We start from the raw sequence: 142,661 nt of genomic DNA, 5'->3' as shown, positions 1-142,661 counted from the left end.
TACTGAGAGCTATAAAATTTGGTTTCCTCATCAATGTAAAATTGAGTTGGGCTTCCCTGATGGTCCAGTGGTTAAGACTCTGCGCTTCCACTGCAGGGGCCGCGGGTTCAATCCCTGATCTGGTTGGGGAAGTTCCACATGCCACAAGGTGCGGCCAAAAAACAAAATAATTGAGTTATTTCTTATGCCTATACAATGCTTCCTATGCACTTTGCATCCTTTTCAAAAACTATTATTCAGTATAACCCCCACGTTTTATGTTCGCTTAAAATGAGATCCACTAGACTTTCACCAAGGAAGAGTTTATGAGTGAAGCCCCAAAGGTCCACAGAATTTTGCAACCTGCTTCTTATATTTAATATATTTTAAACATAATTCCAGATTAATCAACACAGATTTGCATTATTTTCTTTCTTTTTTGGTAAAATATTTTTTAAAATTTCAATATAAGTATACGTTCGTTACAGTGAAATGCAAAGTTATTCGGTTTGACAAGATTTTACATATATATCACTCATTTAACCATGACACAGATCAAGGTATAGAACATTCCTAACACTCCAGAAGGTTCCCTCAACTCTTTCCTAGTCGATACCTCCCCAGCCCCATAGGCAACTATTCTGACCTCTAACATTTTAGATAGTTTTGCCTGTTTGGGAATCTAAATAGATTCACACAGTATATATATACTCTTCTGTGTTTGGCTTCTTTCACTCAATGCTCTGTTTTTTGAGGTTCATCCGTGTAGTTACATGAATAAGTAGTTCATTCTTTTTCATCGCTGTGTAAATTCTCAGCTTATAAATATGCCACAATATGTTTATCCATTTTTCTGTTGACATATGTTTAGAAACGCAGATGGAAACCGCAAGGCAACACCTTTACACATTTCCTAGAAAAGCCAACATGAAACAGGCTGATGATACTGAGTGTTGGTAAAGATGGGGGCCAAGTGGAGCACCACCAAGTGGTGGGGGAGGGTTGGTTGGAAGTCACTGTTTAGCAGCATCAAGTTTCACATACATCTATCCTCTGACCCAGAAATTCCATCTTGGGTACATACCCAAGAGAAGGGCGTGCTTATGCCTGCCAAAAGACATGTACCAGAATGTTCATGGCAGCTTTATTGATAATTCCATCACTGTAAATGGCTGCTGAGTTCTCCATAGTGTGCATGTACCAGTCTCCCATTGCCCAGTATCAGTTCTAAACCAGGCTGAGACAAGCGTCCTTATACACACACCTGTATGAACTTACAACTGTTTCCTTAGGATGGACTCCCAGAAATGGATTGCTGAGTCAGAAGGTACGTACATCTTTAGGACTGGAGACTCACACGGCTAAGCTGTCCCCAGACAGGCGGCATCACTTCCCCCCTCGCATTGATCACGCGTGCCCGTGGCTGTGAGGCTTTCACAAGCCCCACAGTCACTCTCTGTTTAAACGTGCCCAGCCCCCTCCCTGGAGCTCACAGAGCTGAGGCTTTCTTGGCTCCTGGCGGTGAAAGGAAGGAAGGTTTAGGGTAAACACGCTAGAAGCACAATGGCCACGGCCCTCAGGGCCAGGCGCTGGGGCCACAGGGCCACCACCTTCCTTCCACCTGCTGCGGCCAGAGTGTCGCTGGTGCCGGTGGCCTCCCACAGGCTGAGCACGGGAAGTGACGGCTGCAGCACATAAGGGACCAGCTGCACTGGCCCAGGAGTGCTGACGCAGGCCTCTCCAACATGGGAGCATCAGTGGGTGAGCAACACACCCAGCACTTCCTCCTCAGCCCTTCATCTGGGCACTAGTCTCTCTCTGAACCTCTTCCAGATTTCCCTTCTCCAAGTGCCCGGAGGGTGTCCAGATGTTCAGGCGGGCAGCCGTGTGTACAGGGGCGTGGAGGAGGAGGTCAGAACGGCCCGAGTGTTAGAGGCCTTTCCTCTTCTTTGAGATCAGGGCCAGGTCTCCTGATGTGATGTGAAGAGCCCCGAGAAGTCCCCAACTTGGCCAATGACAAGACAGTGCCTGAAACGCCCGCACTGTCCTCCTGCCTTTGTGTTCGGAGCTGCCCCACCTGCCCATCCACCCAGGTAGCAGCAGAGTCAGCAGGATGGAGGGAAATTATGAGACAGACCCCTTCCTCCTAGGGGGAAAGGGGAAGGAAGGTTGCAGGAAGGCTGCTTCCCCAAATTCACAATTCAGCCGCCAGCTGTGTGGGTCAGGCCAGCTGTTCCAACCATTCCAACCCAGTCAAAGCCCTTTCTCCACGCCACGGGAAGACCCCGTGCTCAATCTCCCCCAGGTTCTTTCCTGCCGAGGGTCTGGCTTCCGCCAATGCCCACCCCCGCCGGGCGGGGACTGGGTGTCTGCAGGAGACCGGGAGCTACAGTCTGGCGGGGGCTCTCGGTTCCCTGGGACACAGAGGCCTAGAAAAGAACTATGTGTTCTCAGTTGCCACATGGAGAAGACAGGACTCTGTGTCTCCCAGAGGCCAGGCTCAGGGTGGGGACTGAGGGAGGGCAAGAGACTGGCTGAGCAGCCCCTACCCTGGCCTTCCTCCTCTGCCCAGACCGGAGTCCCCAGCTCAGGCTCCCAGGCGCCCCCGCCCCTTCTGTCCGCTCTGATCCCTGCACCCCAGGGCAGCTCGGGCCCTGATCAGCTTCATCCTTGCCCCATAGCCACACGCATCTGGAGACAGGGGCCCTCAGAGTTCTCGTAGGGCAGGCCTGAGCCTCAGGTTAGGGTCCTAGAAGCAGAGCCTGACACGGCCATCCCTGAGAGATGGTTAATTGGGGGAGTGCTCTCGGGGGCGGGGCAGTGAGGGAGGGGGGGCAGGGGAGAACCGAAGCAAGGATGTGGCCTCCGGCTCCGGCCTGATCCCGTGGAGCTCGTGGAGGCACGGCCTTGGCCCACCTGTGATGCCCTGGGTCAGTCACTGGCTGCAGGCGGGGCGTCGGTGCCTAGGAGGTGCCAACCAGGACAATTCTCCGGAGAAGTGGGTGCAGTGAGCCTTAGCAGCCAAGTCTCACAGCAGTCGCCCCACGGACCCCACTCCAGGTGGGGAGCCCCCAGGTAGCCAGCAAGGTGCCAGCCCACAGGCTCGCCTCGGCCAATTCTCCGCAGTCTGCCTGGGAAGCGCAAGGGCCCTGTCTCCAGAGGAGCACGAGGGAGCCTGAGGAACAGGTGACGAAAGATTAGCAGAGCCAGGGCCAGACCCTTGGCCAAGTGCCCTTACTTCTGGAGCGGGGCTTCTAGGTGGGGCGGGTCACAGACTTGCGCCTGCCCCTGGAATCTCATGCTGGCTCTCATACGTGTGTGAGTGGGTGTTTGGGGAGAGGAAATCCACAAGCGCCATGGAGTCTCAAAAGCAAGGAAACTAAATGGGATGGCTGGTTCTCACCTGCTTGTTCCCACAGACACGTCACTGACCAGGCAGGTATTACAGGGGCCCTGGGCGCACACAGCCGTGCACTCTGCCCTCTCCTCCTGGTATGGGTAGGGCGGCCCGGCTGGCCTGGAGTCTGGAGGAGAAGGTGCTTCCCCTCTTCATCGTGGGTGCGGCTGGGCCGGAGATCTAGGGCTGAGCCTTACAAGCTGCCAGAAAGCAGTACCCAAACCAGGCCACCATCTACCCTTACAACACCTCCATGCACATTAGAAAAGGCACCTTCATGGGGAGAGACAAACTACAGAGAGCACCCCCTCGAGGTCAGTGAACTTCAGAAAGGGCCCCTTCTTCAGGGTGGGCCGGCCTGGGCCCTCCCCATGGCTGCATGGCTCTGCACCATCTCTCCTACCTCAACCAGTCAGCTCTAGGGGACACGCTCACCACCCTCACTGGGCCCCCAGAAACTGAGACCTGTGTCCAGGGTGAGAGAGGGAGCAGGGAAAGCCGGGGGTAGGTGCCTAGGGCTCTGCAATCTGAACTAGGGCAGAGCTGGGCCAGCATCTCAATGAACCTGCCGACAGATTCTTGGCCTCGAGCCAGCTGCACACCAGACCTGTGAAGGGACCCCGGCCGTGCTGGCTGGCGGGGCTGCTGGTCAGGGCCAGGGAGCGCACGGTGGCCGCCTAGTCACCATGGCCATGGAGGCGCCCCAAAGGCAGCAGAGGCTGTGGGACACGAGGGTCCTGGGAGGCAGCGGGCCTGAGGCTCCCTTCAATGCGGTGACCTCCACTGAGCCCTGCCAGGAGCTGGTGGCATCTAGATGCGTCTGAGGGAGCGGGCATCTTGTGCCGTCTTTCTAACAACAGCCTGCTTGTGGGGACTGGGAGAGGTGTCCAGGGAGGCGTCCTCCATCAAGTTCCACTCCCTGGACCTCAACGCCTTGATCCCGCCTGCTCGTGAGAATCACCTTAAAGCAGTACAGCCCCTGGGCCCCACCAGGATTCCATGATTCTGGAGTAAGGTCATGCTTCATTTATTCATTTATTTTTAGACTCTGGGGTTATTCTACTGTGCAGCCAGCCAGAGCAGAGAACTAGTGAATTGATCATTCACTCCAAGAAAGGCTCCTATTTCCAGAAAGGACTCTGAGACCAATTAGGTTTGGGAAATGCCTACAGGACACATTGACATTTCAAAAAACTTCCCAAGCAAAAGTCTTTGCTCTGGAAACTTGTTGTTGTTCTTCTCGGTGGTGGTAGTGGGGGGTGTGTGTGTGTGTGCATGTGCAAAACTGTCCCTGTTTTATAAATGGGACTCCAAGAGGTTAAGGAATACGCCGGATGTGGTCCTCACAGCCGGTGGCAGAGTGCTGGTTCAAACACAGGGCTCCCTCCACTTTGTATATTGTCCCCTCTCAACACCCCCTAAACACCTCCAGAAATGGGACTCTCAACGACTCCTCCTGGGAGTCAGGTGGCCCCAGGGGGGCTGTAACAAAATGCTCTCCCAGCCCCTCTCCCCACTGGACTTCTGTCTCTCCCTGCAGTCAGGCCCCAGTCTGCTTCCTGTCCAGCTCCTCACAAGGCAGATGTGGCAGAGCCCGTGCCCATCCTCCCTGCGGGGGGTGCTAGTGCCTTCCACGTGCCCAGATCCTCTGGGTCCGGTTTGTTGCAGGCTCTCAATCCTCCCAGCTCTCCGTCCCCCCTGAGGGCGGGGAGGAAGTCAGATGGTTTCCAAATTCTGTTCCTGCAGGTCCACATCATCAACATGGCTTTCCCAGCACCAAGAAGTGGGTCATCCTTCCAGGCACGACGGTGGAGTGTAAGGCACTGGGGAAGGCTCCGGAGAGAGTTGCTGGAGGTTAGATGATCATCTTTAAGTAGGGCTTTAGGCCCCCGCAAGCTCCAAAACGCAGGGCTGGTCTCCTGACACCCGCCAGGTCCCCGCTCCCTGCTCCTCAGGCTGGAGCAGGGGTTCCCCCTTCCAAAGGAATTTTAAAGAAATTCCCCTGGGCTCCAGGTCACTGTGTTCCTTCAGCAAAAGGGAGCTCCTCGAGCTGGTGAAACCTGAGTCCTGGGGTGCAGCCTGGACCAGAAGCACGTCTGAGTTCTCAACCGGCACGAAGACGTAGGTGGGAAAACCTCTTGGAGCGTGTTCATTTTTCTCTGGCTAAATCTAATTAAGACGAAACCTTAGCTTTCTTGGGAGTCTGCTGCATCCGTCAGGCAGGTCCTGAGAAGGACTGTGAAAATTCTCCGGCTTTCCTGTGGCAAGACTCACTCAAAACGTACTCCGTTCTCTCTGGACTCTTATTTCAACAACAAATCAATGCCTTCCCGCGAGATGTGTGGATGGTAAGCTTCTGTTTCCCAGTGAATTTTATGAACTACAGATCCATCCCATCCACGCACCACTCTCCACAGTGGGGGACTCTACATCCACCTAACAACTCTTTCTTATTCCCTAAACAACCCGGCCAAAAGCAAGTAAGACAGGCAGTCAGAATCAGAGAGGTGTAGGAGAGACCAGACGGCCAAGTGCCGTGACAGTGAGCAAAGCACAGAGGCAGGCTGGTGGCCCCTGGGAACCCAAGTGGCTAAGCGAGGGTAGTCTTAGGTGACAGGTCCTCCAAGGTGGGCCCAGCTGGCTAGCACCCCAGCACCCAGGGGGGCTGGCAGCATGACCTGACTTAGCGGAGTAATCATGCACATCCAAGTGCTTCTCTATGTGCTTTATTTAATCTTCCCAACAATTCTGCAACATCCCATTTTACAGATGAAGTACCTGAGGCACAGGGAGAGTAGTTAGCTTGCCTAGAGTCGTACAATCAGTATGTTGTAGGGTCAGGATTTGAACCCCGGCAGTCTGGCTTCAGAGTCTATGCACTAAACCACTACACCACAGCTCACACACAGGGGAGAGGATCCCGTTACCGGGTGTTCAGGTTCCTATGGCTCTGCAACCCCAAAACTTAGTAGCTTAAAATATCATCACTCATCTATTTAGCTCATGAATCTACAGTCTGGGTGCAACATGGTGGGAAAGGTTAGGTTCTGCTCTACAAGATGGTAGCTGGGGCAGCTCATCTGAGGACAGGAGGACCCACGGGCCAGATGACTCACTCTCATGGTTAGCAAGTAAGAACCGGCTGCTGGCTGGGAGCTCAGCCCAGATAGAGAGCCAGGGACTGTGTTCCTCTCCACATGGCCTCTCCACGCTCTGCTCAGTCTTCCTCACAGCATGGTGGCTGGGTTCCAAGAGTGAGAATCCCAAGAGAAAGGAAATGGAAACTGGCAGTACCTTAAAGCTCAGACCCAGAAACTGGCACGGCATCACTTTTACCATATTCTATTGGTAGAAGCAGTCAAGTATTCCAGGTTCAAGGAAAAGGGATCTAAATCTCACCTCCAGATGGAAGGAGTATTAGAATTTGGGGACCATGTTTTAAAACTGCCACATTGGGGCTGGGATGCAGGAAAAGAACTGGATCTCCTGAATGAGGGAAAAGCATCTGACTGTTGGCTCTTGCTTAGAGCTGAGCAGAGGGAAGTAAGTCTCCAGTGTGTGCCAGGTCCTGGCCTCACAGGCATTATCTCCTCAATTGGATGCAAGTTTTCTCACCACTTTTTGTAGATGAGCACTCTGAGGCTCAGAGAGGGCGTTAGCCTTATGCGAGGTTGCACAGCTGGTAAGTGGCAGAGCTCTCCTGATTCCAGAGCTGAACCCTGAACTCCTCTGGTGAGCTGCCCACAGATTAGGATCAGGGCTGGCCCCAGATGAGGTTGTTTGGGAAGAGGTAGGAGGGCATGGAGTCAGGCTATCACTCCCTAACCACTCTAGGAGCCCTCCCACATCAGGGAAGGACTCCCAACACGCTGTCCCAAGGCATCCTTTCCCTATTGCGCCTCCTTTCAGGCTGGGGCATGTACAGACCTTCCTCCTTAGCCCTGCCTCCCAAGTTGTGTTTCTCAGCCCTGAGCAGTTCCCGAAATTCTCTCCATACTTCCTTGAAACCTTCCCAGAGGCATTCCCCCAACTCCACTTGTCTCAACCATAAGCTGTGAATAATTACCAGCATAAGACTTTCCATTCCTTAAATAAAGTTTTGTTTTAATTTATTTATTTTGGCTGTGCCACATGGCTTGTGGGATCTTAGTTCCCCGACCAGGGATTGAACCCCGGCGCACGGTAGTGAAAGCACTGAGTCCTAACCACTGGATTGCCGAGGAACTCCCTAAAGTTTTTATTTTTAGAATAGTTTTAGATTCACGAAAAAATTGTGAAGATGTTGCAGAGAGCTCCCGTATTCTCCATACCCAATTTTCCCTATTATTATCATCTTATATTAGTGTGGTTCATTTGTCACAATGAATAAACCAATGTCAATATATTATTATTAGCTTTATGATATGATTAGCATTATTATTAAAGTGTAAGCCCATATTTTCTTCAGGTTTCCTTAGTTCTTACTTAATGTCCTTTTTCTTTTCCGGTTTCCTCTTGGCTGTAACAGTTTTTCAGACTTTCCTTGTTTTTGATCGTCTTGACAGTTTTGAGGAGTACTGGTGAGGAATTGTGTAGACTATTCTGATGCTTTTTCTTGTGGTTAGACTGGAATTATGGGTTGGGGGAGGAAGACCACAGAGGAAAAGTGCCATTCTCAGCACATCACAGCTGGGGTACATGCTACCAACGTGACTTATCACTGTTGATGCTGACTTTGACCACCTGGCTGAAGTTTCTCCACTATCGAGTTACTCTTTTGTCCTCTTTCCACCTGCACTGTTTGGAAGGAAGTCACTATGTGAAGCCCACATTTAAGGAGTGGCGAGCTAGGCTTCTCCTTGAGGGCAAAGTGTCTGCATAAATCACTGGGAATTCTTCTGTCCTAGAGTTCTGTCTCTCCTCCCCCATTTATTTGTTTTATTTAATAACTTAATTATTTAATTGTTAAATCATTTGTTTGTGTAAGTATAGCCTCATGAATATTTATTTTATAATTTGGGTAATAATTCAATACAACTGTATTTATTTTCTTGCTCACATTGTTCCAGCTTTGGTCACTGGAGCTCTTTCAGTTGGCTCCTGTGTCCCTTTGACATACTCCCATCTATTTTTTTTTAGCACTTCTTCGCTTTCTGGCACTACAAGACGCTCTAGCTTCATCTTATGTATTTCCTGCCTCCTGTCCTAGAAGCAGCCATTTCTCCAAGGAGCTCTGGTTCTTTTTACTGGAGAATGGTATTAGAAACCAAGATCTGGGCACTAAGTGTACTCCTTGCTACTAGGGCATCACTGCTTCTAGACCCTCTCAACTGATAGAACAAAGATATATATGTGTGTATACTAACCTGTCTATCAAACTAACCAAAGAGACACAAATCTATAAATATATGTATATTTTCTATATACATACATAGAAAATATACATATATTCTATAAATATATGTATATATGTAGCCGTCTGTATCTATATTAAAGTAAACCTGAGTTCATACTGACATCTACAACTTTAATCCATTATCACTAAGGGTCATACTAGCCTTCTCCCTTTGCTTGTCTGTAACCTTCCACCTCCCACTCCCACAGTGAGAAACCCAGATCCCACCATCCACCATCCACTTACTTAGTGGTTCAGTTCCAATATACATGTATAGGGGTTTCAGAATCGTTAACCCATTCCCTACAGGAAAGTGCTTCATCAGCTAGTGTACAGTGGTTATGCAGTTCCTTTTGCCTTTCGTCTTATGGACTCTACTCATTTCCAAAGTTATTTAAATTGAAACCTTTCCCCCCACCCACTTCAGTGAGGTTGTTTCATACATTTCTAATACAGATAGGTTTGTCATAGTCTGCATTCCATCCTGGGATCTCCTGCCCTCCTAAATGATTTTGTTTAATGTGCATATATTAAAGATTCACTTTTTTAAAATTTTATTTTATAAATTTATTTATTTATTTTTATTTTGGGCTGTGTTGGGTCCTCGTTGCTGCACGCGGGCTTTCTCTAGTTGCAACGAGCGGGGGCTACTCTTTCTTGAGGTGCGCGGGCTTCTCACTGCAGTGGCTTCTCTTGTTGCGGAGCACGGGCTCTAGGCGCGCAGGCTTCAGTAGTGGTGGCTCGCGGGCTCTAGGCACGCAGGCTCAGTAGTTGTGGTGCACGGGCTTAGTTGCTCCGCGGCATGTGGGATCTTCCCGGACCAGGGCTCGAACCCACTGGCAGGCTGGTTCTTAACCACCGTGCCACCAGGTAAGTCCCAAGATTCACTTTGTGCTGTAAACTTTTATAGGTTTCAACCAACACAGTGTCATGTATCTATCACTAAAAGATCATACAGAACAATTTCACTCTCTAAAAAAACAAACCCTGGGCTTCACCTATTCAACCTTTCCCCCCACCCTCAAGAAGCCTTCAATTTTAAAGCATATTTAAATGTTTTTTCAAAGTTCCCTTTATGCACATTACTTATTTAACCTGCAGAACGGATTGAAAAGAGCAGAAACATCATTCCCACTTTACGGAGAGGAGACCAAGGATCAGAAGCATTAATAGGCTTGCCTTTGGCCACATGGCTAGTGTGTGGCCCGAGACTGATCCTGCTGCTTTATTCCTACTCTACTCAGGTCAGGGGTGGTTACCAGACCCCAGAGGTGGAGACAGGAGGGGCTAGATGTCAGACAGGCAGGAGATTGGGCCATAAGTGAAAAACAGCTGTGGGTTGACAGGGACACCTGAGCTCTAGTCCTGGTTCTGCCAATTTACTGGGTGGTCTTGAGTAAATTACTTTCAACTTGGCTTGGAAGTTTACAGAAATTCCTCTTCTGTAAAGTAGTGAGGGATGTGGTGACCCCTGGGTCCCATTCGAATCTAGCAAGCTATGTCTGGCCTCAGCATGGGGCCAAGTGCAGTCAGCAGGGAGGTTTGGGGGCAGTCAAAAGAGATGGCTGAGAAGTAGAGCTCCAGTCAACCATGGAGAAGCAGTGGCGGGCCACGCTGGGGTCAGGGGAGTGTGCCCAGGGTGGCAGCTCCCACCCTGCTCTCCCCGCAGCACGCTCTCCAGGCAGTGAAACCACATATGCTTTTGTATCCCATTCCATGGTTTATGGCCCAATGGGTCATGACTTGCGATTTTTAAAAAATAGAATGAAACAGAGTAAGATCGATCAATGCATTCAACATAACAAGGAAAAGTGTAAACTTTTGTTCTGATTATATGTGCAGGTAATGGGGCGAAAGGTAAAATGTCTTGGTCAGAAAAGCCTGAAGTTGCTGGCCGACAGAACACATTCTGCGTCCTTATCTCATTTTATCCTTCCTATAACCCTGCGAGGAGGGATTCTTTTTATCATCCTTATTTACCAGTGAGGAAACAAGCTCAGAGTGGTCCAATGGGGCACTCAAGGTCTCCTAGTTAGGGAGGGGTGGGTTATGAAGAACTCTTACGGCTCCCAGACCCAGCTGGGCTTTCCTGCATTTGACCCCAAACAGAATTGTGGTACTTGTCTGCTTCACAAAGTCCCAGGCAGCACAGCCCATGGGAAGCAGGTCCAAGTTGGAGGCTGTCTGGACCCCTGAACCTGGCCAGTCCCCACTTCAGCTTGGCAGGAGGAAGGCTCGTTTGCCATCCATCCACCATTGCCCTCCCCAGAAGCAGACTCAGTGGGAGTTCAGCCAGGACCAGGCTCCGCCAGGGTGGGCAGTTAGGGTGGGGGGAGTGAGCTGGTGCGAGAGGCTGGGAAAGGCCACGTGGGCCTCCTCCCTCCACCCAGATGCCACACACACCACACTTAGCAAACACACTCGTAAAAGCATGCTCTGACTGGGGCTCTGACTCCAGACTCCCTCAGGGCCCCAAATCCCAGCTGGGAGTAACTGTGGGTGCTACAAGCCATCCGTCTGTCCGGCCTCTGTTCCCCAGGCTCTCCTGCTTTGCCTGAGACCAACATGAGGCAACTGGGAGTATGTTTGCCCCTTTTCTTCTTTCTTGTCTCTCCTGATCTGAATACCCACAGCAACACTGTGTTGTCTTCTGATTTATGAGTTCACAGAACTCACGAATACTTTTTCCTCAATTCCCTCGATGTAAAGAAGCCCTTGGTTTCTCTGCAGACATGAGGGCCCTACTTCTCCCCCAGGCGCAGACCACAAGGCCCTAGCCAGGACCCCTCCCCCAGGGCTGTGTGGCTTATTTGTGATCTGTTCATTCAAGGGTCACCATTGTTGGGAAATCTCTGACAGTGGTGAGGAAAAAGCAAGAAAATTGAGGGCCAGGAAGAATTTTCCCGCAGCACAGGTCTCCTGGCCAGCCCCTTCCTGGCCTCTGTTCCTTGGCGAGCCTAGTGCCTCCACTAGGCCACAGTGGGTCTCAGCACCTCCCAGTGACTGGGGTTTGAGGGTACTAGGAAAATCCTCCTGGTGGGAACTTTCCAGCAAGTCCAGGACCCACACCCCTGGAGAGAAAGCACTTGACCTCACTTCAGGTCTCTGCTCAGGTGTCACCAACTCAGAGAGGTCTCCTGTGATCGCCACTCCCCTCACCCCCCCAGCTCCCAGACCCCCTTCCTGGTTTTGCGTTTTTCCATAGCCCTTCCTACCATCTGACAGCTGCTTTCCTTATTTTCCCAAAGCCTCTCCCACTAGAATGTAACACAGGATCTTTGCTTTGTTCATAGCTTTCTCCCCTGTGGCCTAGGACAGTTACCGGCACACAGTAAATATTTGTTGAATGAATAACGAATGAATGAATGAATTTCTTGGGCCTACAAGTGGCCAAAAGGACCCGTTCCATGGCCTGCCCAGAATCCTTCAGATATGTACTCCCGATGAATTCTAGAAGAGCAGTCATCCAGACTTGCTGGGGGCTGGTCCAGACCCACACCAAGGATAACCCAGACCCAGGCCCTCTCCTTGGCCAACCCTGTTGGGGCTGGTGTTTGCCCCCAAGGCTGGGACTGCCTCAGAGTTGCTCTCCTTTCTGGCCCGGCCAAGGAGGCCATTAGGCAAGTGTCCTGGGTCCACTCAGGCCCTGTGCTCACACACTGCTGTAGGAGGCCCACCACACGTTCCCTGGGCCAGCACTATCTCAGAGCCGACCCTCACCAGAGAGAACCCAGAGCTTCCCCCCAAACGTGCAAAAGACACGGCTTGGGCCCAGAGCATCCTTGGTTTCCTTACACTTAGAAGAAACTAGGACCCTGGGGTCCCCAGGAAAGAGAGAAGGAAGGGCCTGAGGCTCGCTGAGCCCCCAGATGGACCCATAGGTGAGCAGGCAAGTTGAACCCTGACCATGGGAGAGATGCAGGGAACAGAGAGACAGAGAAAGCAAGCCTCGGAGTGGACAGACACAGAGGGAAGGAGACGGAAGACAGGGAGAGACACACAAGGCAGAGAGTAAAGGAATCAGAGGGAGAGAGAAACAGTCGGGGAGGCAGCCTCGGAGACCGGCAGGCAGAGAGAGACAGAGGACAAGAGAGCAGAAGACGACGCGGAAAGGGGCGGCCGAGGGGCTTGCGGGGCGGGCGGGCAGGCGCTGCTGAATCGCCGCTCTGTTCTCCACGCCGCACTGAGGGGCTTTCTTCGCGGCCGTGGGAAAGTGGTGGGCGAGTGCGCGCCCAGCCGCCATGTGGACGGTAATTAGCCGGATTAGGGCGGGAGCCGCGCGGGTCGGCCGGGAACAAAAGGCCCCTCTTCGCCCGCGCAAACGGCGGGGTCGCGAGGTCACGAGGCAGGGTCCCCCAGGAGCGGGAGAGGGGAAGCTCGGCCGGAGAATGGGGCCTCTGTGCACCTGGGGGGGCCCAGCTTTGGGGTCCAGACTTGGGGGTGCGGGAGGAGAGAAGCCCGAGGCGGCAGACACCTCCCAGCCCCGGGATCTGAACTGGAATCTGAGCTGATATTAGTAATAGTATTGGCAACATGGATACCATTTATTGAGCGCTCACGGTGTACCAGCTCCACGCCAAGACATGCATCGTCTCGTTTAAGCCACATGACAAACTTCCCAGGTGGATCGTGTAATGCCCTGATTTTACAGATAAGGGAGGTGGGTGCAGAGATCGTGACTTGCCCAAGGCCTTGCAGTAGGAGATGCTGTCTCACACATTTGCTGGCCCTGAGTAGACACTCACCAATTCCATGCAGAATGAATGAATGAATGAATGACAGGGTTGGCCCTGACCTCGCTCTGTGATCTGTGCGTGACCTGGGAGGTTTAGGAAGTGGAGGCTCTCAGCCTGACACGCTGGTCCACAGGAAGCTGTTCTGGGAGATTCACGCAGGGCTGTGTCGGTACTAACACCTCCTCCCACCCAGGGCAGTGCAGGGGAACTCGGGTCACTAGGGTCAGGGGTTCTAGGCGTAGGAAATGCGACCATTTGGTTTTCTTTCCAGCAGCCGCGGCAGAACTGTACCTCCCTTGAGGATCTATGCCTGCAGCCCCTGGGGCCTCTCCAAAGCACAGGGCAGCATGGGGAGCTGATGGTGACCCACGGGGGTGGGAAGAGGAGGACCTGGGACTGTCTCCTGCCACCCAGCTCTCACTAGCCACTCCAGAGGGTCCAGAACACTCCAGTTTTAAGTGAAGAGCATTCTCTGGGCTGTGGGTGTCACCCTCCTCACAGGTGGTCTAGTCGGAGAGCACACTCTCCTGCCCACAGTAGCAGCTGGTGATGGGAGCGGGAGAGGTGGGCAGGGGAGCCTGCTGTGAGACTTTGAGGGAGGGGCTGCCGTGGCAAAGTCTGCAGTGAACGCAGCAGTGACTGCTCTCCCTGGCCCATTAGCGCCTTATGGGCCAAAGTAGCCAGGCCTGAGCTTTTCAAGAGAGAGAGAGAAATTCAGCCTTTCAGGTGGGATTTCCCAATTTTAAAAGATGCTGCGGGCTACACTAACATAGGTAGGGTCCAGATGCAGCCCACAGATCAGAAGTTCACAACCCCCTTTCCTAGGTGTAGTTTTGGAAGTATTCCTGGTACTCAGCTTCAGGAAGAAGAAACACGCCATCCCTTCCCCCAAGCCCCTCTCCCTCCACCTTCTCTAGGGTCAGTGAGTGAGGAAGGGGTTAGGGATGGGGGTTGGGATGCCCAGCCCCTGCCCAGGTCCCTGTGCCCTGCATCAGGCTGTCCCCAGGATGCAGAGGGCTCAGGCAGGGAACCTCCAGGCCACTGAAATCTGAGTGACCAGGTGCCTGACCAGAAGCCAGAGGTTGTCACATCCAGTTCGGCCAGGGGAAGCCCAGTGAACCAGTAAATGAGAGTTTTCTCCAGCACTAGCGTGTGAAAGCCGCTGGCAAATGAGAAGGAAATGGCGGCTTCTGGCCAGTTCTTCCTCACGCCCCACCTCCATCACCCTCACAAACTTCTCGTCAAGTGGAAGATTGCTGTAATCCCACTTCTCAGGTGAAGAAACTGAGGCCCAGAGGGCTGGAGTATTTGTCTGAAGGGAGTAGAAAGTGAGCATCTAGGGGCATAGCTTGAAGTGGCCCCAAGTATGAAATTTGTTTGAAACGTTTTCTTAACAACTGATGTGAATTTTGCTTCCTACTTCATAACATAGACATGGATCTTTCACTATAAATATAATAATCTGGTAAACCTGACCTTGGGAGGATGAGTCATGTCTATCCTGTGGCGTCTCAAACCCCTGGCACTTCACTGTGAAGCCACAACAGTCCACAGACACGAGGGAGAGAAGCCTGGATTGAGGGCTCAGACCCCCAAAGTCAGTTCGTGACAAAGTAGACCTGAACCCAGGGTCCCGACTGTTTCAGGGGGCGTGATAGGCAGAAAGGAGGTTTGTTGCTGTTCAGGTCTCTCCTCGGTTCCCCATTTCAGCCTCATGGAAAGCTGGGGGGAGGGGCCTGGTGCCTCGCTGGGGTGGTCAGAGCTGAGTCCCGACCTCCACAAAGGCAGGACGCAATCTCCTCTTTTCTCCTCTCTCGGCCACCTCCATGTCCTGTCTCTTTTACAGATAAAGCTCTGCTACAGCAGCTGCTGCCTCTAGCTCCTGAGAGGGGCAGGGCTGTGTGGCAATGTGCACCCAACCCCCGACATGGACTGAGGTGCAAGGAAGGCCTTATGCCCCTTGCTTGGCGTTGGGGGTGGCTAAGCGGCAGTGGTGGGAGCAAGGGGTCAGGCCACTCTCCTCCGCTCCCAGCCCCTGAAAGAGCACAAATCAGGGCGCCTGACGCCCACAGGGGCGGATATCCATGGAACCCTCAGGGCGCATGGGACAGTTCCATGGGGCCAAGGACAGCTGGAACCCAGTGAAGGAGCTTCAGAACCTGAGAAGCAGGAAGAACTTTGTCCTTTCCCAGGAATACCCATCACTGGACCTCGCTGGCTCAGTGGAGTGCTCTGGGGGTCCTGGGGGGCGCTCCACACTCTCCTCCAACACTTGCCCACTTTTCCCTTCTGGCAGCTGGTGGTGATTTCAGAAACAACCAGGCAGAATCTCTAAAGCACAGTAAATGCTTGCTTCCTGTCCCCACCCAACCCTGTTAGAGGGGGAGACATGCTTAAGGGGAAGGATTACTCCAAAGAAACCCAAGTTCTGGCGAGAAAGCCCTCCTTGAAATGTGGGAAACGTCTGGAGCTATTACAGTCCCCGATCAAATTTCCGAGTCTTGTGTTCCCAGCCGGGCCAGAACATTTAAGTCTCAGAGTCCCTCTCTTCGCCTCTTTCCCCAGTTTGCACGTAACAAGCACAAGGTCTCAAGTTCTAGCTCAGGAAGAACAAGGTGCAGCCCAGCCCCTTTCACCAGGGGGAAAGGAGAAATTTCATTCCAAGCCTTCATGCTAATTACATTGCCCACTTCCTCAAACCTCCATCCTGGAGGAAAACCAAATTCCCACAAGTGTCTCCCTTCTGTCCAGCTCTGCACCCCAGCCCAGCTCCTCTTCTGGGTCATAAACATGGACATAGGTCTCCAGCCTGGAGCACTTGAGATGGCCAACTGCAGTGTGGATGCCAAGGCAGGCCTGGGGCTCAGGAGCGGGCGCAGAGAGAAACCTGCTCTACCCATCGATGAACTTGACATCACGGTTCTGGACATGCGTCGTGGAGAGATGGGTTTGTGCATCTAAAATGCAGTACGCAGTGAGCTCAGGGCCTGATCCAGGCAGACTTTGTGTCCTGCTGATGGGATGAGGGAAGAAACCCAGATGCACGGCCTTTGTAGCTGGATTCCAGCCAGCCTTTCATAGCATCCTTCATGATGGAGACCTGGAGGGTGGAGCCGGTTATGTCCAAAGCTTGTGAGTCCTCAGAGGCTGAGCCTCGAGGCCTGTGGCTGCAGGGAGAGAGCTTCCTATACAGCCTTGGACCCTTCAACATGTTTGTCAGGGACTGGCATGAAGCTGTGGGTGGTCGAATCCTCAAATTTGCAGACCATCACATCTGAGAAGAGTAGGAAATACATTGAGTAATAAAATCCAACAGGTTTGGTCATGCTGGGTGAATAGGTCCCATTTCAGAGATGAGTCTGAAGACAGTTCAATGTCAGGCTCTGCTTATGAGGTCCAAGAAATCAACTGCCTTGGCGCATGTAAAACACTGAAGGATTGGGGTATTCATCACAGTGCCAATTAGCTGTGTAACGAAGCTGAATGAAACAATGATGTGATCTTCAAGTGCGTTGAGGAAATTCTTGTTTTGCGGGATTTCTTTGTCCCGTAAATCCCATTAAGGGGTCTCTTGTGGGGTCACTGACCACTCATATCAAAACCTTTGGGGCTTGTTAAAAATTCAGATTTCTGGGCCCACCCAGATGGCTCACTCAGGCACTGTAATGATGCGGCCCCAGAATGTGTATTTTCAACCACCTCACGATTTTTTTTTTTTTTTTTTTTTTTTTTTGGCTGTGTTGGGTCTTCATTTCTGTGCGAGGGCTTTCTCCAGTTGTGGCGAGCGGGGGCCACTCTTCATCGTGGTACGCGGGCCTCTCACTGTCACGGGCTCTTCTGTTGCAGGGCACAGGCTCCAGACGCGCAGGCTCAGTAGTTGTGGCTCACGGGCTTAGTTGCTCCACGGCATGTGGGATCTTCCCAGACCAGGGCTCGTCGAACCCATGTCCCCTGCATTGGCAGGCAGATTCTTAACCACTGCACCACCAGGGAAGCCCCCGAGTGATTTTTGAGAACATTTTCAGCTCTGCCTACCCCTTTAGCCCATGCTGGGCCCTCTTGCCAGGACTGTTCTACCTCTAAGCAAAATAAGAGGACCCCCTGCCCAGTAAAGCTTCCCTCTGTGCTAGAAATTCCACTAGTGGAGCTTTGCTCCTTTGGGTTAGGACACTGCCCCTACAAATGGCCTTGTCAGCGAAGATTTTTAAAGATAAAGACAGCTGGCTTATAGCAAAATTGTGGTGGAGGCACTGGGTAGGGACACAGGCTGAACTTCCCAGACAAAGAGTAAGTAAGGCTTAATCATACTGCCAGAGGGCCTCGATCCAGCTCAGCCTGAAGCCGTGGAGAGACTGAGAAATAAGCCATTTGTTCCTCGCTGGCGTGGGAAGCGCTCAGGCTTTGGAGAAGCAGCCTGACCTGAGTGTAAATCCCGATCAGGCCCTCAGCAGCTGTGGGATCCTGAACATTGACCTCAGCTTCTCTGAGGCTCAGATTTCCTCTCTGAGATCTTGACACATTCTTTACCCAGCTGTTCTGAGGGGTCGATGAATAACGTATGTGAGGAGTTATGTGAGGAGTCTCAGGTAAAGCCCCCTGAGACTTCCACACAGTAGGTGCTCAGTGTTGCTTGTTGAATGCGTGAATGGGTAACTAGTGGATGGATGGAGGGATGGAGGGATGAACGGATGGACAGATGACCTCTGTGAATTCTTCTTTTTTACTTGCAGACAAATCAGCCTCTGCCTCTGAATTGATTAGCCATAGTTTCCCCACCCCAGTGTCATTCCCTGACATCTTACAGATGTCTAGATTTGGGGTCCAAGTTGTGCCTCCTGGGAAAAGTCCCTCTCCCTTCCCCACCCTTCTCCCCCCAGATGCCCTTCTCCCAGCATCTGTCCAACTGCCAAGGCATTCCTGTCTGGCATTGGGTCTCAAATTCAGCACAGGGGCAAATCGTAGGGCACAGCCTTTCAGAGACTCCCCTGATATAGGCCAGGAGCATGTTTCTGACTCTAACTCAGGTCACCTTTCTGGCCAGCTCCTAGAAACAGCCCATCTTCAGGCTGGCTGGGGCTTGCAGAGGAAAATCAGCACAAATCCTGCCCTCTTGGAACTTGGACTCAAGGAGGAAAAACTAGGAGACAGTTGGAAGGTGGTATCTGCTGAGCGTGAGAAAGCGCTCCCAGCCGGCAGCATCAGAGAAGACGTCCTGAAGCGGGTGACATCTGGATCTTAAAGGATGGATAAGTTGGAACATTCAGAGCTGGGGGAAGAGCATTCCGGAGAGAGGGAACAGAGAGGGTAGAGTAGGGGATTGTTCAGTCTGGCAGGAGCACAGGTTGGGGGAGGCGGACAAAGAGAACAGGTTGTAGGATTGGCTGGGGCAGGCACCGTGCAAGGCTGAGGCAAACGCTTGGCTCCCCCGCTGTGAAGCCAGGCAGAAACAGGGGCTGTGGTGCCAGTGTGGCCACCCTCCCCTCAAGTCTCTTTCTGTACCCCGCTACCGGCTCCCCCAGCACACATCTGGCCTGCGTGCCTCTGTGGACCCGTGCAAGCCTGGTGGGCCATCACTTCTGGGGCCATCTGCATGAACAAATCTGCACCGCCTCTGCCCATTCCTGCTCCCAAAGGAATGAGTGGAGGACATTCAGCCCTTGTGCGGGCTGTTGGGGGGTCTGCTGATGCCCGTGTAAGGGTGAGAGGTTTCTCAGCCCCAGGCATGTGCAACTGCTCCCTTGGTTGTAGGTCACCCTTTCTTCCCCCGCCACCCCCCTGCAGCCTGCAAGTGGCAGATCTCACCCCTGCACTTTCCCCAGCTAATCCAAGCCACACAGAGAGCAGCCAGCCCGCCAGCGGGTCTTGTTTCACTGGAATGTTGGCATCAAACTTGAGATCGGAAATGAACTCATTATCTGATTATTTTTATTTATGAAAATGTAGCTGCTCTGGGAGAGGTCTTTCTTGAATAGCCTTCTGAGTGGATGAGTAATCCTCTCCCCTTTACACACACACACACACGCTCAGACACATATGTCCAGGCACACACACACACACACACACACACGCACACACACACACACACACACTCAGATATTCCGAACCCCCCCTGCTTCAGACATGCACACATACACACGTACATCACACATATACACACAGGCGGCCATATGTTCCAGCAGATACCTACCTTCAGGTACACACCCAATCACATGGAGACACATGTTCTGTGTCTAATAAGCTCCTCTGAGGGCAGGGACTTTGTCTCTTTTATTCACTGCAGAATCCCTAGTGGTACGTAACGGGCAATCAGTAAATATTCGCAGAATGAATGGCTGAGGAGTAGATGTGCGCGCGCACACACACACACACACACACACACACACCTTCATGCATGCACACCTGCCCATCCTCTCTCCCTTCCTGGAGAACAGCAAAGTCAGAGAATCCCTAATTCCGCAGCCTAAAGTCTTCACACCGTGAAGCACACCTAGTATTAGCTGAGAGCACATTATCCAGAACCTTCCAGTGGAGATGTCCATCACCAGTTTCCAGGAGGCCAAGGCAGCTCCTCCCCTGCACTGCTACGGCCTCACCAGATGCTTAAAGCCATCCCATCAGCCTTGCCGGTCAGGAACCTATTGTGATGGTCTGGCCAGGAGAGCCTGAGGTGGTTATGCAGGGCAAGCTGTTTTCCAGGAATGTTCTCTGGGGGCTGTCCCCACTCACCCACACTGGCTCAGTGGCAGGCCCCCGCACAGGGTCTTGGGCAATGCCAGCCCCCAGGCTCTGGCTCTGTCTCTCTCTCTCCTCCAGTCCATGGCTATGACTCAGGCTTTCCAAGGCCTGTGAATGTCTCCTGGAGAGGAGACCTGGCCAGAGGCAAGGCTGGTGGGCCGGCAGAGGTGGAGAAGCCAAGAAAGGGCGGCCTGGAGTCTGATCTCAGGGTGGAGCGATGAGCAGGACCATGACCCTGACCCCTAACTGTCCTTAAAGGCCTCCCCCATGGAGAGAGCAGTCTGCTATAATCAAAAGAGCTCTGGGCTGGAGTGAGGCTCATCTGAGCTGACAACGCAGCTGGCCCCATACTGCCCGTTTGACTTTGGGCCCGTCATCAGCCCTGGAGCTCAATGTCCACCAGCATCTTGGGCAATCACATCCTTCATGCCTCGCTGCCCTGGGCTTCACCCTCTCCTGCCCTCCCTTCCAGCCCCTGAAGGAGAGCCCACTACTCCCTCTGTAGCCGCTCGGGCCTCTTCAAGTGACTCTTTCAAAGTGCAGAGCCCTCCAGGGTGGGCCGTGCAGTTCCTCACACCAAGCAGTGTGTAAGAGCTGCCTGACCTTCCCAAGATGTTGCACGCAGGAGGCGGGAGGACATGGAGAGGAAGGGACAACTTGCTTTGCTAACATTGCCTTGTCCCAAAGCCTGGCTGAGAAGGAAGGACTGTGATCTCTTAAAACTGCAAGTCCGCCAGCAATTCCACTCCTGGTTATATACCCAGCTGAACCAAATGCACATGTCTATGAACAAGTACGCTCACGAATGCTTTATTCACAGTACGTCAAACTGAAACAACCCAGATACCCCTTAATAGGAGAATGGTTAAACACATTGGGGTGTATCCATATAATGGATTCATATATACACAGCAATAAAACACAAGCGTTTCTGCTACACACAGAACAGCGTGGATGAATTTCCCAGGCATGATATTGAGTAAAATAAGACAGATACTATGTGTAGAAGGTCAAAAACATTCAAAATGAATGGATGGTGATAGAAGATAGACCACCGGTCACCTCTAGGGGTGGTGTTGACTGGAAAGGGGCACAGGAGACCTTCTGTGGCGCTGAAATATTCCATCTCTTCATCTGGTGGTCATGTGGGCACAGACACATGTGTGAATCCATCCGGCTGTGCACTTCAGCTGTGTTAACGCTATTGTATGTGAGTGTTACTGGGGGAGCGACCCAAGTCACAAAGGGTCCAAGCCATGCAGAAAAGAGGAGTTCTAAAGGGTACTCACAGGATTTTAGGGTGGAAGAAAAAGAGTGCAGCCAATAGTGGAAGAGAGAAGGCCCAGAGCTTTCTTCCCGGAGAGGCTGAGTGACGTGGCCCAGGAGGGGTTGCCGTGAGGAGGGGTTAGGGACCTGACCCTCCCGGTGACCCCAAATGTGCCAGATCAGGCTACCCTTCAGTGGGTGTCCTGCACAGCACTGGGCATTGGGGTTGGGACCCAGCATGGAAGCCAGTCTCAGACCATCTGTCTCTTTCCTTCCTTCCCTGCCCATGGTTTTGGGGCAAAGAACGGGCTGAGCCCCAAACCTCTCTTTTAACCCCAGTTAATAGATAAACTCAATCTGCTCCAACGTGCTTAAATAAAAGGTATAAAGTAGAGAGCTAATTCACTCTGACTTGTTTTATCCTAAACCCCTGGATGGACTTTCTCATAAGAAAGAGCATTCCAGAAACCTGCATGCTGGCCTGCCACCCTCAGGGCCTCTTGATGATGGTCTGTGGGCCTGTGAGTGGGCAGGAATGTATGTCTTAGTGTGTTTCTGCCCCTGTGTATTGTGTTTCCTTATAATGGGGTCCTCTGGTTTTATCTTCATATACCCTAGCCTCCCGCCATTCTGCTCTCTCGCCCCTGTGTAGCACCCCCTGCCCCTCCTCTGCAGATACCCAGTTTTCCTGTCCTGACAGTGGGATTAGCTTTTCTCAATGACATGGAGAGACTAAGTCCTCATCCTTCTTGGACATTGTTTAAGGAACCCAGAGAAGGAACCCAAAACTTAACCTTAAGGCATTGCTTTGGAGTGCCATGACAGGCAACTCAAAATCCCACCCCACTACAGAACTTGAAGGCTACTCATGGGGAGATGGTGGCATTTTGAAGATCTGGGACCCAAAGGCAGAGCACCCCCGTGTTCCTGGAGCCCCAGCAACATATGAGTGACCAAGTGGGTTCAGTGAAGAGAGGTTGCCAAGCCTAGGACAGCTCTGGACACATCTGTCACATCTGCCTCTGGAATGATGGATCCCTTCCCCCACCCGGCCTTGTCCCCTTCTCCTTCCCTGGGCAGTTCCTGCCCAAGTCAGCTTGGTCCCCTCACACAGCCCACAGCCCACAGTGGGCCGTCCCTATCCTCCTCCCTCAGTCCCCACCCACCAGCAGACATGTGGCGCACATTTCCTACAGAGCCCGGCGAGCACTGTGCAGAGTGAGTCAGGTACCCACAAGGCAGGTACTGTTATTACGCTCACTCCACAGGTGGGGAAACTTAGCTGAGAAATGCAGTGCTGTCCCTGAAGCCACACAGCTGATAGTCATTGGAAGCAGGATCTGAACCCCAGTAGTCAGACTCCAGAGCCCAGCCCAGCTCATCCCTTCACAGGAGGCTGTAAGGGTGGTGGTCGAGGGTGCAGGCCCAGGAGCTAGGCTGCCTGGTTCACGTCCCGGCTCCTCCTCTTCCTGGGTGGCCCCTGGAACACGTGACTTACCCCTCTGGACCTCCCCCGCCCCACCCCTGTCATCAGATGGGGATCGGATTGAGTGGGACAGTTGCTCCTGCCCTCTCAGAGCACTCACGTCCAGCCACCTCTCTGGATGCTGTCTCTGGCTCTGGCCACACACTTGGGCCATTCTGTCCAGGCCGGGAGAAGATCAGCAGTACAACACAAGGCAATTGTTTGTAGGGCCTGCTCAAAGAGGGCCATGGGCCCCAGGGCTGAGCAAGAAAACCCAGCCGTCTGGATGTCACAGGCCCCTCTCCAACACGGTGGCCTGCGTGTACAGAGCCCTTTGCCAGGGACCCGGGAGCTCGCCGCCCGTGCTCCTCCAGCCCTCTCTGAGCTCCCACCGCACCCCAGCATTGCACACTTGAGTGTACCGCATCTAACACTTTTCCCAGGATCCCACCCATGAATTTGGTTCCCCTCTGGGCTGTGAAGCCCCAAGAGCAAGGGCTTGATTTTCGCCTTCCTGCATCTCCCTGACAGCCCAGATACAGGCCCATGCAGACACCAGGTCGTCAAAACCCACTTGAAATGTACGGGATTGGGTTGGAGGCTTAGACACCACAACTTTGGAGTTGCTGGTTAAATATTTAGTCTTACTAGAGGTGGAAAAGGGAACAGTGTAGTGTGGGGTGGATGTGGACTTGGATGCAAATGGATGCAAATGAATGCAAATCACCATGCAGTGGTATGCAGATGTACAGCCGGGATTGATGGGAAGGAGGGCCCTGACTTCAGAATCCTGGTCCCATGGGTTCTGCCCTCCAGGGGGTTCCGTGTCTGCCTGAGGTCTTGTGCAGCAACGCTCTGCACGGCTCTCCAGCACCGCTGGGGCTACACCCACCCACAGGCAGCCTGGCCTACAAGAGGTGTATAAATCAGAGACCTGCCCTGGAGAAGGGCTGGAGGTGGAGCCAGAGCTGTGGACGGCTGGGTTCTGGGCACACAGCTCTGGGCGAGCACAGAACACTGGACCAGGAAGGAACAGATCACCCCTGGTGTCACTGTCAGGTTTTCAGACTCTGTCCCAGCTCTCTGCTGTGACCACCACCCACCATGACCAATCCCAGCCCTACCTTGTGCTGCCCACCAGCCCGGACCCCCAGTGGGTGGGCAGGCCATGGTAACTGGAGGAGCTAGGGGCTTCCCCACACTGATGGGCACCCTCTTAGGCTAATGACTGGGACTGGGACTGTCACAGTCAAGGAAACTGAGGCTCAGAGAGGTGAGTGGCCCCAGCCCACATAGTGGGTCAGGAAGGAACCAGAGCAGAACCCAGGTCTCCAGAGTTGGGGGGAGCTCGATGACAGCCTGCACACGTGGGGCACCATTGGCAGCCCAGTCCCAGAGGCTCCATCTCCTTCGGGTAGTCACGGCAAGGGGGTCGAAGGAGAAGGGAGTGAGGATAGGGCCAGAGATGTGGTGTGAAGAGAGCTGGGCATCTGGGAGTTTTCAGGGGGCTTGCAAGGCAGCCCAAAGCTGGGGTTCCCGCAGCGGCAGGTGGGCCTCCAGCGGGCCAGGCCAAACAGGGCTAGCACCAACTCTAGTGGGGTTGGAGGTACCAGCTCTCACCCGCCAGCCGGGCTGCCAGCTGGGGAAGCTTCGTTAGAATTCCTCAGCCCTCCAGCCCATTGCCTTCCTGGTGAACAGGACAGCTAATGGCCCCTGCCGCCCGCTGCTGGGGTGAGGTGGCCGGGCCAGGGGTGCGGGTGACCTAACACGCTCAGGAAGCACGCCTCTCCCCTGCCTCGGAGCAGGGAGCAGCCCCCGGCGTGACCCTAAATTTCCCCACGTCGGAGACCGTCCGCCTGTCTGTCTATCCATCCCCCCAGGGCCCAGGGGGCTGGTGAGTGTGGACAGACAGACACAGGCCGTAGGAAGCTTCGGTGATTAATGGGTGATGAAAACCAGACCCCGTCAGGATGGGGGTGGGAACAGAGAGGCGGAGAGAGGCCGTCTGTCTCATGCTCAGCTCAGCTTTGAGCCCACAGCCTGGGGAGGAGGGGGGCGGCGGCTGAGGGCAGTGCCTGGCCCCAGCCTCGACATCCCAGGCGGGGCAGCGGATCCCGTTCCCCCGATGCCCAGCTGGCACCGCCTTCAGCCTCTGCCCCAGGAGGCAACCCTGCGAGGAACCAGCTTAGCTCCCAACACCCAGGGACTTGCAGGGGCCCTGAAATGTCCTCCCTCCCGCAACTCCCCGAGGCCTCCACCTCCTCGGCAGGGAGGATCAAACAGTCACCCCACCTCCTGCTTCTTTCACCTTCCTCCTTGCTGTGGGGCCCATGTCCCAGGACCCAGACCCTGAAGCTCCTTTCGCCTCCCACCGCCACCCCCCCCCCGAAAAACACGGGACAGCCCCATCCTCTGTCCTCAGGACCCCCTCAGCTCAGTCCTCACCGTGGAAATTTTGAAAAGGTGAAAGTGAGCTGATTTTCCACCAGAGCTTCCTTGACAGCAAACCCTCCATCTAGGAGGCTTTAGATCAAACCTCCAAACCTGCAGTTGAGAGAAACCAAGCAGGAGGGAGACTCGCACAGCCACGTCTCACGGTGCCCACCAGACAGACCCTGGAGGGACCTCGCACCCCCCCCACCCCAAAATACCCTCGCCACCGGCCTGCCTGCCCTGAGCCTGGGATTCCGCCAGTCAGTCCCCAGAGCGAGGCTCTGCCGCCCTCACCAACACCCGACTGTGAGAGGCTTTCAAAGGCTTCCCAGCGTGTCCACCCCCAGGGCCCTGGGATCTGGCCAGGCAGGGCCTGAAACGAGGAAACGGGATAGAGAGAGAGGAAGTGGCTTTGAGAAGGTGGGGCACAAAGGCAAACTCTGCTGACTGAGGACTTTTGCTGCTAGCCGACCAGGCCCGCCTATCACCCACCAGAATTAAGCTTCTGGTTGTCAAAAAAAATGTTTGTTTCTAAGATAGCTGTTGTGTTGGGGGAAAGGAGGCAATAAGGAAGCCAATATTTATTCCTTCCTTCTTGCCCACCAGGCACCTTGTGTGTATCTCTTGTCTCACGTCCTATGGGAAGAAACTGAGGCTCAGGACCGTGCCCACCCTGCACCCTCCCCTCAGAGGGTTAAGTGATGGAGCTGAGATCCCAGGTCTGTCACACACAAAACCCTCCTACTTTCTGAAGCCCCACCCTGCCAGGGGCTGTGGGGAGAGAGCTGGACACCATCTGGGAAGAATCAGAGAAGGTTTTGAGAAAAGGCCTCACGTGGGAACGAGAAATCCTTCAATAGGGCTTTTTCATCAATAAAGCAGAAATATAACCTTCCTCCTTGCAAACATTTCTGGACTCCCAGGGGTACCTGCCTCTGTGTCCAACAAATTATTAAGGAAGCAAGTATAAAATTAAAAAATCCCAATCCCAAGCAGTCAGAGAAGGCTTTTTATGGGGGTGGGGAAGGGTGCAGCTGAACTTTATTGCTCCTTGCATCCCAGCTCCTGTCTCTTGCCTTGACAGAGCCCAGACTTGTCATCTGAGAAGAAGGGGGAGGGCGAGGTCACTGCCCTTCTCTGGTTTCCGCCCAGAGCTCTGCTTTTCTGCAGGGAATGCAGGGCTGGGGCAGCTTTGCAGCCTGCAGTCTGTGGCACGGAAGGAGCCGCTGGGTGGTTCTTATAAAGGGGAGTGTAAGATGCAGCCCTCCCCCTCCCTCCTCAGTGGGAAGACAAGACCTCCTTGGCCAAGGCCGTGTGCCTGCTGTTCACGTGTGGCCGTTCAGCTGGGCCCAGGCCTACACCGCAGCCTGGACACATGCGTCCAGCCTGCCCTGTCTGCAAAGGAGGAGTTGTCAGACCCTCCTCAGGACCTTCTCGGGATGAAACAAAAAAGTGGAAGTGTATTCGTTCTCTGTTGCTGCAGAACAAATTACCACAGCGTTAGCAGCTTAATACAGTACCCGTTAATTATCTCAGTTCTGTAGGTCAGAAGTTCTCAGCTCAGGTCATGCAAGGCCAAAATCAAGGTGTGAGCTGGCTGGGCTGGTGTCTAGAATTTCTGGGAAAGAATCTGCTCCCAAGTTCATTTTAATTATAACAGAACTCAGCTCCTGTGGTTGTACGACTGAGGCGCTCTTTTCTTGCTGGTTGTCAACCAGGGGTCCCTCTCAGCTCCTAGAAGATGCTCTCTCTTAGGCCTCTTCCATGTGGTCCCCTCCATCTTCAAGTCATCAAAGGTACATGGAACCACCCTCCCCATGCTTCAAATCTGTGACTTCCTTTCCTGCCACCAGCCCAGAAAACTCTCTGCTTTTAAAGGGCCCAAGTGATCAGATTAGGCACATCTACCAGATAATCTCCCTTTTGATTAACTCAAAGCTGACTGATTCAAAATCTTAATTGGGTTTTTTTGTTTGTTTGGTTGGTTTTGGTTTTTTTTGCGGTACGCGGGTCTCTCACTGTTGTGGCCACAGGCTCCGGATGCGCAGGCTCAGCGGCCATGGCTCACGGACCCAGCCGCTCCGCGGCATGTGGGATCTTCCCAGACCGGGGCACCAACCCGTGTCCCCTGCATCGGCAGGCGGACTCTCAACCACTGCGCCACCAGGGAAGCCCCTTAATTGGGTTTTTAAAATCATTTTCCATACAATGTTACAGAATTGGGGGCTTGATATCTCCTCATATGCATGGATTACGATGAGAAATCTCAGGCGGGAATATTTTGAATCTGCTTACACCCAGCGAGCAAAAGCACTTTGGCATTTTCGTCTAATTGCTGGACTAAGCTCTTATCACAGGACTTCCTTCCCTCTGCCCCAGAGGAAAGGGTGGCACCTGGCGGGGTGGCTGCCTGGGAAGCCCTGGCCCTTCTTTCCTCCTCCTCTTGGGACAGGCTCTGGGGCTTTTCAAGGCTGAGTGGGGAGTCCTGCTTCAGGACCGCTGGGGCTCCTTCTGGCTTCCAGAGCTCGACCACCCCATTCCACCCAGGTCTCTGCTGGGCTCTTCCCTGCTCTTCAGACTCTCTGCACCGCACCATCTCCATGATCTCTGGTGGCCATCTACACTCGCCTCCTCTCCGCCCGCCAGAATCTGGCCTCTACCAGTCCCCACTCCTTTAATCTGCTGTCTCCCCCTTATCCCAGTGGACGCCTTCCAGGCCATATTTCCCAGGCCTTACTGCGAGGGCAGGGTTGGATTCCATCTTGTACCCTGTTGTATTGCCAACACCCGGCCCAGTGCCAGGAACATAGCAGCCACTTAGCAAGCATTTGTTGTGGTTTCTCTGGGTTCGTGTATCTGTGGGGTCCATTTGCTAAAGTGCTTCTCTCTCTGCCCCCAATCCAAACATATGTCAACACCCACCCCTGAAGCAAGTGAAGCCCCATGTCATGTTCTCCTTGGCCTGAGGGCAGAAACCAAAGCAAGGGGCTGAGTGTGTGTGTCCCTCAGGATGAAATGCTCCACCAACTCAGTTCTGTCTCACACTACACGCCACACACACACACACACACACACACACACACACACACACACACACATATGTGGGACAGAGACTCCAAGTTCCTTGTGGCCCGTGGCTGGGGAGGCAACAGTCGCCCCCCTCAGGCTTCTACCCCTTATCCTACGTGGGCCCCAGGTCAGCCATCTCTCTAGGAGTTTACTTGTGCTGGCCTTAATCTTTTTTCATTCCATCCCTGAAGTGGGACCCACGTTCTCATTCCCCAGGGACCCACCCACTTCCTCTTGGGAGTCCAGCCGAGGACAGTGTGGTTTGAAGAACGTTCTAATCCCAGCCCCAAAGCTCTGAGAGAAAAAATGACTAAAAGCCCTGGAATGTGGAGCCTGCTGCTTCCTGCAAAGCATTTTGAATGAAACACGTAACCAACAGCTGCAGCACAGAGAATGGAAACTCTGAGGGACGTCATGGCTCCAGTCCTCAAATAGCAGGCTTGTGAGCAGAACAAGCTCTTTATTTCTGCCCAGTCTGGACGCCCTCGGCGCCCACCCCTCCAGGCTTTCCTTCCAGGAGCCGGGCCCACCGTGCCAAGGACGTGCTCCCGTTGCTCACTTATTCCAAACACTCTGCAGCCCCCTCAAAGCCCCCAGCTCTTCGTTGGGGGGTGGTAAGTCCCCCTTCCCACTCAGGAGCACCCAAGGGCATCTAGGACCCCACAGCCGCTTCCCCAGCGATCTTGAAGCAGGACTCCCCCATCAGGTCTCGTGGAGCCCCAGAGCCTGTCCCAAGAGCACATCTCCCAGCTCGGTCCCCAACCTGGAATCAGCCCCAAGCCAAGCCTGGCAGTGGCAGCCGGCTCATGCCAAGCTCTAGGATAACGTTACTCAAGGCTGTCCTCAGCGTGGACTTGGGGCCAAGCAGGGAAGGATAGACAGTCCCATGGGGTGGGGGGGCGGGCAAGAGGCCTGGGAGTTAGGAAATTCCTAAAGATCACTCCTGAGTGAAGGGATGATACACTAACACTTTTTCAACTCCTTTATTAAGATGCAGGCAGTGACGTGTATTAATTTTAAATGGTAAGGCTCGATGAACTTTATATATGTGTATATCACCTGGATGAAAATATGGAACATTTCAAATGCTCCAGAATTTTCCCTGGAGCCCCTCCACGGTCAATACCCATCCCCTCAGTGGTAACCACTCTCAGAAATTTTTTTCTCTTACCGTCAATTAATTTTGCCCGTTTGGGGACTTCATTTAAGTGGACTAGCATATAGTATGTGCTCTGGCCATGGGCGTATTTTGCTCCACATCATGTCTGAGATTTACCCGTGTTTAGACACACTCACAGCTCTAAGGTGCCTACTGTGCTCCAGGCACTGTACAGAGAATGGCACGTTGACTCTTTGCACTGAAGCCTTGATCTTGAGCCCATTTTGCAGATAAGGAAGTCGGTTAACTCAGCAGTTCACTGCCACATAGTCAGGATATGGAGAAGCAGGAAATCAAACCCAGGGTAGATGGACTCCAGAGCTGTTTCTCTCTTCTTTCCTCTTTGCAAATATAGAAGACCTGCTCCCGTTATACCAAGAAGTGGGGAAACATTGCCTTCGAGATCTACAGGCTGGGATTTTCTCACAAAGGAAACTTTCATTTCAGGCTTTTGTGCACCCAAGAGCCCAACAGGAGTCCCCGTTTTACTTCAGCCCCACTAGTTCCTAGGCGATAAGATAAGGCAGAGGCAGAGGGCCGAGCAGTGGGCTGGGAGGCATCTCAGAGCACCAGGCCCGAGGAAAAGAATGAAGAGGTTCATTCATTTAGGCAGCAATATTTATTGAGTACCTACTCTATGCCAGGCACCGTCCTGGGCACTTCCTTTTAGGTTATCTACTGCAATGTAGCAAACCACTCTAAAATGTAGTGGTTTGGGGCTTCCCTGGTGGCGCAGTGGTTGAGAATCTGCCTGCCAATGCAGGGGACACGGGTTTGAGCCCTGGTCTGGGAAGATCCCGCATGCCGCGGAGCAACTAGCCCCGTGAGCCACAATTACTGAGCCTGCGCGTCTGGAGCCTGTGCTCCGCAACAAGAGAGGCTGCGATAGTGAGAGGCCCACGCAGCGCGATGAGGAGTGGCCCCCACTTGCCGCAACTAGAGAAAGCCCTCGCACAGAAACGAAGAGCCAACACAGCCATAAATAAATAAATTAATTAATTAAAATGTAGTGGCTTTAACTGAACAACAAACACCATCTCTCAAGATTTTATAAGTTGCCTGATTAGTTCTTCTATTGATCTCACTGGGGGTCTCTCGTGCTGCTACAGCCAGATGGTACCTGGGACGGCAGTCATCTGGGCACTTGACTGGACTGACTGAGTCAAGATGGCCGACTCTCGTGTCTGGCACCCTGGCCAGGACCCTGGAAAGCTGGGCTCAGCTGGGACTCTAGGATTGCTGGGATTCCCTCTGTCTCCATTCTCCTCTCAGTGTCTCTCCCTCTCCATGTGGTGTTTCCAGGTTTCCTCTCCACATGGAATTCTCCAGCAGGGTGCTAGACTTCTTACCTGACAGCACAGCGCTCCCCAAAGTGCAAAAGTGGGAGCCCCTACACCTCACTAAAGCTTAGGGCCACACTGACGCAGCGCCACTTTGGCCGTATTCTATGGTTAAGGTGAGTCGCAGTCCCAGACCAGATTCAACGTGGGCGGGAACTCCACAAGGCAATGAACATAAGGAAGTGTCATCTTGGGTAACCAGTTACCACCCAGAAAAGTTCCTTTTTTTTTTTTTCTTCTTTTTCACTTATTTAACAAATGTACATTGTCAGGCAAACAGTCAGGCAAACATTTCCTTATTGAATGGAGGAAACTTAAACTAAATATCACTTTTGTTTGGTTCGCTTTTGTTTGATCATTCAGGATAACAGCCCTGAGAAGCTCTGTAAAGGATAAGTAACATTCATGGAGTGTTAGGTTCACACCATACCCCAGCTTAGTGCTTCACAAACGTTAACTATTTACTTCTTACTCATTTACCCTCCTTTGAAGTAGGCATTATCGTTAGCCCTATTTATAGATAGCGAAAGGTTACTTAAAAAGGTTATCTATTGTTGAGTTGCAAACCACCCTAAAACTTAGTGGCTCTAAAAAAAAAAAAGGTTTATTACCATTCCCAGATTCTGTGGCTCAGGAAACAAGTAACTCAGCTGGGAAGTTCTGGCTTGGGGTCTCATGAGATTGTAATCAGACTGTGACTGAGGCTAGGGTAGGCTTACGGGCTTCTTCACTGATATATCTGGCACCTGGGCTGCGAGGATGCAAACGAGTGGGGGCTGGAACAGTGGGGATCCTGGGGCATCTCTAACTCTCTATGACCTTTCCACATGAGCTCTCCAACACGGCAGCTTAAGAATAGCTGGACTTCTTCCATGGCAACTCAGAAATCCAAACACATGTGTCCTGAGAGAGCAAGACAGAGGCTGTGACACCTTTCCTAACCTAGCCTTGGAAGCCATGCAATGTCATTTCTGCCATATTCTACTTGTTAAGACAAAGACTTACCCCAACATGGGGGAGGGGACATCAATTCCATTTCTTGGTAGGAAATGTGTCAACAAATTTGAGCCATGTGTAAAACCACCATAGTCTATCCTCTGCACATCAATTAATTTCACTCCTCCCACATGCAAAATACACTCACTTGCTTCGAGTGATCCCCCCAAAGTCTCAACTACTATGGCCTCAGGTTTAGGCTACAAGTCTAGACTCTTGTCATCTAAATCACCCAGCTATGGAGGAGGGTCCTCAGAGGCAATTCTTCAGGCACAGCTCCTTGACTACTATTCCTCTTTACCTAAAGACCTGAGAGCTAAAAAGACAAGTTACCTCACCCATGCACACCCAACACACGATAATGGAAAAGGCATAGGAGAACCGCTATAAATGCTCCCATTCAAAATGGGCAGGCACTTCCCTGGCGGTCTGGTAGTTAAGAGCCCACGCTCCCAACACAGGGGGCCCGGGGTTCGATCCCTGGTCGGGGAACTAGATCCCCCATGCTGCAACTAAAAAAAAAAAAAAAGGTCCCACATTCCTCGTACAGCCAAAAACAAACAAACAAATAAATAAATAAATCTCGGTAAAAAAAATGTGCAGAGAAGGAGGCACGTAGGGGTCACTAGTCCATAGCAATTTTGAAATTCAGCCAGGAACATATGGCCAATTTCTTGATTAGAGCTCAGTTCTACTGCCTGGGGATATTTCTCTGTGGCTCTTGGATCTGTCCTCTGGGTTCTTGGTCCCACTTTCTTAATCTTCCTTTCTTTCCTATTAAAACAATGGCTTTTTTTTTTTTTTTTTTTTTTTGACAGCTGAGCAGTTTTCTCAGCTTTCTTCCTTTCCTCAGAATTTGGGAGCCCAAAGTCCAAAAAAATTGGATGGGGGTCATTTTGTTCTACTCTGTCCCTTTTAGTCCAAGCTGATTGTTCTTCTGCCTATACAATTCTGTTTAAAACTTTGTGGGTTTCCTATGGCTCCTGTTGAGGTTCACTCCATTAGTCAAAAGCTACACACAAATATCATCGAGATCAGCTCTTCTCTACCTAGAAATTTTGTGAGGCTGTCAAGAAGGATAATCCCCTTAAGGTTCTTAGAAACCTTATTGTTTAATGAAGAGAATCTGTGAGGCACACCCTTGAAATATTTAGAGGGCCTTTGTCTATTGGAAATATTTTATGAAGGATTGGATCTTTCTGAGGTTTCTTAGAGTCCCACTCTGGATTTTATCTTTGTCTTAAAGCCCTTTCACCCTTGGAGAATTTTTTGCTATCTGGAAGTCTGAGAATGAGAAACAAGATTTACTTGCAAACCCAACAAATTCCTGGCTTTTTTATATTTCCTATAAATTTTGTTTAAAAATTAGAGTTCCCTTTTTAACTCATCTTTCTCCATCTTTATCATATGCAGCTAAGATAACCCAATTGGCACTTTCAACATTCTGCTTAAAAATCTTCTTAGCCCAAATCGTTGTCTCATTAGGTACATTTTCTACTGCCCACATCACTTCAAGTGACAATGTTGCTAAATTTGCCTCTACTACATAATAAAGATCCCCTTTCCTGTCACTCTAACAACGTTTTCCTCACTTTCCTTTAAGCCTTCACCAGCAGCCTCCTTGAGGGCCATCAGGCTTCCACTAACAATATCTTCAAAACCCTTACCATTTCCGCCCACACCCCCAGTCCTAAGCCACAGATGAGGCAGATTAGGCAGCTCTCCAGGTCTAGGTAACAAAAAGTCTACCTGTAGCATTATAACAAAACATCCCAGAACAATGGTCTTAAAACAACAACAATTATTTATTTAGCTCACAAATTTGGGGGTTGTCTGGGAATAAGCCAGACAGTTCTTCAGAATCTCTCTCATGAGTTTCTAGTCAATTGGATGGCTGGGGCTGGGGTCACCTCCAATGCTTCTTCATTTGCATGCTTGGGACATAGGCTAGGAAGACTCAAATGGCTTGGGGCTAGATGTCTGGGGCTCCTCAGGCATCTCTTTCTTTGAACATGATCTCTCTACAAGGTAGCCTAGGGTGGCTAGATTTCTTTCACAGTGACTGAAGGATCCCAGCATGAGTGTCCCAAAAGGAACCACCAGAAACTTGCATGGTCTTTTCTAACCTAGCCTTGGAAATTATACAGTGTTACTTCTGCTGCATTCTATGTGTCTGGGGACTCTTAAATTCACATCCACGTTTGAGGGGAAGGGACAAAAGCCTCCAATTCGTATGGGAGGAGAGTAAAAGGATGGTGGGCATGTTTTCAAACCATCACAAGAAGTTAAGTGACACGTCCAAGGTCACACATCTGGAAAGTGACAGAGTTGAGATTTGAACCCAGGCATCCTGGTTCTAGACTCACAACCTTAACTGCTTGCTAGTCCTCACTGCCTCCTCTATTTATGGACACAGGGGTAGATGGTACATGATGTAAGGGTAGGTGGGTCCCCTGTCTTGGGAAAGCTCCTGACTTGATTTTCTACACTCAGCTTTCTCTCAGAAAGGTGGTGGGACTCACATTACCTGCAGGAAACTGAATTAGAGAATCAGAATTGGAGCAGCCGCCTCTCGAGGCATTTTCTCCTCCCTGAGATCATTTCCATCCCCTTGGCCATCAGTGCCTTGGTTGTGGTTTCCATGTCACTTTCACCATGGCCTGAGACACCTTGTCAACTCCCTCCTATGCACCTGCTTTCACCTTCTCACTAGTGTGTTGACGTGGGGGAAAGAGTCGTGTCCTTTGACATTTCAAGAATGTCTGCCAGACCGTTTGATGGAAAACTTCCTCTAAAGCCTGCAGATTATGCATCAGAAGATGAGGCTTTTTTTTACCAGGCTGTGTTTTCCTAAATTTCCTTTAAGGCTTGACTTTGAACAGATTTCAAAGACTACAAATGACATTTTTGCCATGAGCATTACAGTCCTGAATAGGGTTTGCACAATAGACCAACATTTCTAGTAAATCTTGTCTGGAATAATGTTTCATATTCTGAATGACACCTTGACGCAGAGGACAAATCAGCCAGGAAACAAATGTTGGTCAGGCAGGGCTGCCATGAACGGTTATGTGGTCTGTGCACTGCACAAAGGGGTCTGGCCAAGGAAATGAGTGGAATGGGGCCTGAAACCCAACCCCACATTCCACTGGCCAAACCGTCCACCCGGGTGAGGGACTGTGTCTGCCTGGAGGGAAAAAGAGCTTTTTCTAATTTGTCCACCCAAAGAGGCACCTTTTTCTAACTCAACAAAAATACCACATATACCGGCGGCAGCACTAGGGGAAGGCTGGAAGATATAATAAAACATTACATTCATCTACTCCTTAGGACAAGTAACAGAAATCAGTGCTGGCAAATAACAATAATAAACTTATTAAATTTCAAGAAAGGGATGAACAAATGAGCCCTGAGAAAGGCCAGAGCCAGGGCTATTCCAAGGACTTAAGCAGCTGGAGTCAATGAACCTCCTCCCTGGAACACTTCCATTAAAGCAGCCCCATTCCAACAGCTTCCCCAAAATCCAGAATCTTGAGAAAAAGAATCTTTCAATCTTGAGATTGAAAGAATCGGACTGGCCCAGCTTGATTCAGCTAATCCCTCCATACCCATCAGCTATTGTGGGGGAACAGGGTGGAGAAGAGTCACCTAGTATAGAACTTATACCATAGATTCAACTGCTGAGCCCCTCACCATGAGTATCAGAGTGGTGCCCAGAGCCCAGGCCCTAAGTGTGAGCTGTGCAGCCCTCCAAGAGTTCCCTACAGCAGTTCCGTACAATTGTCTAGTATTGGTCATCCCCAGGAAGGCCGATAGCTAATCAATGATCTTCCCATGAAGTCCTGAGAGGCTGACCTGATCCACCAGTCAAAAAAAAAAAAGATTCTTGGGCTTCCCTGGTGGCGCAGTGGTTGAGAGTCCGCCTGCCGATGCAGGGGGCACAGGTTCATGCCCTGGTCCAGGAAGATCCCACGTGCCGTGGAGCGGCTGGGCCCGTGAGCCATGGCCGCTGAGCCTGTGCTCCGCGACGGGAGAGGCCACAGCAGTGAGAGGCCCGCACCGCAAAAAAAAGAAAAGATTCTTGTGGCTGTTCAGCCATTTGATTTCACTCTATATGCAGCAGGCAACGACATTCTCCATTTACCAAAGGTCTTATTTATGAGTGCTTTTAGCGTCAATGGAAAGTTGACTCTTTATATTCTGCTCCTTGTTGGGACTTGTGTCCCTGACAGACTTGAGGCACGTGGCTCCAGAAACTACTCAGAGGCCAATCTACAACCAGAAATGAGTTCTGGCAAAAGTCACAAAACTAGTTTGCAGTGTCCTGATGAGCAACCTCTCAAAATATTTTTTTTAATTATTATACATTAAAAAATAATCTAACAGAACCCCATGTAGCCGCTCCCCAGTTTCAACAGATGTCAACGGTTTGCCATATTGCTTCAGATTTCCTTATCTTTTTAAAGAAATAAAACATTTAACAGCTACATCCCTGCCTCCTATCCTTTCTCCCCTCTGCCTACAGATATGGGTGTCATCCTAAAGTCTGTAGTAGCTTTAATTTTGTATCTATATGAGATGATGTCCATTCACTAAACTTATCGCGCTAATCATTTCATGAGGTACGGAAGTCAAATCATTGTGCTGTACTTACATGTAAGCTTTATGCAAACGTATACAGTAGCATACATCAATTATAGCTCTATAAAACTGGAAGAAAATAAAAAGAAAGAAATGGAGGAATATATCTAAACTCAGGACATCTGTCCTCAGAGATGGTCTGTCACAGACATGGGTTCCCTTCCATCAAACGTTTCTGTTGAACTCTTCATATCAGTTGAATATGAATATGAATATGCTGTTTTGCAAGTAGACAAAAACAAATGTCATATACTTCTGGAAAAAATAAATATAAAAAAGTTAAAATAATTATTGATAGGGAAAAAAAGTCGGTAGCGTCATTGCCAAGAGTGATTTTTTTTTTTTCCAAGAGTGATTTTGCTTTTGATTTTTGTTTGGCCCTCAGGTGCAGTTGAGTCAATTATTCTCCATGGCATTCCCATCACTGTTCCTTCCATGCAAGGCCCTCTCTTGTTTTATTCGTTTATTCCTCTGATCCTTGTGCACCACCCCAGTCCCTCCCTAGGCTGGGTTACTAGGGGAAGAATCCCAAAAAAAGAGAGAGAGCAGGGTGGAAGTTATGTCCTTTATATGACTTAGTACCCAAAATCATCACTTCTGCTAAACTCTATGGGCCAGAGCAGTCACAAGCCCCTGCCCAGATTCAGTGGGAGGAAATGTAGACCCCACCTCTCAGTGGGAGGAGTGTCAGTTACATTGCAAGAACAGGATGGTGGGGGGGATATTTATTTTAGTGAGGCTACCCTTGGACAATACCGTCCCCAATCCTACCTACATTGTTAGGTAAGGTAGAGAGACAACAGTGGATGGACAGGCGTCCATTACTGCTGGAGTACAATACGCAGACAGAGGCAGACAGATACAAGACTATAAGGATAGGTCACGGCAGGTTCTGGAGAGCCTTAAAAGCCTATTTAGGAGAATGCTTATAGGCAAAGGAGGACCTTGGAAGCCCCGGGACTCCCGCTCCCTCATTCCCATCACCCAGCACCTCCTCTGTGCTTGATGAGAAAATATCTAAGACCCTCCGTCTATGGCTAGCTGAGCAGAGGGACTCTCAGAATTGGTCTGTGCCCTCTGAGTAAGAGTCAAGGTAGCCAGCCACCAGCCCCTACCCTTGTCCCTGTGTGTGCGTGTGTCCACACCTACCTGGTCAAGCCCAATCTCTTGACCCCAGAGAGATACAGATGCTGCTGCTTGGGTGGCAGGCAGGGACTCTTCAGAAGTGTCCTTCCAGGTCCACTCTGAATGGTCCTGGGCAGAGCAAAACCCACACTTCACACACACACACACACAGAGAGAGACACAGACACACACACACACACACACACGAGTTGTAGCAGTATCACCTCAAAGATAACAAGGAGACAGCACTTGTCTGATAGTCAGGAGCCCTGTGTTCTCATCCCATCTCTGCCCACTCATCTGTCACCCTTGGGGAGACCATTTACCCTGCTGGACTTTGCAGGCAAATGCAAGAATTACACTAGACAGGTGTTTTCTTCAAGTACAGTCATTGGAGCTCAGCTATTAAAATCACCTGACACCCACTAGCATGTCTAAAATCAAAAAGATTGACAATATTAAGTGCTGACAAAGAAGAGCAACCGGAACTCTCATGCATCGCTGGTGGGGATGCAAGATCGTATACGCACTTTAGAAAAGTTTGGCAGTGTCTGCTAAACTTAATACCTTCCTTATGAGCCAGCAATTCCACTCTTAAAAGATATTGAAACATATGTCTGCAAAAAAGACTTGTGCAAAATGATCATAGCAGCTTTATGTATAACAATCAAAAATTGGAAACAGTCCAGGCGTCCATCAACAGGTGAACAGATAAACAGTGTTTAATAAAAAGAAACAAACTACTGTTACATGGGTGGATCTCAAACACATTATGTTGAATGAGAGAAATCAGAGACAAAAAAGTGGATACTGTATGACTCCATTTATAAGGAAGTCCAAAAACAGACGAAATGGAACAGATGATGAACAGGGCTGCCTGGGGGCTGGAGGGTGGGGTGGGGAGACTGGAAAGAAGATCCACGGGAGTTTTTGGAGCGACAGAATTGTTCTAAATCTTGATGGAATGTAGGTAACACAGATGTATATATTTGTCAAAGTCCATGGAACTGTATACTTAATATCTATGCATGTGCAACACTATCATACTACAATTTTATAGAATAAATTATATTGGATGTCCCTGGTAGCGCAGTGGTTAAGAATCCGCCTGCCAATGCAGGGGACACGGGTTCGAACCCTCGTCAAGGAAGATCTCACATGCCGCGGAGCAACTGAGCCCGTGCGCCACAACTACTGAAGCCTGCACGCCTAGAGCCCATGCTCCGCAACAAGAGAAACCACAGCAATGAGAAGCCTACGCACTGCAACGGAGTATCTCCCGCTCACTGCAACGAGAGAAAGCCCGTGCGCAGCAATGAAGACCCAACGCAGCCAAAAATAAATTAATTAATTTTAAAAAAAGACTTTAGGTTTAAAAAAAAAGCAATTATATTGTCAAAAAATAATCTGCATGTCACTGTTATACTTTAATTTTTAAAAAATATAATCATCCTGACTGCCTGTTAAAATACAGCTTCCTGAGCAATCCCGTCCTCCTGAGTCAACGGGGCCCGGGGATCTGCATTATGAACAGGCTCAGGCTTTGGCAAGAGCGTGAGATTTGAGACCCACGTCCCCGGGGGCGATACCCACACGCTTGTCTCCCGCCCGAAGTCCCCACCGCACACGATCCCACCCGGCGCTTGGCGCCTCCCGCTCTCCCCAAGCCCCCCCAGCCCTCTGCCCAGTCGCCCCTGGTAACCGAGAAAGGGCTGGAAAACCCTCAAAGTGCAGCCGCCCGGGGAGGGGCCGTCCACAGTGTCAGCGAAACAAGGGCAAATACAAAATGCGGGGTAATTGGCGGTTTTCTAATTCGCGGCCCTTTGTGCGGCGGCGCAGAGCCGGCGGCCGCGCTCCCAAGCCGGGGCCTTTCAGCCGCCGGGGGGCCGGGCCGCCGAGCTCCCCGCGCTCCGCAGCGCATAATTAATCGGGCTTCACAGGGCCCCGGACAAAGGCGCCCATTCACCCCGCCGCTCCTCCCCCCCCCGGGGATATTGTTATTTCTAAAAACTGCAGCCAGCTGGGCCGCAGAGAAACGTCAGCTCTGTGGGAGAATGAGCGGCCAGGCCGCCGAGGAGAGAGGGAGCTCTGTGTCCGCGCTCCGAGCGGGATTTAGAGGGCCAGGGAGCCCGGGGTGGGCAGGGGGCCCGGGGTCTTTTCTGAAGTCTGCAAGACTCCTCAGAAAGCCTCGTGATTTCCATGGGGCCCTGGAGGCCAGTGCCATGGAGATGGTAATGGGAGGCATTGAGGTCGTTCTTAGGGAAGGAGAGAGGGGATGCATTCAGGCCGCCAGGACCTCGGCTCAGCTCCCAGATGGGAGGGTCCGACGGACTGCCAGGTGGGAAAGCCAGGGTGCCCCCACCTGTACCCCACTCTGCCCGACACCAGGGAAAATACATCAAGGAATAAAGGCCTGAGTGTGGATCCAGTTGGCCTGCGGTTTAATCCGGGGCTGAGGATGCAAAGACCCCACAGTCACCGGGCTTCTGATCCAAAGACCACCTGGGGAGCTTGTTCAAAAGGAAACCTATCTAGACCTGGGCCTCACCCCCAGAGAATCGGCTCCCAAAGTCTGGGCTGGGGCCCAGGCATCTGTATTTTCATAAGCTCTCCAACCTCCCCTGCAACCCACCGACTCCGCTGGATTACCTCTCAGTACTCACTGCCCCAGGGAGATGACTCAGGTGGCCCACTTCCTATTTCACAGAGGAGGAAACAGGCCCCAGAACGTAAATCGACCTGTCCAAGGTGACCGAACGGAGCTGGGACAGGACCCTGCGTGGTTGTGTGCAAGAGCAAAACAGAGGGAGAGGCTGCCGAAAGGAGGCTTCCCTTCCTCCCCAGAGCGTTTCTTGACGGCTCAGGCCTGCTCTGTGCTCTCCCTTCCCTTGGCCTTTCTTTGCACGAGATTGATCTGCCTAGTTAAATTCCTCCAGTATGTTCTGTCTCATGGGTTCCCTGGGGTTTCTCGTACCTGCTCCATCAGAGGCACCCCTGAGTACAGCCCGGAGATCACTTTGGGTTTGTGTCCTGGCCAGTGCTGAAAGACCTCCAGGCAAGGCTCACTGTATGTGGACAGCAACTCATGACTCCAAGGTCCAGTCCTCTAGGCTGTGTTCCCCTTCAAAGCCCAGCACCCTCCTCAGGCCCAGCCGAGGGATCAGCAGTCAGTCCTGGGCTTCACCTTGGCCACTGAACCCAAGGAAACGGGCACCCATTCGTTCCTCCTCCCAAAGCTGGGAGCAGTCGTGAACAGCCACCGTGGATTTCCAAAACCTCAGCGTCCTGAACACCTCCCAGAACAAGCAGGGGCCTTTCCACAACCCTGCCCATCCCAGCCCATCTCGTGGAGACATTCTGTCCCTCAGCCATACTCTGGAAGATGTTCCCTCGGCCTAAGACTGCCGGTCCTGAGCGGGACCACAGGCCTTGGAGCCAGACTGTGCCGCAGCACCTCACTCCTCTTGCGAGTCAGGGAAAGGAAGCCTCCTGGGTTTGCAGAGGAGCCCGGGCTGGCCTCCAAGGCCCAGAGAAAGTGTCCAAACAAGCTCACTCCGCTTCCACCAGGCCGTGCTGGACACTGGAAAGTCAACATCATGCGACGTTCGTATCTGTGGGCGGGAGAATGTGCAGCAAAGTCAAGAACGAAGTGGAGGGAAAGAGAGCAGAGAGTTCGGCCAAGGCCTGGCCAGGCCTCTAAGGGGGCAGCTTGGCTGCCTGGTAGCAAACCGACTCAGGCACAGCCGCTGAGGCCAGCAGAGATTCCCCGGGAAACCCTAGGACCCAACAGCCCCCAATGGCCCAGCCACCAGCATGGTGTCAAGCGGAAGATCAAGCTAGTTGTCTCCCATTAAATAAGCTTTATGTAGGGGACAGAGTGATCCAATACTGTCTGAAAATGAGAGGAAGAAGGCTCAGCTATGAGGAAACCAGACGACGTAAAAAACAATGTCCTTGAAATACACACTGAAGTGTTTAGTGGTAAAAGAGCAAAATGTCTCTAACTTGTTCTCAAATGATTCCATCAAATGTAAACAACTGGTGAATCTTGGGAAAGGGCTTACAGAAATTACCCATTAATGTTCTTATAATTTTTCTGAAGTTTGAGATAAAAACAAACAACAAACAGTAGACAGCATACCCCCCACACACACACACACAAATAACACAGAATCGATATTCCAAATCCTATGCCAGGGATGAGACTCAATTTTCCTGTTGTTTGCAGTCCCCACATACATCTTTCACTATCTCCTATTATAGCAACTTGTGACCCCAAGCTGGTTTGAAGGTCCTTAAGGATAAGGTCCATGTTGTTTATCTCTATAAACCTACTGCAGCTAACACTGCTTTGTAAACAGAAGGCGTTCGACCAAACCTGCCATCCAGTCATTGGCCATGGAAGTTTTCTGGCTCTGAGTGAGATGGAGGAAGGAGAAGGAGAGGGGGGGAAATGGGAAGAAGGAACCAAGAAAGATGGTAGGATCTATATAGATTTTTCCAGTCCAATACACTCATGGCAGAACCGATGACTTTTTTCAAGGTTGATAGTCAGGCCCACCTAATCAGATCCTTCCAAGAAGCTTGGAGAGTAAGCCAGACCCAGTGGGGCTGCCCCATCAGGTCCACCCACAGCACTTATAGACCAGCATAGCCTGAACCTGGTCATGTTCACTTCAACGTGTGGTTACCAGAGGGGATAATGTATTTATTTAAACTTCATCTCGTCCTCCGAGTGTTTCATGTACGTGCATCTTGTCTCCCCAGTGAGACCACAGGAGTAAGGGCTTTGCCTCCCCCCGCCCCGGCACCATGGCCACCCTCACGGATACAGTGGAGACACAGACGCACAGAGCCCTCAAGCGCCTCCACCAGGGACTAAGTGTGGTGTGTTGCCTTCTACATCCCCAGCACTTAACACAGCACTTGGCACATAGTAGGAACTCGGTAAAGACTCACTGAATAACAGAATGAATGGAAGTCTTGTTGAGTTGAGTTGAGTCAAGTTGCTTTCTTTGCCAGGACACACTAAGCAGTCTCTTCTGAGAGGTGTTCTTCTGGCCTCAGGTGCTCAGCCACTGAGGCAGAACCAGTGCGGGCCTTCCCTCTCTGCCCATCCTCAGAGTGGATCCCTCTGGATGCCCATTCTACCACGTCCCTGAGAAAGACAGCAGCACCGCCTCTGCGGCCAGGGTGGCGTGGTCAGTGTCAGGAGAGAGGGGCTCTGCCTCTCAGAGTCTCTTGTCGTGGTCCTCTGGAGTGGGGCGGCCTTGGGAGGAGAAGCTCTGCGAGGCACATGTCTGGTGAGGGCAGGATCTTCTGCGAGAGAGCTCCAGGTCAAGGTTACGGTCCCCCCACCTCCAGCCCCTCACTCTGCTCCCACGTACACAGACATGGACAAGGTTGGGCTTGGGGGCAGCAGACTGCAGCACCCTCCCAGTGCCAGAGACTCTGGGAGGGGCAGGGGGAGTGTGACCACATAGTCATCAGGAGTGCCATTGTCTTTCCTGGGGCTTGGGGCCGGGGCACTAGTTACAGGGCAGTGGGACGGCTCCTCCCGGGTGCCAGCGGGGACAGGAAAGTGAGGCGTGGGGATCTTCAGCCAGGCCCTCGGAAACCATCCAGGCCTCCGGAGCCTAGGGCAGTATCCTTCCTGCTGCCACCTTGGAGCCTGGGCCCCAGGTCGGTCCAGGGAGAAGTTGGATGCCTTTCTGGCCTTGAAGGATGGGACATTTCAGGCTGCCCGGAGAAACCTCTGAGCACCTTGGGGGAAGGGGAAGTTCCTCCTTTAACATGCCCCTCCTGTGGGCTGCGCCATCCTGACAAAGCTTCTTCCTCTCTCAGCACCTCCCACCGTGTCCCTGGGCCCCTCTAGAGGAAACCACTGGCTGGGCCTTTGGGGCAGAACTGGCCATGCTCCCAGCACCCTCCATGTTTGCTTCCAATCCAAGAAAAAGCTAGGCTCCCAGGCTGGGAACTCCTGCCCTCCCCCTTCTCCCTTTCTTCTCCTTTCCTCTCCGCTGCACTTTCCCCCAGCCCCACCTCCCAACCCCAAGAGCTTCCAAAGTGACAACGTGTGGGCCCAAATCAAACCCTTGTCCTCAGGCCCCTGCTGGCATCTCTCCCGGATCGCCCAGCTTCTTCCTCCAGCTCCGCGCAACCCGCCACCCTCCCCACCCCTGCCCCCGCCATTCCTCTTTGTGGACAACTTTCTAAATGCAGCCAAACTTCCCTTTTCAGTCCACAGACCTCATAAAACAGCTGCAAAAAGTCAGTGTCTCTGCAAGTTCTCTTGCAAAGTTTGGCTGAGAGCAACGCCCGCTGGTTCTAGCCAGTGCTTTCCCCTCCCCCCCCCCAAGGCTCGGAAGGCCCGTCTCCTCCTCCAGGAAACAGTGGGGAGACCAGACCCCCTCCAGAACTGCTCCCAGAGACACAATCTCCCCAGCAATCTCATCTAGAGAGAACTCCCGGAGAGGGGCCCCGCTGAGAGTAGCCAGGGGGAGGAGACTGCCCCAAGCTGGGCTGGTTTCCTGACCCTGCTCAAGCCCCCTGGGACCCTGGGCACTCCACTTACTCCCTCCGGGCACAGTCCTCTCGTTTGGAGAACAAGCGATGCATGGATTGGTTGACCTTCAGGGCCCCTTCCAAGTCTGAAATTCCACAAATTGGTCAATTTCTCCTTAGGGTGCCAGTGACGGCAGACAGACAGCTGTGCCCAGGGACACATGTCTCGCTGAGGGTGGTCTGACTAAAGCACAGGCTTCCTAAACTGCATTCCGTGTTCTCTCTGTGACACTCGGCCCTCAGTCAAAGAGAGGCTCTCACTCCTGATGCCTGATGGGAATCACCTGGGGAGACTCCCCCCTATCCACCCCAGCCTACGCTTCGGACCAAAGAAACCAGAGCCTTAGCTTGGGGCCTGGTCATCTTTCTGTTTGGGAAGTTACCCAGGTGATTCTGAATGAGCAGACAGGGTTCAGAAGCATTGTGGGAAAAGATTCTAGAAACTAAAGATGAAGCTCTAAGCCAGAGTGCCACATCTGGGTGCCGCCTTCTTCACTGAGAAGGACTTGAGGCCAGTGGGATGGGCTGTGCGATGAGTAAGGCCTGTCTGTAGAGCAAGGCCTGTCTGTCATGGATGGGTGGGGAGGGGCGGTGGCCTGCACCAGGGGCGCCATCAGATACTGAGGCTCGCCACCCCCCCCCGCCCCCGCCGCGGGATGCCGGGTGCAGGGCCAGCCTTGGGGTGCTGGCTCATTGGCCTGCCTGCTCCCAACCAGGCCCCCCGAGGCCTTCCCGGGCCCCTCCAGGGCTGACAGCCCCAGGTCTGCAGTCCAGGAACCGGAAACCAACCTCACAAGAGGCAGGAGGCCCCAGGGCAACTCCAGGCCTCTGAGGGCTTTGTGTAGATTGAGAAAAGGAAAATAGAGAAGGGAAACTGAAGCAGGGCCAAAGGCAGTGGAGGAGAAAAAGACAAGAGAAAGGGGAAGGACTCTGAGGTCAGAGTCATGTGAGTGGTATTTAGGGAACAAAGCCCCCACCGCTGTGCCCCCTGCTCCCCCTTCACCAATCATCCCTGAGCCTGGTAAGAAGCACTCTTCTGCCAGGGCCCAGGGCACGGAGAGCATTGCCAGCCATACAGAAAGGCCGAATCCAGAAACCTGCAAATTCTGAGTCTGTGAGCCTGGTCCCTCCACCCTCTGAGCCAAGCTAGTAAAGAGCGAGCCTTCCCTGCCCGACACCCTCAGTTCCCCACCTCCTCTGCTCCCCAGAGCCGGTGTCTCTCATCAGACACTGGCCATCAAACTTGACCATTCCTAGAGCAAAGTAAAGGTGAGATCCAACTCCCAAGACACTTGTCATCGTGTCAGGGAGAACCAGGTGATGCTGTTGACTAGCTGTGTGACCTTGAGCAAACCACCTGGGTCCCCTCCCCGGGTTTCAGTGCCTGATCTTGTCTGCTTTTCCGTGGAGGCATATTTGGAAGGAAGGGATGTCACTGTGTCCCAGGGGGCACGGGCCTGGGCTCTGAGGACAGAGACCCGGGCTCGTGTCCTGGCTCCACCACTTACTAGTGTTGTGAGCACCGTGCCCTTGTGTCCTCACCTGTAAGGTGAGAGTTAATAGATGGATGGGAGAAAAAGAGAAGACAACACAGGTCCAGACCAGCATGGGACCAATATCTAGAATACACAAGGACTACCCTTTGCAAATCAAAAGAAGATGGCAACCGGGATAGAAAACTGGGCAAAGGATGTGGCAGGCAGTCAACAGAGCTGCAAGAACATACGCAAATGGGATACCTGTTAATGTGTCAGAGAGGTTCCATCAGAGGGAGAGATACAAGTGAGGGCTGGGACAAAAGGGATGGTGGTTCCCAACCTGGGGGTGATTTTGTCCCCTGCAACCACCAGGGGATATTTGGCAATGTCTGGAGACGTTCTGGTTGTCACGGGGTAGGGGTTGGTATTGGCATCTAGTGGGTAGAGGCCAGGGAAACTGCTGAGCATCCTCTAGTGCCCAGAACAGCCTCCACAGCAAAGAAGTATCTGGCCCCAAATGTTAGTGGTGTTGAAATCGAGAACCCGGGACTAGACAGACAGGTAAACAGATGGATGAAGGGGCCTGGCTGGAACGGTGAGCTGCTGAGGCATACGACTCATTAAAATAAATCCGATTAAAAGGAGCGATGGTAATGGTTCCTAAATGTTTGGCAGACAGTAGCAGGTTCAATTAACGTTCGCTGCTCTACTGTTACTCTTTCCTTGAGGGGTCTGGACTCCTCAGCCCTCTTCTGTTTGCTCCAGCAGCAAACCTGTGGGCTTCAGACCAGAGGGATTCGTGTGTTGCCCAGAGATGGCTAAGCAGTCAGAGTGGGCAGCCCAGCCCTCGCCCCTGTGCCCCGGGGTGGAGGGATGGAGGAAAGCGGGAGTTGGAGAAGGTCAAAGAGGACAAAGGGAAAGGTGGGTGGGAGTGTCTGGGCTGGGGAGCAAAGAGGAAGAGAAAGGAGACGCTGCAAGCTTCGGAGTTTCACAGCATCTCAAAAATACCCAGAAAGCTGGGGGGCGGAGGGGGGCCACAGGGAGAAGTTCAAGTTGAGCAATGGCTGTGTTTCTCTTCACAAATTCATGGAAAATCCTCTTTTCATGCCCTCTGGTTCAGTTAAACTAGACCCTTGACCCCCTCCACGGTGGCCTAGAAAGGGGCCCATCCCAGAGCCACCATTTCTTGCACAATTTCCTCCCGCTCACCTCCTCCTTCTCCACTCACCCTGGCCAGTTCTCCATCCCTTGTTTTTCAGGATGGAAACTTCCACTCTGGTCCCACTACAGCCCTAAAGTAATTGACAAGATACATACCAGGGACTTCCCTGGTGGTCCAGTGGTAAAGAATCCACCTTCCAATGCAGGGGATGTGGGTTCGATCCCTGGTCGGGGAACTAAGATCCCACATGCCGCAAGGCAGCTAAGCCCAAGTGCCACAACTACTGAGCCCACGTGCCTCAACTAGAGAAGAGAAAACCCACACACCACAACTAAAGAGAAGCCTGCACGCCACAACCAGAGAGAAACCCAAGCAGACCCTGCGCTGTAACAAAAAGATCCCGCGTGCCTCAACAAAGATCCCATGTGCCGCAACTAAGACTTGATGCAGCCAAAAAAAAAAAAAGGAAAATAAATTAAATAGATATTATTTTTAAACATACATACAAAATCATCGTCATTATCATCATCTTATCTCTCAGCATCTGGGAAGAAATCATCTTCCTTACATGACGGACCAAGAGACCCTCTAGGATTCTTCAAGCTGAGCCCCAAATTTGGCTCTGAGCTTCCTGGTAGCCCAAGTGAAATGAGAATTGGGGCCAGTTTCATGAGTCGTATTGCCCATAATCAGAAACCCTCTGAGGATGCAGAGCTTCTCCAGGAACTGGAGCCTGAAATATATTCGGCTCCCAGGTCTTATAGCCAGTGCTGGCTGAGGCAGTGACTGCCAGCGACAGCAGCATCCCCAAATAAATGCAACAGCGGGACTCCTCCGGCCATTTTCCAGAAAGCCCCACCATAAGGGAGGGACATAGTAAAGATTTTGTGGTGGCTAAAGAACATGGTCCAAGAGGCACTCGGCTTCGTGAGAGCCCGACTTGGTTCAGGGATAAGTCTCATCTGGAAGAATGGATGGAATGCATGGCCTTTAGATAACCCCCATGAACTTGGTTTCTCTCAACTGAGCTTTTGATAAAATTGGGGCAGCAGGAGGCAGTTGGAGGTTGTAACCGCTGACAAGGGTCTGGCAGGCAGCGCTCTGGCACCGCGTGAGGGTGGGGCTGGGCATCCCTGGCACCTGCCGAGGCACCATTCATGGATTCAGCTGTTCTCAGTCTCCCCAAAGGCCCAGAACATGCAGCGCTTTCTCATTTTGCTCTGGGCTAAAGTGGAACTTGCCCGAGAAGCTGGAGGAAATAGGAAGCAGGGCTCAGAGCCGGCAGTGTCCTAAGAGCCCCACCTCTCCTTTGGGCTGTTATTAAGAGTAATAATAACCCGCATTCCCTGTGTGTCTACGCATGTTATCACTACCTCAGTTTAATCTTCACAACCAAGCTCTTAGGTCGATCCTCGGATTGTCATTTTACAGATGGATAAACTGAGGCTCAGAGGGCTCTGCTCCTGTAACAGTTCGTAAGGGTAGAAGCTACGATGCCCACTCAAATCTGTCCGATTCCAGAGTTCACACATGTGTGAACTCACACATGTGTAGCCGCCGCACCATCCTACCCCGCCACATAGTATGAGAGAGAAAACCTGTGGGAAAAGTGAAATGGCGGTTAATTTTGGCATGAGAGCGCAGGAAACACATGACTCGCAGAATGCAATCCGGGAGAAAGCCGGAAGCCTGCAGCAACGTTTGGAATTGAAGGCCCAGGGGTCTTCAGTTCCTCGAAGCCCTCTCAGACATCCAGAGCCTGCTGGACTGTGAACAGCAGCTGTACCCAAGCGTCTGTGAAAGTCAGAGGAGAGGGGTGTTGCAGGGAAGGGGCTGCAAGTCAGTGGGTAAAGGAGGCCCCTCAGAGGCTGCTGGGGATCCCTCCAGCCATCAGTGAGGGAGCAGTGCAAGCCCCACACTCCCAGCCGGAGCTCAGGGCCTGGCTGGTCTGGGCCTGGGGTCCCTCCTGGGCTTCCTGAAACCAGCAGGGGGACGCATCCAGACGTATAGCACCTGTGAAGTTGTCTCCCAGCAGGTGTCCCCGTGACTCCCTTGTGACTCATGCCCTATCTCCTTTGATAGTGTACACTGACCTCCTTTAGAAGGTCTCTCCAGCACGGGGATGGGAGTGTCTAGACGACAGGAAAGCTTTCCAGATCAGTGAGCAACATGCTGACAAGCAGGGCCTGGGCTCAGCCCCAGGAAACTGATGACTCAGGAGGACGTGACTTCTCTCCACAGACGTGTTCACCAGGCACTGGCCAGGGGCCCTCCCTGTGCCAGGTGTGAGGGTGAGGGAAGGAGTCAGGCCCAGTTCTTGCCCTCATGGGGCAAGAAAAGAGTAAAGAAGTGGACACGCCTTGGTGTGTTTTCATTAGGCCCTTCCAGAAAATTGAGAAAGGAAGGAAGTGAGAAAAGGAGGGATATACCTACAAATTGAGCCAGAAATCTAACCACATCTCCCCTCGTCCTCATGCACTACTACCACCCTCATCTCTGGCCTAGATTATTACAAGGGGGTCCTGAACACAGCAAGCCCACTCCTACCACAGGGCCTTTGCACTTGCTGTTCCCTTTGCCCTTCCACCAGCGTCCTCATGAGTCAGTGTCTTCATGTCTTTGCTCAAATGTCCCTTCTAAATGCATGGAAGCCACCCGACTAAAGGTCACAACAACACCCCTCTCTCTGCCAGGCCACAGATGCTTTAGTAGGTATAATACACAGGGGCATTTCTCACTAACTCCTCATAGTACAGTTTCTTAAGGACCTCGGGATAGATTTCCCATTGGCCTTGGCCCATGAGCATGTACCCAGAAGTGTCCTCCCTGCCAACTATCGACCAGTGTACTGGGACCAAGCCCGGCTCTTCCAACCTGCTGACCCCAGGGCTGGTCCTCTCCTGTCCTAGGGAAATTCCAGAAGATCCTGGGCACCCTTCCCCACCTCCATCTTAAACAAGTTGTAGCTCTGACCTGTTGTAGCAGGACTGGTTAGCTGGTTACCAAATTCATCTTCTCCTCTTCCTGGGTACTCCCTGGACTCCATTTCCATCTCCTTTGCCATCAAGCTGGTAGAGCATGAACAGAGGCACTCTATCTCTCTTCTGGGCTGAGGATGTTAAGAAGCAGGTGTGCCCCATCTACCTCTATTTTCCCTTCTGCCATGACCTCGTGATTTAGGAGATGGCAGACCCACAAGATGGAAGGAGCCTGGGTGCCTGAACCTCTCCTTAGGGGAAGGCTGCCTGCCAACCAGAGCACCCATCTTGGACTCTGTGAGGATCCTTTGTTTTGGAAGTTGGCTATTTGGTATTTAACTTCCTGCCTTTCTGAGGACTCGGGGCCTGACCTCATGGCAACACACCTCTGTCCCTTCCCCCAGCTGCATTTCCCACCTGAAGTTCATCCCCTCTTCGCCACCCCACACCAGGCCTGTGATGATGACTGAGGAGCTGCTGAATGAATCATTGCCGCTCTTGGGATCTGCAAGCTGATATTAAAGGCAGCCTGGCAGAGAGGGAAGGCTCTTCCCAATACCTCTCTATAAGCCTGGTTCCAACAGTGTGGGACTTCGGGTGAGACCTCAACCTTCCAGAGACTCAGCTTCCTTATCCTTAAAATGGGAACAATAGGGCTTCCCTGGTGGCGCAGTGGTTGAGAGTCCGCCTGCCGATGCAGGAGACGCGGGTTCATGCCCCGGTCCGGGAAGATCCCACATGCCACGGAGCGGCTGGGCCTGTGAGCCATGGCTGCTGAGCCTGCGCGTCCGGAGCCTGTGCTGTGCAACGGGAGAGGCCACAACAGTGAGAGGCCCGCGTACCGCAAAAAAAAAAGTGAAAATGGGAACAATAGCATCTGCCCATGCCACCGCACAGAGGAAAAGATGGGGGGGTGGGGGACGGGTGGGCCTTGATATGCAGGAGCAGCTGCTCTGAGCCCGACTCTATAAACATCATCTCACTTAAAGCACTTAGATAGGGAACTGAGGCATACAGAGGTTTAAAAGCGCCTGCTGAGTTCACCCAATCAGTAAGTGGCTGCCCCACCCCTGCCTTGGTCCTCCCCATCTTCTCTCCCTCACTGGATGGTACCAACCCTCACCCAGGTGCTCAACGCAGGGACTCCTCCCTTACCCTCACCTCCCATACACACGTCAGCACCAAAGCCCAGTTGCCTTACCTTAATAAACAGCTCTCCAATCTAGCCCTTCTCTCCACCACCGCTGCCACCACTCTGGCCCAGTGCCCCCCTTCTGCACCCACACATCTCTCCTGGACCCCTCAAGAGCCTCCATGTTGGCCTCCATGCAGCTCCTTTTCCACACAGCGGCCCCAGGCCAGTCAGCGCCAACCCAACCATGCCAACTCGCAGGTTAGGACAGCTCAGTGGCTTCCTGCTGCTCATAAGACAAAGTCTTACCGTGGTCTGCCCAGCATGAGAGACCCACCTCTTCCTCCGCCCCTCCTCTCTCCACTCTGGAAAGTCAGGGCGGCCTTCATCTGGTCCCCTGAACACCCTCCGGCTCCCTCCTTGGTGGGAGTACCCTTTGCACATGCTGTTCCTTCTGCATGGAACACCCATCCTTCCCTGCTTCACCTGGATTACTCCTAATCACCCTTCGTATCTCAGGTCTGGTGTTACCTCTCCAAGAACTTTCCCTGACCTTCTTGACTAGGGGACATCCCCCTATAGCACTTCTCATTGTTATTATCTTATGTCTATTTGAGTAATTATTTGATGAAGTTCACCTCCCTCACATGACTTTAAGCTCCACAAGAACAGGAACTGTGACCGTGTTGCTTGCCATTGAAACCCAGGGTCTGACAGCGTCTGACACATAGTGGGACTTAAATATTGGCTAAGTAATTGAATCAGTGAATGTTAGAATTGAAATCCAAGTCTGCATGAACCCCTCACTCATCAGTTGTTGTGGGGAATTGCATTAGTCTGCTCAGGCTGCCATAATAAAATATCACAGACAGAGTAGCTTAAACAATAGAATTTTTTAAAAAAATAAATTTATTATGTATTTATTTTTGTCTGCGTTGGATCTTCGTTGCAGCGAGTGCAGGCTACTCTTCATTGTGATGCGCGGGCTTCTCATTGCAGTGGCTTGCTCTTGTTGTGGATCATGGGCTCTAGGCGCACGGTCTTCAGCAGTTGTGGTGTGCAGGCTCTAGAGCACAGGCTCAGTAGTTGTGGCACATGGGCTTAGTTGCTCCACAGCATGTGGGATCTTCCTGGACCAGGGATCGAACCCGTGTCCCCTGCATTGGCAGGTGGATTCTTAACCACCGCACCACTAGGGAAGTCCCAACAATAGAAATTTATCTTCTCGCAGTTCTGGAGACTGGAAGCCCAGGATCAAGGTTCCTGGAAGCCCAGGATCAAGCCCAGGATCAAGGTGAGACCTCTCTCCTCAGCTTGCAGATGCAGCTTCATGGCCTTTTATCTGTGTACACGAGGATAGAGAGAGACCTCTGGTGTCTCTTCTTCTTGTAAAGACATCAGTACTCTTGGATTAGGGCCCCACCCCTATGACCTCATAGAACTTAATTACCTCTTTAAAGGCCCCATTTCCAAATACAGTCACATTGGGGGTTAGGGCTTCAACATGTAAATTTGAGAGACACCTTCAGCCTATAACAGTCTACAAACTAGTGCCCCCCCCGAATTCACCTCACATGCAAAATACATTCACCGCATCCCAGCCCCCAAAGTCTTAACCCATTCCAGCATCAATTCCAAGTCCAAAGTCTCACTAAATGTCATCTAAACCAGATAAGGATGAGACTCGAGGTATGATTCATTCTGAGGCAAAACTCCTCTGCAGCTGTGAAACGGTGAAACCAGACAAGTTCTGTACTTCCAAGACACAACCGAAACACAATGGTGTGACAGGCACAGAACAGACGTTCCCATTCCAAAAGGGAGAAATTGGAAAGAAGAAAGGGGTAACAGGTCCCAAGCCAGTCCAAAACTAGCAAGGCAAATTCCATTTGATCTTAAGATTCCAGAATGATCCTCTTCAGCTCAATGTCCTACCCTCCATGCCCACTGGCGCAGTAGCATCACCCCATAATCCTAGGCAGTGACCCTGCCCCCTCAGCTCTGCTGGGCAGCCTTGCCTCTGAGGCACTGATTGATGGCATCCTGGCCCTCTGAAACTGAGGAAGTGGCCCCACCCTTTGCAACAGCCATGTCCCCTCGGCCTGAGGTGGGAGTGGCAGCCCTGATGATCTCTGAATCATCTTCATGGTCATTGTTCCCTTTTCTTGAAAATCTGAATCTGGAAACTCTACTGTCCCGTCCAGTGGATCCCAGAAATCTGACAGCCTTCCTCCACTCCGTTTTCTCTCTCCCCTTTAGTCCCCGCTGGCATGTTCTGCCAATATAATCCCATCTCTATTCCTGGCTTCAGCTGAGATGGCTGATTAGATCTGTGGATAATCTCTTCATGGAATGATCATGCAGCTGCACCCTTGGTGTTTTCTCTGGAATGCCGCTTTCTTATTTTTTGAAATATGGATAAGCTGAGAATTTTCCATATCTTCGAATTCTGGTTCCTGTTTGCTTCATAATTTCTTCAATTTATCTCTCTCCTCTCACATTTTACTCTTAGCAGTAAGGAGAAGCCAGGCCACATTTTCAACACTTTGCTTAGAAATCTCCTCTGCTAATTATCCAAGGTTGTCACATACAAGTCCTTCCACAGAACACTGGAAACTGAGACAAGTTCCTTGCTCATGTATAACGAGGATCACTTTGCCCTCAGCTTCCAATACCGTGTTCCTCCTGAGGTCTCACCAGAAGCAGCATTACTGTTCATATTCCAGAAGCATTCTATTCAAGATGATATACCTATTCTCTACAGCTTTCTTTATAGCTCTCTCCTTTACTTTCTAAGTCTTCACCAGAATCACCTTTAATGTTCCACCAACAGTCCCTTCAGGGCAATCTAGGCTTTTTCCAGCAAGCACCCCAAGCCTCTACCCATTACCCAGTTCAAAAGCCACTTCCACATTTTTAGGTATTTGTTATAGCAGCAACCCTATTCCCGGTACCCTAATCTGTATTACTCAGGGTTCTCCAAAGAAACAAAATGAATAGCATATACCTATAGATCTAGACCTACAGATAAGGAAATTTATTATAAGGAATTGGCTTATGCAGTTATGGAGGCTGGTGAGTCCAAAATCTGCAGAGCCGATGTCCCACTTTGAGTCCGAAGGCTAGAAGGCTGCTGTAGAAGCAGGGAAAGTCAACGTCCCAGTTTGAAAGCTGTCAGGCAGGAGAATTCTCTCTTGCTCGGGAGAGGATCAGCCTTTGTTCCATTCAAGCCTTCAGCTGATCGGATGAAGCCCACTTACATAATGGAGGTCAATTTACTTTATTGGTCTACCAATTTAAATGTTACTCTCCTTCAAAAATATCTTCACAGAAACACCCAGGATAATGTTTGACCAATTATCTGGACATTCCATGGCCTAGTCAAGTTGGCACATAAAATTAAGCATCACAGGAATCGCAGGAGAAAGTATATGTGATCAAGGATTGACGAATATCAGGGCCAGTGTGAGCAAGGGATTAACCCCAGAGCTGAAAACTTGGTTTGCCATCCACTCATTTCTCACACATTTATTACTCACCTACTATAAGCATCTCAGCTACCTGTTGCTACGTAACAAACTATCCCAAAACTTAGTACCTCAAAACAGCAACAGTTTATTCTTCTTCATGATTTTGTGGATCAGGAATTTGGGCAGGGCTCAGCTGGGTGGTTCTTCTGCTCCAGGCGACATCCGCTGTGCCACTCATTCAGCTGGGCTAGGCTAGAAAGCCCAAGGAGACCTCAGTAAAATATCTGGAGCCTCAGCTCCTCCTCGCGCATGGTCTCTCAAGCTCCAAGTGCTGTTGCATCATTCTCTAGTCTACCCATGTCGCTTTATAGCTTGTGGCTGGCTTCCCCAAGAGTGTTCCAAGAGGACAAGCCCTAAGAGGAGAAGCAAGCACTTGTCAGATCAATGCTTCTGATGGCACATTGGTCAGAGCCAGTCACATGTTTAGTCCACCTGTGGGAGAGGGCAATACAAGGGCATGAAGACCAGAGCGTGTGTGGTTCCTCCGGGGTCCCCAATGTAACAGTCCACCAAGAGGTGAGGGGATACCCGTCCTGACTCTTGTCCTCAAGTACCTCACAGTCCAGCATAGCATTTCCAAATGTATTGGGCCACAGCATCTCAACACTGTTTCTGCAATGCACACGTCCCAGTATGAATTCTTGCCATCTTCAGATAGAGCATCTCATTTTGTAAAGACGGATGATCATAGGATGATAAGGGTATGCACATATTTGTCACTTTCCATACACATATTTTTTCAAAATAAATCTTAAAGGAAAATATTGCTAGTTTTGCACATTCATGGGAGAATATAGTTGACCCCTGAACAACATGGGTTTGAACTGCGCAGGTCCACTTATACTCTGATGTTTTTCCACAGTAAATGCTACAATACCACATAATCAGCGGTTGGCTGAATTGAGGATGCAGAACCACCTATAAAGAGGGCCGACTATAAGCTATACACAGATTTTCGACGGTGCAGGGGTTGGTACCCCTAACCTCCACGTTGTTCAGGGGTCAACTGTACTTTATAACATTTCATGACGTGCTCAGTAGACAGTTTGGGAAATGCCGGCCTGGTGACTCCTAGTAGGAACATAAAGTTTGGTGGAAAAGGCTTTTTGACTCTTAGGACCACAGCCACGGGCGGCCCACGGTGGATCAGAGACAGCTTATCCCAGCAGGTTGGAAGGCCCAGGATGTCTGTGGCACTCTCTGTTTTGTCTCCATGAGTGATGGGAGGTCAGGAGGCATCATTCTTACACCACTGGAGTAGGGCTGAGACGACACGTGGCAGGTGATTCCAACACGTCATTCTGTGTCACCCTGTGCCCTCTCTGCACCTGGCACATGGTTCACACACTGAACACCACCCATCCCACCGCATCTGACCCCACTTCAGAATGACTGAGAACAACAGAAGGGGGTTCTCAAGGGCTTGAAGGTTCCATCCCAAAGCCCAGGCTTTGAAGCACTGCAGAAAGAGAGGCCCCAGCTCTGAGCAGAGTGCGCAGGACCACTGGCCAGCGGGCCAAGGTTGCTCAGAGTGGACTTTGTGGATCCTGTGCAGCAGAATCCCCAGTAGCAACTAGGAGATTCCAATGCATTAGCCTGGAAGGGGGCCCAGGAGTCTGCATTCCTAGCCTCCACCATGGGTCACATGGTGCTAGTCCCTCCCCAAATTTAGGGTTTCCATGTGGTTATTTTGAAAGGTCCCCATGGGTTGGGGGTAGCAGAGGGACACCAACCCTGAGGTGTGGCTCTCAGTGATGTCCAGTGCAGGCAGGACGCAGATGACCAGCAGCCAGAGATGTGAGAAGCTTCACGTGCCAAATAGACTTCTTATTTTCAGACTCAATATATATGCATTTCTCTTACAACATATGAGACAACTTGCCTCTACAAGTTCCCTCCACAGAGCAATCCCCAGAGATTAAATCTGTTTTGAGTTCTATTTTGAAAAAAGAGGAAATTGGATCCTGGTTCTGGGTGGGAGGAGGGGGGAGGGGAGGGGAAGGGAAGTTAAGAAAGGAGGCAAAATGCACAGATTTCCAGAAACTTCCTTATGGTTTCCTCCCCGCCTGCATCTTATCCTGTGGTCTCCCACCTCACCAAGACAAAACCCAGGCTGGACACACCGTCCCTCCCCCTCACTCCAAAGGTGCCCACAGTCCTCTCAGAACCAGGACCTAGTGAAAGAAGTCAGACAGAGCATGATCTCACTTTTATGCTGAATCTAAAAAAACCCGAGCTCAGATAAATGGAGAACAGATTGGTGGTTACCGGAGGTAGAGGTGGGGCGGTGGGGAAAATTAGCCAAGGTAGTCAAAAGGTAAAACTTCAGTTATAGCATTAATACATCCTGGGGATGTAATATACAGCAGGGGGACTACAGTTAACATTACTGGATTGGATATTTGAAAGTCGCTAAAAGAGTAGATCTCAAAAGTTCTCATCGCAAGAAAAACAATCGTAGTTATGTGAGGTGATAGATGGTAGGTAAACTTATTGTGATAATCATTTCACAACTTACACATATATCAAATCATTGTCGCTCACCTTAAACTTACACAATGTTATATGTCAATTATATCTCAATAAGCCTGGAAAAAATAAAAATAAAAAAATAAAAGGCATTGATCCACAGTGAGTTCAAGATTAATTCCATTGTCAAATATTTGGAAAGGAGTTATTCTAGCTTGACTCAGCCTAATGCTTTAACAAGCCGTCAGACTGGGGGTTAGAGCTGACATCCTGAAAGAGGGCATTATTTATAAATTCCAGACGTCCTCATGATAATGTCCTGATTCCTGTGACAAAACACTTATCAAGTTGCCTAGGTACTTTCAGGTCCGCATTTGTGTTTGTATTGTGTGAGTCCTTCCGCCACTTAAATTTAAAAATAAAATACAAAAACGGGGGCCTCCTCACCAGGTTACTAGCCCTGCCTGAGGCCTTCCCCTCAGGGCCTTCTCTCCAAAAGGCCCAGGCCCCAGCCCCCAGTGCCTCGGGTCAGACCACACACACCACACTAGGCGGGGAAGGATGTCAGAGGGCAATGCCTTTTTTTTAATAGTGAAAAATCTTATAGTTAGGGTTAGTCAGCTGGACTCAGTTTAGATGATCCCAATTTTGTTGGCAACATCCAAAGCGTCATAGTCAGGAGCCAGTCGAACATATGCCTTCTTCTCTCCATCAGGCCTTATCAGGGTGATGACCTTGGCCACGTCAAAGTCATAGAGCTTCTTCACATCCTGTTGGCCTTGACCTCCACAATGAACACAGGTGTGCTGCTGTCTTCTATCTTCTTTATGGCCGACTCAGTGGTCAGGGGGAACTTGATGATGGCATGGAGGTCAAGCTTGTTTCTCCTTGTGGGCGCTCGGATATTTGGGCTGCCTCCTGAACCGCAATGTTTTGAGTGTTTGGAAGGTGGATAACGTTCAGATCTTTTTTTGTGGCTGTGGACACAGAGGGTAATGCTTAACCCGGGGACTACAAGTCTGGCTCAGGCAGTGCAGGTGGGAGCATCCTCGGGGTCTTCCCAGGGGTCCTGTGAGCGGACACAGTCCACCTACACACAGACTCACACCCTCAGGTTGCCCATTACGTTTCTATCTGATTTCTCCTTGTCTCTGAGAATGCGTGACTCTTGCCTGTGCTCTATTCTAAGTCCCTCTTGTGCGCTTTCCCTCCAGAGCAGGTGCCCGTAACCTAAGGACCTCAGATACCACCTTCCCCACGCCAGGAGGTCTGTGGATAGAATTCAGGGATCCATGACTTTGGATGAGAAAAAAATATACATCTTTATTTTCACTAGCATCTAACTGAAATTTAGCATTTCCTTTATTGTAAATGCAGGGAACAATCTACAGTAGTATTTGCAGAAACTGTGACTTTGTCACCAACAGAAATCACAGAGATTTTGGGATCACATTGGAATTGTTGCCAATCTTTTGAAATAGCTACCCATCGCTGCTTTAAAATGATCACCACCAAAGTGTAAGTAGAGAAGCGTGTGTGTTACTCTTTTATAAAGCTGTTTCCTTCGTGTTTTGACCACTGTATTTTTGCACCACTGGTTTCTTTTGTAGTCCTGTGGATTTAATTTTATACGTTTGAAAATATTATTCCAAGAAAAAGTCCATAGGCTTCACCAGATGCCCACTGGGTCCATGGTCCATGAAAGGTCAAGTCCTAGAATCCTCAGACCTAATCGTCCTCAGATTTTTTTCCAGCATGAAAGCCCCAGAAGTATCCTTCTCCCCTAGTAATTACACTTTGGGTATTTTCTCGAGAAAAAGCTTTAAGAGCCAAAAGCCACTATGTAATGCTTGCCTTTAAACAAATGTGCATTTTATTCATCACAATGGTATCTCTTGACTTTTGGAAAACAGTGGCCACATCTGCAGGAGAGCTCCCGTTGACCAGCCTGGTCTCCAGACACCGTGCAGTAACGCTGCTCCCACACCCAGGTCCGCTGAGCTGCAGTATGTGGGTGGATCTGCAGGCAGAGCCGTGGGCCTCAGAGAGTGTCACCCCCACTGCTCCTAGCACAAGGCTGGCCCCAGGAAACACTCAGCAGGTACAGCCTGACTTGGGTGGGCCTGAGGCAACTGTCCTGGGGTGGAACATGGCTGAAACCTCCCTGCTTCTGCACCAGCCTGCAGCCCCCGGCCCTGAAGTAGACTTGCCAGAGTCAGCAAATGAAAATACAGGATGCTCAGTTAAATTTGAATTTCAGACCAAGAGCGAATCATTTTGACTATAAGCACGTCCCGTGCAATAGTTGGGATATACCGATACTAAAAAAACGATTCGTTGTTTACTGGGGGAACCCTACTCCCTTTAGCAGCCTGATCCTAGAAGAGTCCCTACCCAGGTCCAGTTTAAGGCTGTGCCCAAGCCCAGATTCTCAGCTGAGACTCCTACCTCTGCCCAAGGTCTGGTCCTGGAAAGGGACCATTCGGGGAAGGGAGTGGGGTCAGGGAGACGCCAGACAGTGGCCCACCTCTCGGCCACTCCCAGTCACCAGTTAGCCTCAGGACCCGCCCCCTCCCCCAGTCAGTCCCCAGGGGTCATGGAGGCAGCTTTGATGAAGCCTATCAAAGGGGTCTTGTTCTGACAGCTGTTTCCTGGGAGGGCAATTAGAGCCACAATAACCCCGACGTCTGTTTTAGGGGCTGGTGGCTAGTACTCCACCCTCCACCCCGCGGGAGGGCTCCTGCCCATCAGCAGAGGGGAAAATGACTGTGCCCATCGGAGAGATACTGTTTAGGACCATTTTGACCATTTGGACTGGAAGGGAACGCCCATCCCCATTTTAGAGATGACTAAACTGAGGCAAAAATCACCCCTGGCTCCCAAAGCATTCTCCACACAGAGCCCACTTCCCCAGGAACTGTCTAGGCAGCACCTGGTTTCTCTTCCTCTGAGTCAGGTCGCCTCCACTTACACAAGACACGACAGGCCCACAGAAGGGTGTAGAAGGCACATGGGAGTATAAAGCCCACGTGGAGGGGAAGCCGGTGTCTGTTATGAGACGCCTGCTCTGGCCCTTCCCCCGCCTGAGCCATTGCCCCTTTTTTGGCCACTATTTTAATCCTCAATCTGTGGATTTATTTAAATCAGGGTTTCTCAACCTTGCCACTATTGACATGGGGGCCAGATATTTCTTTGCTGTGGGAGCTGTTCTGTGCATTGTAGGATGGTTAACAGCATCTCTGGTCTCTACCCACGAGATGCCAGTAGCACCACCTCCCAATTGTGACAACCAAAAAAGTCTCCAGATATTGCCAAATATCCCCTGGGGGCAAAATTGTGTCCAGCTGAGAACTATTGATGTAAGTGGACTTAAAGGATCGTGTATGGACGGCCCCATGTCTCACCAGGGAAGGAGGTGACAGAGGTATTCCCTCCTGAGGCCCAGAGCTTCTGTGGGACAGATAGGATAATAGGATAATAACGTACCCAGTGCACAGCAGTCTGTGCCAGGAGATCCTGGAAAAGACTGAATTCAGGAAAATCATTGAGGCTGGGATCCACCCAGGAAGACTTCCTAGAAGAGGCTCTGGTCCTTATATAAACAGTCCAGGAAGGATGCAGTTCGAGGGGAAAGTCTCAAGGACAGTGAACAGAGCCCAGGGTTGGGAGTGGTAAATGGAGACTTTCCAGGGAGGGGGCAGGAGGGTGGCCACAACTGGCTGAATTTTTTTTTTTTTTTTTTTTTTTTGCGGTATGCGGGCCTCCTCACTGCTGTGGCCTCTCCCGTTGCAGAGCACAGCCTCCGGACGCGCAGGCTCAGCGGCCATGGCTCACGGGCCCAGCCGCTCCGCGGCATGTGGGGTCCTCCCGGACCGGGGAACGAACCCATGTCCCCTGCATCGGCAGGCGGACTCCCAACGACTGCGCCACCAGGGAAGCCCGTGGCTGCATTTTAATGTTGGGTGTGTTGAGGCTGCCCTGCAGAGCAGGTCCTGGAGCCCTGGAAGGATACTGGGGATGAATGGGAAGGGAGAGCAGAGGGGGAATAGTGGCATGTCTGAGCTCCTGGGGGGTTAGTTAGGGGGCTTGCTGTTCCCCGAATCCCCAACACCTAACCCAGAATCAGGCTAAGGAAATGCAGAGATGATGAAACTGCCGTCAATTTGGAGAAAAGTCCTGACGAGGAGGAAGGTGGGCCTGGGCTCTGGAGGGCTGGGAGGACCATCTCTAGATGGCGAGGGTGCTGATTGGGGGGCCTGGCCCGAGGGCAAGCAAAGAACCTGAGCAGCCCCTCACCCTGATTTCTCAGCATCTGCCCTCACCTGTCTCCCCCATGGTCCTTATGGGATAGGGGTGGGGGGAGGGGGAGGGGGAGGGAGTCCTAATCAAAGCATAGCTGCTGGGCTTGGAGCAGACCACCGGCCTTCTTGCCAGCCTGCAGACCTTTCTGGGAGAGATTTCAGCAGGTTCTCGGGAGGAGAATGCTGAACCCCTTGGCCTAGGAAGTTCCCTTCTCAGACAGAAACACCCGCTCCCACCCTCAGACTGGGCTCCCTGAGGGGAGGGGCGACACCTTCCCAGAGGTCACCAGAGGGAAATGTGAAGCTTGAGGCAGGTGCTGCCCACAGGGAGCTTCTGGCTGACCTGCCAGCAGGGGGCGCTGTGGACTCAGGCACCGGACTTGGGCTGCTGGAAGGGTGGAGACTGGACTGGCCTCCCTCACCTCCTGTTTATTCTCTTATAGTCCTCACCCCAGCCAGGCTCTCCTGCCTTGTACACAGCTCGGTCTCCACTTCCTCCCAGCTTCCCATCCTAACCGTATTCTTCTCCCCTCCTCTGGACAAAGAAGGAGGAGAAGGAATTTTTATGCCCATTGTACAGATGAGGAGACTGAGTCATACAGATGCAAAAAAGACTGGAAGGGACAACAGCAGGGCAGAATGGATAGAGTCTTGGCCTTGGGGCCAGAAGACCAGGGTATATCAGCATGCCAGTTCAGCATCTCACTCCCTGTGTGGTTGGGGGAAACTCTGGGGTCTTACTGAGCAAGCCACCACAGTTGCAGTAAGGAGATGAGCATGGCAGCCCACACTGCCCCCAGGCTGAGAACAATTCTGACACTGGGTGTCACAGCCCCATGTGGACAGCACTGGGTCCTGGGAGGAAGGACTGGCAAAAGGGGACGAGGTGGCCTTGCCCAAGCCCCTGTCTAGGTGGCAAGAGCAGACAACCAGAAAGGGGGCGAACAGGGGGCTCTGAACAAGGGCAGAGGGGCTGAAGGGACTGTACTGCAGAGTCTGGGGAGGGGAGGGAAGGGCTGAGGTGTCAGCCGCCCTGAGTTGTCTGCACTTTCTCCCAGGTCCTAGTGATTAATAACAAGAGTGGAAACCATGAGAGCTATTTGCTGCCCTCTCATGATGTGCCAGGCTCTGTGCCAAGCACTTGACTGGCTCAGTTACCCATCCTGGGAAGCAGGTAATGATATTACCCCATCTGACAGATGAGGAAAAGTATGCTCAGAGATAAGTAACTTGGCTGAGGTCCCCAGTGGGAAACAGGCAAAACTGGATCCCACCCAGATTTGCCTGGCGTGCACCCACCATGCTCTTGGTGGGATCAGGGTCTAGGTAGAGAGAGGATGAAGGTCCCTCTGTGGCTGGGGAGGCACCAGAGGGCAGTGCACCCTCAGCCACTCCGCACGGAATGGACAGAGCAGAGTGGGGTACTGAGGAAGGAGTGACCCACACATATATCCAGTTGAGAGCCCTCCTGAAGGAGGGGATGCTCTGCAGGTGACAAGGAAGGAAAGGCTTTCCCAGCAGCCTGAGCAAACATAAGGAAGGAGTCTGGCCCGGCTGTTTCCAGCACGCACATGGGCTGGGCTGTGCGTGTCCTGCAGTGCTGGGACATGAGGGCAGAGAGGCAGGCAGGAGCCACCAGTAGGGGAAGGTGTCATCCCATCGGCTGGGTGGAGGATGGCCCAGGAAGTCTGATTGGTTCCACTAGCCACTCTTAAGAAAAGAGATGAGGATTTATACTATTACAAAAACTGGGGGGTGTGGGGAATGGGGAAGAGGGGAGGAAGAGTCAAGATACCAGTGTTAACTACAATGAGATATCATCTCACACAAGTCAGAATGGCCATCATCAAAAAATCTAGAAACAATAAATGCTGGAGAGGGTGTGGAGAAAAGGGAACACTCTTGCACTGCTGGTGGGAATGTGAATTGGTTCAGCCACTATGGAGAACAGTATGGAGGTTCCTTAAAAAACTACAAATAGAACTACCATAGGACCCAGCAATCCCACTACTGGGCATATACCCTGAGAAAACCAAAATTCAAAAAGAGTCATGTACCACAATGTTCATTGCAGCTCTATTTACAATAGCCCGGAGATGGAAACAACCTAAGAGCCCATCATCAGATGAATGGATAAAGAAGATGTGGCACATATATACAATGGAATATTACTCAGCCATAAAAAGAAATGAAATTGAGCTGTTTGTAATGAGGTGGATAGACCTAGAGTCTGTCATACAGAGTGAAGTAAGTCAGAAAGAGAAAGACAAATACTGTATGCTAACACATATATATGGAATTTAAGAAAAAAAAATGTCATGAAGAACCTAGGGGTAAGACAGGAATAAATACACAGACCTACTGGAGAACGGACTTGAGGATATGGGGAGGGAGAAGGGTGAGCTGTGACAAAGCAAGAGAGAGGCATGGACATATATACACTACCAAACGTAAGGTAGATAGCTAGTGGGAAGCAGCCGCATAGCACAGGGAGATCAGCTCGGTGCTTTGTGACCGCCTGGAGGGGTGGGAGAGGGAGGGTGGGAGGGAGGGAGACGCAAGAGGGAAGAGATATGGGAACATATGTATATGTATAACTGATTCACTTTGTTATAAAGCAGAAACTAACACACCATTGTAAAGCAATTATACTCCAATAAAGACGTTAAAAAAAAAAAAAGATACCAGTGTTAGAATCCACTAGATGAGATGGATAATCAGATGTGGTGGACAGAAGGCTGTGGTCAAGGATGACTCAGCCTCTGGCTTGGGTGGTGGGGAGTCTTACCATGAACTAAGCTCCTAGAACACAAGTGAAGGAAGGGGCTAGTGAGAGAAAGATTACAAGTTTGGTCTGGGATAAATGAGTTTGAGGTATGTGTGGGCTATGAGTGTAGGTGAGCTTTGGGCTCAGGGTTAAAGGGGATAAAAGCTCAAACTGCAGCTGAAATCAGGCTACACTCTCCAACGAGGAAAGCAGCCAGTGTTGACTAGAATTTGAGCTTAGTCTGCAGCCAAGGAAGGAAGTACTACAGCAGAACACCCACCGGACTAAAGTGATGACCCTGTGTTCTCAAACTTGAAAGAGGATCCAGGGATCTGAGTAGACCACAAGCTGAGCTCAGCAATGGTGCCCATCATTCTCAAGGTGTGCATGTCTCTGAGGGCATTAATAAGAACTCAATCCAGGGCCTAAAGGGAACCTGCAAGATTCCAATAGCAGATATAGTCAACTGATTTAATGTTCTTAAATCACTGAGGGGTGACGTGACCTCTTCTCTGAAACCCTCCCTAACTCCCTTTTCCCTTCTCTACAGGACCCCAGCCTGCTGGCTGGCTAGTGATCACTGCCAAGCACTTTCACATTAATTATTTCATTGGTTCTTCAGTGGTTTCCCCCATTTGGCAGTTCGGGGAACAGAGAGCCAGCAAGACTGGGGTGTGTGGGACTGAGACCAGGCCTCCTCCTCCAGGCCCACCCCCTCCTTATTTGGAACAGTATTCTGCAATGTTCCAGGATGCTGGGGCAGCAGCCAGTGTTTGGGTGCAGAGTGGGCAGGCAGGAGAATGGGGGCAGGGGAAGGACGGCAGTCCCGGCCCAGGTGTGTTATCTGTTCTCAGGATCTTTTCATCAGCTGCTAGGGTAATAGGAGTGACCTCAATGGTGGGGCTTTTGGTTTTTTTGTGTGTTTTTTTTCTTTTTCCTGCTAAGAACAATTCATTTTGGTCAAACAACTGGAGTAAAAGTGACTGGTGTTGAGAAACCTCCCCCTCCCCCTTCCCTGGCCCCAGGCAGGGACATTGGAGGAGCTGTCTCCCAGGGGCCACAGAGGATGCTGTCCAGCAGTTCAAAGGGTTGGCTCTTCTTCCTGCCCCCACCCCCTTCCCTCACCGCCCCCCTGGCAGGCCAGGCTTGGGCAGCCTCCCGTCACGGACTAGGTCCTGAGCCTCACTTGGTGGCCTCTCAGCCTCACCCCCTGCTGTCCATCTCTAATGGCGGGGAGGAGACAGAGTAGGACAGTGTGGGGAGAGGATTGAACCCCTCGCTTCTCATCCCACTTGGCCACAGAGGGGAGACCGGGGGAAGCTGAAATGAAACAGCACATGTCTCTGGTCGCCCCTGTCACTGCTCTACTGACCCCATGGCACCCTCCATGTGCCACTGACCACATTGGGTCAGCAGGGGAACAGCGACAAAGCGAGAGGAGGAGAGAGGGAATCCTGGGCTACGATGAAAAGGACTGGCTTAGGCTCCCAGGAGGCTGCTTGGGGTAGAGGGTGGGCAGAGGCAGGGGAAAGAGTTGGGGGAGGCCTCTGAGGGAGCCAGGTCCCCAGGCAGGGTGACTAGACGGAGGGGCAGCAGAGCCTGAGCCTGGGAACCCAGAGGCCCAACACAGAGGCCTGGGGGTAGCTGGGCCTGCACAAGTCCAAACTTAGGAGCAAATGGCTGAGGCAGCAGAGGGCTGGACGGGGGGACTGCGCCCCAAGGATCCAGCTGGACACACTGAGGGGCGAGCAGCTTGGCCCACATCTGAACAAGGAGAGAGGGAGTAAGTACGGGGCAGGGGTGGGAAGGTGTCTCTCAGACCTGACTCCAGACAGCATTTCCTGGGAGGTAAACCAAGGCCCATATGCAGCAAGGAACTAGGCCAAGAGCCTTGAGGCTGAAGACCAAAGAGCTGAGGGTCCTAATTTACCTGTCCTGGTAGCTTCTGGCAAAAGCCCTCCAGCGCCTTCCCTTCCAGGATACGCCAGGCTGCAGGCTGCAGTGCCGAGAAGGAAAGGATGGAGGTGGTGGTGATGTCAACCAAGGGATTAAGTAAGCAGAGGAGCCGATAACATCGCCCAGCAAGCTCGCTGTGGGCCAGGTGACTCATGGAAGCCGGGCCTCACCATCTTGGGGCCGGTTGCTGTTGTGCCTGGCCTGCAGGGCCGTGGAGGAGGAGTGGGGCTGGGACAGGCTCCTCGCTGAGCCCGCGGAGACGTCTCAGAACACAGCGTCCTCTTCCTTCAGAGCTCACAGCTGGCCCAGGAAACAGCCCCCCTAGCCCCCCAGGTGCCACCGCTGCGGTGATTATCTTTGTCTGCTGGGTTTGGTGTGTGTCAGTGGGGTGTGTCAGGGTGATTTCCCCACCCACGTCCCGCTGGGCACTCCAGGTACCAGAGTTCGCTAACAGCAGAACAGTTGCCCCCCCGGGGTTGGACGACCGTCTGTGGCGACAGAGCCACCGTCACCGGATGGCACACTGCTAACCACGACCACGTGGCATTCTCGTGGAGGGAACAGCCCGTTCCTCCAGCCGCTGGTACTTGTAGAGCTGCCTCCACTCATCGCTGCTGAGGGGGCCAAAACTGTTGGGTTCTCCCCCCTCCCCGGGGGCGCCATGCACTGTTGTACAAGTTGAGAACTGTACAAGTGGCAGGGGCACCATTCACTTTATAGTCTCTGTGCCAGACCACATGGCTGTACGTGGCCCCTTCCCTTTTCTAACATACTTCTTGTTCCCCTCCTCCACCTAGATTGGTCTATTTAGCTTGCCCTTAATAAGTCTATCTTCAGAGCAAACTTTCCCCTGTAAGCATAAACTTCTTCCTTTACCACCTGACTCCTTTCATTCATTCATTCATTCATTCATTCCACAAAAAATTGTTGAGTTTGTGCCAGGTACTATTCTAGGCAAGGGAACAAGACAGACTCTCCCTGACTCACAGAGCTCACATTCCAGTTGGGGTGGCGGTGGGGAGATAATAAATAATTTGATACATAAAACTGCAAGTGACTGTGCGTGCCATGAAGAAAAATAAAGACAGGTTAGAAGATGGAGGGTAATAGAGCTCTCCTTCTGCCGGGACTGTCCAGAAAGGCTTCTCTCTGAGGAGGTAGCCTCTGAGTGGAGACCTGGTGTCAGTAAAGGAAGGAGCTTTCCCAGCAGAGCCCCTCCTGCCAGGCCTCCAATGCCAAAAGAAAGTTCTTTAATCCTGCCTGGTTCTTTCAGAAGCCTGTGGCATGGCCTGGGGCACTGGCATCTGGTACTGGGTGTCCATTTCCTCCTTGACAAACAAGAGACCTAGATGCACTGGCTCTCTGAGGGCTCCTCCAGGGTGAATCCACCCACCCATAGGCATGAGGAACTTCAGGATGGGGCCTGCATTGGAAGGCCAGCTTGGCCACCTACAAGCTGTGTGACCTCAGGCAGGTTACTTAGCCTCTCTGAGCTGGTTTCCTTATCTGTTAAATGCCTTCCTAAGGGTATTGTGAAGGATTAAATGAGCTTGTGGATGTGTCACCACCTGGTATATAGTAGATGCTTAATAGACTCTAGGGCCACACCTGGGAGAAGTGAGGCGATGGGGTGACGTGAGGAGGTGCCGTTAAACGGTTGCCTTTCATTAAAGGAGCCTGGAGAGGCAACGCTGACCTAAAGACACAAGGCTTTGCCATCTGCTCGGGCGCGTGCAGGGAACAGCCGAGGGAGCCCCCAGGCTGGGATCCTGCCTCACAGGCTCAGAGCCTGGGGGAGGGGGCCGTGCTGGGGTCCTGCACCCCCCACTGATGTCAGCAGGTAGGGGTGGGGTGCAGCGCTGTGGTGCGGGCCCCTGAACTGTCACACCGCAGCCGGCTTTCAACTTCCTCTGGGGCCCAGGGTGTGCTCGGCTTGCCCTCCCTTCCTTCCTCCCTCATCAGGCTGTTTTGGGTGAGCCCTGGCTACCCTCCAGCTCTAGTCATCGTGTGCTGCCTCTCAGCTCCCAGGGTTCACCCCAGCCCCCCGGTCAACAGGTCTTTCCCTCATCCCCGCGGGGACCCCAGCACAGAGGGCAGGACCCGCCAGGCATGGGGTGCAGGCAGTAATGATAGTCAGCCCTCGCTGTCTGCCTCGGCCGTGCACTGCTCATCCATGACCTCCCTGGACATGAATTCCACGATGTGGGTGTTTTTATCCCCTTTCTTACTTGAGGAAACTGAGGCTCCGAGAAGTAGGAGCTGTGGGCGCTCAGGTCACAGGGCTGACAGGCGTTCTTCCTGCAGGAGACTGCTGACAGGAGCCTTGCAAGACAGAGGGGACTGGGAGAGGCAGGGGGAAGAGGGCGGGCGGACGTGGTGGACTAGTCTAAGGCTGGGATGGGGGCTCGGCGGACTCTTGTCCCACAGAGGGCTGTAGGCCCCTCCTGCCACCCACTTCTGCTTTAGGATCCCCAGGGGGGCCTGATGCTCTGAGCCTCCAACAAGCTCCCAGGTGGCCTGGAAGATGCTGGCTCACTCTGGAAGGTCAGAGCTGAGCTGAAAGCCCTGATGGGACGGAGGCCATATCTCAGGTCCCTCCTGGCTCCTGGAAGGAAACAATAACAGTGACAGTTAACATTTATTGACAACTTTCCTGCACAGCAGGTGCTGCGCTAAGCACTGTGCGTATATGAACCTATATAATTCTCACAACTGCTCTGCGAGGGAGAAAATTAGGGCACAGGGAAGTTAAGTGACTTGCCTAAGGTCATACAGAGCCAGCATTCAACCCAGCGTGCCTGGTTCCAGAGGCCACACTCACCTCCCCTCAAAGTGGAGATTCCTAGAGCAGGGAAGGCCCGGGGCCAGGGGTTTGGGCTGGACCTGGCAGGCACTGGGGAGCCACGGCAGGGTTCTGAGCCAGGGGCCAGAGTGTTCCCAGGACTGGCCAGTCCGTGCATACACAACAGACTACAAGGGCAGACAAACTCAAGCCCACTGAGGGCTGAATGCAGGGCGCCTCCCACGGGGATGTGTTTTTGACAGGACAAAGCAGGGCAATGCCTTCCCCAAAGGAAAGAACTGATGAGGAGGTTGGCTGGCCCTGTGCTGGGCACGAAACAGTAAAGGTGGGAGCTCAGGCATGAGAAAGGGAGCCCGCATCTGCTTCCTCTGCCCCTTCTCCCCACCCGCAGGGCCCCTGCTACAGATGGGTGCACAGTTCCCATGCCTGGGGTCTAAGAGCAGCCAGCTTGCTGGGGCCACCTGGCTGTCCATCTGCCTGTATGCATATGCGTGTGCATGTGTGTATAAGAGGCGGGGGAGAAGGGGCCTCTGAGCGTGACTGTTTGCAGGGGAACCTGTCCCCCACCCCCACCTGCTGCTGCAGCCGCAGAGAACAGGACGCCCTGACTCCAGTCTGCATCTCTGGGGTCATGAAACCACAGCCACTACGTCAGTGGTGCGTGCACCAGGGCTAGGTGGGGGGAGGCGGGGCCACAGATGCAGGTGTGCCCCAACATGTGTGTGCAGGGCTGGCATGGGGGTGTTGTTCCAGGGAGGTGGGTAGGAGGGGTGGAAGAGAGCTGGAGCCCCCTCTGGGAGGCAGGGCACAGAGTCCATCCCCTCTGGCCACAGGTCCAGAGGTCCAGCATCCGCCCCCTCGCCCAGCCCCTTCGAGGACCAGCCTTGTCTCCCAGGTGCTCTCCTCTGGGCAACTGTCCCAACAGCAACCGTGCAAATGTCTGTGGAGCATCTAAAATGGTCCGACACAGTTCCAGGCACTTGGGAAACATCCATGAGCAAAACAAAGATTCCCTACCCTGGGGACTTCCCTGGTGGCGCAGGGGTTAAGAATCCGCCTGCCAATGCAGGGGACACGGGTTCGAGCCCTGGTCCGCGAAGATCCCACATGCCGCGGAGCAACTAAGCCCGTGTGCCACAACTACTGAGCCTGTGCTCTAGAGCCCACAAGCCACAGCTACTGAGCCCGCGTGCCACAAGTACTGAAACCCGTGCACTTAGAGCCCGTGCTCCGCAACAAGAGAAGCCATCATAATGAGAAGCCCGCACACAGCAGCAAAAGAGTAGTCCCTGCTCGCCGCAACTAGAGAAAGCCGGCACGCAGCAACAAGGACCCAACACAGCCAAAAATAAATAAATAAATAAATATATTAAAAAAAAAAAAAAAGATCCGTGCCCTCATGGTGCCAACATTCTTGTTGGGGAGACATAGTAGATGGAATAAATAAAATAAGGTATATAAGTAGGTGGTGGGTGCTATGGGGAAAAAGAGGAGATGGAGCAGGGCTGGGAGGTGAAGGGTGCTGGGTGGGCAAGAGGGGTTGTGTGTGTGAAGAGGCGGGGTGTGTCCATGTGCACACAGGTCACAGTATGAAACTGGTGGTCCATCTAGGTCCCACTGAGAAGGTGATATTTCAACAAAAGCTTGGAGAGGAAGGAGCCAAGCAGGGTCTGGGAGAAAACATTCCAGATGGAGGAAATAGCTAGAGCAAAAGCCCTGGGGCAGAAGCGTGCCTGGCCAGGACTGAGGGAAGGACAAACTGACCTGGGCGGGTGGACTGACACGGCCCCACTCCTCCTGGCATCTTCTCACCTCGCTCAAAGCGAGGGCCTGATTTCCAATGGGTTAAAGAAAAAGGACCTTCTGGTACCTACAGGAAAGGCTAAAGGGCTCCCGAAGGAACCAATTTCACGGGAAGTAGGGGACAGAGAGGGAAAAGGGGTTTAGACCAGAAGAAGTCTATGGCCGCTCTGGGGCCTGAGCTCAGGGAGGAGGCCCTAGGCTGGGGGCCTCTAGGGGGAGGGTGGGGGAGGGAGGAAGAAGTCCCGGGGGTCCCAGGACCCCAACAAGCCTGCCTTTAGGAGCTCACTGAGAGAGTGCAGTGTGGAGTTGCACCCTGCTCGCTGGGGGTCAGCTGGCCGCCTGAAAGTACCCACAGGGTGAAGGGAGCCTGACCCCACCTGTCTCTGCCTGCTGGGGCTGCCAGACCCTTCTAAGGTCAGCGCCCCTCCCCCCATTCAAGCATCCCATAGGGAGGAGGAGGGAGGGGCAGTTGACCCCAGAAGATGGAGGCTGATGTTTGACCAGGGGATGGGGATGTGCGTGCAGCTCCACCCTGCACTGCAGCTGTGGGAGCTGGCATTCTAGAAGACGGATCCCCTGCCAACCACCCAGGCCACCAGCAAAGGAAGGGGGGCCAGCCCAGTGTGTGACTCTGACAGATGGAGCAGTGGGAGGTCAGGAACTAGAAAAAAGGGAGGAGGCTTGACCTGGGCCTTTTAGCTCTCGCTCTTTTATTTTTTTTTTTACAGTTTATTTATTTATTTATGGCTGCGTTGGGTCTTCGTTGCTGCTGTGCGCAGGCTTTCTGTAGTTGTGGCGAGCAGGGGCTACTCTTCGTTGTGGTGCGTGGGCTTCTCATTGCGGTGGCTTCTCTTGTTGCAGAGCAGGGGCTCTAGGCCCACGGGCTTTGGTAGTTTTGGCACACAGGCTCAGTAGTTGTGGTGCACGGGCTTAGTTGCTCCGCGGCCTGTGGGGTCTTCCCAGACCAGGGCTCAAACGCATGTCTCCTGCATTGGCAGGCGGCTTCTTAACCACTGCGCCACCAGGGAAGTCCCTTGACCTGGGCCTTTCAGGATGAGAGCAAATCTGAATGGGTAGAGAGGAGAGAGGACATCTCTGTGCATTCACACACTGGCACACACATGTCACACACATACTCAGTCCCTTAAGCACCCCCCCCCCCCAACACGCATAGGTTCTTACAGCCAGGGACATCCATGTACTCCTCACACACAGCCTAAGTTACGCTCATACACACATGCACTAGGGACACTCACACTTGGTAAGGCATGCCAGCACGACAGGAGGCACACACAGAGTTACACACTCTCAGAGACAGAGATTGGCTCCCCTGGGCATCAGAAGCACCTAGGCCCCTTGGAAACGGGCCTGGGAGAAGATGAAGATGTGACTGCAAAGCATAAGGAGAAAGGAAGATGGAAAGTGGTGGGGGGAACAGAGGGAGATGGGGTGACAGATACGGAGACTCAGAGAAAGGTGCGTCATAGCCACAGCCACATGCAGGCGGCACACAGCCACCCACGTCCTTCAGCCTTCCTGCTGCGAGAGACACTGTTCAGCCACCATGTGACATTGTGAAGTCACTCAGCCTCTCCAAGGTTTGATTTCTCTCTTCTGATAACACCTGCTTTCCATGCCAAATTGCTTGACTGTGAATCGACAGGTAAATCCTGTCTGCTCAGCCTCCAAAAAACTGTTCAGAGTCCGACCACTTCTCTCACCTCCAGGTGACCACCCTGGCCAGGCCACCACCCACTGGCCTCCCTCCCTCCTCTCCTACTTCCTGACGCAGCCTGTGGTCCACCTGAAGCTACTGATCCTCCCCTCCGAACCTGCCAGTATGTTTTCATCTCATCCACAGTAAAAGGCAAAGTCCTTACAATGGTCCGTGGGGAACTGCCCTCCCCTCCCTTACCTCCCTTCTTGCTCTCAACTCCAGCTTCCCTGGGCCCTCACTGCTCGACAGACACCCAGACATCCCCTCTCAGAGCCTTTGTTCTGGCCTTTCCCCTCTGCCTGGCATGTCCTCAGGACCCTGCCTTCAGGAGTTACTCAAATGACCTCCTCTTAGCGAGGCCTTCCTGGCCACACCAGCTAACGCTGCAGCCCCCAGCTCAGCACTCTCTATCCCCCTCCCCTGCTTTTTCTTCTTCTTAGCATCTTTCCCCACTGAACATGCCACTTATTTGATAATACGTTTTGTCTGTCTCTCATATCAAAGTGTAAAATCCAAGGGGCAGAGACTTCTGTCTGTTTTATTCTCTGCTAGAATATATGTTTTATTCTCTACTACTCCTAGAGCAGTACCTGGATCATAGGACTCAATAAATACTGAGTGAGTGAATGAATGCATGAATGAATGAAATAGCAAATAGGTAAGCATCTATAAAGCAAGATTAAAGAACAGGAAGGACCAACCCTGAGTGAGCCATCGCCATGTTCCAGGAACTATAACCACAATAAATATTCCTTTATTCTCAAACAACCCCGGGAAGTAAATATTAATAGAATTGTTCCCATTTTACAGATAATAAGCCTGAGGATCAGAAAGGTTAACACCTATGGCCTCAAAGATGGTCACCAATAATTCCTCCCATCTCTGTTATCGAATGCTGCCCCTCTCTTCAAGACTTGGAGTCTGTTTCCCTTCCCCCTTGACTCCAGGCTGGTCTTGTGACTTGCTTTGACCAACAGAATGTGGCAAAAGTTCTGCTGTGTCAGTTTTGGTCTAGGCCTTAAGAGAACCGGCCCCTGGGCCAGCTACATAATTTGCAGGGTCCAAAGAAGATGAAAATGTGGGTCCCCTTGTTCAAAAAGCAGGACAAAATGTTGTTATTGGTACTAAAATATAAAGCTGGGCTTCCCTGGTGGTGCAGTGGTTGAGAATCTGCCTGCTAATGCAGGGGACACGGGTTCGAGGTTTGGTCTGGGAAGATCCCACATGCCGCGGAGCAACTGGGCCCATGAGCCACAACTACTGAGCCTGCGCGTCTGGAGCCTGTGCTCCGCAGCAAGAGAGTCCGCGATGGTGAGAGGCCCGCGCACCGCGATGAAGAGTGGCCCCCCGCTTGCCGCAACTAGAGAAAGCCCTTGCACAGAAACGAAGACCCAACACAGCCAAAAGTAAAATAAAATAAATAAATGCATTTCCATTAAAAAATAATAATAATAAAATATAAAGCTCTCTTTTCTTCCATAGTTTCCCTCATCATTTTTTGCTGCTTAATGTTGTTCTAAGAAAAGATTTAAATATTAGCATGAATTTTACTGTTCAACTTTATGTTACAATAAGTCCCCTACATACGAACGAACCTTCAAGTTGCGAACTTTCAAAGATGCGAACGTGCGTTCCATCAATGTCAGGCGTGAGTGAAATTGCAGCTTGCCCTCCGTCTCCTATTGCCCATGATCCTTCAGCTCTACCATCTCCCACCCCCTCTCCCTCCTCCAGTCAGTAACTCTTCTTGCCTGTTCACTCGATGCCAGCCCCTGGATGCCTGCTGTTGTAATGTATTACTATACTTTGCAAGGTACTGTACTGTAAGATTAAAAATGTTTTCTTTTTTATTTTTTGTGCTTGTTTTTTATGTATTATTTGTGTGAAAAGTATTATAAACCTATTACCTTACAGCACGTATAGGGGGTATATTCAAGCCAATTGTGTTAGCTGGGTACCTAGGCTAACTTTGTTGGACTTAACAAATTGTACTTACGAACATGCTCTCGGAATGGAACTCGTTCGTGTGTAGGGAACTTACTGTATTCAATGCCAGTTTTATTTTTTATTTTTTTTAATATTTATTTATTTGGTTGCATCGGGTGTTAGTTGCGGCATGCGGGATCTTTCATTGCGGCGTACGGGCTCTAGAGTGCGTGGGCTTAGCTGCCTCGCAGCACGTGGGATCTTAGTTCCCCAATCGAACCAGGTCCCCTGCATTGGAAGGCAGATTCTTAACTACTGGACCACCAGGGGAGTCCCTCAGTGCCACTTTTAAATGCAAATATGAGAGCATTTAACTCCCATGTGAAATCATCAAAATTATGCAATTCCTACTTCATAGCTCAGATATGCACATGTATTTCACTCTTACCAGAACAGTGGAAACACTGCACAAAATATTGCACAAAACTGACTCAATTTTTATTTCTCTTTTTTTCTGCTTTTACTTTTATTTGCATTTATTTTATGCTGAACTTATTCCCAGGCCGTAAGTTTTGCTTCTTCAATTTCGTCCGGTATATCTTTTTCTTCTTTTCCACCTCCTCTTCTGTTTTAGGAACAATGTGCTCATTTTCAATAACAATCATCTCGATGTGAGCTCACGGGTGAGCTCACGTGGGGTTCATCAAACCAGAAGCTCTGCGAGTTCAGCCGGGGCATCTTGGGGCTTTTGTTCACCGGGATGCGCTCAATGACCCAAAAATCTACATCTAAACCCTTCAACAGAGCAGTGCTCTCTGCATTTTCAAGCACGTGCAGCAAAAATTCAGCACTCTCTTTGGGCCACTGACCCTGCATCCAGCCCCGCTGTTTGGCTGGGGCAGACCTACCAACCCCACCGCTGTAACGACGGAGTGGCACGTACTGATTCTGAAGAGTGACATCCTTCAGATCCCTGATAGCCTGGGCAGTTTCACAGATGTTCTTAAAATGAACAAGAAGATTTGAACCTCTTGATTTACATGATTTTGTGGGGGTTTCTGGGTCAAGTGAATAGTGAACCATTTTCCGAGATGACTTCAGGCCGCCTGTGGGAAGAGCTTCTCTTCTTGATATGCACACATTCTGCCAATGCTCTCTGCCTTCAGCTTGCTGATGAGGAAGGAAGGACTGAGAGGAAAAGGAACTATCTACGTGGGGACAGGGAAGCAAGGAGCAGGGTGGTCACACAAATCACGCTGATGTCTTACACACGTGCCCCATGGTCCCATCGGACTTCACTCACCTAACACGACGCAACATGGAGAATACATGAGCTGTCTGTCCCACCAAGCCCTGCCCAAACTTTAGATCCATGAGTAAATAAACAGTTGCTGTTTTTGAGCCACTGAGTTTTGTGGTGGCTTGTTACACAGCAATTGATGACTGATACAATGGTTGAAATCACACAGTTAACATGAGACCAGGCTGTGGTTGAACCCACGTTGCCCTGCTTCTCAAGTCAACATTCCTCTCTGCCCCACCCCGCCTTCCTTACAAATGTTTCATAGTGTTACTCCTATTCTCTTTGGAGAATTGAGGGTTGAGCTAGAGGGGGCGTAGGTTACTTAGGTGCAACAAACCAAAATTATTATAGAGCTTGGAAGAAGCCACATCTGGACTCGATGTGGGGAACAAGGGGTTGGTGGGTGGGTCAGGGCTGAGAACAGGCCGGGCCTCTGTCCAGGGTGAGCCTGGGCCCAGCGGGGTGCTTAGACATCTGTTTTCCATCCTGCCTCAGTAAATAAAGCTGCTTTCCTCTGCTGACCCTACAGGAAATGGGAGTCAGAAGTCCGGCTGGCCAGGAGTGGACCTCTCCTCTGATAGGAGGCCTCCTACATGCCTGGACAAGATGCAGAGTGCAGGGCCTCAGGCTGCCACACTCTCTCCCCTCTGAACGAGCAGAGAAAGGACTTCTCAGGGCCTCGCTTGGTCAAGGAAACAGGTTTTCCTCATTTAGCCAATGCTGTTGTCATAGCTGTCAGCTATTAGCATATCAAATTAGTATGTTGGGTGTTTATTCTTTTGATCCCATGGCTCATACATCAGTAAAGATGTTTTCAGTGGCCAGAAACAGAGAACTTCTATTCAGTTAGCTTAGACAGTTAAGGAAAGTGTATTATCTCATAGAACAAGAAGTCCGGGGCTTCCCTGGTGGCACAGTGGTTGAGAGTCCGCCTGCCGATGCAGGGGACGCCGGTTCGTGCCCCGGTCTGGGAAGATCCCACATGCCGCGGAGCGGCTGGGCCCGTGAGCCATGGCTGCTGAGCCTGCGCGTCCGGAGCCTGTGCTCCGCAACGGGAGAGGCCACAACAGTGAGAGGCCCGTGTACCGCAAAAAAAAAAAAAAAAAAAAAAGAAGTCCGGAGGAGTGGTAACTTCAGGAGAGGTTAATCCTGCAGCTCAACACCATCATCCATGACCCAGATTATTTCCTCTTTTCCTTCCCCTCTGCCATTCTCAGCGTGTTGCCTTGTCCTTGGCTAGCTCACCTGACAGTCACAAGATGGTTGCTCCCACCCAGACATCACATTGTCACACAATGTCCACAGCATCAAAAAACAAAAACAAAAACAAAACAAAACCCCAGGAAACATCTCATTCTTGTGTCCCATTTTAAGATCAAGGAAAATTTTTTTCAGAAGTCCCCAGAAGACTGCTCTTCACCGTGTATTGGCCAGAGTTGAGTCACATCCCATGCCTGAATCTATCACAAGCAAGGGGCATAATGCCACTATTAATGCCACAGTACTAACTCTGAGCCCGGAAGGAGAAGCACCAACACCGAAAACCAACATAGGCTCAGCGGGTGGGGAGGGGAGGGGAGTGGGAGAGAGAAGGCCCATTGGGTAGGCAACCAACTGTGTGTGCTGGAGCTCATTCAATGGGACCCAACTTTTTTACAAGTAGGGGAAGAGGAGGAGAACTGGTATTCACAAAGTGAGCTGGGTCCCTAGATTCTGTTACTCAATTATATTGCCTCACAAAGTACTTAAGCGAGTATACCGCATTCTACTTAAAGTACTCACTGGAAGTATATAAAAACTCAGGGACTGAGGCAGAGACTTTGTTCCCTCATCTGAGCATCTGTTTAGGGTTTGTTTGTTTTTTTTTCCGTTTTCCCCTGTTTAGGTTCTTAAGAGCATCAGTGTAGGGAATTCCCTGGTGGTCCAGTGGTTAGGACTCCATGCTTCCACTGCAGGGGGCCCAGGTTCGATCCCTGGTCCAGGAACTAAGATCCCACAAGCCGCGTGGTGTGGCCAAATTTAAAAAATAAAAAAAAGGCATCAGTGTAAGAGTTAGACCCAGACTTCAATTTTGGCTCAGTCCCTTTCTGCTTTTCTGATCTTGTACAAGCTGTTTCATCTCTCTGTATCACCTTTTATGTGTAAGATGAGGATAAAAATACCCATCCCCAAACTGTTTTATTGACCAATATGCTGCCTGGTGCATAGAAAAGGGTCAAAAACTATTTGGGGCAGAAGGAGCCATGTGACCCAGATTGGCTGTCTCCTCCTACAAAGCCCACCCCCCCACTCTTCCTTGAGCTCATCTCCCTCCTCCCAGCCTCATCCTCAGGCTCCAGGATCTCTCCTCTCATATCCCTCCTACCCCTCACCCGCAGCACTTCCTGTACGGGCTATCCCACATAGCACCTAGATGTCCCATCCACATTCCAGATGAGGAAACTGGATTTCTCTGTGGCTGCCCACCCCATGGAATCACTACTCACCAAGTCCTGACATGTCCACGCTTCAGGCCCCAGCCCCTCTCCATTCCCGTAATACTCACTTCTCTGTATTTATCGGTCAGGGTTCTTGGTTGCAAGCAACAGAACACTGACAGGCTCCTCGGGCTGGCTCAGGAACCAAGGAGCACCAGATCACAGCCAGAACCCCAGCCCAAATCACATCTCAGGGTGAGACCAGGGAAGACAGCAGTGCAACTGGCCCTGAGGCTCCACTGCCTCTGAAAACTCTTCCTGCTGCTGTCGCCAATTCTGTCAGATACATCCCATCTCTACTCCTTTGTATCACCTGCTTAAGAGTCAGAGTTCCTAGGTGGTTGCATCTGATTGGCTGAGCCAGGTCACATGCCTGCACTGCAACTGCAAAGGAGGCTGGGAAAGTGAGGTCTGGTTTCTAGGAGAGCAGGAGGAGGGCTCTGCCTCCCTGGAAGTCTCACAAGGTAGGGGATGCTCCAAACAGATGCTGGAGAGCCATGGAAAGGATAAAGGTGCACTCTGCTGGGTGAGATACCATTTGCCTGTCCCGTCCTCCACTCCCAGTATTAGGAAAATGCTCTCAAATAGGCTTCAGGAAAGTCTATGGTGGTCTGACTCACCTGGAATCAGAGAGCACTGGCACTGGGGAACCATACCCTGGGAATCCCTGCAAAAGAAGTTTGAAGACTAACATAGGTTCACCCACTTTTTGTTTTGCCAAGAATTTCAAAAGCAAATAAATAAACCACGTTCTACTCTCACCATCATTTTAGAAAAACGGGGACATCTTAAACACCAAAGAGACAAACACACAAACAAAAAGCAGGAGAGGGGAGAGGGCAATTTGAGAATACAGTAAGCACAATCCTTAAAATTAAATATATGTTAGCTTTAAGGAAACCTCAGTATATCATCCGGATTTTTCTGCTTTCACAGTAAGTCTATGTAAAGGTCATGACACAACTGACTTTGAACATAGACTGTAGACTATGTAATGGTACTGTATCAATGATGTTTCCTGATTTTGTTAACTGCAGGGGTTTTGTAAGTCTTACGTGGTAAGAGAACGTTCTTGTTCTTAGGAAATATACCCTGAAGCATTTAGAGGTAAAAGGGCACCTGTCTCAACTTATGCTCAAACAGTTTGGGAAGAAATTATACACACATACACAGTCACACACATACACGTGTATACAGAGAAAGAGAAATAAAGCAAAAGGGACAATATGTATATAATTGATAAATCTGAGTAAAAACTATACCAGAGTCTTCATACTATTCTTGCCACTTTTTCTGTAAATTTGAAATTATATCAGAATTAAAAGTTATGCCCCACCCCACCCCCAAAACGTTAGCAGTGATTCTCAATAAGGGTTGGATTTCACTTGGTACATGACTTTTTTGGTACTGTCTGAACTTTCATGAACATATGTGATGTTTGTAATCAGAAAGAGTAAAACAAAAATTATAGAAGTTGGGACTTCCCTGGTGGCACAGTGGTTAAGAGTCCGCCTGCCAATGCAGGGGACACAGGTTCGATCCCTGCTCCGGGAAGATCCCACATGTCGCAGAGCAACTAAGCCCGTGCACCACAACTACTGAGCCTGTGCTCTAGAGCCCTCGAGCCACAACTACCGAGCCCACGTGCCACAACTACTGAAGCCCACGTGCCTAGAGCCCATGATCCACAACAAGAGAAGCCACTGCAATGAGAAGCCCGTGCACTGCAACAAAGAGTAGCCCCCGCTCGCCACAACTAGAGAAAGCCTGTGTGCAGCAATGAAGACCCAATGCAGCCAAAAATAAATAAATAATAAATAAATAAATTTATTAAAAATAAATTATAGAAGTTAAAGAGAAAAAGAAAAGGCTCAGTCTAACATTTGACACTCACTGATCTGACCTAAGTATCCTAAGTATCTAAATTTACAGAGACGTAATAAACTCTACAGAGACCTGAACTGAGGCCCAGGCAGAGCTATGGCTGGCTCAGTAGCATACCACAGCGGTTATAATCAGAGTCAGGTTACTATCAGACCAGATCTCCTTTTCCCCACACAGGTTCCTTCCATTCCAGGATGCTGCCCCCTGAACTCAGCTGAGGGTCCAAGGGCATGAGGGGCCAGTCAGAACTGGGCAGGATGGGGGGATTTGTCCCCTCCGAGAATGCCACGTCCTGTAAGGATGCAGTCCTTCAACCTTTTATCCCTGTAAGGTCCCATCAAGAATTGTTCCCCTACTATACATAAAATAGATAAACAACAAGGATTTACTGTATAGTACAGGGAACTACATTCTATATCTTATAATAACCCATAATGGAAAAGAATCTGAAAAAAGTATATATATATATATATATATATATATATATATAACTGAATCACTTTGCTGTACACCTGAAACTAACACAATACTGTAAATCAACTATACTTCAATAATCTTAAAAAAAGAAAAAAGAATTGCTCCCTACACATTTATTCATTTCTTAGATGGGGAAACTGAGACCCAAAGAAGTTCTGGGGCTTGCCCAAAATCATACTGCAAGTCCTCAACTCTGTAGACCAGGAACAGAGTAATTGGTCAGATTTGGCTAAGTCACCTCAAGTCCAGGTTAGAGAGGATCAAAGGAAGAGGCCTTAGGAACTAGAAAGGAACAGGGAGGGGCAGGCCTGCAGTGTCTGGATTGGGAGAGTCCCTTCCCTGACCCCTCTCACTCTCAATGTGACTTTGGTTCCCCTAAGCTTGAAAGAAGAAACTGCTTCACAGGTGCCCCATGTCCCACAATTTCAGGAGGCGTCACTTACATGCCAGTCTATGAAAATGGTACCTCCTGGAGTTGTGCAGTGGACTCACTGCACAGCTGTACACAGCAGCGCTGAGAAAGTCATTTGTTGTTGCTGTTCGGCGGTGGGGAGGTGTTTAGAGAGGGGACAGGAGTGACTAACACTGTAGCCCGGATTAACCAGTGACTGATTCCATCCATTCAGTCAACCACTATTTATTGCCACAGATTATATGCCAGGCATCCTGCTAGGAGCTGGGACTTTCCAGGCTTGAAATAGAATGTACACTCTAGGGACAAGGATGGAGAAGCAGTCTCCCCACAAGACCCCACCAACCTTCCCCCACCACTCCTTCCCCGCTGCCCAGCCTTCTGCATCCTTCAGGCCCTCCTGGAGGAAGCCTCCAGAATCCTCCCCTCCCCTCCTCCCACAGTCAAATGGGCTGTTGAGCTTTCTGCATTTTCTGTGGGTCTCCTCCATGGGGTGGTGGGAGCCCCTTGCAGCAATTCCCTCCTCCATGTGGTACTTAGGACTCATTCATTCATTCATTTTACTTCTTTTATTCCACAGGCATTTGCTGTTTGTTAACTAGATTTTTTTTTTCATGAAAAAAGAGATGTGTACTGATGGTTTAAAACAGTAGCAAAAGCAAGAAGTGATTCTCCTCTACCCCCCAGTCTCCCTCTCAGAGACAACCATTCTTCCCAGTTTCTAAGTCTCCTTCCAATTCTTTCCAGGCAGTTCCTAGTGTATAAATATAAATATAAATACATGTGTGTGCATGTGTATTGTTTTCCTTTTTCACAAAAGCAATAATGCATTACACATTGTGCTGCACCTTGATTTTTTTTTTCTTCACTTAGCACTGTAGTGAGGTATTTGGTCCATATCAACACACTCTCCCACAACCGTGTACTATTCCAGTGTGGGGATGTCCAACCATTTAGGTCAGTCCTAACTGGTCGACATCTAGTCTGTTCCCAGTTGTCCATGGCCATGAAAGTCTTTCTCCATGGATCTTTGTACATTTATAGAAGCCTAGATTCCTTGAAGAGTAGTTTCTGGGGCAAAGGGGTTATGTACTTTGCATTTGGATAGATATCATCCAAAAGTCCTCTAAAAAGTTATACCAGATGATACCAAAAGACACTTTTTGGGTTTTGCCAGTCTGAAAAATATTACCTCATTTTAATTTACACTTTTAATTACGAAGGGTGTTAGCTTTTTGTTTTTTCTCCTGTTTCCAAACCGTTGAATTTCTCTTTCCCTTACCTCTCTTCAACAGTGTTTAAGAAGCCACTGTACACCAGGCTGTTCATTTTTACAGCCACATAGGCAAAGTGTCTGGGACCTGGGGAATTTTCAAGGTCCTACAGAAAGGGTTTGAGACCTGGTGGGGTGGGGAATGTATTGGCTTGAAAATATTTTTTAAAGACCAGAAAATTGAACCTAAAATGATGTAATTTAATGTTGACCAAATGTAATCTTACAGCAAGTTCATTAACTGGAAAACTGGAACTCATGAACACTTCATTACATTTGAAAGCAATTTGTTGGTTTAGATGTTCTCATTTCAAAGAATTCCCAAGTATGCAGAGTGCTTTTCAAGAAATGAGAGTCCATTTTAATTTAAACACATTAACTGTAGTTGAATAATTTCACAATCATAATTAATTGAAAACCCTTTTTAAAAATTTACCATAGGGCTTCCCTGGTGGTGCAGTGGTTGAGAGTCCGCCTGCTGATGCAGGGGACACGGGTTCGTGCCCCGGTCCGGGAAGATCCCACATGCCGCGGAGCGGCTGGGCCCGTGAGCCATGGCCGCTGAGCCTGCGCATCCGGAGCCTGTGCTCCACAACGGGAGGGGCCACAACAGTGAGAGGCCCGCGTACCGCAAAAAAAAAAAGAAAAAAAAATTACCATAAAATGACATTCAGTGTGGAATCAGAGTGCATTTTAATATGTTTCATGTGATTTGGGTGGGGCCTCCAAAAGTAAGTGTGTCAAGGGCCAATGGCGGTTTCATTTAAAAAGCCTGTAAACCTCTGAACCAGACAGACAAGGTCTCAGTCTCATGGAGTTTCTGATCCAAGAACAAGCTGACCTTCTCAGCAAAAGGAGGAGGCAGTGAAGTAGATCAGATCTGAGTCCTGGTCTAGCAAAGGACCCCTGGCTTCTCTCCCAACCCCCTCACTGTCACAGAGAAAAAAAAACTGTCTCCTGTGTCACACCCACCCCAGCCTAGTGACTCAGCACTGGACATCAAGATTTTGGAAAGCTCAGTGGGGTAATGGAGCCATGTGGGGAAGGATGGGGTGGAGGTGATGCTATCTGTGGTCTCAGGACCAGCCTGGGGTGGGGATGGGGAGTGGGGGGACAGAGATAGGGAGGAAAAGAGACAAACTGTCCCCAAATGACATCTTGAGGCATCAGAACAAAATGTGTTTTTCTCTTCCCTACTCTCTCCCTCTTTTAAAGGGAGATAGAGCTCAGTCCTTGAAAGGGACCATCTGGGGGTCTAAGTCACAAGTGTGAAGGTTTTAAGACTGGGATGTGAGCAATTCAGCACCTCCCCCTCCTCCCTGTCTGCCTCCCCCCTCTGAAACCTGGAGGGAAAAGGGCAGAGAGGACCTGCTCCAAGTGGCCCTGGAAACTTGTGTGTGTGTCTTGCGTGCATGAGTGCATCGTGTGCCGGTTCCCCTAATACTGTCTCTATCCCCAGGCGCTGGGATGGGATTTGGCACTGTTACACTCCATAAAGGCCTGTCTATCAAATCCAATTGAATTGAATGACACAGCGGAGTCAGATGAGTGCTTTTGAATCCCACTCTTGCTGTCTGCCAGCTGTGTGACCCTCTGCCAGAGGTGCTGCCCACCCCTGAGCTCATTTTCCTCATTTGCACAAAGGGCACCAGAAAACTTAGTTTGTAGGGACATCATGCAGATGAAATGAAATGAAATCAGCGAGGCATTGAGCTCCGGTGGGGCTTTTTTTATGCTTACCCTTTAGCTGCACTGGAGGGAAAGCAAGCGTTTGCCTGGTTGAGAGTGTGTTGTCAGGGAAGAAGACATGGTAGTAGAGCAGGAAAGGAGAGGACTTTGACCTTGCCCCATAAATGCCTGTAGGGAGCCATGGAAAGTTCTGCAGCAAGGGAGGGGCCAGAACCTGGGAGGTGGCTGGGATCCACAGCCCTGACCTGGACCCCAAATGCATCTGTCACTCTCTCTTCCTTCTGTGCACTCCCTCCCACAGCCCAGGGAGGGGCTCCTGGGCCACAGCTCAGCTCCCTGCCGAGACCATGTCTGGGAGAAAAACAACAAGAGTGAGACCAATCCTCCCTGGTAGCGCAGTGGTTAAGAATCCGCCTGCCAATGCAGGGGACACGGGTTCGAGCCCTGGTCCGGGAAGATCCCACGTGCCGCAGAGCAACTAAGCCCGTGCTCCACAGCTACTGAGCCTGCACTCCAGAGCCCGTGAACCACAACTACTGAAGCCCGTGTGCCTAGAGCCCGTGCTCCGCAACAAGAGAAGCCACCGCACCACAACGAAGCGTAGCCCTCACTCACCACAGCTAGAGAAAGCCCACGCACAGCAAAGAAGACCCAGCACAGCCAAAAATAAATAGATTAAAAAAAAAAAAAAAAAGAGTGAGCCCAAGGACAAAGCATAACTAAGGAGGTGCCTGAGCCGGGCTTGAACCCCGACTCTGAGCCTCCTCACCAAGTGATTTGGGTCCCTCCAAGCCTCAGCCTTCTCCCTGCAAAGTGGGATGACAGCAGTGACCTCACAGGGTCCTTGGGATGGTTAAATGAGATACTATGTGTAAATCACTTGGCCCTATGACTGTCGTACAGCTGGAGTTCAGTGCACGGTGTCATTAACTCAGAAAGATGACAAGGGACAGGGAAGGGGAGAGACGGGACACAAAAGGGGAGAGAATGAGGAGGAATCAGACGCAGGGAAGGGTGTGCTTCTGTCTCTCTGGACGATCCACGTGCAGCCAGGAAGGAAACCCCTTGGAAGGAGTGGGTGACGGAGGGGCAAGGCTATTTGGTAAGAGAGGAGGTCATCCCTCCTCTCCTCCCACTTCCAGCCCAGCCTGGTCCACCTCTCAGGGTGACGAGGCTGGGCATGGTGGACCAGCAGCATCCTGGAGGATTCCAGAGCTGGGCCTCCTGCAAAGGGGGGTGAGGCAAGGCGTTCGCAGGTGATAAGAGGTAGAGCTGCAAGTGTGGGGCATGGGAGCTGGGATTCCCCATCGATCATCCATCCCCAGGTACGGCCCACCTGGCTTAACAGAGGCCAGAGGCTGCTCCGTTTGAAGTGTGGGTCTGCGTGGCAGAGAGCCAGTGGCGCTGGCTGAGACAGGTTCACTCCTACCCGCAGGCCAGTTGGGCCCTCCCCAGTGGCTGGGCACCTGAGCAGGTGCGGGGGGGATCTACAGGCTGTCACTTCTAAAAATAGAGCCCCGCAGCCTGGGAGTCAGCCAGGTGTGTCTGCCACACAGCCTCCAAAACTGGCTGATATGCACGTGCCTGCCAGTTCTGGGTCTGCACAGACATAACATCAACTGCTGTGCACAGACCCCAGGAACCCACGGATACCCCCAAAGACACACACTCAAGTCTGCACACACATATCCTTGCTTAGACCTGATCCTGTTTATACGCTAGGCCCCTCGTCCACACACACCCTCACCACACTCATACTCCCCAACACACGCTGACACAGACCCAGCAGCTCCAGGGCCTCCCCTGCTAGAACACCAGCCTCCCGAGGGCAGCATCCCTGTTGGACCTGTCCACTGTTGTCTCTTCAATGCCTGTTACAGTGCCCGGCACACACCAGGTGCTCAGGAAACATTCGCACTATAAGTGAACGCATGCACACATACACTCACATACACACACACTCCGTAACTAATTACCCCCATCCCACCCTGGGTTCTGGTTCTACTAGGCCCTGGAGAGGGCAACACCAGGAGGCTTGTCCTTCACTGGCCTGGCCAATCCCCACAGAGTCTAAGCCAGGATGAGGGCTTGGGTGGGGCTTGGGGAGGGCATCCCAGGGAAGCAGCGGCTTCGAGCCCCTGTTTGGCAATATGTGAGAATCCCTGTTTCCTACAGGAAAAACCTCCCTGGGGAAGCCACAGCACTATGCCGGAGTTCTGGGTTGGGGAGGTCTGGCTGGGCCACATCCCAGGAAATCCCCTGGGGGAGGGGGAACGTGTGACCAGCTCCATGGCCCTCCCCAGTCCCCTCATCTGAGGGAGCTCCCTGTTTTAGGTGACACCTCCCCACCTAGGAGCCCTCGACTCTGCTCCCACAGGGCTTGGGCCGTGCTTCCCTCAGGCTGCACACAGCTGCGACAGCGTAAGGCCTGGGGACACGGAAGCAAGCAGGGTGGTCAGGGAGTACTCCCTGGAGGAGAGGAGCCTTGTACAGTGAGAGACAGGAGGGCCTTCTGGGAAGATGGCTGGAAGGGGCATTTGAGCATCTTTGACTCCAGTAGTGACGAGGGAGTGCCACGTCCGTGCTGGGACCTCTTGATACCCGTAGGGCAAAGTGGAGGCCGATTGGGCAGACTGAGCATCAGGGATGAGGAGGGTGTGCTGTCGCCCCAGTAGCTACTGAGGGTTAAGGGGAGGCTTGTATTTACAGCCTGCATCAGAGGACTAGAGAAAAAGGTGCCTGAGCAGGGGCAAGCTGGTGGAGGGGAAGACCAAGGACAGACAGGGGGCCAATGGATGGACAGACGAATAGACTAGAAGATAGACTGGAAGACACAGGACGATGGACGGACAAATGGAAGGACAGAAATAGGCGGATGGCCACTGGACATCTGCTTAACCAGTCTCTGGAGCCCCACAAGGCTGAAGAGCCAGCAACTCCCACCCCAGACCCCCTCCCAAGCCCCATTCCCTGTCTCCTCCCCAGCCCAGGCTCCCAGGGAGGCCAACACCTGCTTGGCCTGATGCCCAGAGATGCATTTCCAGCCAAGTACAAGCCCAGATGTGGATTCACCTCCAGGTGTTCTCACCCGAGCAGGTGTGCATAGGATGGGGTAGGGGTAGGGGCTATATCTGTGGGCTAATACCTCTAAAAATAGCTCCCGAGAGGCTGGGGAGTACCCCAATCATGGCATACGCATACACACACACACACACACACACACACACACACACACACACACGCAGAGCCACTGGCTGAATCAGCTCCAAAGACGCTGGCTGACACATGCACAGGTGGGGACCCATTCACTGACACCGGAACACCAGGCCCCCAAATGCCACAGCCACAAAACTGCACAGCAACAGAATGAGCCAATCGTGTGGTCTACAATGTATGGGGCCACCTGGACCCTCAGATACACCCCAACACTACACTGTCATTAACCTGCAAAAGTTCATTGAACAGCTTCTAGACCCAAACTTGTGGGATGTCCAGAGCACCTCCTCACCCTCCGGGTATTTGAAGTCTTGCCTTCAGTGGCTCCTTCCAGAAGAAGCTGGACCCAGAGGGCCCTTTTTTATTTAGTTATTTATTTTTGGCTGTGTTGGGTATTTGTTGCTGCGCGCGGGCTTTCTCTACGTGTGGCGAGCGGGGGCTAGTCTTTGTTGCGGTGCGCGGGCTTCTTATGGCGGTGGCCTCTCTTGTTGCAGAGCACAGGCTCTAGGAGCGCGGGCTTCAGTAGTTGTGGCACTCAGCCTCAGTAGTCGTGATGCACGGGCTTAGTGGCTCCGAGGCACGTGGGATCTTCCCAGACCAGGGCTCTAACCCGTGTCCCCTGCACTGGCAGGCGGATTCTTAACCACTGCGCACAGGGCCCTTCTTGATTCACCCTCCAACCCTGCCTCCTGCCTCACCTCCTCACATTTGCCCTCCCTGCAGCAACATCTCACACCTTGGGTGGGTTCTCTCCTTCCCCTATGCTTTGATCCACATTATTTCTGCAACCAGGAACCCCTTTCCCATCTCACTCCTGGACCCCACATACTTGTCCTATCATTCAAGACATAGATCTCTGTATACCTGAAGCTTAATAGTGTGACACACAATAGGGCCTCAATAAGTGTTTGTTGATTGACTGACAAACTGACCAGCTAGATGAAATCATTAGAAATATAAGTCAGCTAAGAATTAGTGCCGAATAGGCTGGTGTGGTCTAGCTGCTATGCAATTCTAGTCAGGGTAGGCGAGCATCCATAGGCTGGGGACTCTGAACCTCTAGAAGCACACTTGTCACTACAGTCCCCATGGAGTGAGCCCTACATCCTTGACCTTCCACTTGCCATAGAAAAGATGCACAACTGACCGGTCAGCCAGGAGCTCTACAACAAGAGCAGAGGAGGTTAGCAGGCCACAGAAGGAGACTTCAAGCTAAGGCGAGTGTCTCCCAATCCCCTGTTCCCTCCACCTGCTGACACCTTGGGAAGCCCAGGCACTCTTCTAGGGCCTTATTCAGGGCTGGAGAACGCCAAGGCAGGCCCTCTGCCAACTCAGCAGGTCGAGGGACTTTGGATGTGCTGATGCTGGCAGCACTTCCGTGCCCCATTTGGGCTCAGTTGGTCAGAGCTCAGGCTGGCCTGGGCCTGGGCCTGGTGTTGATTGATTGATTGACGTGGAGTTTCACTCCTTCAGCAAGGACAAATCACACCTGCAATAGTGTTCACTCTGAGTCAGGCCCATTTCGAAGCACTTTATTTATCATCCTTGCAGTGACTCTATAAGGTAGATACTATTCTGATACTCACTTTACAGTTGTGGAACCTGAGACAGAGATGCATGACCCAACTTAGCTGAAGTCATAGCAGCTGGGAGTGTGTAGAGGAGTTCAGATGCAAACCCAGACTGTCTGGCTCCAGAGCCCAAACTTTTAACCACTATACTATACTGTGTCTCTTTTTTAAAATTATTATTATTTATTTATATTATTTATTTTTATTTTTGGCTGCATTGGGTCTTTGTTGCTGCACACAGGCTTCCTCTAGTTGCGGTGAGCGGGGGCTACTCTTCCTTGCGGTGTGCGGGCTTCTCAGTGTTGTGGCTTCTCTTGTTGCGGAGCGCGGGCTCTAGGCGCACGGGTTTCAGTAGTTGTGGCTCGTAGGCTCTAGAGCGCAGGCTCAGTAGTTGTGGCGCACAGACTGAGTTGCTTCGTGGCATGTGGGATCTTCCCGGAGCAGGGCTCAAACCTGTGCCCCCTGCATTGGCGATTCTTAACCACTGCGCCACCAGGGAAGCCCACTATAAACTTTTTTTTTTTTTAAGTCAACTTGAGATTACTTGGTCCAGGCTGCCTTCGGCACTAGGGCCATGGACACATGACATTCCAGGTCATTCCTAGCCCTGTGTCTCACACACGCAAACACACACACACACGCACACAGAGTGCCTCATTCTGGTGCTGCCAGGCACATCTGTGACCTCCTGGTTCCTCCACAGCCAGGCATCAGGCCCCGTTTGGGTTCAAGTCTACTCTGGAACGTAACACCCTATGACTCTCCCCTCCACTGCCACCCTGGTTCTGCCCCAGGCCAGCATTCCTGCAAAGCTCAAAGGCAGCTTCTTTCAGGGGAGATTTTTCCACGGGGCCTCTTGCAGCCAGAATTGGGATAAGCTGAGAAGTCCCATGGAAGCTGCATGTTGGGGCCAGAAAGCTTGGCGTGGCCCTGGGGCCTCAGGGCTGTGCCCTTCTCCGTGGCAGAGGCCTCGGCAGATGTGAGACCCGCAGAGCGCTCCTCCCCATCCTGGCGTGTCTACTGGGGCTGCCTCTGGCCTCTCAGCGGAGTTCAGGCCTCCAGCACCTTTTTTTTCACCAGCTTTGCTCAGTCCCACCCCATGACCAGCGAGTGTGTTCCTGTGTGCCCAGCCGTGTGCCCAGCCGTGTGCCGGGGACTGTGAACCTGCCTCTGATAGCTCGTTGTGTCGCATGGATGGACGTGCAGCCCTCCCATGAGCTGTCAGCGACATGGGCCTGCAGCAAATCCCCAAAGACCTTCCTGGCCCTGTGCTCAGGCACCAGCCTTGGATTCACCTCCAGGACCTCCTCCAGCTGCTCAGGAGAGCACATCCGATCCTGACTCATTGACCCCTGACCCTGGCCCCCGCCCTGGCTGTCGTTTCAGTGGCAGGAAAGTCCCGGCGACACTGCCCCCCACCCGAAGCTCAGTGTGCTGCCTGCTACTCAGCGGATGAATAACCAGCTCCTCCTCGGCCTGGCACTTCCAGCCCCTCCTCCTGGCTCACTCAGCCTGACTCAGAGGCCCGTCAGCTCCCGCTGGGCCCAAGGCCCAGCAGATTTAGGTGGGAAGGCGCTGTCCCTGTGGCAGGGCCTGAGGAGATGGGCCAGGCCCTCACTCCTCCCTGGCCTGACCTTTAGCAAGACCTTCTGAGCATTCTTTGATCTAGAAATGCCACACATGTGTACACACACACCCATTCACACCCAGCCACGCTCTGACCAGAGATGAAACAGGGCAGGTGCTGGGCTGAACCAGAACAACCTGTGTGGGGTGCGGCCTCCTGGCCTCTCCTGCGGAGGCCCCGGCACCTCCTGGTACTGGAGAGCCGGGGGCCTGGGAAAGGGGCCTGTGCCGCTGGTTCCCTCCCTAGAATAGATGCAAATCCTGGCTGCCTAGGGGGCCTGCTCCCCTGCACATGCCCCAGCCCTACAGTCTTCTCTCTCTTTCCTCTCTCTCTCTCTCACTCACACACACACACACACACACACACACACCCCTAGTTTCCTCTGCAACTCCTCAAGGTCTCCTCCGCACTACTATAGACTCTTGGAAAGAGTATCCAAGTCCTACAAAACCTTGGCCCCTAACTCAACCCTTGGAAGTTGAGATCAGGCCACAGCGATCCAGCCGTGGGAGATTTCCCCACCCGGCTCTGCCTTGCTGGGCGCCCCCTTCCCTGGCCTGGACTTAGCGACGGCTGCTTGGCCAGCCCGACACCGTCACGGAGCCGGCTCCCGCCCCAGCACGCAGATCCATGGGCTGTCGCTCCACACTGCTTCCCAGGACCTGCCGGACTGCTCTGGGTTGGGTTGGGGCATTCCATTTTCCTTTGTTTTCACCTCCATGTACATGCCATTGGCTCTGCCTGAAACGCCCTGCCTACTTACCTTCCTGACGTAGAGTCAGCTGTGAGCACTTGAGCACTGACTATTAGCTGGGCCCCTGTACTAAGAGTTTTACATATTTTCATTCATTTGATCCTCACAAGAAGCCGAGGAAGAAAGTACCATTAATTATACCCATTGTTCCAATGAGGAAACTGCAGCTGAGAGAGGTTAAGGAGTGATGCATTTCTACCTATCTTTCAAGATTCACTTTGGGCATCACCTTCCTGGGACTCTCCCTTCTCCTCCCACTGCCCCCAGCCTAGAGCCACTGCCCCCTGGAGTGATTTCTGTGGAGGCTGTGGCTTCAGCCCCGAGGCATTGATGTTTGCCCTTCTCCTGTGTCAAGGCCCTGTGAGAGCTGTGGGCGGGCCTGGGTCTGAGTCACCGCCCTGCCCCCCTGCCCAGCGCTGAGCCTGGCAAGCTGGCAGTGCAGGTAACTCTTTGCTGCCTGGAGAAGTTGGCCAGAGGAAGGATGGCCAGGGCCCTCATCCCATTCCCTGGCCGGTTCCCTCCTCCTCTCGTCCTCTCCATATCTATCCCTGCCCAAACCCTGACCACACCTTTCACACCAGCTCCCCGGGGAAAGTGGCAAGTTCCTGCCCTGCTCTCAGGTTGGCCCTTGCTGCTGAGAAGTAGAATCTGGGCTGGGCTGAACCTGCGACAGGGGTGGTGCCGGTCCTCCAAGCAAGTCCCCCAGCTCAAGCGAGCTCAGCGTGGACCTGAAGCCTGGGAGCCCCGGCTCAGCACCCTGAGTCACCTCTGTGCGGCCGCTTCAGAGTGTGTGTGCGTGTGTGCGTGTGTACGCGCGCGCACGATGCAGGGAGGGGTTGGGGAGTGCAGGGGAGGGAGGGAAATGAACCATCAGCCCAATGCCATGTTTATTTAAGGGGCACCAGTTAAAAATAGCCCCCAAGTGCCCCGAGAGCGGGCAGCAGGCACGCTGACCTCTGGCTCAGATAGAGAGAGGGATTCCAGGAGCCCTGAGAACTGTCCACGCCTCGGAGCCCTCCACAGGGCTCCCTCTCCTGCAGATGGATTTGTGACTCTGTCAAGTGTCACGCACACCCCAGCGTTGCTGGGTGGCACCAGCGACATGTTTTGTGCGCTTCACAGATTGCAGTGTTTTGCGGCAGAAGAGCGTGAACTTTAGACCTGACCGGGACCCCATTTTCACCCCCCGTTGTGCAGGCAGGTGGGTAGCGGCAGGGATGGCGGAGGGAACTTGAGTTCCAAGAGAAATGACTGGCTCAAGGTTACGCAGAGCAAGACAGAGAGCTGGGTCTCTCGGCTCCCATTTCGGGACTCTTTCCACCGTGTTACATCATGGTCATCGTGGTTTATTACACGATGTTCGAATATATTTTGTTCTTTCGTCTTAAGTTATGTAATGCCAGGTAGGCAGGGGTGGGTGTTGGGATGGGGGTGGAGAAGTCCTTGGAAGGAGGAGGTGACAAGAAGGCAATGAGGCTGGATACCAGCAATGAGCCCATATCTTCCCCCACCCAGATCAAGCCCTGGCTCCCCACCTGAGATTTCTCCCCAGGTCAGGCATGGTGGGTGTGGCTCAGCACCCAGTGCCCTAATTAGCACCTGTTGACAGTTTCTGGTTTGTGTGTTATCACCTTGGGTGCGCTTATCTTTATCAGAGCCAAAGGTTGATTGGAGCACTCTGGCTGAGGCTCAAAGCAACTTCACTCCGATTCCACGAAGCATTTTATAACTGCTGTGAATAACAGCCCTCTTTCCTCAAGATAGCAGCCGGACTTGTGTGACTCGTCCGAGAGATGCCCCATGTAGTTTTTCATCCCCACCGTGCCCACCAATACGATAATGCAGCGCTCTCCCCTCAGCCCGGGGAGGAAAGCGATGCCAGGCCTTCTGACCTGCAGTCTCAGGCACGCTGCAGTGATGCCTCAGGCACCTGAACTGCCAGAACCCCCTACCAGGGGCTGCTGTCCGGGCTCCTCCAGCCTCTCTTGCCAGGACAAAGGCTCCTGGACCTTATCAGCCCAAGAGGTGGAATATTAATCTGGCCATCTATGCCCCAGCCCTGCCCCCTTATAGCCGGCCTCCCCACTGCAGGTGGGCGGGGTGCATACCCATCGGGACAGGGTGAGAAAGCCATGAAAGGGGTTTATGTGAGCACAGCTGGCCCTGCATGTGGCCCACGGGCACTCGAGGGGGTCATTCTTCATCTCTTCCCAACATTAGCCTCAAGGCCAGGCCCTCAGGTCCTTCCCAGCTCCCCTCTGAGCCCCAGGCGAGACATCTTCTCTGAGAAGTGACCCAAACCTTTCCTGACACCTGACACTCCCACCTGGACCCCCTCGGTCTGGTGATGTCAGAGAGGACCAGGGTCCTACTCCCAGCTCGGCCACTGTCTTCTTCCTCGGGCCCCTGGGCCCCGCTGTGCACCCAGATCTCAACTGCATCACTTGTAAACTGGGAATGGACTTTGATTGGTCCTAGAAAACCCGTCTTCCCATTGAGACGTGGTACCTGAGTCTGGGTGAAAACGCTGCCCCCCTGCATAGAACCACCCGGAGCAGGCCCCGGGGCCCTGGATGTAGCGCTTTTGTGTCTTGAACCTCACTAGGTCCCACTTACCGCCACCCAAACTCCCTTAGCTCCTGGGCCAAGTCTCCAGGGACCACTCAGGGGAGACAGAGATGCCTTTTGAGGATGTCCTCAGAGATCTGAGGCGGGGACAGGTCCCTGCCCAGCAGCTGTGTGTGTGTGTGTGTGTGTGTGTGCACGCACACTCACGCACCCACCCTCCTGGGGCATTGTCTGGAGGGGGCATTGTCCAGAGAGCTGGGCCGTTGCCTTTATGGCTAGGCATAAAAGGTAATCATTGACCGCATCAATGCTGCCCTGCGAGTCAGTGCCCGCCCAGCCTCGACCCTGCCAGGCCCTGGATTACTTTACAGTCACATAAAAGGAGACTCCAGACTGGCCCCTGGGGACTTTGGCCCTCAAGGGGGGAACGGGAGGGAGCCGTTCCCTGGAGACAGCCTTTTCTTATAATATTTATTTGACAGAGAAGAGCCCCTACCTTTTATCAAACACCACTGGGATTGTCTCAGCCCAGCCTGCCCAAGCCACAGAGTCCCCATCAACAGGGGCCACCTCCGCCCCTCCTTCCTCCGTGTCGCCCACCAGGACCCACCGGCAGCCTGAACGTCCTCAGGCTGAGTCTCAGGACACATCTTGGAGGCCTCATTTCCTTTATAGTTTTATTTCATGGAGCCTGCACTAACCCATAAGGTAGGAACTGAGATATTCCCCATTTTACAGACAGGAAAACTTGGGTTCAGAGAGGTCGAGTAACTTTCCTACGTCACACAGCCAGTAAACGGCAAACCTCTACCGCAGGTGGTAGTCTATGTGGCAGTGGTCTCCAGACTTGCTTAAGTGCTGCTATCAGTAAAAAACAACTCTCAGCACACACCTTTAATATATTTATATATATATCCATAAATCCTACGCATGCACTACTGAAAATCTGAATATTAAATATTAGCAAATATGTACACCCCAATGGAACCACCTTTTCTCACCCTATCATTCAAACCAGATCAAATCAACCCCACCGACACTCCCCGAGGCTCAATTCCAGCAGGGAGGGACGCCTAGACCAGAGAGAGAAGGCAGAGATTGGACTGAACTCTGCTGGAAAGGTAGGCCTCAGGCAGGTGAACGTATAGGGAAAGGGCATTCCAAACAAATGCTTGAGCAAAACCCAGGAGGCAGAAAATGGCAGGAAATGTTCAGGCACAGACGAGAAGCCTGGGAACGTGAATGGCTGTACCCGCAGACAATGCTGGAAAGTTTCGGGTGGGGCTCAAAGGAGCCCGCCAGACCGCCGGACCTCATGGAGAACGCAGTGGGGAGCCGCAGTGAGCTGGTGAGCAGCGGTGTGACTTTCCCAGAGCCGTGTTTTGGAAACGTCTCCCAGGCCACAGAGTGGAGTGTGGATCACATTCTTAGATCGATCTCCCTGGAGTCGTAACGCGGCCCTCTGGAAGGCTCAAGACTGAAGGCTGCTCAGGAGTTGCCGCACCTCTGTATCTGTGCACACACGCTGCCTGCCATTTACCAGCTGCCCTCGCTGGCCTCAGTTTTCTCATCTATAAAATAGGCATAACGATAGCACACAGCATGGATGTTGTCATTGCTCTGACAATTAGGGAGAATTGGCTGGAGTGCCTGATTCAGTGTCTGGCATGTAGCAGATAGTGAAAGGCAGCTGCCCTCACAATCAGACCACACCATTCCCTTTGTTCCGTCCGAAGAAATCAAACCAGCCTCTCAAAAATCTAGGTGAGATTTCACTTTTGAGGACCCCGATAGACTTATCCCTCCCTCCGCTGGGCTCACCTAGCTCTGGACTCATACTGGTAATGTAACATCAGTGTACCATGTGTCAGTTTCTCACATTATCTATCTGCCCTCCCTCCCCCCAACTTTGTGTTCCTATGCCAGACATTTAGTGGACCTGGGTCAATTTTTGTGACTTGGCTCAAGGTTGCATAAAAAGGGAAATAACATCAGAAGAAGAGGAGGAAGAGAAGGAAGAAGAGGAAGCAGCATATTTAGGGGCACTTAGCTAAGTTCTTCACGTGCATTATATTATGACTCCTCGTGTCCACCCTTAAGATAGGCGTATCAGACAGGATGGGCTAGTTTATGCTGCAGTAACAAACATCCCAACATTTCAGTGGTTTAAAACAGTAAAGATGCATTTCTCTCTCACGCCACGTGAACACTATAGATCACCTGGAGGGTTCTGAGCTACGCTGTCCTCACCCAGGGACCCAGGCTGAAGGAAGCTTCTATCAACATCATTGTTCACAATCACCATGGCAGCCAGAAGGGGATTTGAGGGTTCACACCTTAGCGCTCATTGTTGCTACCCGGAAGCAGCACATATCAATCACATTTCATTGGCCAAAGCGGGTCACTTGGCCACACTCACTTCAAGGTGGTATTGTGAAGCGTCATCCTGCCAGGCTCGTGTTCCTAACTCTGCGTCATGAAGGCCACACAAGGTGGGTGAGGGCCATCCCCAGCTGTGCTAACAGCCACTCGCAGCTGGGCCACCCAAAGCCCCCTTGGCAAAGAATCCACCTCTCCCCCATCCAAAGGGTGCCCATCTCTCTCCTCTCCCGGAGACTCCTTCTCCTCCACAGCATCAACACACAAGAATCTGGGTCAGTCTTTATCTTCCAGTGAAACTGCACTCTTTGAGGAATCAGCCTTGACTTTGGTTAGACATGAAAATCACAACCATATTTCATATCCAACACCGAGACACTGTGGGTCCGGCAGGGAGCACGGGAAGGAATGCGATTCCAACCATTGGGGTTGGAGTGTGATTTATGACCAAATAATTACATGCTCTCTGCGGGCTGGGATCACACACTTGAGTTTGTACCACAAGGAGAGTCTGCCCTATGCATTTCCCAGAGCCCATGACCTGTTTTTTCCATCATCGCTTGCAACGGGGCTTGTGCAGGCTCTGAACGCAAGTCTGCCATGGCACATGTGTGTGTAATTGTGTAAGTGTGTGAAACAGCGAGCCAGAAAGAAGGCTGTAGGGCTAGTGAGCACAGCCCTGTTGGTGCCGAGGAGAAGGAAGGACAGGTCTCCATCTGGCTTCCGACCCAGATTTTTAAAAAGCCTTCCACACCCAAATGTGTGCTAAGCCTGGCTCCCTATGAGAAGTAGCAACTAGAATTGCCCTCAACCACAGGTGGACTTCATTCTGCTCCACGGGCCACAGTCAGGCACAGGGGTGAGGTTAGGGGCAGAAACAAGCAGAGTTTCAGGCAGACGAAGCAGAGCAAAAGTTCAAAGTCGGACACCGGTGAGAGTCGGCGGGCAAACGGGGGACAAGAGGCGATGCTGCTGAGGGGCAGGATGGTAGCACGGGGGGTACACAGGCTCTGGGGCTGTGCCACTTACCAGCTGGGTGACCTGGGCAACTATCCAGCCTCTCGAAGCCTCAGCTTCCTCCACTGGAAACTGAGGCCAACGAGCAACCCCCATCATGAGGCTATTTCGGGTAAGTGAGCTCACGCGCGAAGCCAGCACGGGCCTGGGTCCCAGGTGGTGCGCAGTAGACAAGGCCCTAACGTGCTCCCGCTCTCCGGCCGTGGTGTGGGTGGGGCCTGGTGAGAAATCCTCCCTCCCTCGCTGCCCCAACCTGTGTGAGCTGCAGGATGGGGAGAATCAGGTCCAGAGGGAAACCAGTTACCTAGTGAGCAGAGGCCCAAGAAGAGCTCCCCTTGCCTTTGCTGTCCTTCTCATCCCTTACTGTTCATCTCTCAAAACGCTGCTGGCCGCTAGCTGGTTTCCAGGGCCCTGCTGGGCGGAAGTGGGGGAGAGGGGTCTGGAGGCAGAAGAAGAAATTCTAGAGCCTGCCCTTTAGAGCAAAGAGTCTAACTGGGAGGGGGGAGGGAGTAGCCACTATCCCCCCGCAGAGTTTTCTGACTAGCCAGAAAACAAGGAATAGAAACCATGGTTTGGGTCAGGAAGGAGCTGGAGCCTGAAGGATGGAGAGGAAGAGTGTGGAGGCGCGAGGGACGTGTGCGCAGCAGGCACAGCCGGAAGAAAGGCCTGGAGGGGTTCACGGGGAGCAGTCAGGTGGCAAATGAGGGACCCCGGAGATAGAAGCAGTAGGCTGGGCTGTGAGCGGTGGGGCTGTCCGACCTCAGGAATTATGGTGAGGATAAACAGAGGACTCTGGAGTTTTGTTTGGTCAGGATGAGGAGTACAGCCGAAGCACCTAGAGACAGGTGCCTCGCAGACAACACAGGTGTTGGGGAATGCGGGATGCTGAGTTCACAGCCCCCAGGTGCAGACAGGGGAAGGGCAAGTCTCTCTGCATGGGATCCCCACCGCCTTGACCATCCCGCAGCCAGGCTCTGGCTGTGTTGACAAACGTGCCCTTCCCCTGGCCACAGGGGCTAAGATGTGTTATTGTTCAGCTGGAAGTGACTCACAGAGCTTTTCCTTCCTTCTCTTCCTCTCCACTCTGCTTGCCCGACACCTTGCGGATTCTCTGTTTCTCACACACACGCACACGCACACACGCACGCACCTTTCAGAATCCATGAACTAGAAGTAAGGGACCTCCATCCAGCCTCTGGCAGGGAGGGGAGGGGCGTGGCTCAGGGTTCTGGGGCATGTGTGCACCTGGGAGTGTGGGTCTCTATGCAAGTGCACATGGGCGTTCTAGAGCCTCTGAGGAGCTGAGTCTCTGAATTTGTGAGCTCATCTGTGTGGCTGAGATCAGGAGGGGCTGTCTGTGAAGGGAGCTGTGGCACATACGGGTCTCTGAGGTCGTGGGTGGAGCAAAGTTTCCGTGGGCGGGGGCTCTGTGCGTTCATCGCTGCGGGGACCGGCACGGGTGTATGTGTCGTGTGTCTGTACCAGAGGGGCAGGGCGTCGGTGCCCGAGGAGTGTCAGCAAGGATATCCGAGTCGTGGAGGATGTGGGTGTCGGGGTGGAGGAAGTGCTGTCTGTGTCTGTGCGGGCGTTGGGGGTGTCTGTACCTGGGCACCCAGCTGTGCCCATGCCTCTGCAGGATGTGAAATAACCTGGGTTTGTGACTAAGGCCCGTGATGTTCCCTCCATTTACATTTCCCTCAACATGGACAGAGGGTAGGAGGCAAACCCGAGTCAGCGATGGTGGCCGTGGTCTGAGAGGTGTCACATTCACAGGGGGTCTTCAGGGGGTAGGGAAAGGAGTGAAGACAGGGCCTTGCTCCCTCCCTCCCTCCCCGGGGGGCCACCCACCATGCAGAGCCCAGCAGAGAGAAGGGGTGCCAGGAACACAGGGCACCACGGCCAGGCAGGGCTCAGTTCAGGCACCGCAGGGAGGTCGCCCCTCCACCAGCACGTGGGTCTGTCCCCCACTTTGAGCCCCCCACCTGACCCTGCTCCCAGCTAGACTGCAAACCCCAGAAAGCTGGGCCTCTTCTCCTCAGTCTCTCCGTATATAAAAGGAGGCCGACGATTTCTACAGAAAGGGGTTACCTGCACCCTGGGTGAGCCTGGAGTCATGGGCACAGGGAGCAGACCTCAGCAATCATGCGCCCTTCCTCCCCTCCTCCCGGCCTCCAGAGAACCGGTTCAATCGGACCCTACCTTTGGGGGCGGGGGTGCAGGTCCTTGGGCCAACCCTAGGGGGCACCGACAGGCAGGCAGCACCGGGCCTGCACCTGTCAATGGAATAATGGGCCAAAGGCCTGGGGGAGGGGGAGAGGGGCTTGAGGATCTGTGTGAATGGGGGACGGAAGTTCAGTGGGGCCTGACGGGAGGGCTTGTCTGTGAGATGTGTGACTTCTGTCGCCCACTGGCCGTCGCAAGAGCAGCGGGGGCCCCTCAGAACTCAGTCCCAGGCTCACAAGGACTGCGCTCCGTGGAGGGGATGGTCAGGTTGTCCCTGGATGCTTGATGAAGCCCCACTCTTCATGGGATGTGGGGGAGAGGGTGATGCGGGATAACTGGGCTCTGCCTGCTTTCCCTCTCCGCCTCAGGTCTCACCAGGGCAATGCCCTCCCCATAGAACCCCTCAGAGAGAGGAAAGTCCCCCACCTCAGCCCCAGGAGAAGGCAGCAGTCAGGGTGAGGGGACCATCCCCCAGCACAGGCCCTGGAAGGAAGGGTCACCTGGGGGACTCTGGTTTTCCAAATCTGGCTGCTTCTCCTGGGATTTACTCCCATGAACGGCCCCCCACGCCGGTGGGGGTAAAGCCACGCCCCTCCGCCCCATGTGACCAGGCTCCCTGGGTGCTCGCAACTGCCAGGAGGGAGAAGGCTCCAGGGCCGCTTCTGAATTCTGGGGGGTGGTGACTGTCCACGGAGGTGCTGCCTTCCTCCGGCACTGCCCATCCATAAAGGGCATTTGTGCCCGGGCAACACCGCCCACCTGGGGCTGGGGGCAGGGGCTGCTGCGAACACAGCGCCACAGTGAAAGCGGGACAAACGCGCCTGTGTGCGCCCTGGCCGAGGTGCCGGAGGAAGCGCGTTCGGGCCCAAGTGTTAATGGGCCTCCTTCCTGCCCTGCCCATGCCAGCTACCCGGTGCTCATCCCCTCTCCCCCGAAATGCCCGCTTCCGCTCAAGTCCCGGCACACTCCCTCCGCGTCCCTGGCCGCAGATCTGTCCTGCTTTGACAAACATCCCTCTCACTCAGCCTTTGAGTTTGTGGCTTTCCCGCGTGCCTTCCCTTCATGTGGTTGGGAACCAACGCGCTGGTCCCCAAGAGCAGAGGCCGGGCCTGGGGTGGAGGAGGCATGGGGGCCTGGCCTGGCCAAGCAACGGGGAGGGGAGACTGGAATCCGGCGTCAGGGAGATAAGGGCCGGCCAGGGAACAGCGCACGAGGGGCGCTCTCCGAGTTCTGTCCCGGAGGAGGACAGGTGAGGGGAGGTCCAGGCCCCCATTCCCGAAGGGGTCAGCATCAGCCCACGTGGTGGCAACAAGCAACTGCAAGAAGGCAAGCAGGGGGTACTTGTGGGTTTGTTTTTATTTGTGTTTTAAAATGGAACATTTATTAAGCACCGACTGTGTGTGCCTTGTGTCAAGGAAGTCCATGAATTCAGGATCTCATTTAATCCTCACGAAACTCACCAGTACCATCACTCCCGTTTTTACAGATGACAAAATTGGGGCCCAGAGAGGTTAAGTACCATGTGCCCAGGCCACAGAGCTGGTCAGTGGCAGAGCGAGGATTCCAGCCCAGGCAGCATCCACGTGTTGAAGAAAAGCCGCCACACTATTTGCATTCTTGTCACTGTTGGGCTTCTGTATCTGTATCTGAGCCTGAGACTGACCGTTAAGGTGTTCCTGAGTCCCTGGGTCAGCCGCAGGAGGGCCAAGGAAGAACCGTTCAATCCCCGGGCTACCTGTGCCCTCAGAGACTAGGGCACCATGGGAGCCTCAAACTCCCTTAGGTATCATCACCATCTAGAAGCTGACATCTCCCCATAAGGGGACACATTTTCAAATTTATGTAGAAGCTGTTGAATAAAACCCACACTCATTTAAAAGTGTTACTGAATGCATATTTGCTTATGGTCATTTGTATTTTTTTCTCAACCATAGGATTTTTAAAGCATGACTGCTATCACGTGAAGCAGGGAGCTGGTGTGCAAAATGTTTCAATTCTATAAAAGAGTGTTTGTATTTAAAAAAAGTTCAGAAACCACTTTACAGACTAAGACACCGATGCCCTGAGAGGTAGCATGCCCTGGCCAAGTTTCAGAGCAAGCTGGGGCTCAGGAAGGGTACTAGAAGCAGGGTAGGGCTCCCTTTCTGTCTGGTCAGGGCAGCCCCAAACATCTCATCAAAGAAGGGAGCCTGCCCAGGGCTGCAGGGGTGGACCCTGGGGCATACAATCCAGTGGGGCATGGAGCTTGAGGGATGAAGGGGCTGGGAGAAATTCAGGGGCTTCACCTCTCTCCCACAGAGTGGGGACAATTCCAGGCAGCAAGAAAGAGCCCCAGCCTTACCTGTCGTTTCTTCTCGGAGCCTCTTCCTAAGGCTGGCATTGCAGGTCCTGCTGCGGCAAAAGCCAGCTTCATACGGACTAGCAGGAAGATGGGAGGGGGCTTTCAGCGGGGAAGTTCCCCCTACTCCACACACCTGGGCCAAGGGATAGACCACGCTCTCTTCCCCAAAGGAAGGAAGCAAAGGAAAGACATTTCTGGAGCAGTCATCGTGTTTTTACAGGTTAGCATTTTCTTTTGTTTTTAACCTCAACCATCCTGTAAAGCAGACCTGACAACTCCTACTTTTACAGATGTACCTCAGAGAGGCGAAAAGCTTTTAAAAGGCAGAGCCAGCACCTAAACTTGATCCCACACCATGGTGCCTGATCTGCGTTCTGCAGGGTGGGGATGCAGGCTGGAGCTGCTGAGGGTGGGGGGAGGGGGAAAGTGAGGCCCACATCCCCCGCCCCAGCGAACATCCTCTCTGCCTGCCTTTGTTCACAAAACCGAAAAAGTGATGATGGTTTTCCTTCCTCTCTTTAAGAAAACAACAGAATCAAAACAAACAGAGAAGGGGAACTCCCTCCTGTAGCTTTTGCCAGAAATAAAAGGAAGAAATAGTTCCAGTCCAGCCCTAGGCCGGCTACCCGGACAGGGTGTGGGAGGGGAAGAGAGAGCACCCCTCTTGAAAACCCAAGCTCCAGCATCCCTTACCTCGTGGTCCTGATCCAACCCTTCCCCCACCTGTCACCTCACCACACACACACACACACACACACACACACACACACAGCTGAGGCAGCTGAAACTTCCCAGAGGGCTTTAGTAAGTCCTAAGGAAAGACAAAAAGGAAATAAACACATACACACCCCGCAAAACGCAAACCAACACTGGACACATCCCATGGTCAGGTCCCACTCAGGGCTCCCAGGCCCTGCCCCCGTTTCTCTCTTCTGAGCTACCTGCACTGACGTCTCTAGAGGGCAGTGATACCTCACAGGGTTCCTTTCTTTCTAGAGTCAGGCTTGCCTATACCTTAGCGGCCACAACAGTCAAAGTCTGCAGTAGGCTTCGGTTCATGGTACTGCAGGACACCCACCCATCCTTACCCTGGCCAGAGCCCTCCCATTCATTCCCTGGTTCAGCTTGCAGTTCCAGATGTCTTGTGCTGATAAGCTCATTTGGGATGACTGACAGCTTCAGAGATCTGCCCCCTGTATACAGGGTGGCGGCCTTAAAGGCTCAGCAGTGTCATCCTCACCAAGGGACTTGGTCTCACAGAACTGGCCCGTCGGTCAGCTTCACTCTTTGACAGAGACTCGGGGGCCAAAAGCACCTTTTGATAACTGCTTGGATAGATTAAGGAATTTGTGATCTGAGTTTAAGGTCAGACTCTAGCTGGAGAATAGTTTTTCCTCATTGAGACTAATTAGTCTCAGCAGGTACTAAATGAGTACTTAGTTTTGTACTCAGTACTGTACTTGGTCCTGTGGGAAATGTAAGAAGACAAATGTAAGAGTTGCAGAATCTCCTGGGGAACTGGGAGAGATGGTGGAAGGGAAAGGATTGTGCTTAAACAATTAGAGAAGTGTCTAAACGGAAAGTCGGCTTCTCTTGGAGACGTGGGAGGTTAGAGGGCAAAAGAGCACAGGTGATGCTGCTAACTGAGGATCACTGCACCACAGGATTCTGGGCTCCCTCTTGTTTCCCAGGGCGGACAAGGCCTGCATTTAGCAGGCCTTCAGTTTGTGTCTGTTGGACAAACAGCCACTGTCTGGGCTTCACTTGCAGCAGAGGGTCTGAGGGGGTCAAGCAAAGACTACTGTCCTGAGGATGAGGCCGGGGCAGGGCTGAGGCCACACCTTCCACCTCTGTAAGCGATCCCTTTTCCTCAGTGCCCCCAGTACCCCTCAGCCTTCATCCTTTCTCACTTGAACATTAAGGCAATATCCTCCTTTGCTTTGTGCCTTAAATACATCATCCAACTGGGCTCTGGAGCTGTTGGGCCAAAACACAGGTCAGATTATGTCATGCCCTCCCCGCCTCCAAAGCCTTTGCCAGCTCCCCATTGTCCACCAAATAAAGTTTATGACAGCTGCCTCTCTCCCTCCAACTGCAGTGAGCACAGTGGTTGGGGCTCAGGCTCCACAGTCAGGCCCCTGAGTTTAGAGTCTGGCTCCACCCCTTACCAGCTGGCAACCCAGGACAAGTTACCGATACTTCCCAAGCCTCTGTTTCCTCTCTGTAAAATGGGGATGCTAAGACTATCCACTTGTTGGGCTTCCCTGGTGGCGCAGTGGTCAAGAATCCGCCTGCCAATGCAGGGGACACGGGTTCGAGCCCTGGTCCGGGAAGATCCCACGTGCCGTGGAGCAACTAAGCCCGTGCGCCACAACTACTGAGCCTGCGCTCTGGAGCCCACGAGCCACGACTACTGAAGCTTGCGTGCCTAGAGCCCGAGCTCCTCAACAAGAGAAGCCGCCGTAACGAGAAGCCCGTGCACCGCAACGAAGAATAGCTCCTGCTCGATGCAACTAGAGAAAGCTGTGCGCAGCAACAAAGACCCAATGCAGCCAAAGGTAAATAATAAATTAATTAATTAAAAAAAAAAAAGACTATCCACTTGTAGAAGTTTGGCGAGGGTTAAATGAGATGTATCCCACATAGAGATATGCAGTGGAGCCCTCAGCATTACCAGGAGGACTGTGTGTCTTCCCACTGGCCCAGGAAGCTTCTTGAAGGCAAGCACCATGTGATAGTTGCCCTGTATCCTCCTCTCCCAGGTCCCAGCTGTGTTGTGCCATTGTGGGAACTCAGTAATGCTTGTAGACCACGGAGTAGAGCTTAGAAAGTGGGCCTGGAACTGGTGGATTTGATTTCTCCCTGGCCCAGAACACCCTCCTCTGCCATTCCTGGCCCTGGCACACTCCTACTCAGTCTTTAAGACCCTGCTCTATGCCTCCTCCAGGAAGTCTTCCCTGGTTCTCAGGTTGGGGCAGCCACCTGCATGTCCCTGCTGCAAGCATGGCAGATAAGTCTTGATCAATGCACTATTACAGAGCAGTTCTTGGTTCAGGCAGCTGGTTCCCAAGAGACTGTGCCCTGCCTCATTCCTCTGCTAAGTCTGGCTCAGCTGCAGCCCAAGGTTTTGATGAATAAATTAATGAATTTGTTCTGTGACCTTGAGCCAATTCCCTCTGTCCCATTCTAACAAGGGGAAAGCACTGTCTTTCTTGGATAAGTGGGAGGGAGGGGCCCAGAGGAAGAGGGGCAGGGCCTGGAGAGGAATGGAATGGCTTGTGGCCAAATGGGATCCCTCAGAGGCAACCACGTTGGCTCATCCAGTGAGGGCCAGAGTAGAGAACTGCCCCCTGATACGCCCCTGGTGATTGGCTCTCCCCACGTGAGGATGGAAGGGCAGGGCCCCTTGGCAAGGCCAACTGAAAAAAGGAGGTCTCTGTTTCCGGGCTCTTCCCTTCCAGTCACCTGGCCCCCAAGTCCTTCCCACAGGATCTGCCCCACCCTCCTGGACATCAGCACAGCTGTGACCTTGAAATGGTCACCACTCATCCCTGGACTTCCAAGTTCTCTTCTCTCCTGCCCAGGGCTTAAGGTGCCACCGTGGGCCGGTGTCTGGGAAGGAGGCCAGGGATGGACTCCTGGCTTGCTGACCACCTCCCACTGGGGTGTTGGCCTGAGCAGGCGGGTTTCAGCTTTCAGAGTGTTTTCCTGTCTAGGGCACTTTTTATTTTTCAATACTTTTCCTAACTCAGCCAAACAAGAAAAAAGGAAATTGGTGAAACTTCTAAGAGCTGGGAGGGTGGGAGTGGGCAGAACCCACCTTGGAAAAGGCCAGAGGCAGGGCTGGGGGCCCCTCTACCCCCATCCCCCCACCTTCCCACTCCCTTCCCAGCCTGGCTGACTCATTGTTTTGCAACAAACAGCAGGCGGCCCGGCCCTGGCAGTTTCTCGAAGTCCAGCCCCAAAGCAGGCTGGGTTCAATCCCTGCCCTCCCAACAGCCCAGGCAGGCCTGGAATGATTGGCTTATCTCCGCCTGCATCCCCTTTGTTTGGGGCGACCCCTTGCTCACCGAGGTAAACAAACTCTGGGCGCGTAAGAAAAAAAGGGACCCGTTATCTCCCGAGACCAGAGAGATCCCTCTCCCCCAACAGGTTCCCCTGCAGAGAGGAGGGATTTCAGAGCATAGCATCCAGAGACTGGTGCCTGGCTTCAAATCCCAGCTCTGCCACTTACTGCGGGTGGCCATGGGCAAGTCACCGACCCTGTCTGCTTTGACCCCCGCAGTCTACAAAATGTCGGGATAATAGTACCTACCTCAGAGTTGTTCTGAGCATTGATGAATTCATATTTATAATGGGCTGTATCTGACGCAAACTTTTTAAAGAGCTCTCTCTATATAAGTGGTGTTAAATGGCGGTGTGGGAAAGGTTTACAATAATGTTAAAAAATAAACCCAAATCCAGGCTCTGAGGGGATTTCCCAGTCCCCCATCCCCCACCAGCCCTTACTCCCCTCAGTGGGCCAGGCTTTCTTCACTTTGCATCCCTGAGCTGAGGGCATTGATGGGTCCCAGCAGGTAGGCACCGGGGCCCCAAGGTCCTTTTCAAATGGAAGTTGTGCAAGGGAAATCCTCGAGGGAGGTAGGCGCCAGCCTGGGAGGGTCCGGCCACCTGAGGAGCTGCATGGAGACGCTCCTAGGTTTCCTGCAAGAGCCTTTGGAATTTCAAAACATATCCCCAGAAATGGACAGCCCGCAGGGGTGAAGTGATGGAAGAAGACGTGTCAAGCTCTCCCTGAAGTCCAACAGGGGGACCTGTCCTGCCATTTTCTTTTCTGGACGATTTTCCCAAATAGCTGATTTCTTAGGCTCAAGTACCAGATTCCAATCTTGATTCTGACCTTACAAGCTGGGAGACACTGGGCAAGTTACTAACTCTCTCTCTAAGGCTCCATTTCCTTGTCTGTTAATAATCCCTCGCCTTGCAGGGCTGGCAGGGGATTAAATGAGGCGATACAGACAAAGCTCTTACAGTAGGGCCGCCAGGGGCAGGACCAGAGCTCCATCAATGGGTGTCCTCTAGCCCCCACCCCCATCCCCTGTCCTCACCCGAGACCTGGGAATCTCCTTACCTCTGGCCTGACTCCATTTGGCAGTAGACTGGTACCCCTCCCCCGCTGCTTCCTGCATCCTTTCTGAGGAGTCCAAGGGCCTGAGGCCAGCCTCTCAGCCTCTATCCTCCTGGTTTCCCCAGTGGTGCCAATATTGCACAGAAGTTAACAGGGTGCACTTCAAAGCCCAGGAGATTGGGGTTGAGGTCCAGTCTCCTCCAACACCAGCAGTGAGTCCTGGGTCACAGGCCTCTATCACTCAGTCATTCATTCAGCAAATATTTCTGAGCACCCGCTCTGTGCCTGACACTGTAAGCGGTGCTGCAGGTACAATGAAGAAGACAGATCCAATCCCCGCCCTCAGTCGTAGTCTAGCAAGGGAGACAAACATTAAATGTATATCCAGTAACGTAATTATTGAGTGCTATAGAGAGTGAAGGGTGCTGTAGGATGATATTTCATGGAGGGCTCAAGAGATGGTATTTCTGAGGCTTAAGCCAGGACCTGACGTATATCGAAGAATGAATAGTAAGAGCTGGGGAGGAAGAGGGAAAGAATACTGTACAGACAGCGGAAATAACATGTGCAAAGGCCCTGAGATCAGAAGAGTTTGATACTCATACTGAAGAGAGCCTATAGTGAGTGAACAAAATAGAGACTCAAGATGAGGTTGAAGAATAGAAAGGCCTAGATCTGGTGGGACCACATAGACCTTGGGAAAGACTTTGGACTAGAACCATTGAGTAGTTTTAAGGAGTGAGGGATATGTTTAGAGCACTTTCAAAAACATATCCAGCAGCTCAATGGGTAATGGCTTGGAATGGGTGCAGGGAGACCAAGGAACAGGCTGTCTTTTGAGGGAGAAGGGATTGTGGTTGGACTAGGGAGAGCAGAGCTGCAAAGAAGTGGGCAGAGCCATGACACGCTTGGGAGTGGGTACAATAGGAACTGGTAATAGGGTAGGTATGGAGGTCAAAGGAGATGGTGTCAAATATAACTCTCAGGTTCTGACCTGGGAAACTGGGTGAAGGGTAGGGCTAGCTACTGAGAGAGAAGCCCCAGGGGAGGGGCAGATTTGATGGGAGAGGGGATAGCAGATGTCTAGTTTTAGAGATCTATGTTTGAAATACCTGTATCAAGTAGGCAGCTGGATATACCAGACTTGAGTCTAAAAGAGAGGTCTAGATTGAGAATTGGAAATTGTAGAAATGGAATTAACACGGGAATGAACAAGATTGCCTGGGAGAGAATAATCTATGCTAGTCAAAGAGGACCAGGCCCAAGGCCTGAGGGGCATCCCATTTAAGTGAAATGGAGCCCCAGTTTTGTCATCTCTAAAGTGGAGATAATAGTACCCATAACTAACTGAGGATTATATGAAGTAACGGATGTAATGCACTTTACCCGGCGCCTAGCACACAGCCAAAGCACAACAAACGACGGGTAGGAAAGCTGCCAGGATGCATTTGGTTGGTAATTCTCTTCATTTGCAAGTGATAGAAACTCAAACTAGTTCTAGGAAAAGAGTTTTTTCAAAGGATTCAGGATATCTCCTACAATCAGGGGAAGAACTGAATCACTAAGCCACAGCACAAAGGGCAGGACCAAGGTCCTCGGAGGGACTCGCCTCTCCGCTCTGATTCTGTTGGGATCAGCTTCTTTCCCTGATTCTCTGACTTCTGCTCTGTGACGGGGTGCACAGCTGCTGGCCGGGTCTGCATTCATGTCTTGATGTTCCCTCTGCCAGAGAGGGACTTACTCATATCCTCTCTGGTCCCAAGTTAGCAAAATCTCAGGGAAGGACTCTCCATGGTTCCACTTTGTTTGGGAACCTCCCCCTGCCCCACTCCGTGTGGGGGAACAAAGGGACTGGCATCTACAATAAAATGGCATTGCCCTATTGGGGTGCGGGGAGGGGAAGGACGGCTGCTAGGTCAGCAAAAACAATAGACGGCCCCCTCCCTTTATTAACCTGGAAATGTGCTTGCAGTCAAGAAAAGGGGCTAATTAGTACCTGCAGGTGATTAAAAAAGAAACACAACACGGGGCAATGTTACCGTCTATTGATCCGGACACTCTCTAGATAACCCCCTACTCCCCAGCTCCCAGCCCCCAATCACCTGGACTCAGCAATAACCTCATCACATGCTCGTGGTGTTTCCTCCACAGGCTTCTTCCTTCCCCTCCCCAGCCCAACCCCATGGCAGATGGGCCTCCCCTTGACCCCATTTTGAAGGATTCCCTTTTCGGAGCCTTCAATGGCCTTCCCAGACCCTAGGATTGATGACAGTTCCTTTTTTTTCTTTTTTACATATTCTTTTCCCTTATGGTTTACTACAGGATACTGAATATAGTTCCCTGTGCTATATATAAGGACCTTGTTGTTTACTGTATATATAGTAGTTTGTATCTGCTAATCCCTAACTGCTAATTTATCCCTCCCCCACTCTCTTTCCCCTTTGGTAACCATAAGTTTGTTTTCTATGTCTGTGAGTCTGTTTCTGTTTTATAAATAAGCTTGTGTCATATTTTAGATTCCACATATAAGTGATGTCACATGGTATTTGCCTTTCTCTTTCTGATTTAATTCACTTAGTATGATAATCTCTAGGTCCACCTATGTTGCTGCAAATGGCATTATTTCATTCTTTTTTATGGCTGCGTAGTATTCCATGGTGTGTAGGTACCACAGCTACTTTATCCATTCATCTGTCCATGGACTTTAGGTTGTTTCCCTGTCTTGGCTATTATGAATAGTGCTGCTATGAACATTGGGGTGCATGTATCTCCTCAAATTATAGTTTTCTCTGGATGTATGTCCAGGAGTGGGATTGCTGGATCATACGGCAACTCTATGAGTTGAGTTTTTTAAGGAATCTCCATACTGTTCTCCATGGTGGCTGTACCAATTTACATTCTACCAACAGTGTAGGAAGGTTCCCTTTTCTCCACACCCTCTCCGGCATTTGCTATTTGTAGAATTTTTAATGATGTTGAGGCCAATTTCTTTGGCCTGACCTCTCAACCTTTCCACTCCTCTGTCACTGCACCTCTCAAGTCACTCGAGGCCCAGCTTACCCCAGACCTCCTCCCTCCCTGACCTCTCCAGCCTCAGAGCCCCCTCCCACTGACCTCCAACCGGCCTGCTGCAGTGTTCACTGCTCACATGGAGGGTGTGCCTGCCGCGTGTCCCTCACTGAGGCTAGTAGACGCCCTTACATGCTTCATTTTGCCTACTTCCTGAAAGACAGACACCGACCACCATCCCCGTTTGACAGGGCGGAAGCAGGCTCAGCGAGGTTCAGTAACTTTTCCCAAATTACAACATTGGTTAGTGAAATAACCAGGATTTGAATCCAAGACTGACAACTGAGCTCAAAATCTTTGCTTTAAACCAGGAGCCAGCAAACTATTGTCTCTGAAGGCCAAATGCTGCCCGCTGTCTGCTTTTGTGCAGTTTAAGAGCTGAGTGATTTTTACATGATTGGGAAAAATAATCAAAAGAAGCATAACATTTTGGCATATGTGAAAAGTCACATGAAATTAACATTTCAGTGTCCATTAATAAAGTTTTATTGGAACACAGGAACACCCATTTGTTTAGATATTGTCAATGGCTATTTTCACATTTCAATGGCAGAGCTGAGTAGTTGTGACAGAGAGCAACCTAAAATTTTTATTATTTGGCCCTTTGCATTAGAAGTCTGCCTACCCCTGCTCTAAAAGGCACCACTAGGGACTTCCCTGGTGGTGCAGAGGTTAAGAATCCACCAGCCAATGCAGGGGACACGAGTTCGAGCCCTGGTCTGGGAAGATCCCACATGCTGTGGAGCAACTAAGCCCATGCGCCACAACTACTGAATCTGCACTCTAGAGCCCGCGAGCCACAACTACTGAGCCCGCATGCCACAACTACTGAAGCCCGCGTGCCTAGAGCCCGTGCTCCGCAACAAGAGAAGCCACCACAATGAGAAGCCTGCATACCGCAACGAAGAGTAGCCCCAGCTCGCCGCAACTAGAGAAGACCACGCACAGCAACGAAGACCCAACGCAGCCAAAAATAAATAAATAAAAATAAATTTATAAAAGGCACCACTAGCCTACCTCCTATTGATGACCCCCAGCCTCATGGAGCTCTAAACACACCGCCTGCCTGTACAGATTGCTGTCTTCCTCTGAGTGCTGAGCCTGCTATAGAATCTTACAGGGAAAGCAGGGTGGATTTAGCAAGGTGGATTTTAGCCCTCTTTGCATCCCCAGGTACTCAAGACTTGCCCCGGATGGGACTGAAGTTTCAACATCTGAGAATGTCGAAAAAATTCTTGTAAACCCTCCTGATGTCCCCCAGGCTGAGCCAGGCGGTTCATCCAGGGTGGGCAGTGGGAGACCTTTGTCCCGACAGGATCTGACTCATCTGGAGTGTGCTCTGGGCTTGTTTGGCTTTCAAGGAACCAGCTTCAAGGAAAGAAGCAGAAGAACTGGTTCTTAGCCAGGAGAATGAGACAGAGGGTTGTCCTGGTGACTAAGTGGGATCCTGAAAGAAAGCACTAAGCCTGAAGACCGGCATGTCGTAGATGCTTGAAGACCTGCAGCTCTTCTGAGGAGGAGGAGGGAAACGGGAATTCTGGAAGCTCCAGGCTTTTGCTTGTCTGTATGTGGCTTTTGCGTAACAGAAAAAGTCTCCCCTTTCTCCCGCACAGGGGGCCCTGCCCACACCAGGACACTCTTGGGGAGTGGAGTGGGAACTGGACTTCAGCCTCAACTCCCACCTTCAGGGTCAGGCACATTTGTGCAGTGCACGCAGCTCACAGCTGTCGACGGCAGCCCTACTGGACCTGTGAGCAGGGAGACCCTGAGTGGGGTTTCCTGAGTCCCCCTGCAACTTGGCCACTACCTCAAGCCAGTCCACAAACCTTCCGGGGCTTCAGTTCCCTCTTCTGTATAATGGGGATGCTTGTCATCTCTCCCTCGGGCAGTTCTGAGAATGAAATGAAGGAGCAGGTGTGGAAATCGGGGTGGAGGGTTTTGATGTTAACCAAATGACCAAACGGAAGCCTGCCATTTGGGGTCCTCCAGAGGCTGCTACTTACAGAAAGGGTTTTGTCGTTGACATTTTAGAAATTATATGTTGTAGAGAGTTTGGAAAGCAGAGGACTATATTGTCCATAATTTATCATGGTTAATATCATTTCCACACTTAATCTTGCTTTTTTTTTTTTTTTTTTTTTGCTGGGGTGGCATGTGGGTGGGAGAAGAAATGCAGAGAGGGGAAGAAATACTAGAAATACTAGAGCAGTATTTCTCAAACTTCACCTGGGGGGTTGTTAAAAAGCAGATTCTGATCTAGTAGGTCTGGAGTAGGGCCTGAGAGCCTGCATTTCCAACAGGGTCCCAGATGACACCCACCTGAGGACTACCCTCTGTCACAAGGGCTAGAAGGCCCTAGAGCAGCCGGAGGAGGTAGAGCCAGGGTTTCCTTGTCTGAGGAGGGCAGTGGGAGCAGTGAAAGTTTCCACCATCCCAGTGGACCTGCTTCTTGAGGTAAGGGTTAAGCCTGGCCAGACCCAGACCTGGAAACTGGGGGGGCTTGAAGGCCTCCTCGAAGGCTCCACACCCTCAGTGAGGGGACTGAAGCTGGGGAGACTGGGAGGGGCTGGGTTTCCCCCAGATCAAAGCAGGTTCCCCAGCCTTTGATTCGCAAAGAAGCAAACTCTTTGGAGGCTGGCCTGAGTTTGGGGGCTGGCTGGCCTTGGGGCCTGGGATGAGTGGTCAGAGGCCCCCAGCCTGCTCTCTTTTGCATAACAGCTTGGCTGTCTGACAAAAGGGCAGTCCTTGAAAGGCCGTATGGGGCTGTTAAAAGCTTCCGGCAATGGTTTAATTGGGGGCGATTAAAGTGTCCACCCCAGGAAGGCCTGCCCTTCAAAGGCCAGCCAGGCCTGGCTCCTCTGCCCTCAGCACCTCCCCCCTCGGCCCCGCCCCCCAGGGTAGCCCTGCCCCCAGCCTCTCCCCTCTGCCCCCTCGGCCCCCTTCCCTGTGGCTCCCTGCAGACCGAGGAAGTCATCGACTCATTGCCGGGAACCCTTTGGCCAGCCTGTCTGGGGGGATTCCGTCCCAGCCCCTGGACCATCGGTACCATTTGTTCACACAGTTTGGTCTCGTGGCTGAGTCAGCGCCGGAGGGCGGGGAAGGCTGAGTTTGAGACACAAAGGGCCCCAGAACTGGCCCACCCAGAACACTCTCTGTCTCTCCCCCAAGACACCTAGCCTGGTCTCTGCGCCCCTCCGCGAGCCCCTCTCCCCTGGCCCTCGCCTGTCTGGAACTTCATGGTCACCGTTGGGGGGTCCCACGGCCTACCACACAGCAATCTTCCAGACATCTGCAGAGACACTACCTGGGAAGCGTGGGGGCTCAGAGGTGACCAGACAGGGACCACGACTTGGGGAGGTGCTGGATAAGTGAATAGGCCAAAGCAATAGGGCCTGATACAGGTAAACTGAGGTGAGCTCTAAGCAGGCCCCCACCTCTGGTGGGGCTGGGGGAGCAGAGGGGCAGGGAAGATGACTTTCTGGAAGCAAGGGAGTCTAGAGTTAGGCCCATTTGCCAACCCTGATGTCAAAAGCAAGACCACAGCTGGCTTCACTAACAGCTGGCTTCACCCACCCAACCAACTCGGGAATCCTCGGAGGGAGACGTGGTGTAGATTTTCCATTAAGTCTAGAAATAGTTATTCTGTGGTATCTGGTTCAGACACTTCCCCAGAGACCAGGAAGTCGCTCAGAATCTTCTTTGCTGAGCCAAGCTACAGGGAGCTGTCTTAGGGGTATCTTTGGGCACCATTTTCCTCTCCCATCCCTTTAGGCCCGTCCCGCAATAGACGGTCCAAGGCCTGTCTCTTCAGGGTGCTCTGTTCTGTCTCCCGGGCCCTGCTCCCATCAACCCCATCAGGTTTTCGCCTCACGTTGACTGGCCAGCGCCGCTCTGAGGACGGACGTGCTGGGGCCAAGGGTCTCTGAGATTTCCATGTCCCAGGTCAGGAAAGTCTACCCTTTTTCCAGGGTGAGTATGGGATAAAACCAAGCCCCGAGGCTGGGAGGCAGGGAGGCCTAGGCCTGAACCGCAGGTGGCAGAAAGCCTTCCTTCTGACTCCCCCGACTCATCTGAGTCCTCTCTAGGGAGGAGCCCCTGACCACCCTCCCACACAGCTGACAGCTTTCCTGTCCTGTCCCCAGAACCCGCTCCAGTCCCAGAAGCCCACATGGGACGGGGCCAAGTGAGCAGGGCCCGGGGCGGGGAGGGGAGCAGGGGCTCTGAGCAGAGCATTGTGACTGGACCCCCAAAGCCAGGCAGGCACCCTAACTTTGATTTTCAGCAATTTCTGATCCCAGAGATCTGGCTGCTGGTTACATCTGTGGTACTATATCATCCCACTAACCAGAGCAGCAAGCTGTGAGGCACGCAACCCATCCAAGTCCCCTCTCTATCTCTGAAGGCTCCTGGAGGACAGAGCAGCTGACATCGAAAATTCTCCCATGAACTGTCCACCCCTCCCAGCCTCAGCCTGGCAAAGAAGCCCTCTAGTGAAGCAGGTCCAGACTTCCAGGTTCGCCCACGAGAGACAAAACCTGAGCTGTCCCCTCACACAGGGCGTGCGCTGAACACAAGTAGGCATGGTTAAGAATGGAGGCTATGGAAAAAAAAAACACGTGTTGGTGAAGACGGGGAGTATGTAAATACACTCACACACTGTTGGTGGGAATGTAAATTGGTGCAGACACTATGGGAAACATTAGGGAGATTCCTCAGAAAATTAAGAATAGAATTATCATATGATCCAGCTATCCCACTTCTGGGTATATAACCAAAGAATACGAAAACACTCATTCAAAAAGATATATGCACCCTTGTGTTCATTGCAGCATTATTTACAATAGCCAAGATACAGAAACAACCTAAGTGCCTACTGACAGATGAATGGATAAAGAAGATGTGGTGTATGTACGGAATGGAATACTTACTCAGCTATAAAAAAGATGAAATCTTGCCATTTGTGACAACATGGATGGACCTTGAGTGTATTATGCTAAGTGAAATAAGTCATACAGAGAAAGACAAATACCATATGATTCCAGTCATATGTGGAAGATAAAAAACAACAAACAAAATAAAATAAATGGGGCTTCCCTGGTGTCGCAGTGGTTGAGAGTCCGCCTGCCGATGCAGGGGACACAGGTTCGTCCCCCGGTCCGGGAAGATCCCACATGCCGCAGAGCGGCTGGGCCCGTGAGCCATGGCCACTGAGCCTGCGCGTCCGGAGCCTGTGCTCCGCAACGGGAGAGGCCACAACAGGGAGAGGCCCGCGTACCGCAAAAAAAAAAAATAATAATAAAATAAAATAAAATAAATGAACAAACCAAAGAGAAATAAACACACAGAGAACAGAGTAGTGGTTACCAGAGGGGAAAGAGTAGGGGGAGGGGGGAGGAAGGAGGGCAAAATGGGTAAAGGGGATCAACTCTATGGTGACAGATGGAAACTAAATTTCTGGTGGTGAGCACACTGTAACATATACAGAAGTATATGAAATATAATGTTATAAACCCATGTTACCTCAATAAAAAATAAATTAAAAACAAAGAATCAGGGCTATGGAAACTCCGAAAAGAGCTGTCTGCTCCCCCATCCTAGTCACCCCGCCCCCGCCAGACCTACTCTTTTACTCCTAGGGTGACCAACTGTCTTGGTTTCCCTGGGTCTGAGGGGGTTTCCGGGATAAGGGACTTTCTGTTTTAAAACCTGGACAGTCCCAGGCAAACCATCTTGATTTGCTCAGGACTGAGAGGTTTCTGAGGACAGGCTTTCAGTGTTAAAACTGGCAAGGAGGGACTTCCCTGGTGGCCCAGTGGTTAAGACTTCGTGTTCCCAATGCAGGGGCCCGGGTTCGATCCCTGGGCAGGAAACTAGATCCCACATGCCACAACTAAAGATTCCGTACGCTGCAACTAAAAGATCCCGCACTCCGCAACTAAGACCCAGTGCAGCCAAATAAATAAATTAAAACAAACAAACAAAAACTGGGAAGGATGAGTTGGTCACCCTCCCTTTCCCTCACAGTCTGGCCTCTGCCCCCATCAGCCCCCTGAGACAGTGTCCAAAGCCCACCAACAACTTTCAAAGGCCAGTTCCTGTGGCCTCTTTTCTCTCCTCCTGTCCCACGGTGGGAGGGTGGGAGGATGGAAGGCTGGGGCTGTACCCAGCTGCCCGGGAGGGTGCCTGGGGGTCGGCCAAGGGGCCAGGGAAGTGACAGCCTCGCCGTCCCACCCTCTCTAAGTCGGTTTCTGGGCCTGTGCCCTTTATCACCCCCTCACACTATCTGGCTGCCTGAAGGAGTATCTCCTCCTCGCGCATCCCAGCCCTGCCCTGACTCAGATAAGCTGAGGGGCCACCCCAGCAAGACAGAGGTGAAGCTGTGGCCTGGGTCCTTCCCTGCCGTGAACCTCCCTGCCTGACCCTTGGCCTGACCTTGGACAGAAAAGCAGCAGAGCATCTGCTCGAGGCTTCCACATCCCAGAGTAGACAGGAATTCCTGTATTCACTTGACAGATGGGAAAATGGAAGCAGGACAAATGATGTGACCTGCCCAAGGTGGTGGGGCCAGGCCCATAGAATGCAGGGGCTGGAAGGACCTCAGAGAGCATGGCCAAAGGCTCCTGCGATGGAGCTTCACGGAGCGTATATTTTGGGTCTAACCAGGGTGAAAGAGCCACAGACGAAGTCAGCACCTCTACCTCCCCACTGGTCTCAGGCCAACCTCCCAAATCACCCAAGCCCAGAGCCTTGAGACCCGCCCCCTGCAAGGCTCCTGGCCCCTCGACGACCTTCTGCCTGGGTTTCTCCCCAGCAGCAACAGCTGATCCTTGCTGCCAGAGCTCAGCCTTAGTGTTGTCAGGGTCCCACTCACAAGCCTCCCTGAGTTCCCATTGCTCCAGGATAGCTGGCCATTCCAAACCCTCCCCGACCTCTGCGGACCCCAGCCAGGCCCCACTTCTAGCCTCCAGGCAGTGGGTGTGGCCACACGAAATTCCTCGTGGTCCCCAAACATGCCATGTCCTTTCTTGCTTCTGCTTACACTGGCCCCTCCTCAGTGAAGGGACATCTTTCCTTCACCTGGATCTGTGGCAACCCCGCTGGTCCCTCAAGGGCCTGCTCACATATCTCCTCCTCCAGGAAGCTTCCCTGAATATGTGAGTCAGAAACTCATTCTCCTTTTTTAAATGGCTTTAGCACTTGCCACGTGTCAGGCACTAGGCTGGACCCTGTGTCTCATTTAACCCTCACAACCACCACAAGCATCAAGTACTTTACGTTATCCCTGTGTTATAGACAAGAAACTGAAACACAGAAAGGGCAGGTAACAGGCCCAAGGTCACACAGCTGGAAATGGACGGAGGCAGGATTTAGGCTCTGGCCATCTGGATCCAGAGCCTGAGCTCCAAACCACCGATGGCCTGACCCTAGCAGTGTTTGTACCTCTGTTAGGGGCCCCTCCCTGGCTACACGGCACTACAGAAGCTCCTCAGCGCAAGGAACACGGAGCAAGACTGGCTTCCTACAGGAGTCTTAGTATTTGCTTAGAGAGCTCAGAGAAGGATCTTTACCCCAGGCTCCTATACAGCCCTAGAGGGAAAGACAGAATTCTATTTCTATCACCCTTCAGGCCAGTTTCTGAGGAGTCTCTGCCTGGCTTCTTTTTGGCTATGGGCGTCTGGTCCCAGTCTGAGAATGGGATATGGATGGCGCAGCCAGAGGTGGGCTGAGAGCATGGCTCCCGGGGGCCCCACTAGCCCTCCAGGGAGCTCTCCCTGTGCCCCTCCAATCCCTCTTTCCTAAAGGTCACTCCATACCTTCCTCCTCTAAGAAGCTGTGCCTGCTGCCCCCAGACCTGCCTCTGTCTAGTCCCTTAATCCCCTTCCTGCCTGTCTCCTGTCCCAGCTGGAAGGTGTGTCCGGATGTCCATGCCGACTCTAAGCTTTCTGCTTGCAGCTCCCTCACACCCACATGAGGCTCTAGCTGCCCCTCCTCTTTAAAAAAAAACTTTATGGGAATTTCCTGGCGGGCCAGTGGTTAGGACTCCGGGCTTCCACTGCAGAGGGCCTGGGTTTGATTGGGGAACTAAGATCCCACAAGCCGCTCGATGCAGCCAAAAAAAGAAAAAAAATTTTTTTTAATGAAATTGATTCCCAATTTGAAGTGGCAGTGGATACAAAGATAACACAGCTTCTGACAATTTACAGAAATATTTGTTGCAATATGCGTATACATATTAAGTTTCATGCTGAATAAATAATCCCAATTTAATTTTTATTTTTATATAAAAATATAATATTGCACTCTTAACAAGACCGGTTATTTTACATATTTTCTCTTTAGATAAATGATGAACCTCAGCCTTAAAAATTCAGCTGAAGGAGGGAACAGAGGAAAAGTAACTCTGCTTTGGGGTGGTTTACTCCACGGCTTTTGTATGTACCCTGAAGGCTTCAATACTCTGGCGGGTGTCAGCCAGGCTCAGATGTGCTGAATTACCCAGAGGGTCTCAGGGCTGGGGCTGGGAGAGGAGGCCCATGCGTGCCCAAGAGGGTGTGGCTGTGTGTGTGTATGTGTGTGTGTGGCTGTGTGTGTGTGTGTGTGTGTGCGCACACACACTCACGGGTGACTATGTGAATCAATTTGTGAGTGTGTAAGTGAGATTCGTGTACACCCTTGCACAGTCTGCTTATGTACTTGAATGCCCCGGGTACGTGCGAGCATATACTCAGGAGTCCTCCCTCCCCTACATACCCAACGCCTACTCATCCCTCAGGGTGCTCCCCCACCCTGCCTCACCCCTGAAGCCTGTTCTGATCCTCCAGCTTACACTGTTCTCCCCCTGCCCTTCCCTGTTGACCCTGCAGCCCTGACCTGCTGGCCTACATCACAAACACTGTTCATCTTGTTCTGGTTCAGGCTTGGAGCTTGGTCACCCTTGCTCCCTGAGGGTGAGGCTGACTCCTTTCAAATTACCCCAAAGCCCAGCTTAGGACTGGGGACACAGCCTTGCCCAGTACATACTCATGATCTGAATTAAAGCCAGCTGCATTGAATGGAGCTGCATTTAAGTGACTAGAAACCAGAGCACGGTAGCTTTCCTCTCTCAGCTTTGAACTCTTACTCTCTGTATCTTTCCGCCTGTCCTTTCTCTGACTTACTTGCTGTCTCAATCTTCAGCTTACAGAGTACTTCCTTGTACACCCATATCTGACTCAAATCTCATGACCATTCTTTAAGATAAGAATACTTATCCTCATTGAGCAGATGAGGAAACTGAGGCTCAGGGAGGCCACGTGGTGACTCACCCAAGGTCACTCGGCCTGGAAGCAGCCCTGGAATCCTCACACCTGAATGGACACTGCGCCCCACAGTCCCTCCCCACCAGTAAGTGCCTGGGGTTAGAGGGCAATCCCTGGCTTGGGGGGGTGTTCTTCCTGACCTCCCGTACCTTCTCCATGTCCTGAGGTCACTATGGGAAGGAGATGAACCAGGGCCCCTAGGGCCGCGGACAACCCCACCCAGCCAGCACTCCCAGCTGCAGGAGGGGCAACGAGCTTGGTGGACATTGTTCCTAGCCTGTGGTTACTGATTTGACAACAATCCCTTTCCTCTCCAGCCAGCCAGGGAGTTAATGATTAAGAAAGGGATTAAATATTAACCACCTGTCGGGTCATGGCGTAATGTCTCTGTCTGCACCTGAGCCTACCTAAAAATACCTCCCACCTGCTGTGGGCCGGTCTCACACAGGGCCCATAAGCCCCTTGCTCTGGCCATCACCTCCCCATGCAGCCACCCTGGCCCTGGCCCTAACCCACCTTCTTCTCCCCATGCCCACCCCATCAGCCTCTCCCATATCCACAGCACAGATCCAAGAAGCTTCCCCGTAGCTTGGCAGCTGCAAGCCACACTGCTGGACGCACTCCTGGTGGGCTTTCTGAAGGAGGAGGACTTGCCTGGAGCTAACTGCTGTGTGTTCCTGGAGACTGGAGGGTCAGTAGGTTGCATTCCTATGTGCGATCTAGTTTATCGGTGTTCTTATCTCCACCTAGAGACCTCTCTGAATATACACATACCAGGCCCCAACACCCTGGGCTACAAGGATTTATTTCACTAAAGAAATCACAAAAGAGCAGCACCCTCCCCAGTCAAGCTCTTCTTTTCCAGTGAGGATCTGGGCGCCGGCTGCCTCCGGGAAGTCTCTGAGACTAACCTAGCCCTAGGCACTTGTGGACCTTGCTCCCCCAGCTTCCCTCAGCCGTGGGTGATTCAAGCTGGCGTGGGCTGTTGCATAGCTGCAGGAAACTGTCTGCTTCTGTTAGAACCATCCTTTCAAGTTCCATCGTGCAGCCCATGTGGTCCTCCAGAGGTGGAGGCGGGAGAGGGACAGCTCTATCGCACCCAAGCCCGTGGTCAGCCTCCCCACTGCGGGAACCACAGACAGTATGACACAGGGCTCACTCAGTCCTTTTCTAGCAAAACTGAATTCTCTACTCAAGTAATAACTGTACTGAAAAGCTCTGTTTCTGCTCAGGGGGAAGCCCCGAGTTTGCCTGCTGAACACCCACATGGCCTTGTACTACCCTCCCGATATATATCCTGCAGAACTGCATTCCCACTGCAAGCCTGGGGACAGCCATTATCATCCCCATTTTACCAATGGGAAAACTGAGGCTGGGTGAGGTTAAACAGCTAGAAAGTGGCAGAGGCTGGCTTGCCTGACCCAAAAGCCATACAAAATTTCAAAGAACCTAGCACCAAACCTCAAATTCAGCTCTTCAAGCCAGTTACCGTGTCATTCCTCCTTCCTTTTAACTTTCTCTCACCTATATTGATACTTGTACTCTTAATCCCATAGGGCCTCCCCAAGTGGGACTCTTCCCAGCAAACGTGCTCCTTGTTTCCTATGATCTGAGGATGTAACCCAAGGAGACTCCACAAGGAGTCTCAGGAACTCTGAACTGGGATTTCCAAGTCCCTCCTAAAATAGGGCTCATCACTTGAAGACGTCTTGCTACGGTTCTCGCAAGAGACTTCTAGAAGGACATACCACCTCCCTTCTTTCTGCAGGTTGTAAATCATCTTACCAGACCCAGACCGCTTAGAATCAGCATTGCACAGTGGTTTCCTCACACCATCGCTTGTGTTTACAAATGAGGAAAGCAAGACCCCTAGAGGTCAAGTACCTCGCTGGCTGGGGGGCTCCCACATGAGTTCCTCAGGGCAGCAGGGGCACGGAGTGTGGGATGGCCTCGGCTTGGCACCAGTGGGGGCTTCCAAGCCTGGGAAGTTTTCCTTTAGGGGTTACAGCCCCTGTCTGAGACTCAGAGCAGAGCCCCTCCCCCCAGCTCACCCTGGCAGCCTCCTCCTCTCCCCTCTGCCCCAGCCCCCCTCCCTAGGCCACTGCCCCCCAGCCTCTGCCTTCCCCCACCCTTGACAGTGACCCTGAGGAAGCCCAGGAAACTTCTTAGCCATATACAGTGTTCTCATCTCCACCCGCCCCCCTCATACAGCCTCGGACGCGGGCCTCCCGGTGGGGAGGCAAGTGCCGCCCAGGCCCCGCCCCTTCACTCTGGCTCGAAGGCTTGATCACCGCCCTGTCCTTGGGCTCTGCATTTCTGCTTCTGACTTTCTCACTTACACAGTCACTGACAAGCACTCACAAATTTATGTGAATCCAGCAGAGCAGGAAGGAGCGAAGCCACCACCCAGGGCCGAGACTGGTTTTAAAGGGACGACTCTCAATTTTTTATTTGCATCTCTTTTGCACATATTTGCATGGTAGCTTTGCAAGCTCTCCATTTTCCCAAAGAACACAGGGAAGTAACGGATGTGGAGGCCCCAGGGGGCACTGAGGCGTCAGTGAGGTTTCCAAACGCCTTGAGTGGGTCTCAGGATCCGGGTTTTGGAGTGCAGGAGGGAGTAGGGACGGGGCAGAGCACCAAGTCGAATGGGGGGGAGGAGCAAGGTAGGGGGAGGGGGAAGCAGCAGATTCTGGGCGGGGCCTGGAGGAACCTCAGGGGCCTTGGCTGCCTTCCTGTGGCAGAGGCTTCTGCTCCGGGTACCTATTCACTTGCAGGCCATTGCCGGCCTGGGGGTGGGTAGGGGTAGGGGTAGGGGGTTGAGTTTGCAAAAGTTCAGGTCCGTGGCAAGGCACAGCTCTGGGGGGCCAAGTAGGGAAGGTAGTGGAGAAGCATGAGGATGGGCAAAGGGGGAACACAAGAGACACAGAGGCAGGGCTGGAGGAAAAGGACACCCAGGAGAGGATGCCCCGAGACTGAAGGTTCTGGGGGAGGTGGGTCCTGCCCTTTAGGTGGGCCAAACATCAGAGGCCCAACACTACCTGCCCTCCCACGCTGCACATCAGTTCTCAATTTATTCCCCACAGAACCTGAGACAAGATTCCAGGCAGCTAGAGCTCCGGCCTGGCTCTGTACCCCTGGCTGGATGACCTTGGGCAAGTCTCTGTCTCTCTCTGGGCCTTACTTTCCTCTTCAGTAAATCATCTAGGGAGCAATTGATTTCCATGGGCCCACTCCTGTTCCACCCTGGCCAAGCCTCTCCTGGTTCCCTGGGGGCTCAGGAAACTGTAGTGCTTACCTCCAGATCAAGTTCAAATCTGAGTGTTCAGGATTCTTCTGGATCTGGTACCATCCAACCTAATCAGCCTCATCTTTCCCTGTTTTCAACAGTCCAGGAGACCCAGCTCCTCCCTGCCCCTTGGTCCTTGCTCCAGCCTCCTTTCGTCTCTCCACAAAGAGCCCCCATTTCTGGAACACCTGTTCCCTCCAGCAGGCCTGGCTTTATGGATGTGTGATCCGTGCAGCTATACAAGTCCCTGCACTTAGAAGGACCCCATGCTCGGTTTAATACTCTGTTGATGCCATCCCGGAATTTAAAAAGTTTGAACAAGGGGCTTCCAATTTTCATTTTGTCCTGGGCTCCCCAAATTATACCCCAGTCCTGCCTTCCTCTCCTCCCATCAGGCCCTCCTCAGTCCCACCTCCCTGTGGAGCCCTCACCGACCCAGGAGAAGATCTGCACTGGGATGGCCAGAACTACCCACCCACCGGGCAGAAGCAGAGATCCTCTGCACATCATAGAGGCCCAGGCCTTATGTCACCTGGGGAGGATGGCTCAGGAACTGCCAGGGGATGTGGAGAACAGAAGGAGGCAGAAACCCTGAGTCTGTCTTAGAAGGAAAGCTGACTTCTGTTCCAGAAGCCTCTAGTCTGATGGGGAGGCCAAGCACCTGACCCAGGAAGGTCCTCATCTCATGAGGGCACAGTGGGGCTGGTTGAAAGTGAATACCCCTTTCCTCCTCCCTGCGACCCTTGCTGGGAACAGTGAGAGGAGATGCGGGCTGCTTCTGGGGCTGGAGAAGCAGAAGCTGGGGATGCCACCCACCCCGGATCCTCACCCTGCAGAGCTCTCACTCCAAAAGCATCTCTTGGAACATCTCCAAATAGAAGCCTGTCTACCAACACACCGAGGCCCCAAGGCAAGGCCTTTCCTGCTAGCAAACAGCCTCACTGAGAGCAGTGGCCGGGTCCCTCTGGCTGTAGCCTCTGCGGCTCCCTTTCCTTCAGAAGCCTGGATCAGTCATCCTCCCTTCTCCTCACTCCCTGGCCCTAAGGGTATGCGGTCTGGCCTCCCCAGGGCCCCTCACCCACTCTGGAGCCACAAAGGGTGCAGGGCAGTGGCATGAGCTTCTGTTCACCTGGTGGAGCCTGATTGTCATGTATGCAGGGGTGGGGCTACAGGGGCTGCAATCCTGCTGAGACCCCAGGGCAATGACCTCAGGGCCCCCAGTGATGGGCCAGTCCTAGACCCCACCCCGGGACTGGGGGAGGGGAAGTGGGATGAGCTGGCTGGACCACCCCAACTCCCTCTGGCTTCCCCTCCCAGCACCTTCTTTAACCACAGCGTTTGCCGCATCAGGTACCTGCTGCCTGCCTCTGGGCCTCTGCTGCTAATGGACCCTGTCTCTACCAGGCTAATCCGCTCATCACTGAACATCTGCCTTGAGAATCTCTTTCCCCAGGAAGCCTTCCCTGAACCTCAGGGTCACTTTAGTGTCTCCCTGGCCTTTCCCATGCTGCTCCTTCAGAACGTACTCGCCTCTGTCCTGATCAACTGGGGCATCTGCTCTCCATGACCGCTGGCAGGTCTGCAGCTGGGATGAAGCTCTCGGGTGTGACTGGGGCAGGTGGGAGTGGGGACAAGTTGCGGTTTCTTCCTTCAGATACGCGGGAAGTGTGGGTCCCATCTGCCATAAGGATAAGAGCTGCTACGTATGAACCGATGTTCCTACAGAGTAGGTGGTCACAGGGGATGAAGCTGGGGCTCATCTGGATAAAGTGACCTGCTCAAGTCACCCTGGCCAGAAAGAAGGTCTGCCTGCATGAGCTAAGTGATGTCCGAGACCTCAGCTGCCTGACCCAGATATGTCCTGCCCTGAGGCAGGGGCTGAACTTGCTGACCCCTCAAGGGCCTCCAGGTGACCACAAGCTGAGGCTCCAACTGATTTGCAGCCCCCTGACCCGGTCTGCAGCAAGGCAAGTGTCCTCCCTCCCTCCCACCAGCCCAACTGGCTCCCAGTTCAGCTGCAGAAACGGCTCAACGTCTCTCTGGAGCCCAAACAGGAAGCTGGGGAGAAGGGGGCCAACGGCTGGGGATCTCTGAGGCTCCGCCAGGAAACACGTGGGGAGGTGTCAGGGGCAGAGTTGGGCCTGCTCACCCCGCAGCTCCCACGCTGGGAGCCCACCACAGGCACCGAACACCTCCAACCCACCTCCCTGCGGGCAGGGGCTCAGGACGGCGCTGGGGAAACAGTGTCCTCTTACGGGAGAGAGTCTTTTAGAACCCTCGCTCCTGGGTGACTTTTCTTCGTCTTTTCGTAGATTTTATATTTTAGGACAGTTTTAGATTCACAGCAAAATTGCACAATAAGTGCAGAGAGTTCCCATACCCACCCCTGCCCCGACCCATGCAGTGCACAGACTCCCCCATTAGCAACATCCTCCGCCAGAGTGGCATGTTTGTGACAGCTGATGAACCTGCATGACACCTCATTATCACTCAAGGCCCACAGTTTACATTAGGGTTCACTCTCGATGTTGTGATGTTGTATATTCTTTGGGTTTGGCCAAATGTGAAATGCCATGTATCCACTACTCTAGTATCCCGTAGAGTAGCTTTACCACCCGCTGAAGTCCTCTGTGCTCTGCTTAGTCATCCTTCTCTCCTCTTTAACCCCCGGCAACCACTGATCTTTTCACTGTCTCCATAGTTTTGCCTCTTCCAGAATGTCATCTAGTTGGAATCACACGGTACGTAGCCTTTTCAGATTGGCTTCTTTCCCTTAGAAATATGCATTTAAGTTTCCTCCACGTCTTTTATGGCTTATTATTCATTCCCTTTAGTACTGAATAAGATTCCGTTGTCTGGGTGTACCGGAGATTATTTATCCATTCACCTACTGAAGGGCACCTTGGTTGCTTCCAAGTTGTGGCAATTATGAACAAAGCTGCTATATGTATCTGTGTGCAGATTTTTGTGTGGACATAAGTTTTCAGCTCATTTGGGTAAGTATCAAGGAGTGTGATTGCTAGATCATAAATAGCATATTTAGTTCTGTAAAAAAAATTGCCAAACTGCCTTTCCAAGTGCTGCACCATTTTGCATTCTCACCAGCCAATAATGGTAGTTCTTGATGTTCCACATCTTCGCCAGCATTTGGTGTTGTCAGTGTTCCAGATTTTGGCTATTCTTTTGCGGTAAGCGGGCCTCTCCCGTTGCGGCCTCTCCCGTTGCGGAGCACAGGCTCCGGACGCGCAGGTTCAGCGGCCATGGCTCACGGGCCCAGCCGCTCCGCGGCACGTGGGATCTTCCCGGACTGGGGCACGAACCCGTGTCCCCTGCATCGGCAGGCGGACTCTCAACCACTGCGCCACCAGGGAAGCCCCAGAATTTGACTATTCTAACAGGTATGTAGTGGCATTTTGTTGTTGTTTTAATTCATAATTCCATAATGGCATATGCTGTTGAGCTGGGTCAATTTTAAGGCAGGTTTTTCTTCAGATAATCCTGAGATCATATTAACTTCATTTCTTATCAGGCCACCCTTGAGGGTCAAGTACCCAGGATGGAGACCTGCCTGAATTTCAGGCATTGTTCTGTCACTGGCTCACCATTGGCCTTGGCAAGTCACTTACCAACCTGGACCTCAGTTTCTTAGCCTATAAAATGGAGCTCACAGCACTCTTCCCCTCTGGGGAGAGGGGTGCCTCTGTTCACTAGGTTATGGTCATGGCTCTGCATGGTGGTCAGTGGTGAGTGAAGCCAGGGACCACAGGCTGCCTCACGTGGTGCTGGGCCAGCAGTGACTGCAAACTTGAGAGCCCCACAGGCCAGGACTGAGGAGAGAGTCAGGGGGTCACCTCCCTGAAACTGAACCCCCCCGCAGATCCCCAGGCCCTCCAGGACTGGCCAGCAAGGCGTGGCACCTGTCCACGAATCTGCCCCAGTGATGTAGGAGGCTCCTGAGAGAGGACAGGAAGGCAGGACTCGGCAGAGAGCACCTGGCCACGGAGGGAAGCCTGGGGCCAGAGGCTCCGAAAGCAGGACAGCCAGTGGTGGGTCACGCGAATTGCAGGCAAACCGCAGGCAGACAGACAGAGGTCCTCCTGGTTCTTGTCTTCATTCAAAGGAGCCTGTGCTCTGGAAGGTTTAGCTCAAGTGGGAGAGAGGGCCCCCAAAGCCTTGAGGGCTGGCCCGGGCCCCTCAAAGTCCTCCTGAGCCAGTTGCGGGGGAGGAAGAATCAGCAGGCAGGACCCCCCTCGCCCATGCCCTTCCTGAGGTCCATAGGCCCTTTAGCCTCTTGTTCCCAGCCAGGCCTTGCTCTCAGCAAGACCCAACAAAACCATACCCACCTCCCACAAACTGTCATTTCATCTTTTTTTTTTTTTTTTTTTTGACACTTCAGAAAAAGAGCAGAATGGCTTTTAATCCCAAGTGCTCAGATAACATCTGTTGGCATTTAAAAAATGAAGGCAGGGACTTCCCTAGTGGTCCAGGGTAAAGAATCTGCCTTCCAATGCAGGGGACGCGGGTTCGATCCCTGGTCGGGGAACTAAGATCCCACATTGCCACGGGGCAACTAAACCCACGTGCCACAACTACTGAGCCCGTGCACTCCGGAGCCCGCGCACCACAACTAGAGAGAAGCCCGCGCACTGCAACGAAAAATTCCGCATGCTGCAATGAAGATCCCACGTATCACAACTAAGACCCGACAAAGCCAAATATAAATAAATAAATAAATATTAAAAATATTAAAAAATAAAATAAAATGGAAAATGAAGGCATACCTTGTTTTATTGTGCTTCACCGATATTGCGTGTTTTTTTTACAAATTTGAGGGTTTGTGTCAACCCTGCATTGTCATATGACAACATCTTTTTTGGCAAATAAAGTATTTTTAAGTTAAGGTATGTACATTGCTGTTTTAGATATATGCTACTACACATTGAACACAGCATAGTGTAAACATAACTTTTCTATGTGTTGGGAAACCAAAAAAAAAAAAAAAAGTGTGTGACTCGCTTTATTGAGATATTTACTTTATTGCAGTGGTCTGGAACCGAATCCACAATATCTCTGAGGTATGCCTGTAATAATATATGTACATGGTAGGAAAGTCCAAAGAGAAAGGTTTAAAATAAAACTCTCCCCTGCCTGGCCTTCAATCTTTCCCAACCTCTGTCTGAGGGTAACCAGGTAACAGTTTCTTGTGTAGCCTGCCTGAAAAAAATGTTAGGCCAACACTAGCATGTACTGCACGCATGTGTATCTGTTAAACAGAACGTACAGGAAAAGAAGTTGTATTGTAACACACAGATCTTCCCTTGCTCTTGTAACCTCACAGCTTACACATCCCTCTGATCAGCACACGCAGACCCAGCCCATTCTTGGGCCATGTGGAATCTACCATTTCACAGACATGCTGTTGCAGGGCTGGGCCCCTGCAAACAGGCGTCTATGTGATGTCCAGTCTCTTGTTAGAGCATTTTAAATGCTCGTTCACCTCTTTGCTAATCACCACCCCCCTGCACCGGTCACCCTTGGGCCAGAATCTCTTGGGCCCATCTCAGAGCCCAGGAATCAGAGTTGCAATTAAACCAATGCAGGCAGTGAGAGCTCCTGGGGGCAGGTTAGCCTGGTGGCCTTGGGCAAGGCATGAACTTTCCCTGAACCTCAGTCTCTGCCTCAGTAATATGGGGTCATCGTCTCTGAAAGTGGAGGTAGAGATTTTTAAAAGACAGTGTGGTCTAATTAATGGGCTTCCTTTACCCTTCTGGAACTTGAAGGCCATTTGATGGAATAAAACTTCCCCTTGGGCCTCCAGGGAACAGGGGAATCACAGATGAGGAAACAGAGGCACAGAGAGATTGAGGAACTTGCCCAAGGTCACACAGCTGATAAGTGGGAAAACTGGGATGGAACCAGTCAGGTTGGCTCCAGAGTCCGTATTCTGGAAAACCAGATGGACGGCGATGGCTGCGGGAAGGCATGGTGTGCCGGAGTGTCCAGGGCTGGAGGAAGCCGGGCGGAGAAGGGGCAGGAGGTGAATAGGGGCTAAGGGAGGGCAGAGGTATCTTCTAAACTGGACGAGGTGTGTGAGCTCACCCACCGCTCACCCAGGGGAGGGCGAGGAGGGTTCCCAGCACCTCTGCATCCCTCCTCCTCCCTGGAGCCCAGGGCCAGGGCGGCCCTCTGTGGACTTCCAACTTTACTACAAGTGACCAGAGGAAGGTTGGCAGCGATGGTGCTGAGTGGGGAAGAGAGTGGCTCCTTAACGCTATCTAGTGTCATTTGTGTGCCAGGTGTGGTGCATTTTATGTCATTTAACCCTGGCACAGCAGACAATTTTGCTGCTGGGCGAGGCTAGCCATTCCAGTTCATGGACCAGCCCCTGCTCCCTGAGGGTGGGTGACTGCCATGGGCCCAGTGTGGCAGGGGAACAGAGGGAGGAAGATGACGTGCTCCAGGGCCCTCAGGACCTCATAGGCCAGGGTGAGCCAGCAGGATGCTTCCTCTGGAGGGGGATGGAGAACCAGAGAGCCAGCCTTAGGCCACTTCTCCCTTTCCCCGGGCTCCCCCTTCCTTCCTGCTGCCCTGCCCTGTCTCTGACTTTGGCCAGGCTGACAGATGTCTCCTGAGTCATCTTCGCTTTCTAGCTTTCTGGGTTTTACTCACTTGTCTCCCGAGTTTGAGTTGCCACCTTGGTGAGAATTCTCTCTCTCCCTCCCTCCTGTACACTCACAAGGACACACAACCAGCTCAGTGAGAACTCCAAAGGACTCTCAGGGAAGGACCTCAAGGTTAAGGGGACCCTGACCCTCCCAGCCCACTGGAAGCTCCCAGGCCGAGCCTCGGCTGCAGGGTCTCTGGGTCAGAGCCTAGCTTTCCTGGAGCGGAGCAGCCCACCCACATTCTGTGACACCTCCGGCTTCAATCGTGTGCTCCCCTGCCACATAATGGCAGTAAGAAAGCCACCTTCTAGGGCTAGTGCGAGGCTGACAGGCGATAACAGCTTCAAGGGACTGGGTTTGGTGGAGAATATGCTGCGTAGATGGTGGCCATTATTATTGAAGTGAACAGCCGGGCAAGAAGGGACGGCTGTGCGTGGCCAGAGGTCAGGTTGCGTGTCCAGAAGCACCTCAGGAGCTCAGAGCAGGGAGAAAGGACTCTAGCCCGGAGCAGTCTGGGAGGCTTCCTGGAAGAGAGGGCCTCAGGTGCAGTGCTGAAGGGCTGAGCGGCTGGGAGCTTACTGGAAGGCAGGCATCCAGGCTGGGGATGAGGTGTGGGGGGGCAGGGAGGAGGTGCACCTTTGTGTGTATGTGAGAAAGGGGCAGAGACAGCTGGCCCTGAGGCCACCCCAAGGATGTAAGCAGGTGAGCGGTGAGTCCATACTGGCTCAGTGCAGGGCGATGGGCTCCATGCCAGGCAGAGGCCTCTGGGACACAGGGATACCAGTCCCCAAAGGCTTTAAAGAGAGAGCAGCTCTGGGGATGAAGAAGGTGGCATAGCTTGTTTGTGTTGGGGGGGGGGATGTATGGCCTATGGCGAGCCCAGGAGGAGCTCAGGTACACCCTGCTGGGTTCTCCTCTCCGTCCCGTCCTTTGGGCCCAGATGGAGAGCTGGGGATGCCCATTCCCTGTAGAGTTCTTGTGACCCCCTGGCCTTGGCCTCCTTGGCCTCCACTATCACCCCCTCCCAGGACAGCCCATAGGGCCTGAGGCAGCAGGAATGGAGGACCGGAAGGGCCACGCTGTCCAGGGCCTGCCTGTGGCGGGTGAGAGACGGGCCCAGCGCGGTGTTTACATTTTCCCTCCTTTCCTTCTGGTGGCCCTGCCAGCCGGCAGTTACACCACTGCGGTTTGTTGGCCCCGGGGAGTGCCTTCCTTACATAACCCCTGACACAACGGCTCCTGAGACACACACACTCACTGGCACACGCACATGCGCAGACTCACACCCTGTGCACACGTACACACTCACCCATGTGCTCTCGCTGAGACGCACCTACACGGTCTCACATCTTCAACGGGCAACACTATTGTCTCGGGAAGGTTTCTGCTGTCCTGGCCCCCAGTCACACGGATGGGGGCCTCCCTCCTGGTTTCAGGGGAAGAGTCTTCCCCCCTCCTTGCCCTCAAGCCCCAGGTGCTCTGAGCCAGTGGGACTGACCCAGGCCTGCCCGGGGCTGTCAGGTGACAGCCTCAGTCTTTGGCTCCATCTGGGGGGTGGGGAGTGGCGGGGGGTGGGCAGGGGAGTGGACAGCAGTGAGCTGCCTTCCCAGAGCCTGGGGGTGTGGGGAGTTGGGGCTCAGCACGGGAGGAACTGAGAACAGGAAAGGGAGACAGAAAGACCAGACCCCAGGGGGCAGCCCCTGTTACCGGGACCCCAGAAACTCAGCACAGGCACACAGGGAGCGAACAGGGGTGGAAATGGCCTCGGAGGCCCAGAGATGGGATGAGGGTGGAGGTGGGAGGTATTCAGTGCAACATTTTGGGGGGTTTTCTACGATGGCCGGTTTCAAGATTTTAAATGCACATTACCCTCTACAGAAACACGTGGGCTGCCTCGCAACTCAGCGACACTTCCTCCGCGGATTCATCTGAGGCAAATACTCACCCAGGGGCCTGTGAATAAGCATGTTCGCGCTGCATCGCTCGTAAAAGTGAAACGGTGCAGAGCCTGCGTGGCTACCAGCAGGCCCTCCCTCCTGCTGTGGGTACCACGCTGCCATGAAAGAAGGTGCTGGCACGCTGAGTGAGGACCCATGGACAGGACAGCACTCACTCTCTGTGAACTGCAAGTGTGTGTGAATTTGTACAGACATAGCTGCACAGTCAAATCCCTGGAACTCCTCACCCAGCGCGGTTACTGTGTGGTCAGCTCTGCAGAGTGGGTCTCAGGAGGAGTGCTTCCATCTGCACACGTTGGAACACACTGCCTGCTGGTTGGGTATTCAGAACAAGCATGCATGAGTTTGGAATAAGAGGCAAAACTCAAGGGGAGGTCACGTCTACCAAGGAGCAGTGCATTTCTCCCCTGTTCTGAACGGTCTCGCAGGTGGGGAGGGCACAATGGCCCCACCACTCCTGAGCTGGGACACCTTGGGCATGTGTCTTCATTTCTCTGAGCTGCATCTTCTGCATGTGTCAAATGGGAGCGGACAGTACCACGCTCATTGTGAGGTGGTGGGCGGGGGAGCTGATTTGGTTGTACAAACAGTTACTGAGGCCCTTCGAGGGGCCAGGCTGGGGCATGCAAGGAGGATGCATGTTATGCCATTCTTGCTCTGAAGGAACTTCCAGGCCAGTGAGGAAGACAGAGACGTAAGCAGCTGGTGTAGGACAACGTGCTCTGTGCTCCTACAAAGGCCGGCACGGGGCCCTGGCGGGCTGGGGGCGGGGTAAGTGGAGGGGCTATAGATCTGAGGTTGATTTTCAGCTGAGGCAGAGGAAGCAGGGGGACGTGGCAGGGGGCGGGGATGTCCCAGGCAGGGGCGCGGGCGGAGCAGAGGCCCAGGGCTGTGAAGAGCCGTAGCATCTTCACATTGGTGAAGGCCACTGGTGTTCCAGGGCAGGTGAGGAGCTGTGAGGGTTGAGGCACAGCCCCAAAGAGCACATCTGGAAGCTTGGATTTGAGCTGCGGGTGAGCGCACCGGTAGGGCCACAGGGCAGGAGGGGCATGATGGCCTACGTGCTTAGCGGCAGGCTCTGGGGATGGTGGCTGGGGGGAGGAGATGGGGGCTGGATCCCCCGCTGTCTAGGTGAGGAGGAGCCTGGGCTGCTGAGGCTGAAAGACAGAGAAGCGGGAGGGAGTGTCCAGGCCTGGTTAGAAAGCAGAGTCCTTCGGTTCAGGCAGCCTGAGGGAAGGGATAGAAGGAGGCGAGAGGAAGACTCCAGGAGGACCCCAGGTTCTGGCGTGGGTGACTGGGTGGATGTGGTGTCACAGCTGCGGAGACAGGGACACCGGGAGGGGTGGGAGTGAGGGTCCATGTCTCTGGGCTGTCCAAGAGGAGGCGGTCCCAGGCCGCTGGGCAGGGCTGTGAGGTGCTACCAGGGGTGGGCAGTCCCTTCATCTCTCCTCCACCGGCATTTACAGTCTATGGGACAAAGGGGCAGTTTAGGAATATTTTGGACTCTCTTGGCTTGTCCTAGGACCTGCTTTGTCAAAGGACAACCCTTCAAGGGTTGGAATGATGGAAGCTTCCTTCCTTACAGTTGTTTGCATTTCCAGAATAGCAGTGCTGTCCAACAGAACTTTCTGCAATGATGGAAACATTCAGTGCAACAGCCCCCACCTACAGCTGAGTACCCGCCACGTGGAAGTAAGTTTTAAATGTTAAGTGTACATAGGCACATGTGGCTGGTGCCTACCATAATGGACAGCGCAGATCTATCTAGAATTTCTAAAGGAAAGCAGTTGTTATTCTCATCTTAAGGCCCAAGTGGTTGGGTGGGTTTGGTGGGGGCAGATGAAGGAGACTCCCTGAACCCCTTGGGACTGGGTGTCTATTGATTGGGTGTGGAAAAAAAAACACCAAGAGAGCAGTAACAAACTGTTACAGCATACTTCCTATATGCTGGACTCTATCCTTATGACATGGGTTGACCGGATTCACTTGAGTTTCATGGTAGCCTTTGGAGATAGGTCCGACATTTATAGATGGAGACGGCAAGCCACTGGCTCATGGTCTCCCAGCTGGCGGTAGCAAGGCTAGGCTTTGAACCTGATGGCTTAGGCTGCTACCCACTCTGCTAGCCTGCACACAGTGTCCTCTGTGGGACCCTGAGCTGGGCCCTCTCCTAGACACTTCACCCGTGACATCATATTTTGACCCTCCTGCCTGATCGTCCGCATTTCAGAGATGAGAAAAGTGAGGCTCAGAGATTTGCTCAGGATCACACAGGGAGGGAGTGGCTGTGAAGTGAGATTTGAACCCAGGTCTGTGGGAGCCCTGGCCTGTAACCCCTGCAGACCAGGCCCCTCACAGAGTGGTGGTGACACCTGCCCCGGAGCCCTCTCACGCCCCAGGCCCTGCAGCAGCTCTTGGCTCCCAGGGCTGTGCTTTGTAAGCTCCTGGCGTGTCCACCCTACAGACCTTCCAGGGCCTCCCTGAGAAGCCAGGTGAACAGAGAACATCCAGAGACCTGCTGCTCTGAGCCTCTCAGCCCATAGGGATTTAGTGAAAGTCAATATTCAGCATTTTTACCAACAGCCCTACCTGGACAGCTCACACCTAGGGAGGACAGTGTCCTGGGTGGTCTCTTCCCAGGGCTCATGTAGAAACCCAGAGATTGGGGGAAGTCTCCAGAAGGCTCCGCCCACCCTCTCTGAGCCTTAGTCTTCTGATCTGTGGAATAAAAGGGCAACATTAGGTCATGGTTTTTTAAACCTTTTTTGGCATTAAAATTGGTTTTATAAGGAATCATTTTTTTTCCAGTCTACTCTCCACACAGCCGAAATCACTTTAACACGTGAACGTGTCTGTCCTATTCCCCAGCTTAAAATCCTTCAATGGCTCCCCCCTGCTCTGGAGACAATGCCTGCCCTCATGAAGCTAAGCGTCTAAGAAGGAAGGGCGATATATACATAAACAAAGGCATTTAAAATATGTCAGAGGATGACAAATGCTACGGAAATAATAAAGCAAGACGAGAGATGCCAGATGGGGCTGTTGTCTTGACAGGGTGGTCTGGATGGCCCCCTGAAAAGGTGACAGCAGGAAACTGAAGGAAATGTGGAAGAGCATGACAGATGGAATAGCAAGTGCAAAGGTCCTGAGACAGAGAGTAGGTCCAGCATGATTACGAACCAACAAGGAGGCCTGAGTTGTATAGGAGCAGGATGAGGGAAGGGAGAGTCAAGGTCAGAGGGGAAAGGGATAGTGGGTGGGTGGGGAGGGACAGACAATGTAGGACCTTGTACACCTTGGTTAAGATTTTAGATTTTATTCTGAGTGAGGATTTTGAGCTGAAGGGTGACTTGAACACACTGTGTTTTAAAAGCACAGGTTAGAGGGGCTTCCCTGGTGGCGCAGTGGTTAAGAATCCGCCTGCCAATGCAGGTGACACGGGTTCGAGCCCTGGTCCAGGAAGATCCCACATGCCGTGGAGCAACTAAGCCCGTGCGCCACAACTACTGAGCCCGTGCACCTAGAGCCCAAGCTCCTCAACAAGAGAAGCCTCCACAATGAGAAGCCCGCGCACCTCAATGAACAGTAGCCCCCGCTTGCTGCATCTAGAGAAAGCCCGCGTGCAGCAACAAAGACCCAACGCAGCCAAAAATAAAATAAATTAAATAAAAAAAATAATAATAATTAAAAAAAAAGCACAGGGGTGGCAAGACAGGGTCTACCCTGGAAAGAAATCCCGGAAGACTTCTTGGAAACCTCTGTCTCTAGACAGTATGGGGAGTAAAGCAGGAGTCTGGGAGGCAGCCTAGGGTGATTCAAAGGAGCCAGTGCTTAGCTTCCTCCGAATTCTGCTTCAGCCTTTTCCTAGCTGCTTGGCCTCAGGCCTATGACAACTTCTCTGAGCTTAGTCTCCTCATCTTTGAAATGGGGATAGTAACAGTGTTCCGGTCTTGGCTATTGTGAACAAGTGTACAAGTGTTTTTATGTAGCCATCCCGTGGAGCATGTGTCATTATGTAGGGGAAACAGACATTAATAAAACAGTTACAAAAACCAATGTATCACTTTGGAAAATAGTATAGCAGTTCCTCAAAAAGTGAAATGGGGGTTACCATATGACCTGGCAATTCTACTTCCAGGTATAAAAGCAAAAGAATTGAAAACATATGTTCACACAAAAACTTGTATATCGATGTTCACAGCAGCATGATTCAACAATAGATGAAAGGTGGAAACAACCCCACCGTCTAACAACTGATGAATGAAAACAAAATGCGGTACATCCGTACAATGGAATTCTAGCCTGTCATGCAAAAGAACGAAGGCTGATTCACGCTACAACATGAATGAACCTTGAAAATTGTACAGTCCGTGAAGGCAGGGATGACATCCGTCAACTCACCTCTGTTCCTGCACTGCTGGCATGTACTGGACAATCAAGAACTATCTGTGGGATGAATGAAAGGTGCCAGGCAGCATCCCAGCATCCCACCCCTTGGATGTCTGGACAATCACAGGGCAGTGGAAGGGAGCCTGCCAGCACATCTGAGTCACACCAGCCCCGGCCCTCAGCAATGTTTGCCTCCTGCCCTGCGGCACCTCGGATTTCCATCTTCACAACGAATCACCTTGGGAGGCTGGACCTCCTGTAGGTGCTCGAGAGAGTCCGGCCCTGAAGCTTCAACAGTAGCCAGGCCAGGGAGAGACAACCACGATCACCTGCCACGCAGCTCAGTCAAGTTCCCCTCCCCTGAAGTGCACCCCTTCTCCACTCAGTGATGCAGGGGAACAAACAGCAGGTCGCCAAGGACTCACAGCCCCTTCTCCAGCGGTGCAGGGCGCAGAGACTGTCCTGCAAGGGGCCTCTCATTCCAGCCACTCCCAGGGTGGGGCGGGGGTGGTGGAACTTGGGAAAACAAGGCCTCGGGCGTGCATTTCAAAGGGTCTCCCCTCTGCGTAAAATCGGCACCAGGCCCAGCGGAAGGGTCATAGGCCACCCCACAGCCTGGCCCGGCCTCCTACAGAGGGGTCACTGAGAATTCTGTGTCTCATCAAATATTGCAGGACCACGGAGTTGTACTTGAAAATAATTTTAATTAGCCGGAAACCAGGAGTTTAATAAATGGAAAACAGAGAACTTTCCAAGGCCACAGCTGGGAAACACTCGCTTTTTTAAAAATTCCGCCTGGCTTCCCAGGCCGGCTAAACACCCTGACACGAGGGCCCAATTGCCGGAGGAATCTACAAGGAAAACAAAGCTTATTTTTAGAGAAATATTTTAAACTCGGTTTCAGCGGCTCAGGACTTTTCTTGTCTGTCTAAAATCCTTAATATCTTTCCTTCTATTTCAGAGCTGCCTCTCACCCCAGAGGGCATAAGAACTGCTATCTGACAAGAGCTATTTCTGCAACAGATGAAAATAAAAGGGCCCCTCCCCCTTCAACCAGAGAATTAATTGTTTCTAAATATGTCTCTGCACTCAGGCCCAGGAGGCCTGTCCTTGGCAGGTGTGACCGGCAATAAAGTGGGTCTGGGGTCCCTGCAGGCTGAAGGCCTGTCTGCCACCACCCGCCCACCCCCCTCAGCCCTGTTCTGCCCACTGCCCTGCAGGAAGCGGCTGACAGCCTGGCCTCCATTTCCGGGTTTTGAAAACAGTTTTTAACCTGAAAGAGGCCTGCTAAAAAGGACCGCTTTTCCTCCGAAGGTGGTGTTAACACTCCACCCCGACAGAGACGCACCCCCATCACATCCAGACCCAAACATACAGCCACACCCACAGATCCTTCCTCCCATCCCACCGACGCACACACCTACCCAACAGAGCAACAGGCACACCCAAACCCACACCCACACTCACACTCGGAAACACACGCACACAGGGCAACAGACACACTCAAACCCGTACCCACACTGACACACACACACATACACAGATCCATATACACACATACCTATAACCACACACAGAGCAACAGACACACCCAAACCCACAACCACACCTACACACACACAGCAACAGACACACCCAAACCCGTACCCACACTCACACACACACACACACACACACACATCCATATACACACATACCTATAACCACACAGAGTAACAGACACACCCAAACCCACCCGCACCCAGATACACACCCTCACACACCTATACACACACACAGACTGAAAGATGCCTTCAAACCCACACTCACACATACATACACAGCAACAGACACACCGAAACCCATAACCACACTCATACACACACACACCCAAACCCACACTAACAGATTTCCATACCCACTCACCGACTCTCATACCCTACAGACATGTACACCCCTCACATATCAACACCCCACAGATGCAGCCACACACACCAGTATTCCCCTACAGCAACCGCCCCACACACACAGACCCCCGCCACGGAGCAATACCACGCACTTGTGCACACCCACCCAGAGAGACAAGGACCCAGATAGCCACCCTCCATGTGGATACCCCCCCGCACACAGACATCCCCCCATACGTATACACCCTTAGACACACACCCACACTCATACACTTTCCAGGTCTAGCAAAACCTGTCAGGAGAGGTTGGGAGAACCCACCTAGGCAGGGCTGGGCCTGGAGGTGCTGTGGCTTCCTGTTCCCCGGGGCACCCCCTTCCCCCAGGGCTCGCCTGGCAGGCCCGTCCCGCCGCCAGGCCCTGGCCCCTCCCTGACCCTCCCTCCCTCCCTCCCTCCCTCCCTCCCTCCCTCCTTGGCCTTGCTGGCAGCACAAACTGGAAGCGCCCTGGCTGGCCGCAAGTCTGCACATCCCCCAGAGAGTGAACAAGAAAAAATAGACACGGTTCAATGAGGAAACAACAATGGAGAGCGGTTATGGGCCCTGATGGGAGAAGGTAAGCCTGGCTGCTTACCAGGGGCCGTGGCATCTCCCATTAACTCAAAGGCTAGGGAAGGTGCTGAGACCCAACTTCCGCTCTCAAGATGTGGCCAGAGTCACATCTGCCCTCACTCTTGTCACCACGAGCACAACTGAAGGAGAGCAAATGCCTTGAGTTGGTTCCCCTCCAGGTTCAGATGTTCTCCTGTGGGCCTCCTCTCTGCAAACATCTAGCCTGGGGGTTTCTGAGACCCTCCCAGGCAGACTTCACCACTGAGCATCCCAGTGCTCGGTCAGACCTGCTGCCGAGAGCTATGCCTGTTTGTCTTTCCTGCCTTGAGCCCTCCAGGCCTGGTCCTATCATCGGGGTTCCTGAGCCGCTGCAGGGCTCCCAATCCTCCATCTATTCCCAAGGGCGGGTGCAGAGCGTCGGCCTTCTCAATAGTTTTTTTGTGTCCACACCCCCTCCGCAACCCCATACACTCAGCAGTAGATTCAGACAGAGTGAGGGGTGGAAAATATCTACATGCATGCATCCCTTCTCTGAAATAATTTAGAAGGTGGTGCACACCAATTGGTTGCTTAAAAAATACCTTAGTTTTCAAATAGCTAGTGGAAATGCCACTATTAAGACATTCTAAACACCATCACATTCTGGGCTCATTTGCACAACTAACTCCAAAAGAATTTTATCTTGAGTATAATTCAGGAGTCAGTTTTAGTTCCGCTCCCCAGCCCGTGATAGGAATCCTGGCTTGTTCTTACTTGCAGTTTTTACTTCTAGTTCCCTTAATTTACAAGAAAACTTTTCTAAGGGTGATCAAGCAATTGCAGAGCGTTTTGTTTGCTGTTAATTCCAGCCGCTGCAGAAAGACAATGACCCACATACCCTCCATTGATCTGCAGCAAGAGAAAATTTCTGAATGATTCCCCCCAGCTTTCCACGCTCCACTGGGTCTAAAATACAAAAACATCAGCTCTTAGCAGTTGGGCTTTCAGACAAACCAATTTTTAAAAATGAATGTGGCTTACCCCAGAAAGAAGTCTAACATTCCAGTTGATCAAAAGCACTTGTTTAGAAAAATGTCTTGGAATGAAGTGGAAACAAGGCCTTTGAAATGCAGTTTGGCCTATATAGCACCACATTTTAGACTTTTCCTCGCCATTGTACATTCTTTATGGTGAAGAGGCCTACGAGCCTGCAGGGTCTTCACTCATCGAGCCCTCCTTGGCCTCAGGCTTCCCCTCCCCCGCTGCTGAGGCCGCCCACCCGCCCCTCCCCAGCCAGGGGCCGGCATCTGGGAGAACTTTGAAACTGTTTCCCATCCCCTTTGGCAGCGCGCGCCCAGCACCAAAACGCTCCGGTTAACACCAGCGCAATCATCGTTAACGTGAAACAGCTGCCCGGGGCCTGGCGCGCTTCACCGACGGCGCCCTCCCCATCAGGCTCAGCTGTGAGACCCGGGAGACCCCGGCGAACACAGGCAAACACAGGGTCGAAGGGATGCAAGTATGGGTGATAGAGCCCATATGTTGTAGATGAGGAAACAAAACTTTTGCTAAATCTCTTACTTTGAAAAAAATAGTCTGAACTCCGTGTGTGTTGGCGGGGGCGGGATAGAGAAGGAAAAACAGGAATTGATTTATGAACATTTTTTTTTTTTTTTTTTTTTTTGCGGTACGCAGGCCTCTCACTGTTGTGGCCTCTCCCGTTGCGGAGCACAGGCTCCGGACGCGCAGGCTCAGCGGCCATGGCTCACGGGCCCAGCCGCTTCTGTGGCATGTGGGATCCTCCTGGACCGGGACACGAACCCGCATCCCCTGCAGCGGCAGGCGGACTCTGAACCACTGCGCCACCAGGGAAGCCCTGTGAACCACCTTTTTAACTTCTAAAGTGATTGCAGGAAAGAACCATACTAAGGTTTTGTTCAATTGTGTGAGAATCAGCAGACAGACTGATGCTTTTTTTTTTTTTTCCAGACCTGGGTTGGATTTGCTTTCTGGCCGCTTACAGTTGTCTCAAGCACAGACACTAATCCTTTTGCATAAATAACGTGTGTGCTCACTCCCAGAGGAAGCCGTCCACATAAACATTACCCTGATATAAGTTTAACCTGTTTCATCTTCCTTCTCTTTCTGTCCTCTGTGGACAAGGACACAACCAGGATTTCCAAAGTCCAGGCCAAACCCTGGTTCTCCGGCCCAGGAAAGGCTGGGCCTAAGCCCCCATCCCCAATTCAGCCACGGGCTGGCAAGACCCTCCTCACCCAAGCAGTTTGGTTCCCTGTGCGTCCCAGTGGAAAAAAAAAAAATCAGACCTTCAGCTGCCACTGCAGACACGTGATCTGCTTGGTGACTCACAGGCAGGCCCCACGCCTCAGGCCTCCCAACCAGGCCCAGCCACCAGTCAGCCAACACGGGGATGCATCTTATTACCAAAGAGAACAGCTAACTAATGCCCTTGACGGTCCAAATTACTTTCTTTCAGCTAAAAGAACTTGTATATAAAATATATAGGGGGACAGGCTCTTCTGAACTCTGGCTCTGCCAGCTCTCTAAACCCTAGCCCCCCCCAATCCCTCTAAGACCTGGGTAATGCCTGACAGCGGTGAGAAGGTACAAACCTAGATACTCCCATTTAAAAAAGGAAGCTATTTTACACATCAATACCTTTTTTTCCCAAAAGTTTTATTGGGGGAAAACTACAAAACATTTACAGTACAATGTTACAGTCACAATTTGTAGTGAACTGATTCCCCAAATATATTACAACTCAAGTTGACTTAACCTTGTTACATTCAAATACCTACTTCTGTCAAAGTAGTCCAGAATACATACATACATAGTGCTCCAACTGTACCTACGTACAAACAAACTACATCTACTGCTCATTCATCCGCTGTCCAGGAAAGCATTCCTGCCTTTCCACACGGAAAAAAAAAAAAAAAAGTACAAGTTTTGGAATTTTCTGTAATTAAACAAGGCATATTCATGTACTACATATCATTTTAGCACTAAGAGGTGGCCTCTTCACTTTATAGCTATATAAAAAAAAAGTGGTAAAAATCTTTTCCTTTTGTGCAGTTGAACCCATCCTACATTCAAATTCTCTCAAGCACTAATAGACAAAATACTTATTTGGTTGAGGAAGATTTAAGGCAAGTTCTGGCCCTTCCAAAGGCACTGTGAGATTACCCTCCCCCCCCCATTATTGCTACATGTCTTTATATGCAGAGTATGTCACAGTAGAACTGGTGGAATAAGCAAACAAAAACCATTTTCTGCTGATTTATAAAGATGGAATGAGAAAAGCATGCCACATGTAAGCCTGATTGCAAAGTATGTGGTCACTTTTTTTCTTTTAAAGTTGGATGGGCTACAACCATGATACATTCTAAGAAAAACTCATAAGATATTCCTCAAACTACTTCCACAGCATCAAGATAAGATTTCCGTAAAGAAACCATGCAATCTTTCAAAATTTACGTAAACAAGGAAAGAAATTAATGAAATAAATATTACATACAATCTCTTAAATTAAGAATTTTTTTTACTCATTTACAATAAAATAACCAAGTGAAGTTACAAAAGGCATATATTACTGTGAAAAGAACATACACTCCACATTTTGCCGATTAATAATGGCAATCATAATTTAACATAATAAAAGAATATATATCTATTGCTTTTCATCATACTTGATAAATACAGTATGAACAAAATTTTCAATGTATACTTTTCACAAGATAATAAATAAGTTAAATAGTTTTTTCATATTGAGTTGTGGTGCAGTGGTGCGAATCAACTCAAAACAGCTAAAAATTCAGCAGTTATTCCCCAACAATTACAAACTAAGCTCTGCCCAAGGCTTCCAGAAAGAGCAGACAAAACGGTTCTAACTTAAACATCCACTAAGTGGTGGCAATGAAACCAGGAACCAGTATGAAACTTTGGAATGCAAGGTTTTTTTTCTTCCAGACATATATAACTTTGTTAAAAAACAAAAAACACCCATGGAGCTGAGGTCTACTATCAAGGCATATTCTTGGCAGAATATTGGATTCTAAAAGCTTATAGGTTTAGCAAGGTGTTGGCTGGCTTGTTTGTTTACACTGGTCTGAGACAATTAGGAACCTCTCTCAAGATAAGAGTCCCCACATCTGGACTGTAACTAATGCTTTGCAAGTGAAGATATGGAATGGTGGTTGGTAGCTGCTGGTGCCGGGTTGATTTTTCCTAAAGTCCCAAACTCATCGGAGACCTAAAAAAGTTTGTGTTTGGTTTTTGTTCTATTCGCATCACAACTGCTCTGTTGTGAATATTTTGTTCAATACAAAAAGTTCGTAGGCTTTTTTTCGCTCAACAAGAATGAAACTTCGTAATAATAATAAAAATAATAATAAAAAACAAAACAAAACAAGAGGAAACCGAAAGGGGAGGGGTGGGGGCCCCTCCCGGCACACAAGTTCGAGTCCAAGTGCTCGGTGCGGCCTGCAGTCTGCTTGTGGCCGAGGTCAGCCCCCCACACTCCCGAGCCTCCCTGCCCCTAGCAGGGGCGCCCTCCAACACCCCCAGAACGACCTTCCCTTCCTCCTCCTCACTAGCGCCCTCTTGCCTCAGTCGTCGGAGATGGAGAGGCGGCTGAAGATGGGCAGGCGGCGGCCGGGGTCGAGGCTGGGGGACTCAGAGCCGCTGAGGCTGCCCGAGCTCAGAGAGCCGCTCAAGTAGCTGTCGCGGTCAGACAGTGAGTCCGGGGGACTAGGAGGCGCGTCGAACACGGGCGACTCGGACAGGCGGCGTGGCAGCTGGAAGCTGAAGGGCGGCGAGGGCGGCGCGGCGGCGCTGGCAGGGAGGGGCGCGCTGGGCGGCG

At 52.0% G+C, this 142,661-nt stretch overlaps 1 protein-coding gene and 3 long non-coding RNA genes across 5 annotated transcripts in view; all 4 read right to left on the bottom strand.

Moving 5' to 3' along the window:
• Positions 1–39,146: 39,146 nt before the first annotated feature.
• LOC113623788 (uncharacterized) lies at positions 39,147–50,620 on the bottom strand. 2 transcript variants are annotated; one of them, XR_003434063.1, is made up of 2 exons: positions 49,893–50,620; positions 39,147–43,034 (listed from the first exon to the last, which is right to left on the bottom strand). It is a non-coding gene; the product is annotated as an uncharacterized LOC113623788 (long non-coding RNA). The 2 variants fall into 2 exon arrangements; XR_003434064.1 differs by having other exon boundaries at positions 39,147–41,326.
• A 7,009-nt stretch (positions 50,621–57,629) lies between these two features.
• Positions 57,630–66,374, bottom strand: LOC113623787 (uncharacterized). Its single transcript, XR_003434062.1, has 2 exons — positions 66,027–66,374; positions 57,630–58,005 (listed from the first exon to the last, which is right to left on the bottom strand). It is a non-coding gene; the product is annotated as an uncharacterized LOC113623787 (long non-coding RNA).
• Positions 66,375–75,590: 9,216 nt separating this feature from the next.
• On the bottom strand, positions 75,591–97,455 carry LOC113624126 (uncharacterized). Its single transcript, XR_003434228.1, has 3 exons — positions 96,961–97,455; positions 78,702–78,748; positions 75,591–75,604 (listed from the first exon to the last, which is right to left on the bottom strand). It is a non-coding gene; the product is annotated as an uncharacterized LOC113624126 (long non-coding RNA).
• Positions 97,456–140,458: 43,003 nt separating this feature from the next.
• Positions 140,459–142,661, bottom strand: part of ZFP36L2 (ZFP36 like 2 zinc finger CCCH-type) — a 4,473-nt gene continuing 2,270 nt past the window's right edge. The window contains exon 2 of the mRNA XM_027113262.1: positions 140,459–142,661. This exon is cut by the window's right edge and continues 1,177 nt beyond it. Coding sequence (XP_026969063.1) covers positions 142,408–142,661 — 254 coding nt within the window. The 3' untranslated portion in view covers positions 140,459–142,407.

Source organism: Aethalodelphis obliquidens, unplaced genomic scaffold (assembly GCF_003676395.1).
Source record: "Aethalodelphis obliquidens isolate GAN/ISIS:26980383/991018 unplaced genomic scaffold, ASM367639v1 scaffold12, whole genome shotgun sequence".
Classification (NCBI taxonomy): domain Eukaryota; kingdom Metazoa; phylum Chordata; class Mammalia; order Artiodactyla; family Delphinidae; genus Aethalodelphis; species Aethalodelphis obliquidens.
The sequence above is the reverse complement of the archived record's forward strand: the minus strand, read 5'-3'. Positions and strand labels throughout refer to the sequence as shown.